The sequence below is a fragment of the Corvus moneduloides genome, chromosome 18 (assembly GCF_009650955.1).
Source record: "Corvus moneduloides isolate bCorMon1 chromosome 18, bCorMon1.pri, whole genome shotgun sequence".
Classification (NCBI taxonomy): domain Eukaryota; kingdom Metazoa; phylum Chordata; class Aves; order Passeriformes; family Corvidae; genus Corvus; species Corvus moneduloides.
The window spans coordinates 9,801,621-9,933,637 of record NC_045493.1 but is presented as its reverse complement, the minus strand read 5'-3'; the positions used below and the strand labels follow the sequence as shown (position 1 = coordinate 9,933,637).

The 132,017-nt window shown below is 58.7% G+C and overlaps 8 protein-coding genes across 15 annotated transcripts; 4 read left to right on the top strand and 4 right to left on the bottom strand.

Moving 5' to 3' along the window:
* Window positions 1-12,327: 12,327 nt before the first annotated feature.
* SEZ6L (seizure related 6 homolog like) lies at window positions 12,328-48,120 on the top strand. Of its 2 annotated transcripts, none has more exons than XM_032128063.1 (17): window positions 12,328-12,439; window positions 33,313-34,059; window positions 34,713-34,846; window positions 38,193-38,385; window positions 38,861-39,046; window positions 39,434-39,599; window positions 40,318-40,484; window positions 41,007-41,201; window positions 41,287-41,425; window positions 43,101-43,297; window positions 44,417-44,611; window positions 44,732-44,923; window positions 45,162-45,356; window positions 45,693-45,725; window positions 45,850-45,961; window positions 46,162-46,264; window positions 46,548-48,120. In XM_032128063.1, exons 1-17 carry the CDS (start codon window positions 12,370-12,372, stop codon window positions 46,575-46,577), a joined length of 3,054 nt encoding a protein of 1,017 aa, XP_031983954.1. In that variant the 5' UTR covers window positions 12,328-12,369; the 3' UTR covers window positions 46,578-48,120. The 2 variants fall into 2 exon arrangements, with proteins under 2 accessions (XP_031983954.1, XP_031983953.1); XM_032128062.1 differs by having other exon boundaries at window positions 12,329-12,439; window positions 45,847-45,961.
* Window positions 48,121-52,084: 3,964 nt separating this feature from the next.
* On the top strand, window positions 52,085-60,382 carry ASPHD2 (aspartate beta-hydroxylase domain containing 2). Of its 3 annotated transcripts, none has more exons than XM_032127527.1 (4): window positions 52,085-52,145; window positions 54,575-55,646; window positions 57,880-57,993; window positions 58,918-60,382. In XM_032127527.1, the coding sequence occupies exons 2-4, from the start codon at window positions 54,767-54,769 to the stop codon at window positions 59,025-59,027; spliced, it is 1,104 nt and encodes a 367-aa protein (XP_031983418.1). In that variant the 5' UTR covers window positions 52,085-52,145; window positions 54,575-54,766; the 3' UTR covers window positions 59,028-60,382. The 3 variants fall into 3 exon arrangements, with proteins under 3 accessions (XP_031983418.1, XP_031983419.1, XP_031983420.1); XM_032127528.1 differs by lacking the exon at window positions 52,085-52,145 and adding an exon at window positions 52,344-52,472; XM_032127529.1 differs by lacking the exon at window positions 52,085-52,145 and adding an exon at window positions 52,522-52,939.
* Window positions 60,383-62,425: 2,043 nt separating this feature from the next.
* HPS4 (HPS4 biogenesis of lysosomal organelles complex 3 subunit 2) lies at window positions 62,426-75,707 on the bottom strand. 2 transcript variants are annotated; one of them, XM_032127520.1, is made up of 13 exons: window positions 75,575-75,707; window positions 74,707-74,797; window positions 73,883-74,026; window positions 72,756-72,863; window positions 72,138-72,254; window positions 71,919-72,013; window positions 70,648-70,720; window positions 69,917-69,950; window positions 69,271-69,367; window positions 67,942-68,830; window positions 65,592-65,724; window positions 65,188-65,296; window positions 62,426-63,642 (listed from the first exon to the last, which is right to left on the bottom strand). In XM_032127520.1, the coding sequence occupies exons 1-13, from the start codon at window positions 75,607-75,609 to the stop codon at window positions 63,471-63,473; spliced, it is 2,097 nt and encodes a 698-aa protein (XP_031983411.1). In that variant the 5' UTR covers window positions 75,610-75,707; the 3' UTR covers window positions 62,426-63,470. The 2 variants fall into 2 exon arrangements, with proteins under 2 accessions (XP_031983411.1, XP_031983413.1); XM_032127522.1 differs by lacking the exon at window positions 73,883-74,026.
* Window positions 75,708-75,728: 21 nt separating this feature from the next.
* On the top strand, window positions 75,729-77,601 carry SRRD (SRR1 domain containing). Its single transcript, XM_032127530.1, has 7 exons — window positions 75,729-75,898; window positions 75,980-76,020; window positions 76,101-76,237; window positions 76,316-76,414; window positions 76,504-76,658; window positions 76,894-76,939; window positions 77,222-77,601. Exons 1-7 carry the CDS (start codon window positions 75,744-75,746, stop codon window positions 77,426-77,428), a joined length of 840 nt encoding a protein of 279 aa, XP_031983421.1. The 5' UTR covers window positions 75,729-75,743; the 3' UTR covers window positions 77,429-77,601.
* TFIP11 (tuftelin interacting protein 11) lies at window positions 76,954-86,827 on the bottom strand. The gene is made up of 12 exons (XM_032127519.1): window positions 86,477-86,827; window positions 85,770-85,923; window positions 84,929-85,085; window positions 84,303-84,430; window positions 83,683-83,835; window positions 82,470-82,979; window positions 81,551-81,657; window positions 81,151-81,319; window positions 80,712-80,955; window positions 79,981-80,123; window positions 79,340-79,505; window positions 76,954-78,764 (listed from the first exon to the last, which is right to left on the bottom strand). The coding sequence occupies exons 1-12, from the start codon at window positions 86,671-86,673 to the stop codon at window positions 78,409-78,411; spliced, it is 2,484 nt and encodes an 827-aa protein (XP_031983410.1). The 5' UTR covers window positions 86,674-86,827; the 3' UTR covers window positions 76,954-78,408.
* A 120-nt stretch (window positions 86,828-86,947) lies between these two features.
* On the bottom strand, window positions 86,948-103,548 carry TPST2 (tyrosylprotein sulfotransferase 2). 4 transcript variants are annotated; one of them, XM_032127523.1, is made up of 7 exons: window positions 103,479-103,548; window positions 95,503-95,568; window positions 91,636-92,539; window positions 89,717-89,915; window positions 88,964-89,014; window positions 88,803-88,851; window positions 86,948-87,514 (listed from the first exon to the last, which is right to left on the bottom strand). In XM_032127523.1, exons 3-6 carry the CDS (start codon window positions 92,469-92,471, stop codon window positions 88,822-88,824), a joined length of 1,116 nt encoding a protein of 371 aa, XP_031983414.1. In that variant the 5' UTR covers window positions 92,472-92,539; window positions 95,503-95,568; window positions 103,479-103,548; the 3' UTR covers window positions 86,948-87,514; window positions 88,803-88,821. The 4 variants fall into 4 exon arrangements, with proteins under 4 accessions (XP_031983414.1, XP_031983415.1, XP_031983416.1 ...); XM_032127524.1 differs by having other exon boundaries at window positions 95,503-95,571; window positions 103,479-103,541; XM_032127525.1 differs by lacking the exon at window positions 103,479-103,548 and adding an exon at window positions 101,990-102,082.
* An 816-nt stretch (window positions 103,549-104,364) lies between these two features.
* On the bottom strand, window positions 104,365-108,824 carry CRYBB1 (crystallin beta B1). Its single transcript, XM_032127934.1, has 6 exons — window positions 108,648-108,824; window positions 107,935-108,091; window positions 107,031-107,149; window positions 105,321-105,453; window positions 105,048-105,190; window positions 104,365-104,698 (listed from the first exon to the last, which is right to left on the bottom strand). The coding sequence occupies exons 2-6, from the start codon at window positions 108,070-108,072 to the stop codon at window positions 104,518-104,520; spliced, it is 714 nt and encodes a 237-aa protein (XP_031983825.1). The 5' UTR covers window positions 108,073-108,091; window positions 108,648-108,824; the 3' UTR covers window positions 104,365-104,517.
* Window positions 108,825-112,308: 3,484 nt separating this feature from the next.
* Window positions 112,309-113,578, top strand: CRYBA4 (crystallin beta A4). Its single transcript, XM_032128342.1, has 5 exons — window positions 112,309-112,347; window positions 112,466-112,584; window positions 112,794-112,935; window positions 113,040-113,182; window positions 113,336-113,578. Exons 1-5 carry the CDS (start codon window positions 112,309-112,311, stop codon window positions 113,481-113,483), a joined length of 591 nt encoding a protein of 196 aa, XP_031984233.1. The 3' UTR covers window positions 113,484-113,578.
* The last annotated feature ends 18,439 nt before the right edge of the window (window positions 113,579-132,017 follow it).

Below are 132,017 nucleotides of genomic sequence, written 5' to 3'. Positions count from 1 at the left end.
CCATCACCAGGGTTTTTGGAACCTGTCAGCTTGGTTCAGGGTGAAAGACTCGGCCATCAGTCACAGGGATCCATCAGGGTCTGAGGAATAGGCAGAGGCACCGACTGCTTCCCAGAGCAGCACTGTCCCACCAGGAGCACTGCCGATCCCACAAAGGCATCTGCTGCCTTGCCATGATGCTCAAGGCTTTCTGGGCATCCAGATGCTGGGATGAGCCCCTTTCCTGGCTGTGCTGCTGCTGTGGCACAGGGAAAGCCGCGTGCAGCATGAGCAGCCCTGCCTGGGCTGCTCCCTGGAAAGGTCAGGCTGGCAGAGCGCAGTCTCCGGGAAAACGCTCCCAGTCCCCAGCACTGCCAGCCCTCAGCTGCTTTATTTGCCCTCTGACAAACATAGGCAGCAGAGCAGAACCAGGGAGGCGCAGGGGCAGTGGGATGAACGGGGATGAAAGCAGATGGCAAGACTGGGAGGAACCAGAAATACCTGGAAGGCTTGAACTTCAGAGAATCAGTAATATGTGAATAAGTGCATTTTCCACAGTGCTGTGCATGGCAGGAGGACAGGCAGGGGCTGCTACTGAGTGGCTTCTGCACCGTGAAATCAATCCCATCCTGCACACACAGGCTCGTTCCGCCAGGAATCCTTCCCGGGTCCTGCTGGTCCACCTCTGGCTGACACCCACAGCTCGCAAACGGAATTAGAGCGGTGACGAGTAAATGGAGACCTTTTATCTCCGAGTGGTAAAAAAGCTTATGAAAGTGAGGAAAATGCCAGGAATTACGGGGTTTAGGGAGGCGTGGGACAGCGCTGTGAGCAGAGCACGCACACAGCAGCGCTGGAAGCGGCACCCAGGGCGCTCAGACCTGGAGTCCCCAAATGAGAGGTTGAAGATGCCCTGGACATGTTTATTCCCAATTTGAGCCCCTTACCTAATCCTTTCTGCCCGCTCACATCCATCACCAAACCCTGTAGGATCCCCACTGCCTTCCCACTGGGATAGCCCAGAGATGTGGCTCATCAGGGGCTACCACCCTCCCTCCCTCCCCGTGTACCAACACAGTGCCACACTCACAGCTCTGCTTATCTGCTGCCAGGCTGACCGGCTCTGGCTGTAATTTCATGCTGTTATAAGCAATAACACTTGTAAAGCAAAAATCACGGCTGTGTTTCATGGCACAGAATGTGAAGGAGGCTTTTAAGCGCTGGAGAAATCCCAGCTGATGGCTCATCCCTCTATCCCTCCGCTGGCATCACTTCATCCCAATGCCCGGACATCCCCACAGCCGCCTCCTCACCCACAGCTTTCAGGGCAGTCACAGAAAATAATTTCTTCCTAATATTTAATCTAAGCCATTCCCACTTACCCCGGCACTGCACACCCTTGTAAAAGTCCTCCCCATCCTTCTCCTCCTCCACAGGAGCACCCCTAGAAGGGGAAACCCTGCGTTTTTAGCAGCTCTCAGTAACGAGCCCCAGGTGGAAGCAGGAAATCTCCAGCCTGGCTGTGCCACACACCTGCCCTCAGCTCCCCCACCTCCTCCGTGCTGCGCTGTGACAAGGAGTGGGGTGGCCCAGTGGTGGACGTGGGGTGTGGGGGGACAGAGCCCCCTCAGTCCCCGCTCAGGGACGTGGATGATCCCTGGTTGTGCCTCGCACCGTGTCACGCAGCCTGGCGCGGACACCTTGTTAGACAGGCAGGGAATGTGTCGTGTGTTTTGGGAAGGAAACAAAACTCCGTATGGCGCTCTCCATCTGGGCTGAAAGGCTGCCTGGAAGGAAGGAAGGAAGGAAGGACAGCCAAGAGTGCAGACACCACTGTCCCAGGGTGACAAAACCTGTCCTGCTTCCAGCCCAGCTCCCCTCCACGGCTCTGCTCCCCTTCCCATGTGCCACCGTCCCCCAAAGTGTCGGGAACAGGGACGGGGAGCCCCGGTCCTGCCAGCCGGGTGACACGGGGAGGACACATCGCGGAGGGCAGCCGGGAAAAGGAGGGAGAGGATGTCAGGCTGCAGTGACGCAGCTCTTTGGCCGAGCAGGAGGGGACTGAGAGCAGCTCGGCTGAGCCCTGGGGCTCCGGGGGAGCGGGGGAAGAGTTTCTCCGCCTGCGACTGGCGATTCTCAGCCGTGAGCTGGGACAGGGAGGGTGCGGCTCTCTGGCAGGGACGGGCTGCAGGCGCTGCAGTTTTGCTCCGGGCTGTGAGGTGGCTCTGACACCGTGCCCAGGGACAGCCCCCACACCCTTGATTTCCGCTCTGGCATCGCTGAGGAGTCGATAGTGGGGAAATGCAATGGGAAATCTTTTATTAGATCAACACAGGGCAAGTCTGTGAGGAGAAGGTCGTTGTAGCGAGAGGTGAGAAGCTCCATGGGCTGTCAGCATGGCCGGCCCTTGGCTGGCTCCTGACAGCCCAGAAACCCCCAGATCCAGCTGGGCTCAATCCTCGATGGGCACCCAGCCAGGGCAGACCCTGCCACCGTCCTCAGCTGACCCCATCCTTCCTCTGCCGCCAGGAGGGATGGGGCTGCCGCGGACCCGCAGCTCTTGGCAGCTCTCTGCCCTCCCAGTCTCTCACCAAAGCCTCCTGCAGATCCTTCCCTCCTCCAGCACCTCCCCAGCCCTGTGAGTTCTCTCCTCCTGCAGTAACCGATGAAAAACCTGAAGGGTTTTCAGGCAGGAGACCGTGTGGTTCCCACCCCTGCATGCCCTGAGGGGAATTCCTGCTTTCCGTCTTATTTATACTTATAAATCCAGACTTGGGTGCAGCCAGGCTCCCCTCTGGGAGGAGATTTCTGACCCGTGCTCACGGCACTTGGTGTTGTGTTCAAAGCTCCAAGTCAACAGCTTGTCCTGGGGCTCTGAGGATCGGGAGGAGCTGGTTGGCACTTCCCTTCTCCCATCTGTCTCCAACAGCAGGTGAACAAAGCCTTTGGAGGGTGGGGAAGAGCCAGCAGCGCTCAGGACCCTCCCGAGCTCGGTTAAGGCTTGGATTCAAAGATGTTAGAGGCCTCATCTGACCAAAACTCCGTGATTCTCACCCATGAGCTTTCCATGCCCTCATCCTCCACCTTCCATAGGCAGCCTGGGCACCCCAGAGCCTGGACACCATCCCAGTGGGTGAGCCCTGTGCTGGCAGGGCCATGTCATTCAGAGCCAGCCTCGTCTCAGGAGAGGGATTATTGATCCGCATCTGGCACCGGGGCCAAAGCCTGCTGCAAAGTGTAATTAATTGATCAGTAAGTGCTCTGAGATCCCAGATGAAAGAGCCACGTAATTACCGAGTATCATCCAGTGGCCCTGGGAGTAATTGTGATAACGGCTCAGGGTTAGCACTCAGAGGCAGAATTACCTCGGTGCTTAATGTCACCCTCCAGGGACAGACCGTGTCCTCCCTGTGCCACATGGAGGGGACTGGAGAGCTCGGGGCCCAGGAAACAAAACCCCTCTGTGCATTCCCTGGGGTGCCGGTCCCTGTGGAGAGGCTGGGGACGGCGGGAGGGTGGTCAGGAGGGTGCAGGGCGAGGGGCTGCTCTCCAGAGTCAGAGCAGAGAGGGGATCTCTGCCTCCCAAAATCACCGAGGTTGGACAGGACCACTGGCGATCTCCATCAGTGACCCCACCCATCACCCTCCCATCACCAGGACTGCGGGAGCCCTGTGAACACCTCAAAGTTTCCAGAGGAAGGCACTGGAGCCTAAAAACGGTGGCTCCAGAATTTCTGATTACGCAGAAATTCAGCTCCGTGTGGGATTCTCTGACAATTCCCAGCCTTATTTTAGATTTTTACGGTCTGCCATAAAAGCAGTTACAGTAAATTATTAGACCTACGTGTGGGCTGTCAGGAGACTTCTCCCCTATTAAATCCCCCACGATGTTGTGGCCTCCCTACACTCAGCTGGGTTGTGTCCCCCATGTCCCTCCATGGCACACGCTGGGCTCAGGGCCACCAAGAGTTTGGGGAACTGGGGCTGGTGCAGCACCTTTCCCAAGGAGCTTTTCCCAGGTGCATAAAACCCTCCTGGGAATCAAAACCACTCCTCACTATTTCATCCCAATGGCCAGGTCAGGGAGAGTGGAGCAGGATTTGCTTCCATGGCCAAACACAAAACAAAAGCTGATCTCCTGCGTGCTGGGGAGAGTTTTACAAATTTCCCTGGTTTATTCCATTAACCCCGTGGCTGCTCAGGGATCTCAGCAGCGCTGACTGCAATAACGTGACCTCCTTTAACCTACAGCCAAGGCTCCTTCCCACTCTCCCAGCTCCTGAGCCACAGCCTGAGCAGCTCTGAGCTCTGGTGCCACCTCTGGGTGACAGGACAGGGCCAAGGGCATCTCCCCAGGGGTCACAGAGAGCTGAGCTGCCGTAGAACACGCTCGTGTCACTCAGCTCACACACTGTGACTCGGTGCCTCACACACTCATTATCTGCAACTGGAAATGGCTCCCACAGGGCTGGCACTGGGGTGGGATGGGAACCGTGGGCAGAACCATCCCGGGGTGATGCCTCAGTCCGTGCCTGGTGGGACAAGTGAACAGAGGATGTGTGGCCAGCAGGGCAGGGCTGGCAGCTCTGTATCCCGTGCCATGGAGAGGCAGGACCTTCCCAGGAGGCGCAGGCGCTGCTCCCAGCGTGCTGGAGCTGCAGGAAACGATGGCTTCTCCCACTAAGGGACGTTCCCTGCACACTCACCAAAGCTGGGCAGCAGCACCCACGGTCCAGGGCAGCGAGGTCGGTGCTCCCCGGGAGCGCTTCCCTGGCGGCTGGCTGGTGTTTGCAGATCACTCCCTGAATCTCGTGGCAGCTTGTGCTACATCTCCCACCGCGCGAACGCACACGCACACGCTGCCGTGCTGAAGCCCTGCCAGCGCCCCACAAATGTTGCTTCCACCCCGGCTGCTCCTCCTCCTCCTCTTCCTCCTCCTCCTCCTCCTCCTCCTCCTCCTCCCCAGCCTCCCTCCCACCACTCCGAGTCCTGCCCGGATCCCTGAGGATCCCCCAGGTGCTGACGCCTCTGCAAACAGCGATTTGGGGTGGCGTTGGTGCTGCTGGCTGCTGTGGCACCATGCCGGGATCCTGCCCACCCGTCCAAAACACTCCGAGCAACCCCCTGTGCAGAGCCACGGCCGGATCCTGCCGGGAGCTCAGAGCCTTCCAGGGACAAGCCCCTCCAGGAAATACTGCTGGATCCCATGCCCAGACCTTCCATCCCCACAAATCCCTGCTCGCAGGATGCTGAGCAGGTGCTGGGAGCCAAGGCACCGTTATTCCAGTTGTTCAGAGGAGGCGTTTATCCAGCAGCACTTAGGCAGTGCCGGAGGTTTATTGCCGGCCCCTCATCACGCTGACACACGCAGCAGCAGGAAGTTCCAGCGAGCTCTGTAATAGCTCTGCACAAGTGAAATGCTGTTATTTTGTTAAGATCTCTGGCAATAAATATCCCTGTATCCACGTGAGCTCACGGAGCTGCAGGATGGGCAGCGGCTCTGCCCTGGGGGGTGACACTTTGTGTGGGATCCCCCCAGGTCCCCAGCCCAGGGCAGAGTGTGAGGACCCCTGCCACGGTGTGGGGACTGTGTTTTAGGGGTTTTCCTCTTAAAACAAACACAAAGCATCCACCCAAGGGCTCCCGGGAGGCGGAGGGACGAGGCTGGAGGTGGTTAATGGCTTTCCACCTGCGGGAGCTGCAGAAACACTCCCAGCAAAGCACGGGCTCTGCTCCAAGCTCTTACAAGCTAATCAATGAAACATCACAGCTTGGGAGCCGGGGCAGAGCAAAGCAGCACAGTATGGATTTTATTTTTTCATGCAAAGAGCTTTAGTACAAATCCCCTTCTCCCCACAAAGAGAGCAAGCAGCCTCTGCGGAGAAAGCCAAGCCTGGGGCACCAGGGAGGACACAGGGATGGGCTGGAAGGGGGCTGCCACCCCCCTGTGAGGCACAGCCACAGTTAGTGCCACTGTCCTGCTCCTTGTGCCACCCAGTTCACAGGTTCTGGTCCCTGGGTGGTGCCCAAAGCAAGGGAGGTGCAGGTGTGGCCCTGCTGGCCAAAGGTTTTGCTGGCCCCAGGCCACAGACACCATCAGGAGTGGGCTCTTTGGGGCTGCCACTGCCTCTGCAGAGCTGTGGGGGAGCAAAGCACCACTCTCTGCTCCAGCTGCAGGGGGTTTCTGGGGTCTTTAGCCACCGCAGAGGGACCCTCCAGTCCCTGGGACACTCCAACCCCCCTGTTTCACGGCACAGAAGTGAGCTGATGCGAGTGGCTGGACTGCTTTGGGCTGAACAATTGACCCTGTGCTGTGATCGGGGCTGTGCAGTGTGGCTGCACGTCCCCGCTCCCGGTAACCAGTCCCTGATCCCAGCTCGTAACAGCATCTCCAGGGATTTGGTGTTTGCCTGAAGGCCGTGGGAACGCGAAGCAGTGGCAGAGCAAACGCCGGCTCTGAGCGGGCTCGGAGCGGGCTCGTTACTAATTCCTCCTTGTGAGGATGATTCTCCTCATCTGTCTGTTCTCGGGATCTGTCAATGAGCCAGTTCATTCCCACTTAGGATGCGCTGTGCTGATCCTGCATGGCGCTGATTCCAGGAGAATGTGCCTGATGCCACATCCAATCCCTCACAGCAACCCACAGCAGCCACTGGATACCTCCCTCCCTCAAATGCATCATCCCCTCGAAGATCACAATCAGCTGTTGGACAAAGCCTGGCTTTCACAATGCCATGGTTACTGGTGCCGATTGTAATCTCTGATTTCCTTCTTTTCCCTTATTTCCTTTCCCTTCCCACCCATCACTGGTGCACACCCCCTCTCTCCAGTGTCTCCAACAGCTCAGGGATTATTCCCAATCAGCATCACTGAGGAATGCTGATTGCATCAGTTCCTCACAGGCTGCTTTTATGATTCCCATGGGGAAATTATTTGGGCAGGACTGATGAAAAATATTTACCTGTGGTTGGTGCTGAGGGCCAAGGTCTGCATCCAGCTCATCCCGTCCTGCAGACACCTCCAGCCTTCTTGGGCATTCCTGCCTGGCTTGGGGGACTGAGACCTCCTGCCTGGGTAAGGGGACCCTGAAATGCAGGGGGAGACGCTGGTGTGGCAGAGAAAGCCAGAGCATTTTCCTCAAGACAATTAATGGATTACAGTGAGTGTAGAGTAATGCAGAGGCAAAGAAATCCCTCTCTCCAGAGGCAGTGGGATAGCACTAAAGTAATGCTGCACTCTGCCTCACTTCATAAAAACTTCTTGTTATTCCTCAAGGAGGAATCGCAAGAGAGGACAGCAGTTCTGTGCGCTCCTGGATTTACAAATGCTGTTTTATGTATCAGGGTAATTTCTCTTGCAATTTATACGGGATACAATGAGTAAACACCAGCACTCCTGGCAGGAATACCGATTCTGGAATGGATGCAGAGAATGGAGGACAAGGTAGGAAGGCCTCCCCAGAGCAGGTATTTTCCAGCTGAAAGGCAGATTTGTAGAAGGCACATTTCTCCAGGAGTTGTGGGGATGGTCAGGATGGGAGGACCATGGAGCCACTGGCTGCTCCTTGCCTGATGCCAATCCTGCCAGAGCAAAGAACTGAAAATCACAGCAGAAAAGTCTTGAAAACTTTTGGGACATCACAGAGCACGAGTGAGACATGGTTACAGCAACCAGAGCAACACCATTGCCTTGGGAAGGAGCCCAGCAGCCATGGACTGGAGTGACTGGAAGAGCTGCAGTGCCTGGAGCTGGTGGGAGCCGCTCCAGGCATTGCCACGAGGAGCTTTAGTTAATTAAGCTCTGAATTATGAATTATGCATAGAGTATAAAACAATGTTCTGATTTCTGGCTGGGGAATTAAGGAGCCGTGGGCTCAGGTAGGTGCTCCCTGGCTAGTGCAGGATGAAAGCTTTTGCTCCACGGGGGGATGGCTCACTGGGATGTGACACAGGGACTGTGGAGCCGTGCTGGGGCCCACGGCCCACACAGGGACACTGAGGGGTGCAGAGGTGATTCTGGGGACACAGCACCCTGGGCAGGCTGTCCCTTCCCTCCCGTTCCACCGGGATGCTGCCGCCTGCCTTCCCCTCAGCAGGTTTGTTTCCCTCAGCCCCCTCCAAACCCCGGTGGGCAACAGGGAGCCTATTTTTGAGCTGTGCAAAGTCTTCTTCTGTTGACAAGGAACAAGGACTTCCCTCCTGCGCGGGCCCCCAGCTGTGCCCGCCGGCACTGGCTCAAAGGGGCTGGATCCCAGCCTGGCCTCCGGCTCAAACCCCCCATTCAGCACCGTGTTTGGAAGGCAGAGCAGGGAATCAGCCCTGTTCCCAAAGCCAAAGGCTGGACTGGCTCTGCCATCTCAGAGGGACAAAGGCCTTTTCTGCCCTGGCACAATATTGCCACTCACCAGCCGTGCCCCCAGCCAGCGGAGCCCGGGGACAGCTCCTCAGAGCCTCCTTTCAGCTGCACTACGGGGCACCTCTGCCTCCAAGTCTAAAGCTGAGGTTATTTTTCCGCTTCCTTCTGCCATTGAAGCCCCCCCGGGCACCGTGGAGGAGGGGTGAAAGCTTCCCAAAGAAGCTGCAGGGAGGAGGCCGGTCCCCTGTGGGCACAGAGGGCTCGGGAGGCAGCAGCCTGGCACCCTCTGGGTACCCTGTGTGCCCTCACAGGAGCCCCACGGAGCAGCTGCGTCCTCGACAGGATCCCCAGCGTGTTTTGGGACAGCTCACACGGCTCTGGAGCCAGCAGTCAGGGATGTACTGTGGTGGGGTCTGTCCCCCCAGCACCTCTGTCCCTGTCACCCTCCAGTGTGGGGGGACAGCGGCTGCCTGTGAGGTGCTGGGGGGGCTCCGGGAGCCGCAGGGTCTGTCCCACCCCACTGCAGGGCAGCTGCTGCAGGATCCCACAAGGTGGACGTGTCCCAGGGCTCCACGGGCAATGCCCAGGCTGGATGGAGCCCCTGGCAGCGCTGCCCCTGCCCTGTGGGCGCGGGGAGCTGCGAGTGGGCGGCGATCAATAGGCACAACTGCAGAGCCAACGCGGCAGCACCGGCGGCTGCAGCACCATCGCGAAAATAAATGAGAGATTGATTTTCCAGGCAGTTGGGATCTCATGGATCTCAGCTGCCGTGACAAGCGGAGCGCAGGCATGGCTGGCGCCGTGGGGCTGTCACCTCCCTGCATTCCTGGCCGCTGAGGAGCAGCCGTGTGAGGTGTTTGGGGGCTCAGGCATCCAAAATAAAAGCAACTCTTTGTCGAAAGGCAAAGCAACTCTGAGTGGCTTCAGGGCCCCGCTGCAGTGCGGGGGACAGATCCCAGGTAGGGATCTGGCAAGGCTGGGGACATTGGGAAGGACAGGGAAGTGGGTGTCCCAGCTCCCTGTGGGACCCCCTGGCTCCCTGGCATCAGCCCCATCCCAAACCCCGGTGAGCAGCGCCAGAAAGGCATTGTCTGCCTTTAACGTCTTATCTCCAAGCTGCTCTTGCTAAGTCACATCTGACTTAATTATGGTAATTAAGATTGACATTAATACAAGATTAAAATGTGAAATTAAAATTAGCTGTGAAACTTATCTGAGTTTTTAGAGCAGTTATTGATTTTCTCCACTGTTAATCAAAGGTCTGAGGTAACGGCCGATGAACACGGTGCTAATTAGAGCAATGCCCATAAAGTGGCCTCGGGAGACGTGTGTCTTATTTCTCGGAACACCTCAGGTTTCTGACCACGCAAACATCTCTGGCCCTGAGTGCTGCTGAAGGAGCTCAAGAGGCCACGTTTACCTGCTCCTGTCGGTGCTGTTCCTGGTACGGAGCTGGGCTGTGCATGCAGCGATGCCCAGCCATGCCCAGGGCTGCAGGAGCTGGTCCAGCTCAGGGAGGTTCAGGGTGACAGGTCCCAGCTGCAGGCAGAAGGGCCCTGGGGTTTCAGGGGGCAGCAGGAGCACGGTGATCCCGGGAGCACCGAGGCTGCCACTCTCCCTCAGCACACATGCCGCTGTTTCTTTGGGTGAGATTTCACAGCCCATTAGGCCTCAGCACCGGCTGCGGGAAGGAAATGATTCAAATCACAGCAGCTCCAGGGAGTGCATCCCGTGGTTCATCCCAGCCCATCTCCCTACACAGACTCCTGCCTCCCAGCTCACCTGAGCCCTCAGCAACGCTGTTGGAGGGATGGGAGGGCCCCAGCACCGCTGTGAGACCCACAGGCAGGAGAAATTCCCAGCAGCAGGTCCCTTCCCCAGGTGTGATGCCCTGGAGTCACGGGGTGCAGTCTCGTGAGAGCTGGGCCCACCTGCACCCCCTAAACCTGGCTGAGCAGCTGAGGCCTGAGCCTCACCATTCCCTCTCCATCACTGACAACTTTTGCCACTTGGTGGGCATTTCTGCATCACAAATACAATGTTTGGTCTCTTTTCCTGCCTGTTTCCATGGCACTGCTGTTATTATCTGGCTATCTTAGGAGTTTACTACAATGCAGATGAGCACAATAAAAATCACTCAAGGAGAACTGCAAAATGAGAGCCAACTCTTATCTTTAGCACCGGCAGGTCGAGAGGGAAGCGGGGCTGGAGCCGAGGGGGAGCGGCGCAGGCTGTGCTCGCTGTGCCACAGAAAGCTTTGTTCGACCAAATTAAACCTCTGAGCAGGCGAGTCCCAATTGGGTACGAGAGTGACAGTGTTAAATAACACGCTGCACCTCTCGCTGCTTTCTCTCCCTTTCTTATTTTGTTCTTCTTGCGCCTGCTGCCCAACTGCTCCCAGCTGGCAGCGGCTCGGAGTGACACCGGGAATGCAAATGACCTGCCGCCCGCTCCCCGGCATCCCCGGGCTGCTGCCTCCGCTTCCAGCGGCGCCGGGGCAGGAAGGAGCTCAGCAGAGCCCGGCAGGGGAAAACGGCAGCAGGATCAGTCCCTGTGTTTGGACAGTTCCTTGACTCGGTGTGTTCTGCGCTGGCAGTGACACCGGAGTGTGATGGTTGTTGCTGAGGTAACGGGGTCGGTGTAATTGCTCTCGCAAAGGTAGCGGGGGCTTCTCAGATGGCAGCATCAACAAACTGTCTCTTTAGGGAAGAGGCCGGGCTCCGTCTCGTGCTGTTTGACACCGGTATTGTGCATTCGTGACATCGCTCTGGCTATTTGACTTGACAGGCAGAGCGGCCGGGAGGAGCAGGCGCTCTCACCGGGAGGTAAACATTTCAGGGCAGGATCTGGGGTTTCAAGAGAACGAAGCCTCCGTTTCTGTTCTTCTCAAAGTCAGTGTAGTTACACCGTGTGATCTACGGGCTCAGGAGGGGCCAGATGGGAGCCCTGGGCTCACTGCTCCTGCTGGTGGCCTGGGCAGGGGGACGGGCAGGGGGTTCCTGGGAGCCATCCAGGCCACGGTTCCTCTGCAGGCAAGGAAGCTGAGGAGTTCTGGGGCCAGGTCCTGAGCAGCGACCGTCTGTGTGCTGCTTCCTTTGTCACAGGACTGGGGGTACCCCAGTGCTCACCCATGGCCGCGGTGCCAGTCCCACGTTGCAGGGGGCCCTAAGCAGCACCCACAAACGGAGAGCTTTTGTATGCCCAGTGCCCCCACCCCACTGAGATCAGACGGGTCACAGCTGCAGCTTCCTCCAAGCCAGGCTTTGCTGGCGCCAGCAGCAGCACCAGAAACCCCGGAGCATCCCTGATCCCAAGGGAATCATGGGGCTGTATCAGCCTTTCCATAGCGCCTCTCCCCCGTTCACAGCCTGCTTTGGGGGAGCCAGAGCGGAAGGCAGTAGGGTACATCTGGGGTGGAGAAGGGAGTGAGAAGGGCTTGGAGAGCTGAGGGCGGCTTTGGGTGCAGGGGGTGGGTTGCTGAGCAGAGATGGGATGCTGAGAGGGGCTTTGGATGCTGTAGGGAGCTTGGGGGACAAGGAACAGTGACATGGGACAAGAGACTGGGCACGGGATGAGGGAGGGCCTGCTGTGGGATCACTGCCCAGGCTGGGGGCGGGGGGGGCACTGGGGACTCCCGGAGCGGGAGGGAGCCGAGGGAGACGGAAGAAACCACGGGCAACCGTGTGCCCGGAGCTGCTGCGGGAGCCGTCCCCGGGCTGGTCGGTGGGGCCGGGGCGAACGGGGGGGAGCTGCGGGGGGGGCCGGAGCGCTCGGCGCTGCGCGGGGGCCGGGGCGGCCGCCGGCGCCCTCCCCCGCCGCTCGCTCCGCGCCGCTCCGCGCTCCCCGCGCTCTCCGCTCCGGTCCGCCCTCAGCCGCGCCCCCGCGCCGCTCCGCTCCGCCGGCAGCGCCCGCCCCCGCCCGGCCCGGCCCCGCTCGGCGCGGAGCGGCTCGGATCGCATCGGCTCGGCCCCGCTCGGCTCGGCTCGGCTCGCCCAGCTCGCCCCGGCGCGGAGGCTCCGCCGCGCCCGCCGCAGGATGCCGGGGCCCCGCGGGCTCTGCCTGCTCGCCCTGCTGCTACTGGGCACCCCCGCGGCCCCGCGCCCAGGTAACCGGGGCGGAGCGGGGCGGAGCGGGCCGGCGCTGCGGGGCTCCCCGGGGCCCGCCGCCTCCCGGCTCCGGGGAGGGGGCACCGCCCGGCGCGGGGGGATGCAGCCGGGACCGGAGAGGGGGCGGTGGGAGCGGGAAGGGCTGCTGGAACCGGCCGTGCCGCTCCCGATCGGGGACCCCCTGCTTCTGCTGCTCGCCGGGCCGGGATCAAACTTCTGGCATTGCGGGGAAGCGCAACGGCACCGGGAGCGGCACCGGGAGCGGGGCCCGGCGGAACGCGGCGCTCAGCACCGCGGGGCGGACAGCTCCCGCCGCCCCGGAGCGCTCCGGGAGCCGCGTCCTCACCGGGAACCGAGCGCGAACGGGGCCGCGGCCTCCCGGGAGCCGTGCCGGACCCTCCGCCTCTCTCTCTCAGGGAGAGCAGTCCCCGGTGTCCCTAGCCCTTCGCGGGTCCCCGGTGTCCCTCCAGCCCCACTGCCAGGTCCCCGCTGGTGTTCCCGACCCACCGTCTCTGCCGGGGGGTGTCCGTGTGGGGGGGGGGGGGGTGTGTTTACCCAGGGGCTGCCTGTTCATTCCACGTGTCCCCCGTTTCCACGCAGACCCGCTCCCTCTCCCACTGCCGCGATGCCAGACCTAAGAATAGGCTCCGGGATGCGCTCGCGGGTGACTTGGCAAAGTCATTGCAAACTCGCGTGGGGCTCGGAGATGACTGAAGCGGTGCCTGTGCCCAGTCCCTCGGCACTGCTGGGATGCCAGGACGAGGCAGGCGGGCTCGGGTGTGCGTCCGGATGGGGTTACCAGTGTGGATTGTTCGGGGGGGAGAACGGGAGAGGCCGGTGTGTGCTGGCGCTGCAGTGTGCTCGGGGCCTGAGGCTGCCCTCCGGGGCTGGCAGGGTGTTGATGGCAAAGACAACCAGCTCCCGGTGTCGGGAGTGCTGTGCGGTGCTGTCTGTCTACTCCAGTCCCTGCTCTCGTGGTCAGATTGCGTTAAATGGTTTTGACTTTTCAGTCTTAAACCCGGCTCTCCAGACAGGGATTGTATTACAGAATCCATCCTTTCTGGGCAGCAGAACAGCAATGGATGGAGAGGGTGGCATTTCTCCCTCACCTGCACGGGTTTGTGGTCTGTGTACGTGTGGAGGAATCAGATGCGAGGTCCCTGCCAGTTCTGGCATCCTGTTCCAGCGTGGGGACACACAGAGAGGCACGTTCCTCTGGGGTGTTACACAAACGCTCTGGTCCAGGCTGCCGGTGCTCTATGTGAAAGCAGCGATGATCCTGGGCTCCCGGGGGGCCTGGGGGAGCTGGGAAGCAAATCCAGCAAGCACGGGCCCAGTGAGGGCTCTCGTCTCCCTCACTGCCTCGTGTGCTGAGGCAGGAGGGCTGCCCCAGTCCTGCTGGGAGCATCAGCAGGCAGTCCAGCTCCCGGGAACAGGATTTGGCACAATCTGCCATAAATCTCGTGGTGGAAGAACACAGCGTGCTGAACTCCTCTTTCCTTGGCAGAGAGAGGGAGCTGATAAATTGTTGACCCTTTACAAGGTTTGGTGAATTATTGCAGTAAAATCCCAACTCCTGCCTACGCAGCCTGGAGCCGGTGGCGACGTGGCAGCTCTGCCCATGCCTGGGGGGGAGGGGTCTTGCCCATCCGTGTGGAGGGGGACACAGCCAGGGGCCCAGAGCAGCAAATCCTGCTGTTCTCCATCTGGGTGGGGAGCAGGATCAGACCCTGCAGAGACAGATTGCTGTGCTCCATCTGCAGCTCTTTCAGTTCATGCGTCCAAGAAAAAACCATTTTCACATGATTTGCACCCATCGGGTGCTTGACTGGTGGCTCTGGGTGCTCTGCACTGGTGAAGCCATTTAGATCACCAGAGAGGAGGTGTGAAAGCCTCTCCTCTGCTCTCGGCATCCGCTCGCACCCACCCACCGGCGCAGAGCAGAGCAGGCAGCAGAGGCACGTCCCTGCACAGGGACCTGTGCCAGGAGGCTCCGGGCAGCCTGTGCCGGAGCAGTGGCATCCTGGGAACGTGGGCACCAACAGGGGCATTTATTTGTACCCTGGAATGATGCAGTGGGCAAACAGGGGGGGTGTGGGCAGCTGCGTGCAGAGAGGGCAGCGCTGCCTGTGCTGCCCATGCAGGCCCAGCCCCTGGCTCTGGGGATGGCAGGGGCACAGCTGAACACTTGGGCGATCCAGGATTTCTAAATATATTTGGGGCATCCACTACAGGCTGTGATGAGACCAGCAAACCCTGCCCGAGGCTGCAGTGCAAGGAGCAGAAATGCAGCTGCGGGTGCTGAGCTTCGGGCTCCTCTGCAGCCCCAAGGTTTGCGCCCTCCCTTCTCTTCTTCGAGGCGTGGGGGCACTCCCGGGGTGGCTGTCACAGCCCCACAGCAAGGACAGAGATCCCCCTGGCTCTGTGGTGAGCACGGCACCACGGGAGGCTGTTTCCAGAGGATCAGGTGTGTCCAGCAGGAAGGAAAACCGAGCGTGAACTCGGTGAGGGCTGCAACAAGTGCGTGGTGAGCTCTCGCGGCAGCACCCCGAGCAACGAGATAACAGCACAGAGCCAGGCTGCCGGCGCAGATAACGGGAATGGGGCTTGTCTGATGGACAGCTAACAAAGGCCATGGCAAATGGCTCCTCTTCCTTCTCTCCTCCTTGGCAGAAAGGATGAGGAGAGACTGGATCAGGAGTAAATGAAATTAGGGCTCTCTCAGCCCTCTGCTTCTCTGGTATTTTTTGCCATTATGAATATACAAAGATGCCATTTCAAGCACAGTTTCGTAGATGTCATGGTGTCGCAGACATTTCCTTCTGTACATTTTTAACTTCTCCTTCACTGAGGAATCTGGTACCAGGATTTAGGGCCGAGGAGCCAGGCTGCGCCGAGTCAGCTGAATGTGCTCCCTTGGCATCCAGAACGGCAGCAGAGATCTTGGAACAGCAAAGCATGTAAAAAGGGAAGCGTGTGAGCCATCCCTTGGAAGTCAGGTGGTGCTGAATTTGGAAGTTTAATGGATAGTAAGCCATGCATGAGGCAGAGGGGCGTCAGGGCATTGCTGGACAGGTAATGTGGGCATCAAAATGGGCTGGTGTGAGCATGGCCCATCCTGCCAACAGGCAGGGGTGTTCCCTGGGTATTCCAGGTCAGTGCTGAGCACTGGGGTGCTTTGTTATCCCATTTTGTACAGAGAGTTGTTTTTTAAATGAAATGGGCTTTGTCTGATTAAATAACACACAGCTCTTGATGTAGACTACAAGCAGCCTCAGAAATCCGTGTATTTTCTGTCCTCTGTCACTGCGATGAGCGCGGCTGCTTCCAGTGGGCTTTGGGAACAAAAAAACCGAAACCAGAGTAATCTTCTGTGAGCAATCCAAAAGTTATTTACTTGATGCGATTTTATTTTTCAAATATTTGAAAGTGGTTACTGAGCAGTAAAATAGGCTCCAAGGAAATCCTGTTACAAAACACAGGCTCTATTTTAATTAGCATGATGTGAGCGACACGGCTGGAACCGGGGCTGCCACCGAGTGCATCTTTCAGGAGCTCGGAGATGTCTGTAGGAAACACGGCATGAACACTGGCTTTCCAATTTTCCAGTCCATCAGGATGGATTTACACTCTTGTCAGGGGGATGAAATTGCCGGATTCGGCCGTGAGAGTTGTGTGTCTTTAACCACTTGGTTTGCCAGGCACAGGGTGCTCTGGAAGGTGGGGATGTGCCTGTCCCTGCTCTGGTCCCAGTCACAAGAGGGGCAGGAGGACACCTGCACCCCAAAAGCACCCAGCCCTCTGCCCCTGTCAGGGCTTGAGGGGGATCAACACCAGGATGAGCCACTGGGGACCAAGGGCAGCACCCAGCCATGCCCCTTCTGGTGGGGCAGAATGTGGGGCCAAAGCCAATGCTGTCAGCAGAAACCTCGGGGTGCGGCTGGTGCACTGCTGGCAGCGGGGAAGGGGACCTGCCATCCCTCAGCTGGTGAACCCCAAAGCAGAGGGCAAAGGGCAGAGTGAGGAAGGCTCGTGGGGCGACAGAGGGTTTGGCATCGCTCTGGCTCAGGCTGCTGCCCTTCAGCTGCTGCGTCCCACAGCTCTCCGGAGCCCTTCCCAAAAGGACCTGCTTCGTGAGATGGCTTTTCCTGCTGCTGCACAAGTGAGTGCTGCTGGATTGATGGGATGCAGGGAGCAGATCCACCCGGTGCAGGTGCCTCAGCTGCTTGCCCTGCAGCCCCGACGCAGTGTCAGGGAACTCAGGCTGCAGGAACCAGGAGGAAGGGAAGGAGAAGGGCTCTGCAGCAGGAGCCCTTCCTGCCGAGGTGCTCGGGGAGGGAAGGTGTCCTTCATTCCAGAGGACAGGCTGCCAGCTCCTGGCTGTCTGTCTCCTTTCACAGCTTGTTAACCGACAAGTTGTTAAGGATGTTCTTGCTCTGTCCCGTGGGGCCAGTCCTGCTCTATGCACATCCTGCTCTATCCACATCCTGCTCTACCCACGGATAAAAATACCTGCACAATGGAAACGGCAGCCAGAGAGAGGAGTGAGAATCTGCGAGAGGAGCAGCCCTGCAGACACCAAGGTCACTGAAGGAGGAGGAGGAGGAGGTGCTGCAGGTGTGTGTGGTGCAGCCCAGGGTGAGGCAGCTCAGCTCCTGCAGCTTGTGGGGATCCACGGGGAAGCAGAGATCCACCTGCAGTCCATGGAGTCCAGTGCTGGAGCAGGATCCTGGCAGGATTTGTGTATCCATGCAGAGAGGAGCCCACACTGGAGCAGGTTTGCTGGCAGGACTCATGACCCCATGGAAGGGATCCAGGCTGGAGCATTCTATTCCTGAAGGACTGACCCTGTGGAAGGGACTCTCACTGAAGTCCATGGAAGACTGCAGCCTGTGGGAAGGACTCAGTTTGGGAAGTTCACGGAGGAATGCCTCCTGTGGGAGTGATGGAGCGGCTTTGGTGGGCACCCAGCATCAACCCAGCACACCCACAGGGTCAGCTGTGCTGCTGGGAAGAGAGGGGGAACAAATGGACCTCTGCTGCTCAGCTCTGTTATGTCTCAGACTTCATCCATAAGGATTTCATAAATCAGAGGAGAACCATGGAGCTGGGTGGCTGGAGGAGCCAATGGGAGCCTGGCACTGAAGGGGCAAACCTGGGAGCAAGGGAGGCTCACCTTCCTTTCCGGAGAGGGACGTGCTGTGGGTTTCCAGCAGAGCCCGTGGCATTGGCTCAGAACCAAGTGCAAATGTTGGTTATCTCTGACTTGGATCTACATCCATGGTTCCTGTGGTTGGGGGATGCTTGGGCAGCCACAGTCAGTGCCAGGACCCCCAAATAACCAGGGGATGTCAGGGAGGAGCTTCCAGGAGCTGTAAAAGTGGAGGCTGTGGCTGGCAGGGAGCGTTCCTCTGGCACTTTTGAGAAGACACCATTCCTGCCCCAGTGTCTTTGTTGGATGGCACAGATGGGGATAAGGAGCCCTTTGAAGCGTGCTGCTGGGAGTTCGTGTCGCACTGCCACAGCTGCAGGAGCCGCACGGAGCTCTAAATCAGGGAGCCAGCCCCGTGTCCTGGTCCTGGGGAGCGAGCAGGGGCACCTGGATCCAGCCCCCCTGGGATGGGGACCCTTTGCTGCAGTGCTCTGCCCCGTGGTGGCTCAGGGCTGTGGGTACATGGAGGTAATGCTGTCCCCAGTCAGGGGGGGACGGTGTTCCCGGGGTGCTGTGGAGCTGATTTCCTCTCTGTTCCATCTTTTTGTTTGCTGGAGCTCCCGGCAGTGGTGCAGCTGCGGCTGGCCCGCTCCCAGAGTGCAGCCCCGACTCAGACATCTCTCTTTTATTCCTTTTTCCTCCTTTTCTTTTCTCTGGGAAGGGGCCAGAGCAGCAGCTGACCAGCCCCGAGCGCTGGCTGAGCCTGGAGCTTTCCTGATGCACAGCGAGGAGGCTCTGCCTGGATTCCCAGCTCTGCGTTGAGCTGAGAAAGGTCTGATTTGTCCAGACCTTTCTCCCTTTTCCTGGCCCGAGGAGCCTATGGACTGATTGCAGGAGGTGTTCAACCCCCAGAGAGCCCAGGAGGTCTGTGCCTGCTCCACAGGGGTGAGGACAAGGCGTTGGCACCTCAGGACAGATGGCTGCAGCAGGAAGGTGCAAGGAGACTTCATGGAAGCGCAATCCAAGCTGCTGGCAGTGCGGAGGGATCGGATGAGCAGCCTGGCCACTCAGCCCGGCTCCGAAGGCATCATTCCAAGTGCAAAGCTTTAGTCTAGGAAGGAAATTTGGTGCCAAATGCAAAGGCATCCAAAAAACTCGAGCATGACAGAAGGGATAACTGTGGGATGGATCCCAGAGCGGCGTCATCTGCTCGGCAAGGAGGATTCTCACGTCTCGGCCCGTCTCTCTGTCTTGCACACTGGGGGGAGGGGGGGGGATGTGCCAAAGCCAGGGGCTCAGGGGCCAGGAGCACCTCAGCGAGGGGACAAGAGTGGTCCCCAGGGCCTCCAGGGGACACTCAGTGATGTGCTCCAGCCCAAGGGCAAGGGAAGCGCTGCGGGGACCTGGCACTGCCGTGGGGGGCTGGGGCACAGCAGGCAGGAGTGACCAGGCATGGGAACAGCGTGGGGGAGTGAGGGAATGTTCTGGAAAGCGTTCATTGCGGGGCAATTTCAGAGCGAGTCGGAATGGCTGGGTATATTTAAAATTCAAGAGAGAATGTCCATCTGACGTTTTAGGGTGGATTAATGGAGCATGGCAACATTTAGTGGATGAGATGCTTCATCTCGGGTAGAGTGGTGGCTGGGGGACAGTACTGAGGACATCACTGCTGATGTCCCCTCTGCCACCCTGCATCTCTTCCATGATGATGGGGCTGCACAGGAACGGGGCTTGCATCTCCTGATGCTGATTTAAATGCAATTCCAGTAAAAAACCAGGCTATTCCTGACCGTCCTGAACTTCCATTTGCAAAGCTACCAAGTCCCTAAATTGACAGGCCACTCTGCTAAGAGCTCCCAGTGCTCCCAGTACACCAGCACATCCCCGCCCACCACAGGAGTCCTGCAGACGCAGCTTTGGCAAAGTCCTCTTGGACACATCCAACGCCATCCTTGGAGAGCTCAGACTATTCCCAGCACTGTCAGGGTTAATCAGTTCTGGTGCAAAGGGGTCAGATCCTGGAGCAACACTGCCCAAAGCAGCTACCCACTGCAAAGGCACCCCAAAATCTTCTGCCCCAAGGCCAGGAAAGGCTCCTTTTGCAGGGCACACAGCCCCCACCAGACAATGTGTCTGCCTTCACTCCTTATCCATCCACATTATCCACGCAGCAGTTTTTAAATTGCTGCTGGACACTATATTTACATAAATATGTGAGCCAATGAGGTCTAAAACCCTGGTGAGCCTTAAATGGTGAATTAGGTTTTTGGAAAGAGGATTTTATCAATTTACTGCGAGTGCAAATCAACGGAACAGAATTTACAAACCCGTCAAAAAGCGAGGTGACAGTTTGGAATTAATCCTCTGCCCCAGGCACAGGATGTACCTCCACAAACATCTCCCAGCATAAATATATTTGAGAAATAGTGGAGGAAAACGTAACTCCTAATGCCTGAGCACGCTGGCGGCGGCGGCAGCGGGAGATGAATGGAGTTAATGTCATCGGGAAGGTGCTGCCGCCTCCTGCTTTATTTTTATCCAAGACTCAGTGCCCAGCCTGCGCTGAGATATTGCAGTTTGTCTTTGTGCCAGAATTTCCCCCGAAGAAAATCTCCCCGATAATCGCTCTTCCTCATCTCTTTCTTTTTAGAAAAAAAGAGAATAATTTAATTCAGTTCCTCCGCACCCCTCACTGCTTGGAGCAGCCCCGGAAGGCTTCGTGTCCTGGGGGGGATGAGCACCTGTGTCCCCTCTGGGTTGGATGCGGCTAGGGCACGGATTTGGGGCAATAACTGGCACCCTTGGGGCCATTTGGGCGCTGATGGGTGTCAGGGATGCCCTCAGGTAGAGGAGGATGCTCCTGGTGCCCCCGTCCTCTCCTGGGGGAAGCCGAGCTCTCTGGCACCTGCTGGGCCCCGGCGCTGCTCCTTCCTTAAGGACCGAACACAAACCCGTGTCCAAACCCAGCGCAGCATCCTAAAGACACAGAGATTCCCAATTCCTGCTTCTCCTGGGCGCTCGGTGCACGGCTCCCACAGCAGGATCGGTGCAGTCGCCTGGCGAGGGACTGGGGCTGCTCTCCTGTCCCCTGAGGGGTTCAGAGCTGCCACGGAGATGAAATCAGTGAGGCAATAACAAGTAAAAGCCAAACTTCTCAAGCTTTCTAATCGCAACTAGAAAGGCTCCTTTTCAGCTTTTGTTTCCAGCTCACAGAGGAGCCCGTGGCTGCCAGCGGCGAGATGGCTGGCTTTGTTGTGGAGATGACTGTGAAGGACACAGGCTGTGTTCCCGTTTAGGAATGCATTGAGGCTTTCTTGGAATTCATTAGGAAAGGTAGGGAGGGAAGGGTGCAGCAAAACCAGAGCCCTTGTCGCTGCAGCCCGCTCCCCAGGGGGGAGAGCTTTTCAGTTTTTCCACTGCAAAACATCTAAATTCGGAATTACAACATCTAAATTCAAAAGCGGTTCCGTTTCTCTCTCCAGCGGGGCTCATCTGCAGCCTGCCGGGAAGGGGAAGGTGCCCGCCCCGCAGTTGTTCCCCAGCATCGCCGGGCTGTGGTCCCAGCAGGACCCCCACATCTCCCTCGCACCCATCTCATGTACCCAGAACAGCTCTGCATGGAATCCTGGAATGGTTTGGGTTGGAAGGCACCTTAAAGCCCATTTTTTTCCACCCCTGGCCATGGGCAGGGACACCTTCCACTATCCCAGGGTGCTCCTAGCCCCGTCCAACCCGGCGGGACCCAGGAGCGGCCACAGCCTCACCAGCCTCCCAGGGAACAATTCCTTCCCAAATCCCATCCATCCCTGCCCTCTGGCAGTGGGAAGCCGTTTCCCTGTGTCCTGTCACTCCATCCCTTGTCCCAAGTCCCTCTCCAGCTCTCCTGGAGCCCCTTTAGGTACTGAAAGGGGCTCTGAGGTCTCCTTGGAGCCTTCTCTTGTCCAGGTGAACACCCCCAGCTCTGGCATGCACTGTCGGGATGCGGCACAGGGCGACTGTGACTCATTGTCCTCACGGGCACATTGTCACCCAAGGGCACAAACTGAATTGAGTCACACAAACATCATCTCCATCAGTGGCTCAGGTATCCGCTCAAGCTTCCATGGGGGCGGGCTGGATTTTTCCACATTTCCACTCGGCGTGCACCGACCTGGCCTCAGGAGCAAAGTCTTGCTTAAATTATGCAGCGTTACATCTCGGATCCAAACACGAAGCCTGAGCAAGCAGCGGGGGCAGGAGCCTGCCCAGAGTCAGAGTCACATCAAACAGGAGGTCAGCTCTGAAAATTCCTCCCTCAGTCCCCCAGCACCATCCCCAGCTACGGCCCAGAGCTTTCTATTGCAGAAAATGTGTTACGAGTTTATGTTGACCTCCTGCTGCTCCCCCTGCTCCCAGGAAATCAGCTGGTGTGTTTATCCTGAGCCAATAGTGCCAGCCTGGGGCCTCCTGCCTCCATCCAGCTGCTGCTCCAGGCTCTGCTGCCCCTCTGGGGTCCCTGCCAAGCACCCGGGGCAGGATGCGACCGTCCCTACAGGGCGATTCCAGGGAGGTGCTGAAGCTCGGGGTGGTTTGCCAGAGGCAGGTGGTGGCACAGCCCAGGAGCCCTTCAGCCCGATCCCTGAGCGTTCAGCATCGTGTGTCAGAAAGGCAGTGCTTAAACCCAGATTTATGTCTGGGATGTGCCTGTTTTAATCACACTACACCGCTATCAAAAGGACATTAAAAATTACGATTACCCTCCAGGAACATAAACAATGGCAGCAGTGACAAACCCCTTATCCCAGGCGGGTGACACACGGCTTGGTGTAATTGGCCCATTCATTACCTGCTGGGCAGAAGAGCCAGGTCCTTTCTCTCCGTGTTTCCCCATCACCAGGGTGGGTCAAAAATCACATCAGCAGGAAACGTGCCCAGCCGGCAGCGGCAGGAGAGCAAAGAGCTGCCCAGGAGAGTAAAGAGCTGCCCGTGAGAAAGTGCAGTGCTCTGCTCCTCAAAGCACCCTCCTGAGGCAGAGCTGGGGATTCAGAGCAGCCTCCAGGGGTGGGATTCAAGGGCTTTCTCTAAACTCAACCCAGCTGTGGTTCATGAACAGCCAGCCCATCACTTCCATTCCGATTTTGATGTTCAGGGAATTTTTGGAAGTAGAGGAAGGTGACATTGCCTAGTGCCTTTCCATCAGCATCCTTGGAGCTGTTCCCAAGGTGAAGATGGTGGCAGCAATGCCCCATGGGCACAGGGGAAGGTGACATGTCCCCACCAGGGCAGGTGACACAGGTGGGACATTGCAGAGCAGGTCTCTCTGCTGGCCACCGAGTCCTCTTTGCTTGTTTATGATATGCTTTTAGCCTTCTGTTCCTCAATTTTGGGGAATCCAGGGATTTCATGGGTGCTGCACTGGGCGCAAAGAGGGGCCTGGGTGTCCCACAGCCTGTCAGAATCATTAGCTGGGCACAGCAGCCCTTGGCAAAGCGTTGTCCTCTCTGTTCCCAGTGTTCTCGCACCCCCCCAAAGCCTATCATTATCCTTTCTGATAGAATTCAGATCAATCAAACAGAATAATAGAGCAGAGGTCAAGGAAGGCTGTTCCTTCCCCGGGGAACAAGGGGCTGCTTTCATCAGAAGTACCAGGGAGCCGGTTTAATTGTTCTAAATCGGAGAAATTATGAACGTGCCTGATAATTGTGTGTCCTGCACTGGAGAGGGAGGAGAGCTTTTGGATGGGAGCTCCCACCATGCGTGGAGCAGCATAAATCAGCTTTTAATGGTGCCACCCATGCTGGACTGGGAGGAAACTCTGCCCTGTGCCTGCCCAGCTGGTGCCCACATGAATGTGGAGGGATGCAGATGGATGGGGAAGGATGCACAGGGATGTGGAGGGATGCAGGGGGATGTGGAGGTGGCTGGAGCAGGGGACCCAGCGGGGCTGGGCACTGCACCCAGCCCCAGGAGCGAAGCTGCTGCTCACCATGCAGGAGGACCCTGCTTCTCTCCTGACATTCTGAGGGCTAATGAAAATATATTTGCTATCTGTATTAATTAAAATAAAGCGCAGCAGCTCGTCATGAGGCTCCGTGGGAGAAGCTGTACATGGGTTATCATCATCCAGCACAGCATCGTGCGGCGATGGAATTAGTTCTGCCAGGCCATCTTTAAAACACAAATCACTGATGGCTGATAGAGCTGACAATTAGTTATATAAAAACCCGTGTCACTGGGAATGAGGTGAGCGTTGAGAAACACCAGCAGCAGCCCAGGGATGGGCCCAGGGTGGGCTGGGTGGTCTCAGGGGCAGGGACATGAAGGGGGGTGAAGGCTGTGCCAGCCCCAAACTGCTGCTCTGCCCCCCAGAACGGCTCTAGTTTTAGTGAGAAAAAATTTTTTAAGAAGTTAAGAATTGATTTTCAGCCACATCTTGTTTGGGAAGAAGTTCCTTTCTGAAGGAGTGAGCTAGTGCAGGGGCACATCTGAGGGCTGAACACGGGGACATGCTGGGGGCTGCAATTCCCACATGGAGCTGCTGGCAGGATGTGCCAGTGGAGCTGCTCTGCTGCCACCCCCAAATTGGCCTGACATAATGCAGCAATGAAATGCAGGTTATTGCTTTTTTAGGAGGAAAAACCAAGGAATGGAGGGGGTGACAACCTTCACCAAGGCCAGGCTGGATGGGGCTTGGAGCAACCTGGTCTGTGGAAGGTGTCCCTGCCCATGGTATGGGGTGGAACTGGACGGATTTAAGGTCCCTCCAACCCAAACCATTCTGGACTCTGTGGTTGTCTGATCACATCTGGCACTACTCCAGGCTGTGGAAGAGCATTTGGGAGCCCAGTGTGCCCCATCTCTCAGCCATCCTGGGCAGTTCTGAGCCATGCCAGGTCCCGCGGGGCCAGCAGCAGGAATGGGAACGGGAACGGGGCACTGTGCCCCAGTTCCTGCCAGCCTCAGTGCACAGCCCGTGCCTGTGATCGATGGGGGCCAATAACTGTAATAACCACAGCCATCAGTAACCCTCCCTTTCCCTGCCTTCCCGATTGCCAGCAGCGGGGCCCTTCCCGAGCTGTCAGGAATCATTAGGCACCGGAGCTGCATCATTTCAGAGCAGGCAACAGGGTCTTTTCAAGGGCACCAGGCAGCACCAGGCAGCCCTGGTTCCTGCACGGTTCCTACACGGCCTCAGTGAGGGGAGAGAATGCAAAGAAAATCATTGCCTGGGAAAAAAGGATTCTCCCTGCAAACTGATCCCAACGCCTGTCCCGACACGTTGTTCGTGCAGGCAGAGCTGAGACTCCCCCAGGAACGAGAAATGAACAGGGGCTGGGAGGTGCAGGGGACTGAAGCACAGCCTGGGGCATGGGGAATGCCCAGATTGTCCCCTTCCCTCATCCTGAGCAGCTCCAGCTCTGCTGCCTGCACGGTGTGATCCCGGGGGCTGCATCCCCATGGTGGGAACAGCCCGGAGGAGTCCATGGGGAGAGCAGAAATCACCGTGTGTGCCCTGTGCCAGCTGTCACCTGTGCCACCCTCATTGCTCTGAGGCACCTCTGCACCTTGGGAAGGCGGGCAGGACCTGATGGGCTTCAAATCCTGCCTTGAGATGCCCCAGGGCAGCTTTTGGGACACGCCAAAAAAACCCCAAAATCTTTTGGGGTATCCCTGGACAAACCCAGGGAGGAGAGCAGCCATGGGCAGCAGTGCTGAGGCCACGTCCTGCCCTGCTGCCAAGGGGGACGAGTGACACCCCCGAGGTGCTGCCAGTCCCTGCTCCTCTCTCTGAGTCTGGACTGGAGCCATGCTGTGATTCCTGTTACATCCTGTGAAAGAAATATAAAGAGCTGCCAAACAGATTTAGCAGAGGCAGCTCAGCTCTCCCCCAGCCGCTGCAGGGGCTGTGCTGGGAGCTCAGGCAGGAGCCGAATCCTGCGGCTGCTCCAGCCAGGGAGAGCTGGGCTGTGATGCTGCTCTGCTCACCTGCACCTCCAGCATCACGTTGTCACCTCAGATTTCCAGTGCTGGAGTGGAAATCAAATCAAACCAAGCTGCAGACAGGTGGAACAGCAGAGGAGGTTGTGGACAGTCACATATTCCGTGGATGTGACCGCCTGGGAGTGAGCCCGTCAGTGATTTGTGGCCAGACACAGGAACAGTCCGCTGTTGTCATCAGACTGAACTTTGTCTCTCCAGATGTTTTAGGGCTGTGTCTCCAGAAAGTGTTTCCCAGTGCCCCCAGGAGCAGGGATTTTGGCTGAACCCACTCCTGCATCCTTCCTGGGGATCACGCAAGAGGCAGTGCCAGGGCAGAGCACCCCAGTCAAGCCCTTGGCTGGTGCAGCACTGGCACTGAGAGGCGCTGGCATGGCAGGGACACAGCTGAGCAGAGCCAGCCAGGCAGGACACCCAGGAGTGCCCAGGAGCCCCCAGGATCTCCCACGGCATCACAGCAGGAGCTGCTCTCACAGGGCTGAGCTGCTCCCAAAGAGTTAATCCCAGCACTCACTTCTCCAGATCTGCTCCGCTGCATCTTAACAGTGATGGGAGATTAATTATTTTAGCTGCAGAGAGCTGACTAGAACGGGGTTTTGTAGCTAAATATACTCTCTCTTTAGGAACCCATTTAATTTTATGCCCTGATGTAGACGGCTGGGCTGGATGATTGGTGAAGAAAGAAGGAGCTTCTCTTCCCCCTCTTCAATTTGTAGCCTGAAAAGCTGCCAAAACACTCAATTTCCTCTCCCCAGGTAGGCCCTGAGGAGTGAACATCCGAGCTGGAGAGCCTGGGAGAGGCACAGGAGGGATCTTCCTCCGCTCCTTCATCCCTCTGGCTGCCCCATCCCTGGAAGTGTCCAAGGCTAGGTTGGACAGGGCTTGGAGCAACCTGGGCTAGTGGAAGGTGTCCCTGCCCACGGCAAGGGTAGCACTGGATGATCTTTAAAGTTCTTTCCTAATGAACTTCCAAAGGAAACGAATTCCCCTTGAACCCAGCCTGTTAATTCCTTTCAGCTGGGTCTGTCTGCCTGTGACAAGGCACAGATATGCTTTTCTTATGTTTGATATCATAAAACCCCATGATAAACTCAAATTATTACCTGCGTCAAAGTTCCTCTCTCTCTAATGGCTTTGCTCTCCTGTTCCCTGGTCCCTACCAGTCCGGAATATCAGGATAATTCCTGCCCCCAGGAGCTGGGAATGCAGTGGGATCCAGCTGGGACCAGTCAGCACGGGACAGGTCGTGTCACTGCCATGCTGCAAATCTCTTGATTCCTCCATAAATTGGATGAGCCTCTTTAATTCCTCTTCCTCGTTAGCTGCTGCTGCTGCTGCTGCTCCTCCCACATGCCTTCGGGAAGGAGCTAGGCAATTCCCAGCATGAGCTGGGCTCATCCCTGGGGATTTGGGCTGTGCTGGGAGTGACGCTGCAGTGAGAGGGCTGGGGACACACGGGCTGTGGAGCCAGGGCACCGTGGGCAGGTGCCCCAAAGCCACAGGTGCCCGTGCGTGGCCAGAACAGATGCCGGGGAGTCAAAGTCTCATTGATTCCAGCTCCATGAAGCAGCAGTGGGGAGGAAAATCCATTTTCCTCCTAGCTTGGAGAAGTGTGTAATTTGCCGGCATCTGCCAGGCCTGTGTGGATCGTTACAGCAGTTACAGCTCCTCCCAAGCACAGGGAGAAGGGGGAGAGGTTTGCGAGTTTAATTCCCTCATTCCTTGTGGTGTCCCTGCTCCCGAGCCGAGCGAGCCAGGCACAGGCAGCGTGGATTCTCCAGTCAGGCACAAACAGGATCGATTTGCCACTAAATCAGGTTTTCAGGAGTGTTTTGCTGTTGGAATCTTGCCCCCACCTGCAGCAGTGGAGCCTGAACCTCCTGCTCCCACCCAGACCAGGAACCTCCTCGCCCATGGCCAGTTCGGGGGGATTCCCCCCTGTCTCAGCCCAGGGCTGGGACCAAGTGTGGGTGTGGGTGTCTGGTGCCCCCAGGACCATGTCCCAGCCCCGTGTCCCCTGCCAGCACAGCAGGTCCCTGAGCCCCTTGGTACAGGCAGCAGGAGCCAGTGAAATCCCTCCCTTCCATCCCCGGAAGTGCCCAAGGCCGGGTTGGATGGGGCTTGGAGCGAGTTTAGCGGAAGCTGTCCCTGCCCATGGCATGGGGGGTGGATGAGGTGATGTTTAAGGTTCCTTGCAGCTCAAACCATTCCAGGATTCGATGATTCCACGATTCTCTGCTCTCTGCCCTTCCCAGCAGAGGTGAGGTTGCCGCTGGGCATGGGAGCTGGGTGGGCAGCGGGAGCAGAGCCTGGTCCTTCCCGGCCACGGCTCCTCGGGCTGGGCACCACTGCCAGCATCCTCACCCAGTAATGAGGGGTTTCCATGGCAACCTTATTTGAGCATCTCGAGTGACACAGATGTAAATTTTAAAATGAAATATTCAGACCACAGTCCTGTGAGCATAAATAAACCCCTGCACACGGGCAATTGAACAGCATTTTAAAGCAGCTCCGAAACTCCCCAGGGCCAGCGGAGTCTCTGTGGCATCGGGAAATTCATGGGAATGGAAAGAAAAGCGTCCTGACCCCTTCCTGCCCCAGGAATCCCAGCACCCAGCTGTATCCCAGCCTGATCCAGAGCGGCATCAAATCAACGAGGTGTGGGTCACACCTGCCCTGCAGAGGATGCGGCGCACAGGGACAGCCCAGGAGGGACAGCCAGGTGCCCCCTGGAATGGGAGGAAAACCGCTCCAAACTTTCTTGGCCTCTGCTGCACGGTCTTCCTGAGCAAAAGCTGGGCATCTTTTTTCTTCTGGATCATCTCCTATAAATTGCTCTTTGGAACAGACCAGGTTTTCCCGTTGCACAGGACAGACCAGAGTCTGGAGGCTCCCAGCATTTCCAGACTGTCGCCAGCACTGGGCAAGACCCAGGGACGGGCACTGCTCCTTCACCCTTGTGCCACAGAGGAGAACGGCTCTCTGTTTTCTCCGACTGCGATGGGAATGTTTGGCTGAAATCCCTCCACAGCCCTCCCGTCCCTGCCTCACCTTTCCCAGGAAAGCGGCGCTGAAACTCCCGGTGCCGCGGGCAGCCCCAGCTCCGGCTGCGCTTCCCGGAGCTCCCACGGGGATGACTCAGCCGGATCGGATTGCTACGGTTTTATTTGCTTAGAGGGGGAGCTGACAGGATGCTCTTGAGGAAAACTTTTTTTTCTTTCCTGTTGGAAAAACTTAATCGGCTGAAATTGTAACTGCAGGAAAACCTGGGATTCACATCTCCTGCCTTAAAGGCTGCATCCGCCTGCGGGGACATTTGGAGAATGAAAGATTGTTTCAATTAAGGTTTTTCTGCTCTTCAAGATTCAAGGCCAAAAGCTTTTAAAATCTTAAACCAAACCAATCACAGCCAAGTGTTTTGATGGATACAACCTGCTTTTTCTCAGATCCTCCTTCCCACTCAAACCCTCTGTTTTCCTCCCTGAGGGTGAAATGTGTGTTGCATGCCCTGGAGGTTGGTGTGGGAAGAGGTGGGAGAGCAGGAGGTGCCCAGGGTGCCCCTTCCCACCCTGGTGATCCAGGGTTACACCAGGACCTGGCCTCGACATCCCTGCTTTATCCAAGATCTGGATCAGCTCTGGATGAACTCATCCCCAGCAGGAGTGATCCCGTTCCTCCCAGAGCGGCTTCTGCCAACCCTCCTGCACCGACCGTGTGGGAATGGGCGACTCCAGGATCTCTGACTGCGTGCAGAGGGTGCTGGGCAGTGCAGGATCAATCCCAGCTCTCCATGAGGGCTTGGATGAGATGCTGGCAGCAGCTCTGGGCAGGAGTAGCACAGCCCAGCACCCATGAACCCTCCTGAGCCCATCACACAGGCAGAGCTGAATACCACCATTAATAGTGCCTGGATCAGCTTTATTCATTTCTGTTACAATCAGATCCTAAACCCTTCCAGAGAGTGATTCCTGAGCTGGAGCGATCCAGCTGCCCTCCCTGGAGCGAGTGCTCACGGCGATACCATCGGCATTAGTAATGGGAGCCGGGATATGGCTACTCCTGCTCCAGCTCTTTCAGGAGCACAGCAGCAAAACGAGGCCTTTGTGGTTATTCCAGCATCCTTTTATCAGGCATTTGCAGCTCCCTAATTCCTCTAAGCCCCTCTGGCTGAGGTATCTCGGCAATCAGGTTTTGCCCGTGCTCTCCAGCCGCAGCACCTCTGGAGCAGCACACGCGCCTTGGCCACGGCTGCCCACGGGACACGGGCCTGGCTGGGGGTGCCGGGGACCCTCTCACAAGGGGATGAAGCTTTGGGGCTGGGGAGGATGGGTTTGATGCTGCCCGGGTGGGCGGGTGCTTGGTGCCCTGCCAACACCCAGTGCTGCGTCTGGGTGAGAGGAGATGCTCCAGGAGCTCCTGCCCTGCCACTCCTCCTGTCCTGCTGCCTCTCCAGAGCCTGGTGCCACCACCCCAGCCCAGGGACGGGGCTGTGCCCCGCTGGCAGCTCCCACACGCAGCCCAGGCTCGGCACTGGCGCTTCCTCCTTGGCTAAGTATAAACCGCGGGGGCTGAGGCTGGTTGCAGACATCCTCCCCGGAGCCCAGCTTCCTGCGCGGTGTTTGCACACAGCCGGCACCAGGCACAGCCCAGAATAGACCTGCAGACGAGCTGTCGTTCTGCGTGAAGGTCGCTTTGTGCTCCAAAGTGTCCCGGCCGTGCCTGGCCCGTGCCGCAGGAGCAGCCGCTGTGCCCACGCTGCCGCGCAGAGCACGGAGCCCCCGGTGCCAAGCTCGGGAGTAGCAAGGGCGGCAGGGCCACCGCGGAGGTTTCCATGGATTTGGAGAAGGCTCTCCAGTGCCGAACCGCCTGCGGAGAGCTCCTGATCGAGATACAAGATAAACCCCTTGTTCATCTCAATAGCGTTTATTTCCTCCAGAGCTGCTTTAGCAGATTAGATCAAGGTCAAACGTGACCGTTTCTCTTCCAGCAGCTCTGAATGGATCACTTGTGCGGAGCAGGATGGGTTTCAGCAGCTGGGGAGGGTCCTGCTCTGCCGGCCCTGGCCCCAGCCCAGCCCCCTATGGGTCCATGATCGCCCCATGGGCCTTGGAGGTGGCAGAATGGCTGTTGGAATTCAGATCAGTGTGGAAAGGATCTTTCCAAAGCCCACCCTGGAAACCCACTTCAGTCCTTCCTTAAGGATGAGGATACTCGGTTCTGCTTCCCAAGATGGGCTCCAGGCAGGAATGAGTGGGCAGGGGGCTACACTGGGGCTGTGGGGGCAACACCGGGGTCCATGGGGAGGGAGCAGGGTCTGGCAGCCCAGGGAGGTGCTGGAGCACAGCTCGGGTTTGGGGGCGGTGATCAGTCAGGAGCTGAGATCGACAACCAATTCTCTTTCTGATAACGAGGAATAAGCCCTTATTGATCCCCGATGCTGGGGCCATGTGCCTCCCCCTCCCCTGCTCCAGCCTGGCTGTGTTCCGCCCTCTCCCGCTCCCCTGGAATGTGCATTTGCCCTTTACAAACTGCGGCGTGTTTAGTGTCTCATTAAGGAGTCGCTTTACAGAGTGTTTTATTTCATGCTTTGTTAAGGACAGAATCAAGTAAATGCATCCTGGCAAAGGATCTAATAAGGAATTAGTCAGCTTTCCGAAAGCAGAAAATATGGTTTAAAGGCACAATCCATTAAGAATTAGGGTTCACATGACAAATAACCCGGGGATCCTGGGTTGGTGGTTTTGGGAACACATCAGGTTTAATCCTTGGCTGTCCTGCTGTGAGCCGGTGTCCCAGCATGTCCCAGTGTGTCCCAGTGTGTCCCAGCGTGCCCCAGCATGTCCCAGAGTATCCCAGAGTGTCCCAGCATGTCCCACTGGCCAGTGAGCCCCCTCCCCTCCCAGGCCTGCGCTGCCTCCCCTCTGTCCGAGAGCCCCATCTTCTCCTGTCATGGACAAAACCTTTTGCTGCAGATCCCTAAAACTGTCACCTGGGCCATGGGAGAGCAACCACCGACTGCTCATCCCGGGCTTGGGATGTGAGAGGACGAGAAGAGCCCACGAGAGCCCTGCAAAATTTCTCAGGGAAGGAGAGCTGCCACTGGCATGGCCTTGGGGATGTTTCCCCCCAACAGCCCATGGCAGGGTGCCCATGGAGGCCAGGATCAGCCCAGGGTGGGATGGAGAAGGAAGCAGAGACATCGAAAAACAAGCAGAGGGTGTGGAAGCTCCCTGTCTGCTCCCCTAGAAGTGTGGGGACATCGAGGCACCCAACCTTCCTGGGGGGAGATTATTCAGAGCCGACACAAGCTGGTGTTTGCAGATGATGTGTGTGAAACGTCTCCTAATGTGCTCAGGGAATCGGTGATGGATTTGCTGAACCACTTGCTAATTAAGGAATTAATGCTTTAACTTGTGGGAAACATCAGGAGAGGCCAGGAAGCCCTCGGGGGCCGGGACAGGTTTGCTGGTGGTTGCAGCAGGGTGGTTGCAGCAGGGTGCAGTGGCTTGGGGCAGGCACAGCTCTGTCCCCGGCTATCCCAGGGGTAAAGGACCAGCCCAGGCACCAGGAGTGTCCAAGGACTCTCCTGGACCAAGGAGCAGTGCAAGGGACTGCCAGAGTTTTGCAGCTCCATCCTTCAGGCTAATTCACAAGCCTTTGCCCGTTGTGTTCCTTATCTTTGGTTCTTGCCAGAAACTGCTTCTATTTTCCAGAAGATGGAGCAAAGCCAGTTTTCAGTGCTGCTCGGTCCCTCTGCATGGGCTGCTCGTGCCATCCCTCAGCTCCCCTAGCCAGTGTCACCCAGCAGTGTCCCTGTGTTTCAGGATTCACATCCAAAAGCTCCTTTTTTTTTCCTTTCCCGCTTTTGATTCCAGTCCGACCATAATGAGCAGAATTTGAAACAGAAATCATCAAGTTAAATGTGACCCAAGAGTTGTGCTTTTGTTTAAAGCACCCGTACAACCGAGGTGAGCTGAGGTTTATCAGGAATCTGCTTGGGAAGGAAACCTGGACTGCTGCTCCAGCCCCCATCCCATGGGGAGCTGGTACCGTGGTGGACACACATCCTGGCTGCCACCACGGGCACGTCACAGCAGCTCGAGCTGCTTTAGGGGTCAGTCAGTGCCTTCGTATGCAGCCACAAAGGGGAGCACGAACCCGGGCAGCCCCAAGCCAGCAGTGGGGCTGGGGGCTTGCAGACCCACCATGCCCACACAGGGACAGGGACCCTGCATTCTGGGGGCTCCAAACCCTCCCAGGGGAGCTGAGGGGGCTGGAATTATGGTCTTTAAGTACCGTGCATTAAGCGCTTTCCCTGGCAACTGCTGTTTCCATGGAAAGCGTTGACTCTCGGGCTCTTGGAGCTCTTTGAGGCATCTCACAGAGCTCACGGCGAATTCCAGCCCATGGATCACAGCCCGGTCACCTCGGGGTGCTGGATAAATCTGTATTTATGCAATTACCCCCCTGGCCAGAGCGGTGCTGGGCAGCTTTGGTCACTCGCTCTTTCCTGCCATCCCTGTTCCCAACAAATGTTGGGTTGGGTTTGCCCAACACGACGGTGCCTGAGGGGGCTCTGCCAAGGCGGGTGTGTTGTGCTGTGGGGGCCGGTTGTTCCTTCTTCGGGAAGTGGTGGGTGTTCCTTCAGCCACAGCTTCCTGGGGGCTGATTTCACGCCAGCAGCACAGCTCTAATTTCATGCCCAGCTTTGCCCAAATCCCACTTTTCCCTGTTTTTTTTCAGACAGCGGATCGGGGGCAGCGCTGGTGCCGGCCAGCCCGGACCCTCTCACTGCAGATGAGCCGGTGGAGAAGACGGGCGGTGGGGCTGCAGAGCTCGGGCACAGCACGGGTTTGACTGGTGGCGCTGAGGATTTTGGGCATGTTGTGGGCTCAGACCCTGGAGCCGGGCAGCTGGGGCAGGGCACTGCCCTCAACCTGCTGCCAGCCCCGGAGGACGCTGCCGCGCCGGCGGAGGAGACCACGCAGCTGCTGCAGAGCCACGTCCTGCCTATGGCCACCGCTGCCCCCAGACCCGATGCCAGACAAACTTCCCCTGTTAAGAAAAAGCCACCAACTCTAAAGCAAGTAAATACAGGAAGGAAGCACCCAAGGCTGAAGCCCACCCTGGCAGGGCCCCCCGGAGCTGCCTCTCCAGCCAGCCCACGGAGCTCCAGGCTCCCCACGGCCACCCCGGAGCTGCGGGTGCCAGCAGAGGACACGGAGCGGAGCCCCCCCGAGCTTCCCTGGGGGGACCAGACGACCACCAGCCGCCCCACGGTGCAGATGTCCCCTTCCACGCTGTCCCCAGCGCTCCCTGACAGCACGGGGGATGCCGGAGAGGCTCCGACCACGGCTCCCGCTGGCGCTGCCGTTATCCCAACAAACAGCGCGGACAGGGACGCGCACGGCTCCGCGTCGGAGGAGAGCCAGGAAACCACCACGTCCACCATCGTCACCACCACCGTCACAACCACGGAGCCCACCCCGGGTGAGCTGAGCTGAGCACGGGGCTATGGCACTGGTGGGGAGCATGTCTGGGTTTAGGCAGCCCCCCAAAATCAGGTCACCACCCAGGTTTGGGGGCTGCCTAAAATCTTCTGCTCTGCGTGCACTTCATGGTTGGAGGGATGAAATATTTCTCCAATGAGGAAAGGTTGGGAGAGGTGGGAGAAGATTCCAGGGAGAGCTTAGAGAGCCCCTTCCAGTTCCTAAAGGGGCTTCAAGAGAGCTCAAAAGGGACTTGGGACAAGGGCCTGGAGTGACGGGACAAGGGGAAATGGTTTCCCAGTGCCAGAGAGCAGGGTTAGATGGGATATTGGGAAGAAATTCTTCCCTATGAGGGTGGGGAGGCCCTGGCACAGGATGCTCAGAGAAGCTGTGGCTGCCCCTGGATCCCCAGAAGTGTCCAAGGCCAGGTTGGATGGGGCTTGGAGCAACCTGGGCTAGTGGAAGGTGTCCCTGCCCATGGCAGGGGGTGGAAAAAAACGGGCTTTAATTTCCCTTCCCACCCAAACCACTCTGGGATTCTGTGATTCCATGGGGTCACCGATGGAGCAGGGATTGGGATGCTGGGTTTTGGGGTGTGGGAGAGAAGTGCCAGGTGGCTGTCCCTCGGTGTGACCCGGCTGTGTGTCCCCCCAGTGCTCTGCAGCATGAGCTTCCATGACCCCGAGGGCTACATCGACTCCACGGATTATCCCCCGCTGCCCCTGCACGGGTACCTGCAGTGCACCTACAACGTCACCGTCTACACCGGCTATGGTGTCGAGCTCCAGGTGAGCTGTGCCTTGGGGGGCATCCCCACAGCCAGACCCCCCTGGTCATGGCAGCAAATGATGCCAAGCGCCCACAGCCTTGGGCATCTCTGCCCACTTGATAAAACACCCCTTTCCAGGGAAAAAGTAGATTTTTCTGAGCTCTTGTAATAAATGAACTCTGGGATGGAGCTGGAACATCCTGAATGTCAGGGATGACCAAACCTTTTAAATGTCATGCAATTAATTCAGCCAAGAGGCACTGGCAGCAGGTTGTGAAAACGGCACTTGATGGGAAGGGGCCACCAGCCCCCTGCTCTCTGCACCCCTCATTTGCTGGGAGGGGTTTGGGTGGCCCCGAGGGTGCTGGAAGCCCAGGAGGGCAGCCCAGGTTCCCTCTCTGGTGGGTGCAGGTGCTCAGCAAACGCCTGCTCCTCAGAGCAGGGGGTCTCACCCAGGCTGATGTGCGCCATCATCTCCCCCCAAAATGAGCATCCCTCAGCCTGGCGAGGCAGCGAGCAGGGCAGGGGCCTCTGCACATTCCAAACGCTCTCTGGGTCAAACCATCCCAGGATGCCCATGCTCCCTGCAATCCTTTCTTCTTGCGTTTTCTCCACGTCACCATTTGCATGCCATGAAAATCTCTCCACTTTGAATTTGTGTGATTGAAAGTGAGCATTAAAAGGAGCAGGAGTTCCAGCGGGGTTGCCCCCACTGTCCCCCTGGTGGGTGCAGGCAAGGGCTGGCCCCCAGGGCACGAGGCCGCTGTGGCTGGCAGCCCTGGTGGGGAGGTTGCCCTGGGAGCAGCAGTGGTGCAGGTTGAGCACTGGGGAGTCTGAGCGGCTCAGTCACTTTTCCAAGGCAGTGGAAAAGTAACTGGACACGGCAACTGTCTCCTCAGATCCACGGGGTGCTGAAGACAGGCTGCTCTGCTGTAAATTCGCCTCTGTCCTTAATCCATCAGGTGACACCGCTGCTGACCTCACTCCTTTGCGAGCTGAGGTTTTAATGGAGCATAAAATTGGCCTCTCCACCCCCCCCAAGCTTTGCATTTCGCTTTGCTGATGCTTCGGAGCATTTCAGACAAATTAAATCACAACAGCAGGTCGGTGCTGGTGGAGCATGCCTTCATCTGCAGCTGGCAGTGCCCTGTGCTGCATCACCGCGGGCTCGGGGCTCAGAGGTGAATTCCAAAGGGAAGGCTCTGGATAAACCAGGGTGTGGGGTTTGGAGTCCCATCAGAGGGGTTTGGATTTGATTCCCAGCTCCTCTAGCAGGGAGGTGTTGCCTCTTACCCTGGGAATCTCATTAAAGGCATCTGCAAGAGCAAAGAGAAGCCCCTGGCACAGGAACCCCTGCGTGGGCAGTCACCTCTCACTGCAGGGGCTGTGGGACAGCCTGGCGGCGGCCAAAATGCCTGCAGCATTCCAGCCCTGCCCAGAACTGCTCCTGCCGGCACTGGGAGCCATTCAGGAGGACACAGGGACCCTCCACTTCCTTTGGAGCCAGACCCCCACTCACTGCAGGGAAATCTGCCCTTGGGGAGGAGTGGACATAAAGCCTGGATGTCAGGCATGGTCCTGGGAAAGGCTGGGAGCTGCCCCGGGCTGTGTGAGAGCTCAGGGTCCCTGCTCAGCTCACTGCCCACCCCTGCACCCCTCACAGCATCCCAGGGAGAGCCGTGTCCCTGCCTGTGCCACGGCAGCCCTGGGAGCTGGGAGCAGCCAGCTCTCCGAATGCTTCGCGAAGTTCTATTTATTTTTAAAATTCTTGAATCTTCTTGTCAGGAAATAGAATTTCCCTAAAGAGGCTTTCCAGTGGGTGAGCGAGGCTGGCAGCCTGACTCGAGGATCCCTCCTGCTTTCCCCAGGCTCTGGAGGAGCTGCTGCCGGTGCAGGCTGTGATTGAAGTCCAAGCCCATGCTCCCAGCCCCTGGCAGGAGCTCGCACATATGGTCCCTCTCGCTGGGCTGATGGTCCCTGGCATGGGGCCACAGCATATTCTGAGCTCGCTGGTTACTCCAGGCTCCTCTGGGAGTGCCAGCCTGGTGCTGGCACAGGGAATGGCACTCGTGGTGACACCCTGCTCCTCAAGGCTTTACCGAGGGTAGCTGATGGTGGAGCCGAGGGGGTGTCCCATGACACCCAGCACTGATCCCCAGCCTCCTCCCTTCTGCAGAGCTCTGCCTGCTCCAGCTGCTCCCCTGAATCCCCTTCCCAGTTTCCTGGAGTGATTTGGCTCCGTGTCATGTGCGAGGTGCCACCATCAGTGGAGGGAGCCAGCTGGGGAACAGGTTTGGCTTGAAGGGATTGCAGAACAAAATCTGCTAGAAACACCTTGGAAAAATCCCCTTTGCGGGGATCCAGACCCAGATGGGGAAGCAAAGCTCTGTCCCAGTGGGAGCTGGGGGGAATTGTTGGTGTTTATGGAGCCCACTTAGATCCCTGGACTCCAAATAATTCACCCAAATAACGCCTAATTCATCCCATTTTTTAATAATTAGATCTGAGCCATCCCAGCAGCCGCAGTGTGTGCTGGCCATGCTGGGGAGGCACTTTTTTTGGGACAACATCTGGAAAAGAAGAAATGACCCAGGGCAGCTTGGGGACCAGAGTTGCACTTGGCCCATGCTCCTGACAATGCTTTTCCCTGCCAGGACCCAGCTGCAAAATAAGGCACAATCAGCTCCTCTTGGATTGAAACACAGGCTGGGGTCAACTCAGGCACGCTCTGAACCAGCCTGGGGATGTTAATTCAGCTTTGCAGCGAGGAATGGGCTTTTCCAGGGATTTTCCTTCGGGAGCAGGCTCAGGGTGCTGAGGGCTGAGGGTGGCTCCATGCAGTGCCCTTGGAGCCAGGCACATCCTGGCCCTGTGTGCCAGGGGGAGGTGGGCACGGTGGTGACAAGAGCCACAAATCCCTCCAGTCACAACATCATCGGGAGCGCTCCCAATCACGGCTGGGCTGGTGCTAAATATAGAGCCCCGGGCCTCGCACACTCAGGGAAACAAACGGTCTGATGAGCATCTTTCTGCTGAAATACGAGCCCATTTATTAAGCTAAATGGACGTGAAATGTAAATGTGAGGTTACTGCTCAGCTCTTTCCAAATAATAATTAAAGCCTTTTGGAACTACTCATTAGATGCACTATGTGGCTCCCCGTGCACTCCCCGGTGGGGTGAGGCATCCTGGGGAAGATTCCTGGAGCACGGGGTGGGTGGTGAGCACCAAACCCTGAGGAGTGCCCTGGTTTGGTGGCAGCACTGTGCTGGTGTGATGCTCTGCGGGTCTGTGTGACAGGGCTAGGATGTGACCACCGGGGCCCCCACCCTGCCCCCACAGCTCACAGGGCTCTGCTCCCCGCAGGTGAAGAGCGTGAACCTGTCGGATGGGGAGGTGCTGTCCATCCGTGGCGTGGACGGCGACGCCCTGGTGGTCTTGGCCAACCAGACCCTGCTGGTGGAGGGCCAGGTGATCCGCAGCCCCACCAACACCATCTCCGTCTACTTCCGCACCTTCCAGGACGACGTGGTGGGGACCTTCCAGCTCCACTACCAGGGTGGGTGTGTCCCCGACATGGGTGGGAGGATGGTGGACTGTGCCCTCACAGATCAGCCACGCTCCTGTTTCACCCTCTGCCCGTGCCCAGAGCATCGCCTGGGGTGGGTTGAGGTGTTGTGCCCAAGGTGGAGGGTTCAATGTACCCAGATGTCCCCAACCCCGGTGCTGGCTGTGCCACTCATACTCGCCTTGCCCTGTTTCTGTCCCCGTGCAGCAGCTCCTCCTGCACACACTCACACTGCCAGTCTATTTTTTACCTCGAAGAGCTGTAAAAAATAAATGAGTTCCAGCAAATTATTTTTAAAATAGAAACTGGGTCTGGGCAAGAGCAGTAACAGGTGGGGAAGCAGCAGCAGGGGGGGGTTGGTGGTGCTCTGCCGTTGGTCTGTGTGACATGTGGGCACATCCAGCATGTCCCCACGGGGTGGCTGGGAGCAGCTGAGCCCTGAGCTCCCAACGTGTGCCTGTTCCAGTGTTTATGCTGAGCTGCAACTTCCCACGGAGACCTGACTTCGGAGACGTGACGGTGATGGATCTGCACTCGGGTGGCATTGCTCACTTCCACTGTCACCTGGGCTACGAGCTGCAGGGCCCCCGCATGCTGACCTGCATCAACGCGTCCCGGCCGCACTGGAGCAACCCCGAGCCCATCTGCTCAGGTACCTGCAGATCCCAGCCCCAGGGGTATGGAAAATTGGGCTCTGCTGAGGAACACATGAGTCCCTTTCTTTGCCCTGTGAGATGAATGTGGTCCTGGGAGGGGGTGAGAGTGATGCCCAGTCCTTCACAGAGCACGGCCTGAGGTGATCAGGCAGTGACAGCAGAATCTGTCCCCTCGTTAGGCAGCAAAAGGAAAGGAAATGAAGATTTTATGGGCGTGTGTGAGTATAAACACACATTTGTGAGGATAAATATGTACAGACAGAGCAAAGCAGAGCCAGACAAGAGCTTTGTGCACTGGGGACTCTGAGGAGAGCTGGGCAGAGAGGAGCACAGATGCCACCGTCCCCATGCCCATCCCAGCGGGGCTGTGCTCTGTGTTGCAGCTCCCTGTGGAGGGACAGTCCACAATGCCACCATCGGCCGCGTGCTGTCCCCCAGCTACAGCGGGAACCAGTCTGGCAGCATGTACTGCGTGTGGGCCATCGGGGCCCCCCCGGGCCAGAAGCTGCACCTGCACTTCGAGAAGCTCCTGCTGACCGAGAAGGACAGGTGAGGAGGATCCAGGAGCTGTTTCCCCACAGCCCTGGGACTGCAGAGAGCTTCCAGGGGGTTCCAGGGGGCTTCTTCTGCATAAGTGAGGAGCAGGGCCTTTTGTTGGGTGCTAAATATAGAAAAATGGAATTATTTGGGTTGGAAAAGCCCACTAATGTCATTGAGTTCAACTGTTCCCCAGCACTGCTAAGGCCACCACTAAACCATGTCTCCACGTGCCACATTTACATGGCTGTTTAACCCCTCCAGGGATGGCGACTCCACCACTGCCCTTGGCAGCTGTTTCTATGCTTGACAGCCCTTTTGGGGAAGAAATTTTCCCTGATATCCAGTCTAAACCTCCCCTGACACAAGCCATTTTCTCTTGTCCTGTCCTTTGCTCCCTGGGAGCAGAGCCCGACCCACCCCCCCCCAGCTGCCTCCTCCTGTCAGGGAGTTGTGCAGAGCCACAGGGTCCCCCCTGAGCCTCCTTTGCTCCAGGCTGAGCCCCTTTCCCAGCTCCTTCAGCCACTCCTGGTACTCCAGACCCTTCCCCAGCTCCCTTCCCTTTCCTGGACACGCTCCAGCCCCTCCACGTCTGTCTTGGAGAGAAGAGCTCAGAATATACCAAACTTTGGAAGCTCCCAGCTGGTCCCAGCTGCTCCACCTCACCCGCCCTGTGTCCGGGTGGGACTCAGGGACGCTGTCCCAAGTGACACTCCCCGTTGCCCTGCAGGATGGTGGTGTACAGCGGGGACACCAACCGCTCGGCCGTGCTCTATGACTCCCTGCGCGCCGACAGCGTCCCCTTCGAGGGCGTCATCAGCGACGGCTCCTCCATCCGGATCGACTTCCTCGCCGAGGAGCCCGCGGCCGCCACGGCCTTCAACATCCGCTTCGAAGGTGCTGTGTCCCCGTGGTGGGACACGAGGGCAGTGCCCGGCTCAGCCAGGACACCCAGCCCCAGGGGGCAGCTGCAGACTCGTGGCTGCAGGAAGGGTCCCGGCTGTCCCCAGCACGGGCAGTCCTGGTGCCCGTCTGTAGCTCCCGTTGTCATTTAAGTGGATCCCACTGCAGGATCGTTCCCACAGGACCCCTATGGCCCTGAGCAGGCTCAGTAACTCAGAGCAATTCCACGGTGGATGGCTTGGCATCTCCAGCTTGGGAAACACGGCCTGGCACATCCCTAGAGCTGATCCACCACCACGGGAGTGGGGTTTGGTTAGGCCTGCACGGCTCAGAACAGATAAATTGTTGTCGATCCTAATTGCTTGTAAACACTCCGTGGAAGAGGCCATCCATGCGGGTGGGGATGCAGGGGTCAGGTTCTCATGGGGACAGCAGCAGGGCCTGGGGGTCACCCAGGGAAGCTCAGGGAGCAGGGAGAAGCTCCATGTCCCTACAGCTAACGGGGTTCTCTTCCAGCCTTCGAGCGTGGCCACTGCTACGAGCCCTACATCCAGAACGGGAACTTCACCACCTCCGACCCCACCTACAACCTGGGCACCACCGTGGAGTTCACCTGTGACCCTGGGCACTCCCTGGAGCAGGGCCCTGCCATCATCGAGTGCATCAACATGCGGGACCCCTACTGGAACGACACGGAGCCGCTGTGCCGAGGTCGGTCCTGCCCCTGGGCCATGCTGGGTGTGGGGTGAGCACCCCTGGGCCCCCGCTGAGCCCTGCCCACCCCTTGTCCCCACAGCCACATGTGGAGGGGAGCTGACTGCCGTGGCTGGGGTGATCCTGTCCCCCAACTGGCCGGAGCCCTACACGGAGGGGGAGGATTGCATCTGGAGGATCCACGTGGGCGAGGAGAAGCGGCTCTTCCTGGACATCCAGCTGTGAGTAGCCCAGGACCCCAGTGTGTGCCTCTGCCCTGCTTTGCTGCAGTATCCCGCTCTCTTCTCCCGAGGGATCTGCGCCACAGTGGAATCACAGAATCCCAGAATGGTTTGGGTTGGAGGGACCTTACAGCTGATCTCCCATGGGCAGGGACACCTTCCACTGTCCCAGGTTGCTCCAAGCCCCGTCCAGCCTGGCCTTGGACACTTCCAGGGATCCAGGGGCAGCCACAGCTTCTCTGGGCACCCTGTGCCAGGGCCTCACCTCCCTCACAGGGAAGAGCCTTGCCATGTCCTGTTCTCCCCCTCAGAGCTTCCATAATCCCCTTTGATGCACTTGGCACCCTGGGCAGGACTGAATGGTGCTCCCTGAGTGCAAAGCACCATTACACCATCCACAGCAGCAGTTAATCGCTGCTCCAGTGGCTTTGGAATTCTCCACGGGGAGTGGTGCCACGGCAGAATGTGGCCATGTGCTACTGGGGTGACACCCAGCACGTCAGGAGCTGGGTCACATGGGGTTAGGAGAGCCTGGGGGCATCAGTGAGATGGAAACAGCTTGATCTTTGGGATGGATGTGAAATACAGGCAGTAAGGGAGTGGAGCCACCCAGAAAGCCCAGGTTAAAATTGCCGGGGTCAGAAGGGAATAGGATCCAATGTCAGATTGGGAGCTCTTGGCATGGTAATGCTGCTGCTGCAGCGGGAGCCTCCTTTGATGCTATTTTGGGTTTTCAAGAGGAGGACGTGTTTCAAGTAGAGGCTTAGAGTCATAAAGATTTTAAAGCTCCCCATAAATTCCCAAGTCGGAGCTCCCAGCACACCTCTCCCAGCTCCGTGGGGTGCTCGGGCTGAGCAGAACTGGAGGCCAAGTGATTTGAAATCATCAGGCATAAATGTCACTGAGAAAATCGTGTTTGACAGAAAGCAGAGATTTACTACAAATGTCAGCTTGCCATGGGGATTAGCTGGGCTCCCTCCAAGAACATTCCTAAAAAAACGTTTGGGGATCAGCTCAAGTGTCTCCTGTGGGGCCGGGAGCATCCTGGTGCTCTCCTCTAGCCTTCTTGCCCCTGGGCAAGGGGAGGAGAGTTGTCCCTGTCCCAGTCCCTCCTGTGCCACCAGGCAGCAGCGCACTGGTGCCGGCCGTGCTCCCAGCCCTGGGGAGCCTTGCTGGGACACGGACACGGCAGGACAGCGAGCAGGGAAGGGGTGTCAGTGCCCACCCTTGGGGTTGATGTGGTCGTTCACCCACTCTGCCAGCCCCGGGCACCCAGAGAACCCTCCCATCACCAGAGCCGTGGCGTGTGCATCCATCCCCTGCCCTTGGCCTTGGAGCGGGGGGAGAGGAACGAGGTCCCCCATCCCCTTTCGGCTCAGGGGCAGCCGCATCCCCGGGGTGGACGGAGGCTGCAGCCGGCGCTGCCCGGTGTCCCCAGCCGTCCCCGCCATCCGCGGGCCGCCACTGCGCTCTGGTGGCCGCGGGGGCAAGCGCGGCACCGCCGGGACCGGCACTTCCAAGCGCGGGGTCCCGGGAGCCGCCGGCACCGCCCGGCCTCGAACCCCCGGAGGGAGGTGACCCGGAGGGAGGTCACCGGCTGCCCCTTGAGCCCCACATGTTTCGTCCTGCCCGGGCTCCCGGCACACGCTGCTCTCTAATCAAACTCTCCTCTCAGCCTGAACATCACCAACAGCGACATCCTCACCATCTACGACGGGGACGAGCTCTCCGCCCGCATCCTGGGGCAGTACGTTGGCAGCAGCGGCCCCCAGAAGCTCTACTCCTCCAGCCCCGACCTCACCATCCAGTTCCACTCGGATCCTGCCGGGCTCATCTTCGGGAAAGGGCAAGGATTCATCATGAACTACATAGGTACGGGGTGCTGGCCTGAGGATGTGACACACAGCCAGCCCAGACTGTCCAGCTGCTGGGTCTGGAAGCAGGGAGCATCACTGCGCACCCCCTCCACATCCCATCCAGCTCCTGCAGAACCTCCAGCCCAGCTGCAGGTCTCGGGTCAGTCACTTCTGGGGTGTCCCTGTATGTCTCCCCTCCTTCAGGCTGGCAACAAGGCATTTTTGGTCTCTGTTAGCCCTGCTGTGGCCCGGAGGGAAAGGAATTGCTGGAAACTGGGATGCAGGATCCCCACACACACCCTGTCAGGCATGAGCTGATGGCAGGGGTGGTCACTGAAGCCAGTCCCTGGGTGGGCTCCTGAGATGGATGTTCCCAGCTCCCATCTCTTTGCTCCAGAGGGGCTCAGACTGCACCTGGAGACATCTGTTCCACTGTCCTTCGGGGCAGCCGTGCCTGCCAAGCTGGGGCTGTGGGTGCCCACAGCAGGGACAAGGACTGGGAAGGGCACTCCATCCCCACAGCTGCCTGTGGCCTCTGGCTGCCTCTCCCACACCCTGCTTCCCCTGCCAGGCTCCTTCCAGGCATGTTTTCCTCGCACTGCTGACAGCCCTGGCTACGACAAACAGAGCGAGCTGCAATGCAGAGCACCTGGGAGGCTGCAGGGCCCTCCTTGGTGCTCTGCAGCACACGGGGCTGGGGAGGGCAGGGCATAACCCCTCCCCTGAGCAAACCAGCCTGGGAGGAGCAAGGAACAAATCCTCCCCTGAGCAAACCAGCTGTGCCATGACCGTGGCACTGGCACCTCTCCTGTACCCACAGCCAGAGCTGAGCCTGGTGCTCCAGGGTTGTCCTGACCCCAGCACAGACACTGCCCCATTTTCACCAGCCCAGCCCTCTACCTGCCTCTAGAGTCAAGACTGGGGAGGCTTCAAAGAGCCCCTGTCCCCCGCTGCTGCCCTTTCCCTGTGCCCAGGGGATGCTGCCCACAGACCAGCTGCTAGCCATGGCCACGGCATTTGTGGGGAGGGACAGGCCCTTGGGAAGAGCCATGTGTCCAGCTGTGGTGGCTCTGAGGAGGGTTATGCTGCGGGGTCCTGCTCGATGGGTGACAGCCAGAATCCCTCCTGGCTGCAGAGGTGTCCCGCAACGACTCCTGCTCCGACCTGCCTGAGATCCAGAACGGCTGGAAGACCACGTCACACACGGAGCTGGTGAGAGGGGCCAAGATCACCTACCAGTGTGACCCGGGCTATGACATCGTGGGCAGTGACACCCTCACCTGCCAGTGGGACCTCAGCTGGAGCAGCGACCCCCCCTTCTGTGAAAAGAGTGAGTGCCCCAGCAGGAAGGTGCTGCTGTCCCTGTCCCACACCCTGTAACAGCACCGGTCCTGCTCCAAGGGGTTCCCTGCTCCGAGGGTCTCCCCGCTCATTCATCCTCTGTCCCCAGTTATGTACTGCACGGACCCGGGGGAGGTGGAGCACTCCACCCGCCTCGTCTCAGACCCGGTGCTGCTGGTGGGCACCACCATCCAGTACACCTGCAACCCCGGCTTCGTGCTGGAGGGCAGCTCCCTGCTCACCTGCTACAGCCGCGAGACCGGCACCCCCATCTGGACCTCGCGGCTCCCGCACTGCGTCTGTAAGTCCGGCTGGTCTCTCCTGCTCCCCTGCAGTCCAACTCCTCTCTGGGAGTCCTGGGCAGCCCTTTCCTGCAGCCAGGACCTTGCCCAGCTGCGGGGAGGTGGTGTAGAGCCTTGAGCTACCTGGAAGCAGAGTGAAGGGAGAGCTTGGGTGTTTCCTCACTGCCCTCAGGCTACTTCTCTCCCTCGGCAGCCCAAGCCCTGGGCTCACCCTGGGTGTGTTTCATTCCCTTTCAGCTGAGGAGTCACTTGCCTGTGATAACCCGGGGCTGCCAGAAAACGGGTACCAAATTCTTTATAAGCGCCTCTACCTGCCAGGAGAGTCCCTGACCTTCATGTGCTATGAAGGCTTTGAACTCATGGGGGAGGTGACCATCAAATGCATCCTGGGCCAGCCATCCCACTGGAGCGGCCCCCTGCCCATCTGCAAAGGTAACAGGGAGAGGGATGGGGGCAAGGGGACAGCCAACACCTCTGTCCCCAACCTGGGACAGCCCAGGGACCTTGGTTTGGCTGCAGACCCCAGCTGGGAGCTGAACTCAGCTGAGACCTGGAGCTTCCCTGGATCTGGGCTCTGCTCAGCCCAGCGTGCTCAGTCCTGGCCACGTGCTTACAGACACCAAGAGCTTATTAAAAACTGGGAGTTCGCAGGGTGGTTTGGGACCCAATGGGGCAGGAGATCCCAGGTTTGGGTTCCCCAGCAGGCAACAGCTTCCAGCACCCAGTCAAACCCAGCTACAGACCAGTAACTCTCCATCTCTCTTCCAGTGAACCAAGACAGCTTTGAACACGCTCTGGAAGGTGAGTGCCGTGGGTTTCCTGGATGTGCAGGATCCTGGTGGAGCCTGGGAGGAGAGGGAGAGGCAGAGAGGGGATCACATGGTGCCTGCAAATGCCGACATAATAGATCTTGTCCTTTCAGTAGCAGAAGCTGCTGCAGAGACGTCGCTCGAGGGGGGAAACATGGCCTTGGCCATCTTCATCCCGGTGCTGATCATCTCCCTGCTGCTGGGAGGAGCGTACATCTATCTCACCAGGTGGGGCTGCAGGGGGCTGGCACAGAGCTGGGGGGCATGGCTAGGGCTGGCTCAGCATCGCCCTTGCCAGCCACACGCCCCGGGCATGGTGCTGGGAGTGCTCTGGGGTGCCCGGGGAGGAGCTGGGATGGGGGGATGTGGAAGATGGGGCTGGTCTGGAATTGGTCCGTGCAGCCCAGTGACTTCACCTCTCCCTGCAGGTGTCGGTACTACTCCAGCCTCCGCCTGCCCCTCATGTACTCCCACCCCTACAGCCAGATCACGGTAGAAACGGAGTTTGACAACCCGATTTACGAGACAGGGGTGAGTCCTGCTGTGCCTGTCCCTGCTGAGGACACTCCTGAGGGGCTTGGCTGGGTGGGCAGCCAGGGCATGAGTCCAGCCAGGCTGCTGCGGGAGCACTGAGCAACGGGGCACGAGTCCATCCGTGGGGGTTGGGAGGCACAGGGGGCTGTGGGGTCCTGGCTGCGAGGGCATCACTCCCCTGGGAACAAAACAACATGCAGGATCTCTCTTTCTGCCTGGGAACGGGGAGATGATCCTGAAATGCAGCTGCTGCCCTCAACTGGCTTTTCCTTACTTGCAGGAAACACGAGAATACGAGGTTTCGATATAAGGACAGCGGTAAGAGAGTCTCCAGCAGCGAACTTAATGTGCTCTCATAGAACTTCCTCAGTAACTAATCCAGAGACCACGTGGAGTTTGGTTGGACCCCCGGACCTGCTGTTGTCTTTCCTTTTGCCTCTCTATTGAAGATTTTACTGTTTTCTTCACTGTATTTATTCTATTTAAACTGCGATAGGTGTGCTGCCCAGCCCTGGGCACAGGCAGCAGCGGGAGCCAGGGCAGAGCTGGGTCCTGGTGAGGCCAGGGGGGCACGGGGGCACTGCTGTGTCCCCCTCCATGGCAGAGTGTCCCCCTCCACGGTGGAATGTCCCCCTCCATGGCAGAGCATCCCCCGGCACTGCCCACACAGACGCAGGGGGATTTTTGCGGTTCTGATGTTGTTAAAAATTAAAGATGTCTCCATTGCAAGAGCCTGCGGTTGATTGCTGGGAGCTGAGGTAGCGCAGGGTCCCCCACAGGGTCCCACCCCGCAGCTCCCAGCTCTCCAAGTGAGACTCTCCCCCGGGGGGCTCGGGGGGCACCGGCGCAGGGACCATCCTCGCTGCAGGGCTCAGGAGAGCAGGGACAGCCCAGCATACACGAGGTATGTGCTGCTTTCTTTTCCCACTTGGTCTTGGATGTGGAGAGGCAGTGAGCCAGGACTCCGGGGTGATGCTCTGCGGAGAAGCACCAACCAGTGCCACCCAGCCACCCTGGAAGCTACCCTGGAGTGAGCAGAGCTCCCAGCCGGTGCCTCTCTGCTCTCTGCCCGTTGTTCCTCTCCAGCAGCACTTCCCATCACCCTGCCAGGAACATCCCGACCCCGCATGGCCGGATGTCACCTTTTGCCCCCCCGGCAGCATCTCAGGGTAAGCGGGCTGGGCTGGGCTCCCTGGCTCCTGCTGCAGGAGGGGCCCGGCCGAGCTGTGCTGCACAGCCCACTCCGCACATCCCGGATCCGCACCTGGCTGGGTCCCACAGCCGGGCAGGGGGTGAAGGTGGAGGTGTTGGGAAGAAGAGGCAGGTGGGATGTGTGGAGGCCTCAGCAAAGGAGCTCTGTGGGGAGCAGAACAGGCAGAAATCGGCCCCTCAGTTCCACCCTTGCCATCCCCTGCGCTCCTTCACTGCATCACCCCTGCCAGAGCTACACAGCGGTGGGGACGCGGACCTCAAAGGGCCACCCCATCCCTGTTGTCACCCCCAGCCTGCCCTGGGGGAGGGCAGCGAAGCCACCGGCACGTCCTTGGCTGGTGGTTGTCCTTCTTTTGTCCTTGTAGAACAATCGCAAGCGCGGGAGGCTGGGTGAGCTCGGGGTGGTTGGTGCAGCTCTGCAGTGTACAGCTGGGATTTAGGGGTTTTCCTTTCAAAACAACGAATGTGTGTTTGTAATTTGTAACGGTTAAAAAGAAAAACAAACAAAAAAAAAAGAGAAAAAAAAAAAAGAGAAAAAAAATGTGCCAAAAACTGTACGAAGCATTTCATTTCCCTTCATACATGTCTGTTTTTATAAGAACAATGTGAAAATTGCTGGGATTAAATATTTTTGAACATGATAAAGTAGTTCCGTGGGAAGCTCTAGCGTTCAGTATAACCTCGATACTAATTATTCTGTATTTTCAAATGTCTGGAATCAGTTTGCAGAGACTCTGGCCGCAGGCTGCAGCGGTGCAGAGCAGGGTGAGGGCCGGGCATGCTGCGTGCCCCGCTGTGGGATGGTGGCCCGATGCCACTGGCTTGGCTCTGAGTGCCAGACCCTGCCCTGGTGCAGCCCCATAGTGCCCCCTGCTCCCGGGGGATGGAGCCCTGCTGGGACATGAGGTGACCTGGCATGGCTCTGGGGACATCTCCCCTCCATGGGTCACCCCACAGGAGCATTATGCTCTGAACTCAGCACGGCCCCTTCCCATGCCAGCCCAGCCCAGTGATGTCTCACAGAGTGGGTGGGGGTCTGGGTGCTGCCCCGAGGCACTGGGACCCCACTGGAGACCCGTGGCCATGTCACGGGTGACATGCTGAAAGTTTGGGGGAGCACTGGTAGCCCAACCCCATGGGACAGGGGGTCTGTGGGGACCCATCCTGCCTGTGCCCTGCTCACCCATCGGCTGCCCAACAACCTGTGGCTGTCACCTGGCAGCTCCCATGGGAGCTGAGGCAGGGCAGCTCCCCAAACCAACAGGGAGAACATTGGGGGGACAAGGTGGGGCTGCCTCACCTGCAGCCTTCACACTGGCTGCATCCCACACGGAGCAGGCAGGCACAGCTTGGGAAGATCCCGGGGCTGGGTGGGAAAAATCTGCCCCTGCTCCCTGGGAGCCCCTCCGGGCTGAGCTGCTCCGGTGGGGGCAGAAACGAGCACCCACGAGGTTTCCCTCCAGCATCAGGTGTGGGCAGGGCAAGGTCCTGCGGGGGGACCCCGGGTGCCTTCGGGACACCCTGAGCACGGCCCTGCCTGGAGCGTGGTGGCAGCGTGGTGACTGTCACCTCGCCAAGAAGCAGCGCCACCGGGACACCCCAGCTGGAGCAGCATTCCCTGACGCCAGCAGAGTCCCAGATGTCCCCAGCAGCGGGGAGGGAGGGGGGTGCTCAGCCCACTCCACACCCGAGGAAATGCCCGGCCGAGGAAACCTGGGGCCTCCCGTCTGTCCCTGCCCTTCCACACCCGAAACAATGCAACAACGCTGCCCTCCCTCCCTAAACGTGCTTTTAACCAAGGTTACGCTGTGACATCGATAATGGCTTTGCTCAGCAGCTGCCAGGCTAATGCACAGGGGGCGAGGGAGCCAAGGCTCTGATGCAGAGCATTCCTGGGGGAGGGAGCTTAGGTTATTTTTGGACAGAGATTGCAAGAGAATTAAAATGAAGGGGAAAAAAAAAAAAAAAAAAAAAAAGCCCTTGATGCTGCCGTTCCTCCTCGGTGACGTAAAGCTGGAGCCAATCTCTGGCCTCACGCGTCGTGCTGCGGATGGAGCTTGGTCTGGGCCCAGCAGACTCGGCCACAACGGCCTCCCCCAGCCCGGGGCCAGGCAGGGGCACAGTGGGGCCGTGCCGTGGCTGAGGGACCCTCAAGGTCATGGATGGAGCAGCAGGAACCCCCCGAGTCCTTGCAAGCTGCATCGCAGGGTGGTGAGGCACAGCATCCCTGCCCAGCCCGGGTCAGGCACAACATCCCAGCCCAGGTCAGGTACAGCATCCCTACCCAGCCCAGGTCAGGCACAGCATCCCTGCCCAGCCTGGATGAGGCACAGCATGCCTGCCCAGCCCGGGTCAGGCACAGCATCCCTGCCCAGCCCAGATCAGGCACAGCATCCCTGCCCAGCCCAGAAGGGCTGGGAAAAGCCCTGGGATGCACTTGGCACAGCTCTGCCAGCGACACCCTGGCAGGAGCCCAGTCTGTGGGCAGCCTCCTGGCTCCAGTGGTTCCTTCTCCCTTTTCCCAAGATGTCCTCCTGGGGCAGACACTGCCAGTGTCCTCCCCTCAGCTGCTGCCAAAACCGTGCTAGTGTTCTGCCAGGGCTGGGATTTCCTGGAATGTTCAGGCTGGAGCTGGGACAGTGCTCCTGGAGGGGCCATCCCTGTGCTGAGGAATCACAGAATCATGGAATCACTGGCTGGGGTTGGAAAGGACCTTTAAAGCGCATCTCGTTCCAACCCCCTGCCATGGCCAGGGACACCTTCCACTAGCCCAGGTTGCTCCAAGCCCTGTCCAGTCTGGCTTTGGACACTTCCAGGGATGGGGCAGCCACAGATTCTCTGGGCACCCTGTGCCAGGGCCTCACTACCGGGAAGAATTTCTTCCCAATACCCCATCTAAACCTATTCTCAGTTTCAAGCCATTCCTCCTTGTCCTGACACTCCAGGCCCCCATCCAAAGTCCCTTCCCCGCTCTCTTGGAGCCCCAGAGGAAAGCCAGGAGCAGGTTGATCTGCAGGGAAGAGATGAGTGGTAGAGCTGGAGACCAGGGGCTGGGCCAGAGGAAGCAGAGAGCTCAGAAGGCAGAGGCAGGGGAGGAAGGAGGGGAGAGCCCAGAGCCGTGGAGCCTGCGAGTGCTGACAGAAGGATGCGCGGTCTGCCAGGAGCAGGAGCTGTGGCTGAGCCTGGGGGGTCTGGGAAGGAGCAGGATGGAATAAACTCCCTCTCCTTTCACCCTGCAACATACAGCGCTGCCAAGGCCTCGCAGCAGTGCACCGGGCTGGGGAATGTGGTGGTGGGAGCAAAGGGAAGCAGCAGGAGTGGGCAGGAGGCAAGAAATGGACGGAAAACAAGGTGCATTTTAGGATTGCTAGGGATGAAGTTGCTCAGAGGAAGCACACACACACCTGAAGGGCTGTGCAGGACAGCTCTGCTCCCACTCCAGAGCCCAGCCTCAGCAGTGCCAGGGGAGGATTCGTGAGCACTGGATGACTGAATCTGCAAAACAAGGCAGGGCTTTCCTTGTGCCAGGAGCAGTGACACGTGTCCCACACAGCTCCACGTGGCACTGCCACAGGGCAGGGCAGGGCAGCACTGCCAGGGCTCTGCCTGCACCCGGGTTCTGCCCGGATCCGGGATCTGCCTGCGGGCAGCTCAGCCCAGCCGCTCACCCGGCATCTGGGCAATGGAGGAGGGGGGGCCGGAGCACTGGATCCCCTGGGGCTCCCGGAACTGACAGCATTGGCTTAAGGGAACAGGAAATGTGTTGGGGAGGAAAAAGGCAAGCAGGAAGGCTCACAACAGTTTCTCCACCAGCACTTAAGAGTCGTAAAGGGACACTCCAACCTGGGAACATTTGGAACAGTCCCCCCCTCCCTGGTGCCGCAGCACACCCTCACATCCTCGCTGAGGCATTCCCTGGCTGCCTGCATCCTGGGCATTGCCTCGCTGGGAGCTCCTGTCCCCTGCACGCCAGATGCACTTATTCTTGGGGACAAGCAACCCCTGCAGCCCGAGGGCTGCAGCACCAGGGGCCGGAATCCCTGGAGCCAGTACTCCCTGAATCCCTGTGTCCCTGCGTCCCTGGACCCAGCATCCTGCACATCCCAACAGCTGCATCCCTAACAGCCTGTGTCCCTGGAGCCAGTCCCCGCTCCCTTGGTGGCTGCATCCCTGCGTGCTCCCACCCCTGGGACCAGCATCCCCAGACTGCTGCAGCCCCCGGTGCCTGAATCCTTGGAGCCACTGTCCCTGCGCGTCCCCCTGCACCCCCGGTGCCCCCGCACCTCCCGCGCCGCCACCGCCACCCAGCCCCCGCGTCCCGGGGTGCCCGCGGTTGGGATGGGCGCTCCCCCGGGGACCGTCGCCGCCTCCTCCCGCCGCTCCATCCCCGGGACCCCTCCCGAGTGCCGCAACCCCGCGGCTCCCCCGCCCCTCCGGGCCCCTCCCGGCGGCGAGGGGCGGGAGCGCGGGGCGGGGGCGGGCGCGGCGCGGGGCGGGCGCGGGGGCGGGCGGGCTGTGCGGGGCCGGGGCCGCAGCTGCCGCCCGGCGCGGTCCCGGCGGGGGCGGCGCGGCCCCTCCTGCCCGGGCTGCTGGGAGTTGTGGTCCGCGGCGGCGGCGGAGCGGCGCGGAGGGAGCGCGGCCCCGCGCGGCCCGGCGCGGGCGGCAGGTCGGTACCGCAGCGCTCCGCAGCGCATCGCGGGGGGGCCGCGGGGGCGCGGGGCGGCAGCGGGGCCCGCGGCGGGGGCGCAGCCCGAACCCCCCCCCCACCGCCCCCCGGCCGGGGCAGGGGCTCGGCGTCGGGCGGGCGGCACGGCCGCGCCGGGTGACAGCGCGGCGGCAGGTGCCACCGGCTCGCCGGGTGATGGGACAGCCGTGCCGGTGCCACGCCGGGTGATGGGACACCGGTAGGGCCGTGCCATTGCTACGCCGGGTGATGCGGCCACACCGGTGACACCGGCTGACGCCGCCACGCCGGGTGACACCGTCACACTGGGTGAGAGCAGCGCGCGGGTGACACTTACTCCGGTGGCGCCGACGGGGTGGCATGCTCAGGAGAGGGTGAAGGGAGCACCCACTGCTCCGGTTCCGGAGTGGCAGCGGGCATCCCGCCTCACCCCAAGGCTCCTGCTCCTCGTGCTGCTCCCAAAGGCGACACCAGCCGTGCCGAGCCGAGGACATCCTCGCCACGCGTCCCCGTCGCCGCGGGCCCACGGCCTGGGGACCCTGGCCGGGCTGAGCGGAACCCGCTGCCTCCAGGAGATGCCGGGGCCACCACGGAGCCACCGAGATGCAACTTTGTGCTGCATCGAAGCCTCTGCCTTCCTTATGTAACGCGGCTGCTGCTGGCACGGTGCTCGCCTCCACGTCCTGCACAACTTCGGTGCAACGTGGAATTGATCTCCACTCCCTGGAATGGCTCTGCCATTATCATTAGCTGAGGAGCCTTTTCTGAAATCTCAGGTCAGGGGCGCTGGTTGTGACCCGTCTCGGTGCAGGACCGTGGCTGGGAGGTGACAGCACGCACTGGGTGCCCCGCGCAGTCCCAGCCATGCGGTGTGTGTCGGGAGCGGTGCCGATGTTTGGGGCCCTGCCCCAGCACTGGCACAGCCTCTGTGGAGGTGGGTTTGGGCAGGTTTGCAGTGGGGTGTCCGTGCTGGCACAGGAGGCAGCTCCTGGGCTGGTCCCACGGAGACTGTGCCCAGAGAAGCCCAGGGCTCTGCAGCCCGAGGCTCCCAGGCTCTGGGGTCAGGCAGGCGGCGTGTGGGCACGGGGGCTTGGATTTCTTGCTGCTCTGATGGTTTCCCCCTGATCTGAGGTGTTGCCTGCATCCCTGAGGCAGCAGTGGGGCCGTGTTTGTGCTGTGCCACCCTTGCAGGATGTGACTCTGACCTGGGGACCCCGAGGCTGTCGGACCCCCCAGCTCTGTTCCCTCTGTGCCTTCGTGTTGCCATCGGCTCTGACTGACCGTGGCTGCTGTGCCTGAGCAGTTCCCCACTCCCCTTGTAGGGTGAGAGCCACCCTGAATACACATCACCCCAGGGCTCTGCTGCCTTCCCCAACATGCTCCAGCCCTGTGGGGAGCACGGGGGTTGTGCCGGCCTCAGGGGACACCCCTGGGACCCACTCCGTGGTTGCACCCCGGGAACCGAGGCCTGGGCGGGAGAAGCGGGAGTGTCTGGAGGGATGCCAGCTGTGGAGATGGAGGAAAGTTATCTTGAGATTCCCGGGAGGCTGTGACGTGCCACGTGGACTGCAGATCCCGGGATGGGGCATGCAGGCAGCATGCTACAAGGAAGTAGGGTGGAGGTCGGTCGGCTGCATGGATGTCCCTCCCTGGGATGTAACGCTGCCTGAATCCCAGGTCTCCAGCCCTGCAGCACGTCCCTGCCGTAGGGTCAGACCCCATCTGCAGCCCATCCCCATCACCATTGATAAGGAAATGCACGTTGAGAGGCTGCAGGACCTTGGCAGGAAGGGCTGGGGAGGGTTTGGATGGCTTCCCTGGCTCATAAACCCATCCTGCTACTTAGAGTCAGTGCTCTTACCGATGAGCTGGTGAAATCAAACAAGCCAACCTGACCTGCCCCTGTTGCCACCACCCCGACCTGCTCCCGTGGCCATGTGCTGGCTGAGCTCTGGGCTCTGCCACAGCTCAGACTCTGGAGGGAGAGTCACTTCAGAGCCATTAGATGGAGGGGATAAGCTGATGTGCTGCCAGATAGGGCTGTGAAGTGTCTACTCTCAGTGTCTATTCACTTAGCAGCCAGATTTCAAACATGATAAGGCAGCAACTTAAGAGGAAAACTGGAGGACGAGCAGGAGGGGAGATGGTCACTGGGGCAGTGGGAGATGGAGTCTGAGTCTGGGTCTCCCTGCTGCCTTTCATCTGGATATTTGTGGAAGATGCTGTTGAGAGCACTGGGGGATTTACTCAGCATGGGATGATGTTTGGCTCCCTATCCACCATCCCCTCCCTGAGAAGCCAGTGCCCCACACAGTCCCGGCACACAGCTCCAGCTGTGTCCCGTGCACTGACCCCAGCAGGGACCCCACGGGGCAGCCCTCTCCCTAACACCTCTGGGTTTCTCTCCCCAGAGCCTCCCTCCAGCACGGCCTTTCAGGATGATGTGCCCAGGAGTGCCAGTGGGGACCCTCCGGGCACGTTGCTGCTGACCCAGGGGTGCTGCCGGGCACCGCTGCCAATGCAGAGCTCCCGGGAGCACAGGGCAGAGCTGCCGCTCCGCTTACCCATGGCAGCCCCTTCCCACCGCGCCCCGGCCCGGCTGCATGGTGTGGGTGCCCCTGAGCCCCACGAGCAGTGACCACCGGGCCCCGCTGCGCACTCCCAGCACCACCACCATGTCTTTGGAGTGGCTGATGGACTGGAGCTGGTCCCTGGACGGACTCCGCGATTTCATCGCCACCGGCATCCAGTCTTTCCGCGACTGCGACGCCACGGCCCTGGTGGCCGTCGCCTGCCTGCTGGTCCTCTTCGTGTGGTACTGCTACCACGTGGGGCGGGAGCAGCCCCGCGCCTACGCCACGGTGAACGCGCTGATGCAGAGTGCCGAGGTCAACGGGGTGCAGAACGGCTTCGTGTACTGCCACTCGCCCGAGTGCGTGCGCTGCTCGCACCACGACGGCCTCAACCAGAAACTCTACCACAACCTGCAGGAGTACGCCAAGCGCTACTCCTGGTCTGGCATGGGCAGGATCCACAAGGGCATCCGCGAGCAGGGCCGCTACCTCAACAGCCGGCCCTCCATCCAGAAGCCAGAAGTCTTCTTCCTGCCCGACTTGCCCACCATGCCCTACTTCTCCCGGGACGCTCAAAAGCACGACGTGGAGTTGCTGGAGCGCAACTTCCAGACCATCCTGTGCGAGTTTGAGACCCTGTACAAGGCGTTCTCAAACTGCAGCCTCCCGCAAGGATGGAAAATGAACAGCACGCCCAGCGGGGAGTGGTTCACCTTCTACCTGGTGAACCAGGGCATGTGCGTGCCCAGGAACTGCCGGAGATGCCCACGGACGTACCGCTTGCTCGGGAGCCTCCGCACCTGCATTGGCAACAATGTCTTTGGGAACGCCTGCATCTCTGTGCTGAGCCCGGGCACCGTCATCGCCGAGCACTACGGGCCCACCAACATCCGCATCCGCTGCCACCTCGGTGAGTGTCCGGCGTTGTGGTTCGTGCATCGGGAGGGTGTGGGGGGCTGCGGCCGTGGCTGGAGCCCCAAAAAAGCCTGTGGCACCCCGTGCTCTTGGGGTTCAGCCATCAGTTGCAGCCCTGGGGGGCTCAGACACCTGCTATGCTTTGGGCTGAGGGAGGTTTTGAGGGTTTTGGTGGTGACAGCCTCCTGAGGAGAGGCTGGTGCTCAGTCTATGGGTACCTGATGTCCCCAGGGTCTCCAGAGCAGCAGCAGGAGGGTTTCATCTCCTCCTCCTGCTGACCCAGGGCCATGGACTCTTGATGGTGTGCGACAGAGGGCTGATTTTACGTAGGGGTCTCTGAACATCCCCCTCTCTGCAGGCAGGTCCCTCTCCTATCCTGGGATGCGGGGCAGCCTGGGGTTCTGCTCCAGGGACTGTGTTGTTCCACTGGCAGCTCCCCTCTCCTGGAATCTCGGGTGCTCTGCATGGGACACGGGTGAATGGGAGCAAAGATGCTGCTTTGGGATTTGTAAAGCTGCAAATGAGGGTGGGAGGGGTCCTGGGGTGTTCCCTGCGGTGGGTCAAGCGCTGGGTTGGTGGCACAGTGCTCCCTGCTCGGCAGGCAGGGACGGGGAGAGCCCACGCGGCACAGATGGCCGGGCTGGCACAGCACCGACCGTGCCGGGGGAGGCACCACACGGGCCCGGCTGGCAAACACCAGCCGCGCCTGTTCAGCCAACAGCTCGGGTAAACACACCCAGGCAGTGCTGGCCATTTGTTCAGAATGGGAATTGTCTTCAGAGATGATCCCAGGAGCTGCTGGGCAGCTGGGACCTGCCCTTGCCTGTCACCGATCTCTCTCTCTGGAGTGCTGGGGAATGTGTTCCCCTTGTGAGGGGCTGGGAGAGGTTCCTGGGAAGAACCAGTGATGTCCAGGCTGGCTCAGGTGAGCACACCTGGAGCTCGCACACCCTGGGCAGAGGAGCGATGCGGGTCATTTGCTTATCCAGAACTCTGCACTGGGACAGGGGCACACTGACACCCCCACCTTGGTGCTGGGAACGCAGCTCTTGCTGTGCCCAGGGCATGGATGTGTTTAAGACACAACCTGCCCTTTCAGCCAGCACAGCCATCAGTGGGGTGAGGCACTCATGAGGATTTACTCTAGGCACAGGCAGCATCCATGGGCCAGGGCAGCATCCTGAGGGTGCGGGTGGGATGGAAGGGCTGCAGGCTGCTGGCTGCTCCCTCCCCGCATCCCCCAGCAGCTCAGCTTCCCTGTTCCAGCATCTCCAGCTGAGGCTGTTGTGCAGGGAAATGGCTTTGGGTTCTGCAGCCTTTGAAACAGCAGCTTTGTAGTCCCAGCTTTGCTGGGCAGCTGGGAGTCCCTGCTGCGCTCTCTGGGTTTGGCATCGCTCTTGGATCCATCCTGCTCGTTTGCTGCATCGTTACCGCTCGGGAGCCACGTGAGCCCTGACCCCTTTCTCCGCCACGGCCGCATCCTCGGGGCAGGATGGCTCTGCAGCAGCTCCAGCGTCCCCAGTACTGCGGGGGGTGACAGTGCTGGTGCAGGAGATGATGGGATCAACCCCTGTCAAACTGCCTTGGCTTGTGCTGGTATTTTAAGAAAAGACCCATTTTATTTCTGTGATTGTCCTTCATGTGGCCCTTACAGACCTGCTTCCCTGTGAGGGTTTTACGACCCCCCTGGATTTCTGTCCTTGCAGCCCTGTGGGTCACCCTGAGGCAGCACCTTGGGTGGAGACCAAGGGACAGGGCAGGTTCATGGCGAGCTTGTGGCAGAGCCACAGTTGAGCCCATTTTCCAACCCCAGTGCAATTCCTGCTCCCCCAGCCTTGTCTGGGGCAGGGTCACCGCTGCAGGGCTGGAGGAAGGAGCAGGCAGCATCTGCCTTTGGTCCTGAAGTTGAAAAATGTCCCAGGAGCCTGGCTCCCTGTGCACACCTTGGGGCCATGGGCTCTGGGGACTGGGAAGCTGTTCCAAATATGAAAGTGAGTCCCTGCGGTGCTAAGCTCGCTGGGGACAGTGAGAGGGCAGGGGGGAGCAGACAGGGAGCGGGCAGGGGCTGAGCTGCTCCAGGCTTGGGGTTCAGGTCACTCCGTGCAGGGGAGCAGCGCCTCAGCAGCAGCATGGGGCTCACACGGAGCTCACTGTTTGCTCCCTGCTGCCCCACCACAGGGAACTCGGCACGGCCTGACCCTCCCTGTCCTCTCTCTTTGTGCCTGAAGGTCTGAAGACACCCAGCAACTGCGAACTGGTGGTGGGGGGTGAGCCCCAGTGCTGGGCTGAGGGCCGGTGCCTGCTCTTCGACGACTCCTTCCTGCACACGGCGTTCCACGAAGGTGAGTTCAGCGTCTGGGGCCTCGTGGTGTCCCCTGTGGTGCTGGGGACCGGAGAGGAGTCGGGGTGCACCCACGCCCAGTCCCTTCTCTTGCCCCAGCAGGGCTGGAGCCCCTGTGTCCAGCAGGGCTCGGGCCCTGCTTCCCCGGCCAGCCCCAGGTGGGAGCAGCCCGGTCCCATGACGGTGCTCCCTCCGCCTCAGGGTGCTCGACCACCCCAGCCCCCTTTCCTGGCAGATCCCTGGAGCCCACTCAGCCTGCCCATGGCTTGCTCCCATCCTGACTTGCTCATGCTGCTGTCACAGCACCGCCAGCCCAGCACAGGGCCTGCTGACCCTCTCCCCGCCGCAGCAGCCAGCTTGGGAAGCTTCCTTCATTACCGAGCTCTGCAGGGCAGCTCTGGCTGCGATGCCACGGCCCCGGCCTCCTCTGGCCCTGTTGCAGCTCGGTGCTGACGTGCCGGCGGTGCCTTTGTCTCCCACGCCGGGGAACAGCCTCACGCCCGCTGGATTGTTCCTCCCTCCACCACTGACGGAAGCCGTTCCGCTCCAGTTCTCCCGGATTAACCGGCATTAGTCCCCCGTGGCATGAAAGCATCAGGCAGAGCTGTTCTACACAGGGGAGCGCGCCGAGAGAGTGGGAGAACAAAAGCTGTTGCTTCCACATCAAGCCTGCTGTGGGGTTGGGAAGCACAGCTCCGTGCAGGGCCAGGAAGGCTGGAGTGGCGCAGCAGCCACTCCCTGCACAGATCCAGGACGCAGCTGCAAGGAGGCCCTGCCTCAGGAATCCGCCGGGTGCCCAAAGCAGCCCTGGAGCCCTGGCAGGGAGGAGCCTGCCCCGTGTCCCTGAGCTCCCAGTAGCTGTTTACTGGGGTTGCACTGGGGAGGTGCCTCCCTACCCTCACACCCTGCGCTTCCATCCCCCCAGGTGCCCCGGAGGAGGGTCCCCGCGTGGTGTTCATGGTGGACCTGTGGCACCCCAACGTGGCCGCGGCCGAGCGCCAAGCCCTCGACTTCATCTTCGCGCCGGGACGATGACGGCGCTGCCCGGCCTGGTGGGTTCAGGGCAGCTCGGCCGGGGCCTGTCCTGGCACACGGCCTCGGTGCTCCCTCGTGGGGGCCTTGTAAATGGAAACTGTGACGTGTATCCGCGCCCATCTCCTTCCTTCATCGCTGGCTTCAGGGATTCTTTTCCAAGCGCCGGCGCCTCGGCCCCGCCGGGGCTCGCTGCCCCCCTGCTCCTTCGTGTTCTGTTGCTACTGTGTTTTGCGGTGTTCAGAAGTAGAGTAACAAACCCAAGGGTGTTCGTTTGAATGTAATGTAAAATTTTTCTCGTGGTCATCAAAGGAACAACACACACACACACACCATAACAGCCAACCAGCCTGCCCTGCCCGGCTGCGGTCCCGGATGGACAGACAGACGGACACTGGGGGCTTCCATGGGCACTGTGGTCCCCCCAGGCTGGGTCTGATGGGGCGGGCAGGACACAACTCTGCCCACAAAGAGCCCTCCTGGGGCTTCTGCTTCCTCCTCCATGTGCCAGCTGGGGCTCCCCAGCCCTCCTGCCCTCTGAAACCTCTTTTGTCACCCAGGTAGGGAGCAGAGTCCACCACCAGCCCAGAAGCCCCAACCTCCACCCTACTGAGGGAACAGCACACACAGTTGTGATCTTCAGTCTGGCCAAGGGTGTTAGCAATTGACCAAATCCCTTCCTTGCTCTACCTGCAACCCTCAGTTTTCCCAGCTCCAGCTGGGAAGCTGTGCAGGGGCAGGGATACCATTTGGGAACAGAGAATGGGGGTTTTGTCTGTCTGTAGGAAGAAAGGAGGTCACCATTCCTTCTGCTGCTCCATCTTCTTCTTTCCTCGAGCCAGGGCAGGCACACACAGCAGCAGCTCCCACGGACCTGACACCACAGGAGAGGTTCCCAAGGGGTGTTAATTCTGCAGCCTGAGCCCCCACCTTGGGGTCCTGCCCACCCAGGGACCACCACGCTTCTCCTGAAGTCCCCCAGCACCAGAGTCTGTTTGTGGTCTGGGGGCCAGTTTATAACACCCCCCCAAAGCACAGTGTGTGGTGGATGCTCACAGCTCTGGCTGGGGACCCTTTGCCTACGTGCCCTGCCTGGGAGGGACCAGCCTTGTCCCCCCAACAACTTCTTTACAGACTTTTCAGTGATTTGATTGCAAGATGAGGCAGAGATTTCAAATACATCTGAGATATTTTTTACACCCGTCTTGTTACAGACTACCTGAAGTGCATGATTTCTACACGCATTGGCTACCTGGACACAGGCCCTGGGGAAGCAGGCTGGCTCTGTCCGAAGGTTGGTGACATTCATACAGTGGATAAGCAAAGATTATCAATAAACAGTTGTGCTGAAAACAGAACGGGCTTTGCCTGCTGCTCTAACGAGGCCAGGGTCACACAAACACCAAGGGGTTGGCTCCTGCTTATCTGGTTGCTGGTGGGGAGAAGAGGCCTGGAAAGAGCAGGAGCTGCAGGGTGGGAGGGGGCACGGGCCTGTTTGCCAGTGATTCAGTGAGTGAGGGCAGTGCTCTAACATACCCAACCCATGGAAAGTCTGTCCTGACCAGTCACAGCCTCCCAGGCCTGGATTTGGCCAGGCTGGATGGGGCCCTGAGCAACCTGGTCTAGTGGGTGAATCCCTGCCCATGGCAGGGACTTGGATATTTGAGGTCCTTTCCAACCCAAACCATTCTGGGATTCTGTGATGTCAGTGGAGCCCAGGCTGCCAAGGAGCACAGGGATCTCCTCCAGCCCATCAGCGTGGGCACAGCTTTGGCAGTGCTGCCTGGCCCAGGGCAGCAGAGACTGTCCCCAGCCATCCCCAGGAGCAGCTGCAGGCCTGAAGCTCCCTGGGCCCCACAGAAGCCATTAGCCTTGCCGGAGCATCCGCAAACAAACCATTTCAGGAATTGCTTCCAGCTGCCTGCACTGACGCATCAAAGGCAGCAGCTTCCCAGAAGCAGCTCCAGGGCAGAGGGTGCTGCTCAAATCCCACCCAAATGCCTGAAAACCAGTGCCTGACCCCCCTCAAGCACAGAGCCAGCTTGGCAGGGCAGGAATTGCTCCCCACGAGCCCCTCTGGCCCTCCCTGGCAGTGTTCAGACAGGCCCAGCTGCTCCTCATCCCCTGATGCTCAAAATGCCCCATTTTTAAGCATCCTCTCCAACACAGCCATCGCCCTGTGGGCCGGGGAGCTCTGTGTGCTATTCCCAGCTGACCAGCACAGGGCAGGCATGGGCTGGGTGGCCCAGCATGGGCTGGGTGGGGAGATGCAGCCCGAGCAGCTGAAGGAGCAGAGCCAGCCCAGCTGTTCCCGGCCGGCAGACGGCTCAGCAGATTGCAGCGGAAGATCCCTGATGGCAGCAGGCAGGAGCATCCATCCCGTTTGTGCTTTGCTGCTGTGCCAAATCTCCCTCCTGTCCCTCTCAGGCTTTTCCTTCCACTTCTCCCTGTTTCCTGCCAGAGCACACAACCACTTCCCAAGCGCCCAGGCAGGATGCAGGCGGATCTCCCCGGGGAGCAGAGCAGGCTGGAGCTGCTCCCAGTGCTCCAAGGCTTCCTCTCCTGGGAATCACAGAGGGAAGCTGGATCTGCTGAGGGCACAGAGGGGACAGGAAGAGCAGCATCTCCCAGCGGGGCGACTTGGCTCAGCTGAGCAGGCAGCCCAGAGCACACAACCCTCATCCCTCCTGCCTTCTCCCACCCTGCAATACCTCCCTGTGCTCCCTCCAGAACCAGAGCAGTTTGTCCATGACTCTGGAAGTGTGCAGGGAAGTAGCACCATACCTTGTGTCATCTTCCACATGGATGTCACCAAAGCAGGAGGTCACCAGGGTGGCTCCAGGGAGTTTTCACTCCTACTCTGCCAACAGGCTCTTCACAGTCCTTCCATGCCCAGGATGGGAGCAGTGCCACACGACTCTGCTCCTGCTGAAGCACCTCCTCAGCTGCCAGGGCTGGCAGCTGGCTGGCATCTGTGCCCAGCCACCCCCGAGCAAGCAGCTGGCTCATCCTCTGGAGTCTTCTGAAATTCCCTGCAATGTCTGTGGAGCAGCCTGAGCGACCTGGGATGGCAGAACGACCTTGGGAACTGTCTGTGCTGGGGTGGGACCAGCAGCTGTGGCAGTGGTGACCTTCCTGTGCCCAGCCCTGACGCTGGCACGAGCCTGCTCAGCACCTCACCACGTTCGTGTCTCTGCTCAGCATCTCTTGGTGACACCAGTCACACATCTGTCCCTCTGGAAGCTTCCAAGCAGCTGCTCTGCAGGAATGATTGAACCAACAGGCTCTGCCTGTTCGACCCCAGCACTGCAGGAACCACCCTTGGCACGGAGCTAAACGGGGAACAGCTCCCACAACCCAGCCCATCACACCAGGAACCACAAACATGACAACAACGTGACTCTGGCTGCTGACACACAGTGCTGGGACGAGCCTTGGAGACTCCTTTATTTCCACAGTCAGACTGGGGGTGTGTCTGCACCAGCAGCAGGTTCCAAGCCCAGCCAAACACAGGTATCCATCCCTCAGTCTAAACAGCCACCACCACGGCCCCCCCGGCCACCACTGACTGGGGACACTGTCAGAGCAGAAAGGGAACAGCTGCTGAAGGGCTACGAAACCTCTTTGGTCCCATCAGCTAAGGGGCATCTTCGGGGTCTGCAGAGTGTGGGCAAATGGAGCAGTAAGAGCAGTGAAATGAGGTCCTGCAGCAGGAGGGAGGGAGGGAGCACAAGGCTGAGGGACACTCGCACCACCACCATCACCCAGCCTCTGTGAGGCTGCACGTCCAGGTGGGCACAAGGAGGGCATGGCTGGGCTGGACCATCACTGACCAGGGAGGTGTGGAGGGATAGGGATATCCCTTTGGAGTCACCTATGGCATAAAAACCTCCTGGGAGCACCCAAAGGGGGCCTGTGAGCTCTGCAGCTCTTGTTCTGCTCCCGTGTGAGAACAGGCAGGCACTGCTGACCAAGGTAAGGCACTATGTCATGGCAGGATCATTCCCATGGATTAAGGGATAGAAAGAAAGCCAAAGTCTGACCAGGGCAAGTGCAGGCATGGACAGTGGCTGGCTGACATCTCTGAAAGCCAGCACTGCCTGGGGGCTCTGTAACTCAGAGCAAGGTGAGGCTTTACCTCAGATCAAGGCACGTGGGGAGTCTGCAGAGCTCCAAGAGAGTCCCTGTAAAGTCCATGTAAACCAAGCGCCCCAAGACGCTGCATTCTGTCCTCAGTCTTTGGTAAATGCTGTCAGTGACACCTGCACTGGCCCAAAACGTGCTGCAGGACAGGGCAAGGAGTGTCCCTTCCTCAGGGCCAGGCAGGCTGGAGACCCCACAGAGGCAGGGCAGAGCCTCTCTGCCTCCATGGGGATGAACAGCTGAGATTTTCCTTACTGGAGACGAACATTCTGCAGGGCAGAGCCGTTGTCTGAGTACAGCAGCTCACAGCAGGTTCACCCCATGCTTCAGCAGCTTCTGCTTGGCCTTGCTGGGCAGGCTGAAGGCGCTGTCGTGTGGGTTGGGGACGCCTGAGTTGCGGAGTGGAGCTCCCAGCTGCTGGAAGTAGGTCTCCTGGACAGGATTCCGGCAGGCGTACACAGCTGTGGAGGCGTTCCTGGAGGGGCAGGGAAAGGCAGGGGTCAGACTGACAGCTTTAGGTGAGATTCACAGCTGGGAACTGGGCTCCCAGTTATTGAGAGGGACTTTCAGGTGTCTCAGCACGGGAACATGGAGCTGAGCAGGCACCAAACCCCTGAAGGCCACAGGGAACCAGACCCTCCTTCTAAAGGGGCCCGGCATCCTAAAAGGGAAAGTGGGATATCACAAAATCATTTAGTTTGGGGAAGATCTCCAAGACCATCGAGTCCAACCTGTGACTGAGTCCAGCTCAGTGCTCTGGACTGGGTGACAAGGTGGGGATTGGTCACAAGTTGGACATGACGGTCTGGGAGGGCTTTTCCAAAGTTAATGATTCTGGGATTCTGTGTGTGGCCATGCTCCAAGGATTCCCCTTGCTGCCAGCCCAGCCCAGGACACCATGAGCCTGGAACACTCCTCGTGCCCGACATTCCTCCTCTCCCACTGCTGCTGGCCACAACCAAATCCCAGCACAGCACCCCGCAGCAGGAACCACGTGTCAGTCACAGGTGTGATGAAGCTCAGATAAGAGTCAGATTCAGTCACCACCAAAGCTGTGATTAAACACACTAATTAAGACTAAGAATCCCCTCTCCCGGAATATTCCCTGCAGCATGGCTGGCAGGGAGCAAAGCCAAGGACCCTGGATTCCTCCTCGAAGGAGGAAAGCAGCAACTGCTATGTTTGCTGACACCCTTCTGTGACAACTCTCCATAAAAGAAAGCAGTTTTAGTCATCTTGTTACTCAGGCTGATTCACACATGGAGTTGCTTTTTTCGGGGTAACAGGGAACACGCCAGCTTAGCCAGTCAGTTTAGGATTGGATTTAAGGAGCCAGCAAAGCTCATGCTAAACAAGGAGTTCTCCAGCACTGGAGTGTGTGATTCACATCCCCTTGGCAAGCGGTGCCAGAGCAGCAAAACCGTGTAATTCCCAGGAGCATCTTTATTTCATCGTGTTTTGGACAAACAAGCAGGACTGGGTGGGTGGGCTCAGCTGAGGAAAGGGGTGTCCGCTTCAGCCGTGGCCTGGGAAAGGGATCTGGATGCCAGGAAAACTTCTGGATTTTGGGAAGGGCTCTGGCTGTGATATGACCATCCTGCCTGGCATCACAATTGAGTTTGCCACGCACATCACAGTGTGTTTCCAGCCCAACAAGCCGTGCAAGAAAACAATATCTAAGTTGCCAATTCTGGGCGCCTTTGGCTCCCTGCCGAGACACAAATTTATTAGGAACAGCTAAATTTAACACTGCGTCTTAGAACCTTATGGTGCCAGGAGCTGGCAATGTGTGAGTGTTACATCTCTATCCAAGCCATGGCACCACTCAGCTGTGCCCTCAATCCACTCTCCTGGTGCCCCTGCAGCCTCTCAACATCCAGGCAGAACATGAAGGAACTCACGAGTCAAAGCAAACTTGGGGAATAAAGCGACGTGACTGGTCCTTGGGTGTGGTCACAAACTGTGCCGAATCCCACCCAGCCTTGGAAAGGGATTCTGCCCTTCTGGGAGCACCCCTTACCTGATGATCACTTCTGAGGCCGTGGGGAGCTGGCTGAAGTCGGAGTGGATGAGCGTGGCTGCCCTCAGGAAGTGCCGGTCCAGGGGCCCGGGGTTGTGGGGCAGGTTGGCTGCACGACAGGAGAAAAGGGGGTGTTAAAAACCCACCCTGCAGTGTGCCCCCGTTCACCGAGCAGGAAAAGGCTCTGCAGCTCGCCACAGACCCCAGACAGCTGCAGTACAGGCTGGGGACACCCTCAATCCCAATAGACAAAGCTCCCTCAACAGGGCCTTTGATCTGGGCTCTGTGGTGGGAGCTCTGGTGAGAAAGGCTCCTGAGAAGGTGTGTGAGGAGTGAGAAAAGGTTCCCTTAAACCCCATTCTCCTCATTGTTCCCTCCTGCAGCCCCAGAAGACGAAGGCTCACCCGTGAGGACGTTCTGGACACAGTCATAGTGTGTGAAGCTGTAGTTTGTCCTGGCTGAGGCCGAGGAGTCCTTGGGCAGCGTCTCCCTCAGGTGAACCTCGAGGCCGTTTAGGGAGGCCAGGCTGCTGTGGTACTGCAGGCAGAGGGAAAGGCAGAGCTCAGAGCCTCACCTGTGCCTCACCTGGGCTTCAAGGAGGTGCTGGAGGGAGTTCAGGTGAGAGAGGGACCAGACCCTTCCTCGCTCTGCTGTCCAGGCTCCCACCTGGAATGGCTGGGAAACTTGGGCATGGGGGGAAGCAGACAAGTCACAGAGCTCCCAAGGCAGTGATGGAGCTCTGAGCAATCAGTGGGAGCTGTCCCTGCCCACGGCAGGGCTTGGAACGGGATGGGCTTTAAGGTCCCTCCCAACCCAAACCAGTCTGGGATTCTACGACTTGGGAAAGGGCCCTCCAACCTGAAAATCAGCCATTCAGCCACCTGATGCTACTAATTACAGGAAAATGCAAGGCTCCATTAATTTACCATCAACCATTACTCTCCAGGGCTCATTTCACATGATTTACAGCCCCAGCAAGGGACATCCCTCTGCTTACACCAGGCAGTACAAACACACACAACAACGCACTGAATGAATGCCAAGATGCTGTTCTGGGTGGATTTTCAGTAGCCGAGAGGCCCTGATCATGCTGAGGCTCCCTGGACACAGGCAGGGGTCCTCCACCACTCTTGGGAAGATTAACTCCATAATCCTCATCCTGCCAATGCGCTTTCCCCCACTGCGGAGAGGATCAAGCCTTTGTTCAGCAGGACAGCAGTGCCTGGCCTACCCTTGACCCCTGTCACGGAGCAGATTTTCCTTTCTGTGCAGTGAAATGGAGGAATAAGACTTAAAGAGCAGCAGGAGGTGAGGCCAAGAGCCTCCCACTCCACAGGGAAAGTCTGGGATGGAACCCGCTCTCCCAGGGGTTTGCAGCTGCACAAGTAGCATATTTTACCCTTCTTTGGTGTCATTTGGGGGCCTCAAAGCATTCAAAAAAACATTAATTATAACCCAGCTTGGACATCCCTGAGAGCTGAGGGTCATTTTTAATCTATAGATAAACAAAGGGATAGACAAGCTGAGGTTGTGCCTCAAATCCACCAGCAGCAGAGCCCAGTCACAGCCAAAATCCAAGCTGTGTAACAGTGCAGTTTTGGTGAGATCCAGAACAAGGGTACGTGAGATGGAAGGAGCAGGATATTTGGGAAAAGAGGAACCTGAATGAAATGAGAGCTTGTCAGCCCCAGGGCAAGACATGAAGGACAATGGACCGTGCAATCCCTGTGCAACTGGGATTCCACTCTCCAGTGTGGAATTCCCAATTCTCCAATTCCCACCTGCCTGTGTCCCCCCTGCTGTTCCAGACGAGCAGAAAGGGGACAAAGTGCCATGTCTGGTGCAAAGGGCCCCGGCTGCACCTCCTGGCTCAGCTGATTCGGCAGCAATCCCTCCCCAGGCACATCAGCCCTGCCGTGCAGAGCAGACATTCCCCAGCTCCCAGGGTCCCAGGCATCCCACAGCTCTGAGGGGAAGGAGCAACCTCGAGGCTCTGCATTAGTCTGAGCTTCCCTGCACCTTCCAGTCTGGCTGGGTAAGGAAATTAGGTTGTTCCTATGGCAACTAGCATATCAAACAGGGCTCTGCAGCTTTGACTCAGCTCCTGGTGAGGAGGCAGAGGCCAGGCAGCAGCTCTGCAGCTGATGCTTCCCAGGAAAGATGGGGGGCCGGGCACATCCTGCCCCCACAGCCCCGTTAGCTCTGCTCACAGGGGAGCCTGGGCACCCAAACCCCACCTCAGGGAAATGTGGGATTGTTCTGGCATAGTGCTCACATGGCATCCCTCTTTCCAACCCCAGGGAGCAGCCTGGAGGCTCCCACAGCCAAGGGAACCTCTCCGGGACCCGCTGCCAGCCCCATCTGCGGTGGTCCCCGAGGGAGAGACTGTGACGTGCAGGGCCGGGGATTCACAGAACCAACCTCGCTTCCCAAAAAGCGCCGAGCTGCCGGGGATCCCCAGCGAATCCCAGCTCCAGCGCAGGCCCTTGGCAGCCCGCGGGTGTCTGTCACACCCACACGCTCTGCTCCGGTGCCGGCACTGCCAGACAACAGCAGCACCGGGAGCTGCCTGCGAGACGCGGCTGTCCCTGCTCCGCTCGCGCTCCGACAGCTCCCACGCAGCCGCGAGCGGCTTCATTGGCACAGCTCGGAGCAGGTGATGGAGGGACGGGGAGCACGATCCCTCCTCAGCTGTGACCCCTGTGCCCCCTGCCAGTGCAGCTGCAGCAGGGCAGAGCTTTCTTTCCCACTCACCACGTCCTCCACGGCGCCGCGGTCCCGGCGGAGCTGCTCCTCAGCCAGCAGCAACAGCACCAGCCCCTGGATGCAGTGAACGTAGAGGCTCAGCCGGGCTGGCTCGCCACTTCTGCCTCCCAGCTTGCCCCAGCTGCCCTCCCCGCTGCTGGGACACGGCCTGGCCCCTGCAGGGGCACTGGGTAGAGCCTCCTGAACCCCTGGGACCGGCAGCTGCCTCCCGATCCAGAGCTGTGCGTGTCCAGCAGGGTCTGGACAATCCAAGCCCCACACGTGGTCACCAGCTGTGCTGAGACCTCCTCCAGACACACGGTCCTGGCTCACAGTCCATGGCTTGTCCTGCTCACTGGATTTCCTTCTGCTCAGCTCCTGGGCAGGAGAGGGAACAGCTGGACTGTGGCTGACCGAATGGGAATTTTGGGAAGCACAGTGACCACCATCAGAGTCCACAGGGGATTCCCTCTTATCCTCGCTCTCCTGCTCCCAGGAGTAAGGGCTGGGAAAGGAAAAGCCTTCCAGGTATGGACCTGTAGTCCAAGCACATTGAGTCTGGAGTGAGGAAGGGCTTGGGAGCTGCTCTGTGTCTCTCTCTGAGGGGAAGGATGTTTTCCTGCTGAGCTCTGAGCTTTCACTGCCTGCTCCACTCAGGTTTGCAGCTGGAGAACTCCTTGCGCCGCCTCCCACTCCAGGGAAGTCCGTCAGAGGACTTGCAGGGCTGCCCAAATGCACAGCACCTCCTGGGGCAGCTGTGCCTGCAGCCTCCTTGTGGGACTGCTGCACAGAGATTCCATCCAGGGCTTGGTTTTCACGAGCTCCTGTTGGTTCTGGAACTGCCTGGGAGCAGAGAGCACTCTCCTCTCCTCTGGGGCCTGCTGGGGACATGGGTGACCTGGTGGGAGATGAAAAATGGATTAAACACTGAGCAGGATCTGTGTGATAGCTGATAACCCCACTGGCACTGATCAATGGCTGATCCATCCCCTGCTACAAAGAGACCTGGGAAAAGGGAGGGCCGAAGTCTAACACAGGTGAAAAGCCTGGGAATCTTACTCTGCAAGTTCCTGGGAATGTCCCTTCCTTGTGCACAAAGCAGTGCTGTGAGCTTAGGGACAACAGATCACAGCTGGTTTGGGGAAGCAGCTCTGCTCCAGGCTGCTCACAGCAGGGATATGGACACGGGAATTCTGCCCAGCCTGAGGGGCCTCAGGCAGCTCCAACAGGCAGTGACAGGGCCCGAGTCAGTTCCAGAGAAAACAGTGACAATGGCAACAGGGACAAAGAGTGAGCTCCTGCTGCAAATCCTGCCTCTGGGTCAGGCTGGCTGCCTACCTGGCCATCCACTCCACTGGGAAGTCCCGGAGCACGGAGACTTCCTCTCCTGTGAGGAACACCGGGATGATACGGACACCCGGCGGCAGCAGAGACTCTGCAAGAGCAGGGAAGGGTTGAGGATTAAACAGAAACCAAACCTCATCAGCCCAAAGGCTTCTGCAGGAGCTGCAGGCCTGCCATGATCCTGCATCCTGACTGAGCTGGGCAGCCTTTTCCCACCCTGCCAGCATTTTCCCATCCTGCTCATACCCTTCATGCCTGACACAGCCAAATTTCCCCTCAGTGTTTCCATCCTGGCAGATCATCCCCACACTGATGCTGGGAAGGGATGGCTGGAGGTTTGGACTGCAAGCACCAGCCATCTGTTATCAGGGCCTGGCAGTGGCCACGTGGCCACATAGGGGACTGGAATTAAGGCAGGCATGGCTGGGAATCTGCAGCACTGGAATAAAACCCAAAAGAGCAAACCCAGCAGAAGGAGCTGGTTCTGATCAAACAGCACAGGCTGACTGGTGACAGCAACACCCTCTGGGATATTTTGGATATAGTCCAGCACCCAGCACAGCCTGGATGTGAATCCCAGAGAACCAGCTCGTGCTCCCATGCAGGGAAGGCAGCCCATAGGATGCAGCTGGATGCTCACCAGGCTCCTGTGGCTCCTCACCTCTGGGCTCGCTCTGCAACAAAAGCCAAGAATCAGTTCCCTGGATGGATCAGGACACCAGGACACCTCTGTCACCCTCCCCAGCCCCTCAAGGCTGCAGGAGACCTCACACCACCCCCCCCCAGCAAACACAGTGGATGGTTTGTGGTGCTGGGAAGGAGTTTGGTCCTTAGGGAGCCCTCAAAGCCAAGGGGACCTTCCCAAGAACCAAAACACACCTGAAAGGCAGGAGAGAGCCCAAGTTTATCATCACCACCACCTGCTCAGGGCACAGAAACTCCCTTCATTCAAGCAGAAGAACAGCAAAGGCTGCCTTCACATCTGCATAGTGATGGCTTTTTACAGAAGATCCTGATCACATAAATAATAGTTTTTGACAAGTTTTAAAGCAAATGAAAACTGCTGTTTGTCCCTTTCAGACAATCATTTGGCGGATTTTCCACAAAATACCTAAACTTGTGTAAAAAGCCAATCAAAACATCACATAAATGAGAACTCATGAATTCAGTAAGTTGAAGACTGAAAAAAAAAAGCAAATTCTAAGTGCAGAAGTCTTGGAACCCTTTCCAGTCATAACTAATAAAAGCCTTAAGCATCAACATCAATATTTGTCCTTCCCAGTGGTGACACATGTCAGATCTGTGTGACAACAGCTCCCACACCACATCCTTGCAGGAATCTGCTTGCAGGGAATGTGCTCAGTACCATACCTGGCCTGGGGACTCACTGCCCTGCAGGAGAACTTTGGCAGTAAGGGGAGGTGGCAGCTGGGTGCTCACAATCCTGAAAGGACAAAGGAAAGTCAGAGAATCATGGAATGATTTGGCTTCAGAGGGAACTTAAAGATCATCAGTTCAGAGAACTCTGATGACATTTGGTGACAAAATATCTCTACCAGACAGACTAGAGACACAAGGTGACACATCCTGGTGCAGGACAAGGCTCCCAAGCCCCTCCTCAAGTCAAATGTCCAGCTCTCAGGTGCTGCAGTGACTCACTCCAGTGTCCTGCCTGCAGCTATGAGGTCACTCCCTGGCAGATGCTCTCCCTGTGCTCATAAAAGGTGTCACTGGAACAGTTCATGCCAAAGAAAAATGGCACTTGAGTGCTGCTGCCAAGGAATTCTCAGAATTCCCCACCTCCTGTCTTTCAAGGCCACCTTGGAGGCTTTCCTTGAAGTCATTCAGCCATCTTTGATTGAAAGAAGCTGGAATGTCTCACGGGGAGTGCTGGCTCATCCCCCCTGTGCACTTCCTGTCAGTACAGACAGTGGTCCTGGCCAGCAGGTCAGGCAAACTGAGGGACACACCTGCACTGATCTGCACATCTGCAGAGGGAACACTGCTGGGAAAGCACAACATCCACACATCTCCCTTTTCCTTGGTGGCTTCCCCCTAAAAAGCCTCAGAAGTTCAGTCTTCACGTCCTGCTGAGTAACAAAACCAGCAGATTGCTACTAAAACCCAAGTCTTGAGCTCCTTCATGCTGATGAGCACAGATAACCTTGGAGAGACACTTTACAAGGGCCTGGAGTGACAGGACAGAGACAAACTGCCAGAGGGCAGGGTTAGATAGGATATTAGGAAGAAATTCTTCCCTGTGAGGGTGGGCAGGCCCTGGCACAGGGTGCCCAGAGCAGCTGTGGCTGCCCCTGGACCCCTGGAAGTGTCCAAGGCCAGGTTGGACAGGGCTTAGAGCAACCTGGGCTAGTGGAAGGTGTCCCTGCCCATGGCAGGGGGTGGAACAGGATGGGATTTAAGATCCCTTCCAATCCAAGCCATTCCATGATCCCACAACTCCATTAACTGCTCACACTTGGTGACACAGAGACAGACAGGGACTGCCTGGCCTGAAGCTCTGATGTTCCTGCCAATAACCAAGAGCAGCCCTCAAGCCCTCACTCTGCTCCCTGGGTGCACTCCAGGATCCCAACCCTGGAAAGGGGTGGATTTAACCCTTCAGGGAACACCTGGTTACTTACAAGCCTTTGTAGAGGATGCAGCCTGCCAGGACATGGGGAGAGCGCTGGCAAGTCTGCAGGATGAGAGCTGCCTTCAGCAAAAGCAGGGGATCCACCTGGACAGGGAGAACCAGGGCAGTGAGGCCTCAGAATCCTGGGAAACCTCAAAGCAGCAAATAAACAAGCACAGTGGCACTGGGGCAGCTCTAGAGAGAGACACTGCAGAGGACAGGCTCTTACCTTGGTTTTGTCCAGATGCCAGAGAGAATTGAAAATCCTGTGGAGGTCACTGGTGTTTTTTTGGATGTGCTCAATGTACCTGTCCCACTCCCTGCTCAGCTCCTCCTGGGAAAACACCTGTGGGTGACAAAAACCCCCAGGTTGTCACTGCACAGTGTCCACGCACTCGGGGTGGGACATGGAATCCATGTGGGACAGGGCCTGCCACGATAAGGTCAGGAAAAGGTGGGAGACAACACTGAGGGGAAACTGCTCCGAGTGAACATCTGGGAAAGGTTTAGCAGAGTCCCACAGGACCTCGGAGCAACGCAGGGCAGGGGGACCACCAGGTCACTTTTCCAGGTCCCACTTCTTGGATGTGTGACCCTTGCTAGCAGGAGGGCAGCACAAGGGAACATTGCAGAGCTGGGACACCATGGGAAGTGTTGAAATCTTCCCAAAAGTCACTGTGTCCCCAGTCCATTGTTACTGGGTCCCTCATTACTGTGTCCCCATGTCCCCAGTCCCTCATTACCGTGTCCCCAGCCCCTCGTTACCGTGTCCCCAGCCCCTCATTACCGTGTCCCCATGTCCCCAGCCCCTTGTTACTGTGTCCCCATGTCCCCAGCCCCTCGTTACCGTGTATGCACCATGCACAGGGCCCTGGTAGAAGGTGAAGAGGCCGATGAGCTGCTCCAGGAGCCGCCGGCAGCTCACGTCAGGCAGCTCCACAGCACAGCCCAGCACCTGCAGCAGACACAGCCAGGGATGGAGAACGTTCCCTGACAGAACTCGGGCACGGCAGGTGAGAACAACTCTCATCGCTTTCACACAAGGACAGGCAAACTCTGTGCAGGCAAACACCCCCCAGAATCACAGTCACGGGAAAAGGAAATGCAAACATACCCACACAAGAGCCCTGGCACAGAAAGGATAAATAAATATCAGAAATGCAGCGCTTCAGACACACTCCCTGCCCACGTTAGATGACCTAACTTGGTGCTTCAATAGCTAAGAATGTTCTCCTGAAACAAAGTACTTGAAAAATATTCAGATGAACTCATTGTTTATATTATGATGACGCTCTGTTTAGTTTTTGAGTTGCTGAAACAGAAGCAGCAGCGCCAGTTAAATGGGGCTGACTGGCCTCAGCCCAGTTCCCAGGGATGGTTTGGGGCACTTTGGTCACAAATGCCACACGCTGCTCTTTATATACTAAATGTCTGTGGGCACTGACAAAGCTCAGGGGATGCTGAGGGCTAGAAGGAAAGAACAATCAGACTATCAAACAGTGACTGTGACCTTATAAACTACAGCACATAGAATCCTGTTATGCCCCATTTCTGGAAGTGTCCAAGGCCAGGTTGGACAGGGCTTGGAGCAACCTGGGACAGTGGAAGGTGTCCCTGCCCATGGCAGGGGGTGGGACTGGATGAGCTTTAAGGTCCCTTCCAACCCAAACCAGTCTGGGGCTTTGGGATTCTGCTTCCAGTCAGGAAGATCTTAAGAAATCCCTTTGGGTGTGGGCACACAAATGAGATACATGAAGTTTTCCTGCAGGAAGCTGAAGTGATGGTCAGGCCACAGCGGGCTGCAGAAACCAGAATTTAAGTTAGCTTGCAATTAAATTTGTCCACTGCAAGGTCCCTCCCCAGCTCTCCCCCAGTGCAGCCCACACCCGGAAAAATAAACCCTCTTTGTTTTATCCAGTCCTTCAGCCCCTGGCTGTTTTCACTCTGTGACTGCTCCAGAGCTCCTGAACTCACCCACAGAAAGTCTCCATCCACCACCACAGCAAACTTGAGTTTCCTGAGGCGGACGATGCTGGGAGGGGCCCCGGAGATCTCGGTGAGGCAGCGAACAACCCCGGCCATCTGCCCACACAGCAGCTCCTGCTGCTCCGGGAGGGTCTGCCAGGGAGCAAAGGCTTTAACTTCCCATTAAAAGAACTCAGAAAAAAACCTGACTGCTATTTTCAGGTGTCAATAAAAATTAATTATCAGTTCAACTCAATTTACAGAAACGGTTGTCAGGCATTGGCACAGGCTGCCCAGGGCAGTGGTGGAGTCACCATCCCTGGAAGTGCTCAGAAAATGTGTGGGTGTGGCACTTGGAGACATGGTTTAGTGGTGAACAGGGTGCTGGGTTCATGGCTAGACTTGATTTTAAAGGTCTATTCTAACCTTAATGACTCTGGGATTCTGTAAATCAAATGCAATAGAACAGGCAAATTTCTGGGAGAAAAAAAATTGGATTACTTTTTCCAGGCAGCACAAGGGCCTGGGGATTCTGGAGAGGAACTTTCATCCCTCGTGTGTGTTTTTATTCACATCACCAGGACAGTCCTGGACTGTGTTGGCCCATTCCTCAGGGAGAGAGCAGAGTGTAACCCCATTGCTGTGCTCTGAGCCTGGTAGAGCCCAGCCCTGCTCTACCTGGAGCTAATTGATAATTTGGATTTCTTAAAACTTTTGTGACTACTAAGTAAGGATTAACCCAAATCACCTGGAAGCCCAACCCTTCCAGATCCAGAACCATCAGCCTGACCCACAGCATCCTTTTACAGGTACTGAAATAAAGCAGATGTTACCTGGGAAGGGTAAAAATAACAGATCCCAGCACTCGTAGGATCCCCTTCCTCCTTCACCTTTGAGCCATCATAAAGGAAAAAGTAATTCCACCTAAAAAACATTGGCAAAAACGTGTATTTGAAAAATGTTACCCTTCTCCCTCTCCTTTCTGTTACTTCAGGAAGAGCAGCAAAGATTATTGCAAATGGAGAGACATTGTTCTTGCACAATCACACTGAGTTTACACCCAAAAGCAGCACCTAAAAGGCCCCCCATTACTAAATTTGACCGCTTTTGTGAATTTAAAACAGGTGCTACAACTCCACCTCCCAGACATGTGGAAAGAGATGCGGACTTGTGAGATACTGTACCCTCAGCACACGGGATAATTATCGAGAAGCATTATCCATGTGCATCCCAAACAGCTCCCGGACGCTGCCTGCACCCAAGAGCCCCCGAGGAGCAGGAGACAGGGAGTCCCTTTGAGGATGTGATGTCATTCCGCTCATAATTCCTTGGATGCACGTATTCTGTAACACTTTTCGTCCTGTCCTGTCAGCCAGCACCTCGTCACAAGCTCGGAACGAGCTTCGTGCGGGAGTTTTCCCGTACGAACAGCGCAGGTCTGGAGCAAAGGCAAGCGGTGGCTCCACGGTGGCACCGAGGAACCCGCGCTGCTGCCGGGCCAGGAGCGGGAGGCTGGATCCGCTCCCGGACCGCCCTTCCACGGCCCTGGAATGACCCACGCACAGAGACCGAGCTGCTGAGCCCCGGGGGGCTTCCAGACCTCACCCCCGACCGGGGACAGCGACGAGCAAAGGGCCGAAGGTGCTTCCCGGGGCAGCGACGCGAGCGGGGGAAGGGGCCCGGGGAGGGGAGGGGGCTCACCATGGCGCGGGGCCGGGCGTGGCGGGGCGGGACATGGCTGCGGGAGGCTCCGGCCGGTTCGGGGATGCTCCGGGCCGTTCCGGGATGCTGCTCCGGGGTCCTCCCGCTCGCTCCCGCCGCCGGTTCCGGGCGCGCCCCCGGTCCCGTGACCGCGCACGTGACTGCGCGCATGGCGGCGGCGGCGGGAGGGTGGCGCGCAGGGCGCGCGCGGCGGCGGCGGCGGGGCCGGGGCGAGGAGGAGGAGGAGGAGGAGAAGGATGAGGAGGAGGAAGAGGAAGGCGGCCCCGGCACCGAAGCGGTGCTACGGCGGCTGCGGGAGGCGCGGTGAGTGCCCGGCCCCGGTCCCGTTGTCCGCTCCCCCACCGGAGGCTGCCGGGCCCCGCTGACACCGCGCTCTCCCCGCAGGGACGATCTGCTGAACTCCGGTTTCTGGGCGGCGAGCGCCGGTGAGTGCGGGGAGCGGGGGGTGCGGGGACAGCGGGGACAGCGAGCCCCGGCGCCGCCGCGCTGACCCCGCCGCCCGCAGGAGCCGTGCGGGCCCCGCTGAGCGGCCCCGCCGAGCCGCCCGCCAGCTGCGTGTGCTACGGGCTGGGCCGGTTCGGGCGCTGCCCCGCCGCGCGGTACCAGCTCGCCTTCCTGCTGCTGCTGCTGGACGAGCTGCGGGTGAGCATCGGGGCCGGGGGGGAGCGCCGGGGTCAGCACCGGGCCGGTCCCCGCTCACGCCGCCCTATCCCCCCGCAGGTGCCGCCTGCCCGCTGCGCCCTATTCGACCCGGCCTTCTCTGCGCGGGAGGCGGCGGCGCTGCGAGCGCTGGGGCTGTGCCTGCTGCCGGAGAATGAGGTGAGGAGAGCCCCGGGTCACAGCGCCCGGGAGCCGCGGGGGCCCGCGGCCGGGGCTCGGCCGTGACGGGCTCGGCCGTTCCCGGGCAGGAGGGGAAACACGGCGTTGAGGGCTCGGCCACGCTGTTCTACATGGTGCACTGCGGGAAGGCTCTGTACAACAACCTGCTGTGGAGCAACTGGAGCCCGGCGGCGCTCTCCAAACTGGTCATCATCGGGAACAGCTTCCGAGGGATCGAAGAGAGGTCTGGGCACATCCTGGATAGGCTCTGGTGCCTCCAACCCTGCTCTCCTCTTCTCCCTCCCACTGCTTTATTTTTATTGCTTCCAGCAACTCTTTCCCTGTTTTGCTTATTTTCATTGCCATGAAGTTTTCAGTTGTGAACCCTCTCCCCCCTTCTCTGTCCCACCCCCACGCAGAAAACCTGCCTAAATCCACAGGCAGGTTGTGTCTAACATGGGCACCTTCTGTTATTGCAGGTTGCTGTCCAGAATCTTGGAGAGAGATTATTGTTACATAGCAAAGGTATGAGGCAACAGTTTAACATTATTGTTTCATGTTGACAACACACCTTTTAATGAGAAAGGAAATAAATTGCCACTGGGAAGAAGAGGGGGGTTATTTTTATAACCCTTTCCCTAGATCCTATAATATAAAAGCTAATCACTGTAGGATTGTTGAACATCTGCAGAACACCCAGCACACAGGGGCTGAGGGTAATGTAACACCATCCTCATCCTCACTGGCTCAGCTTTGCAGGAAGGGGCTTCTGCATTGTCCGTAACTTTCTCCCCAAATGCTCTTTAGGTCTTGAAAGGGGTGGAGGAAGTGGCCCTCCCCAGTCACCCCCGCTACCTGGACACCTTCAATGACACCTCCGTGCACTGGTTTCCCTTGGACAAACTGCAGGAGCTCTCCCCTGAGGTCTGGGACTGTGTGGAAGAGCCGATGTACCAAGACTGTGAGGACCTGGAGATCATCAGGAAGGGGGAGGGAGCTACTGCCAAGTCCTGACCATCCCTGTGGTGGCGGGGCTGGGATCCACATCTCTTCCCATGGAAGCTTCTGTGCAGCTGAGATGGAGCTCAAGCAGGGACAGTGGCATCAGGCTCTGCCAAAAGTGGCAGCACCTGAATGCTGAGGTGATGGGACATTTTTGTATCTTATTTAATAAAAAGTAAAGCTGAGCTTTGATTTACTCTCACTGAACTACAGCAAACTAATTCCACCAAAACCTGCCTTGAGAACCATCTGTACTGCAGTGACTGCTCTTTGATTCCCTCCCTTTTCATAACAATTCAAGACCTTTGCATGTACTACACACATTTCAATGCATCAGGAAGGGGGAATTATCTGAGGGGTTTGTAGTGGGAGGTGTTGGGGTCTAGTTCCCAGTGCAGGCTTGGAAGAAGCTCCCAGCTCTCACTGCTGAGATCAGCTCTTGATCAGTCCTGAGAACAACCAGGTCAGCTCCCTCCAGGAAAAAAGCCTTAGGGGTTCTTTCCCTCACCTCTGTGCTCTTAACCACTGCAGTCCCACAGCAGAGAGAGTTGGGACAGGTCCTGGCTGTGTGCAGCAAAGAGAAGCCCACTGTGTGAGGGGTGTTGTGGGGACAGTAACTCGCTGCCAGCACAGCACACAGGCAGCAGAAGCTGTGACATTTGTGTGACATCTGTCACTAGAGACTTGGGGGACTCAACTAAGCCAGCCCTCATTCAGCTGTAGGAGCAGAGAATGCGATCCCTCCTAACCTGCTGATAAACCTCTGGCCCAGGTGGCAATTGCAAGTGCCAGCACTGCTTGTTCTCCCTTAGCCTGGCTTCCCAGGTCGGGAAGTCTGGCCCTCCATCCTCTTGCCACTGCCTGAACACCTCTTCCAACAAAACCATCCTGGCATCCAGCTCCAGTGTCACTATTTACAAACCTGGAACTTGTTTATTCTAAGGGTTCCCCACAGGCTGTTCCTGGGTGGTGTCTCAGTCCCCAGGGGGGCCTCACTTGGCCATGTCGATGAGGCTCTGCAGCGAGGTGGGCACCCAGGTCTTCTCCCCTTGCACGAACACCACGCCCCTGTCGATGTAGATGACGATCCTGCCGAAGGTGTAGAGGTGCTTCCCCTCGTGCCGCTTCCCGATGATGGGCATGAAGACGATGTTGTGCTCCTCGGCCTTGGTCTGGATGAGGTCCTTGAAGTTCATGGGCACGGAGCCGGCGGCGGCGCCGATGCCGCGCTGGGCCATGTTCTCGGCCTCGCGCCGCTCCTGCATGGCCTCGTACTGGAAGTCCTTGCGCCGTTCCGTGTGCGTCAGGTACGCGATGTTCTCCCGGGCGCCCGGCTGCATGTACCCACCTGGGGGACAGAATGGGGAGAACACGGTCCTGAGCCATTCCCAGCAGGAAGCAGCTCTATCTTGATGCAAAGTCAATCTAGACATTTGGAGTGTACTGTTTGAGTTTGGGCTCGGGAAGGGAGGTCTCAGTTTTGGGAAGTGGGCAAATTCTGGCTGCTGCTCCCTCAGGCATGCCCTTCCCTTTTATACAGTGTAATTCCCAGTGAATTCCCAACAATCACTTTTAGGTCGTAGGGAGAGTCATGTGGAAGGGAAGGGCACTGCTGTAAAGCTAAGGAAAAGAACCAGTATCTCACCATAAAGAAAAAACACCCCAATAAATGACAGCTTTAGAAGTCAAGCCCTAAAGGATGGTGTCTCACTGACAGGGCAAGGCTGGAAGAAGATCAATTGTTCAATGGCCCAGGAAGCAACCGAAAATCTGTTTCTGCTTCAGTGCAGCCCAAAACTATTGAGCAGCACCTCAGAGGTGTTATGTAAGGATACAGCAAGGCAGAGCACACGGCCTTTCACTGCTCATGGGAGCTGCTGCCAGCAGGGCCATGCCCCAGTCAGCCTCCCAGGAGCCACCTACCCACGCTGGAGGACACAGCCCGGTTCATGATGTCAAGAGCCTCATTGAACTTGTCTTTGATGGAGGGATGTGCCAGCACCTGGTCTGAGAACATGGACTTCCAGCCCAGGTACCACTTGGTGATCTCTTCGTAGTTGGGGCTGTTACTGAGCCAAGAGCAGAGCACCTGCAGAGCAAGGGACAGGTCAAAGGCAGCACAGGGATGTTTGTGCAGGAGAGGCCTCACTGCCACATAATCCCAGAGTGATTTAAGCTGGAAAAGCCATCCAAGAGTGCTGAGTCCAACCTGTGACCAATCACACCCTCATCACCCAGCCAAGAGCACTGAATGCCACATCCACTCGTTCCTTGGACACCTCCCAGGGATGAGGACTCCACCATCTCCCTGGGCAGCCCTTTCCAGTGCCTGACCACCCTTTCCATGAGGAAATTCCTCCTGATGTCCAACCCGACCCTCCCTGGCACACCTTATCACTTGGTTTATTACTGAGCTGTCAGTAAAAGGAGGAACTGTTCCAATGACTACGGAGCTGTGAGTGGGAACCAGCCCAGTTCAGCACCAGGGCAGCAATTCCAGGACAGGAATCACTAAAACACTCCCCAGGCAATCAAGACTCTTTCCTCAGCCCTCAGTGTCTCACCTGCAGCCACTTTGGGAAGAAATGTTTCTCCAGCAGCCCAACAAGGCTGGAGACAGAAATCATCCCCTCCCAGTCGATCACCCAGTAAAAGGCATCCATGTGCTGCTGGTGAGGGTTGATGATGAGCTCATTCAGACACATTCCTGGGAAAGGGGAGGAGAGTTAGAAAAGAGCCTGACTCAGTTTTATCAGTGCCCTGGCCTCTTCCCCTACCAACACACACAATTTGAGGAGCAAGTTTGCTACGCTAAAGGGACAGTGGGGATCTTTGGCTGATCCTGCCACAAAGTGGTGCATTTCCACTTCCTGTTACTACAATTTGCTGTCAGAACTGAGAAACTAAAAACACTTGGCTGTTTTTTAACCTTTGAGCCAGTTTGCATTACAAAACTCATGGTGAAACATTAGACCAAGGAATTCAGGAGTAACGGAGAGATGTTCTACAGCCTCATCCTACCTGACAGCTCTCAGATATTCCTGCCAGCTGCAGATGGATGATTTATAAAGACAGAAAACGTAGAGAATAACCAGAGTAATTCCCCATATTTCTGTAATCTTTCTGCCCCTGCACAGGACTGGTAGCAGAAAAGCAGAGGCAAGCTTGGTCTAACCTCACTAACACCATTCCCCGATGTAACACTGGCACCCACATTAACAAGGACCTTTCCTAGGTGTCAGGGGAAGGTGCCACCAGCAGATTCCCAAAACCCAGCACTGTCTGGTTGTCTCACCGAGTTTAGGCACGATGTTTTTGACCATGAAAGCCTCCCATGAGCCAGGAGTGAACACATCCTTCCAGGGCTGAAGGATGAGCTTGGCAGAGGAGTCGCTGGGGTGCCACTTCTGCAGGGCGTTGGCCAGCTTGTTGCGGATGGGCGAGTAGAGCGGCTCCAGCCGTGCCTGCATCAGCGGCAGCCAGGGGTGGATCCACGAGTGGATCGGCACCGTGTCCGTCAGCGGATTCCAGCTCTCCACCTTGGGGCACAACAGAAAAGATTAACTAAGTCCAGCCACCAGCAGCATTTTGTCCAGAAGCACAAAGAGCTGTGATGCAGCCCCCGACTCCTCAATCCATCGGCGGAGGCTGCACACCAGAGTTCGGGAGTTCCAGTTGGAATTCGAACACTGGTTCAGAGCATGGCTTTGCTCTACTCAGCCCTCTCCACTCACCTCCTTCTGCAGCTTGGGGAAGATGAGCTGATCCAGAATGTTATCCAGTATCCACACAGGAACAACGCTCACCCAGCTATCCAAGAAATCCACCATGGATCCACAGTTCCTCGGCTGCCACCGCGCCACGATGTTTCTGACATATGGCATCCAGATCTCCCACATCAGTCTGGGAAGAAACCCCAAATAAATCAAAGTGAAGCTCAATCAAAGTGAGGCCTAAATAAAACCAAATGGGAGCTGCTAGTTAAAGCTGCTTCTTTTCTGTAGCTGCAAACTGGATTTTAACAGGCCGAGCATGGGAATCCTTGGGAAAAGCTCCCTTGTGTCTGCCCTTTTCCATCCCCGAGGAAGCAGCACGGGAAGATGCTGCACAAAGTACAAATAATTTGTTCTTTACCTGTGAAAAGCATCTGTTGACAGGTCCTGCCCACTGTGGGATAACAGCTGATCATTTTCCAGCAGGCTCTTCCACTTGGCTATGATCTCCGTGCCATATGTACAGTCCTAGGAATGACAAGGCACAAATGGTCCTTATCCTTTTCCATTAATTCCAGCTGGGATCTGCACAGAGCAGCCTGATGGTGTGCTGAGCACAGCCAGGCCTTCTCACCTCATCTCATGGAAGCCAGGAGCTTGCAGTCTTAATTCCAGAATCCCACACTCACTGAACTTTGAAAAGACCTCCCAGACCATTGAGTCCAACCTGTGACCCCTCCCCATCTTGCCACCAGCCCAGAGCACTGAGTGCCACCTCCAGTCATTTCTTAAATGACTTTTAACAAAGTCCTGCCAGAGAAAAATCCTACCTTGCAGAATTAATGCACATCCAGAGAGAGAAGAGGACATTCTGAATTTTTTGAGGTGTACAGAGAGAATCCAGACTCTTACCTATCCCAGCCTAAATGGCACTGAGAACAGACTGTGCATCTCTGATACCTGACAGACAAACCTCTCCTGTTTTTACTAAAAACCACCAACTAGAAACTTGTTTTTCACCACCTATTCCTCCCAACACTCATAAAATGGATTGATTTTAACCTTACAAACTCCTAAATTTTTACCCAGCAAAGTTCTGAAAGTGGGGACAGTACAGGGTTTCATTTTGCCTCTTTTCTTTTTCTCCCGACTGATCAGGAATTTAGAATCCCAGAATCCCAGACTGGTTTGGATTTGAAGGGACCTTAAAGCTCATCTCATTCCACCCCCTGCCATGGGCAGGGACACCTCACACTAGACCAGGACACTTGGGACAAGGTAACAAAGATTACTGGAGCCATCAAGTGAGAACTGCAGGTCACTCAAACCACAACACATACCTTGAGGGGATCCCAGTTCTTGAAGTATTCCTTCATGAGAGGATAGACTATGGCCACTGCCAGGTCCACCCTGTCCGACATCCTGTACTCCTCGTAGTACTTGTCCTGCAGGGTCTCAAAGATCTTTGCACACTCATCCAGAGTCAGAGGGTTCTCACAGCCGGGCTGCATCCGCCTCTCACACTCCTCTACCATGTCCAGCACCTTGCTGAGGTTGCTGATGGCCTTCTCCTCGTGGGACAGCACCTCAGCCATCTTCTGGATCTCGTGGCTCAGGTTGACCACCATGTCCCTCTCGTACTGCAGCTGCCGGTCGCTCTGGATGATCTCCTGCTCCGTGATGTCGATGAGCAGCTGCAGGTTGTGCTCCAGCTCGGGCAGGGCAAAGCCCTGGGGCTTGGAGTCCTTGCCCAGGGGCTGCTGGGGGCTGTCATCTGGGATGTTGTGCTTGTGACTGATCTGGCTGTAGCTGTAATAAACCTTCTGCTCCCGGCCTGTCATGTCGATCACCTGCCAGCACACAGAACAAACGCTCTTACAAAACACTCTCTGTCATCTTCAAAAAAAGGAGACAATCCCCGACTCCAAATTGAAATCTGGAGATTTCCAAGTACATTAATTACTCCAGGAGGCTGCTAACATACACTGTATTAGAGCGAGGGGATTGCTTCCACAATGGCCTTCTCCAGACACAAGGAGATAGAATGAGTAAGGGACAATTTGGAATCAGGGCTTGAAGAATCTCCTCATCTCATTCCAGTTTCACTGAATGATTCTACAAGCATCTTGCCATTAGTTACAGTAACAGTTATTGCCCTTAGGAACTTTTATAATTTTATAGAGACACCTTAATTTCAGATTAGTAATTTTACTAAGCACAGACCAGACAAATCCCTTTGAGGAAGAAGAGGGTTCAAACAATCCCAAAAAGGACAACTGTGCTTTCAGAAGTGGGTGAGTGTTGATTAGGACAAACATGAAACAATTAAACCTAAATTGCAATTAACCCCCTACACACACACACTTAATCTAATTTGTCACCACATCCAGGTGACACAGGGCAATTACAGGGCTCAGGGATGAGTTCCAGGAGGCTGCACAGGCACCTCCTAGGACTGGCTTGACTGAGGTTACCAGTGGCTAAAATGTGCTGGTGACACCAAAGGGCCCAAACTGTTCCTCAGGAGTCACCTCTTGGTTTTATCAACCTCACCTTGACCTGGGACAGCTCCTTCTGAGGGGCTGCGAGCTGCTTGTTGATCCTGCCCTTGGCTTTCAGCTCTTCCACTGTTTTATAGCTGTACTTGGGCTTTTTCTTGCCTCCGTTCGGGTCCTTCCGCCACTGGCTGAGCTCCTTCTGAAATTCCTGGACAAAACCAGCAGAGTTGTGGTGGCTACTCTTTGTCACAACCCAAATCTGCCTTTTTTTTTTCAGAAAAATAGCCGTCAGATCAATGAGGAATTAGTAGAAAATAGAAACAGGAAATAACTGGGAAGTGGTAAAGCTCATGCCAAGCCAGCTTGGATGCTGTGGGTCAGACAGCCACCCTATGGATGAAATGAACAGGATGTTCCTGGTCTTATTTAAACAAAACTATTTACGTGGGAGACTCTTCAAAGCAGGGATTCTAGCAAAGCTACTGAAACAGAGTGAGCCAGAAACAACAAAGAACATTACAGTGACAAGAAAGATCTGCCTAAATTAAATCAACATCTGTGTATTTGGCTTCTTATCTAAAATGAGCCCAAACAGTTTTCTCTGGCACAGAAATTAAGAGAACTGAATTTTGTACACACAGCAGAGCAGGGAAACAGCAAGAACCACACAAATACCTCCTCAGCTTCCTCTTCTGAGTCCACCACAGGGAAGTCTTGCAAGGACTGTGGGGTCCTCTCAGAGCCATAAGCACCCACAGCACCTTTGCCTTTCCTCTGCTTGGCCTCGATGGGATTGATGATACCTGGCAGGATGGGAATGGGGTCAGGAGGAGCAGTTGGTGTACTAAGAGAGAGCAGAACAGCCAGGCTTTCCCTACAAGTTACCAAATCAGCACCAACACACTTGCTGGCACTGCCTCCAGCACTGTGGTGCTTCCAATGTCACCAATTTCCTATAAAATCACTTCATGCCAGCACACACCAAACTGCCAAAGCACAGCATTACTCCCACATTTCACTGCCTTTTTATTCTGCCACGTAAAACAGCATCTCCTTTTCTGTGGGATGACCACCTTGGGAATTTACTGCCTTTTTTCTTGCTCTTTTCCTCCTGCAAAATACCCAGAGGAGCAAACGACCACAGGCCAGTTTGAACACCCCTGACTCTCACCACAGTACCCAGATCAGTGGCAGGAAAACAAGAAGGAGGTTTAAGCCACCTGGGGTTGGCAGTTCTTTAAGGAATTCAATCTCCTCCAAATCCCCAGTTAACAATAAACCACCAAACACACTGACAGTACCTTGAGCATTCTTCCCAAGACCCCTTCCAGGGACATATCCCATCTTCTGCAGAAGCTTCTGCCCAATTCCTTTAGTGTGTCTCTCCCAGCTGCCAAAATCCACGAAGGACTTAGAGCCTCCCACAAAGCCTTTCTGGCTGGGCTTGAAATTCCCACCCTGTCAAAACAAACACACAAAAAACCTGCAGCCCTGAGGCTTCAAATAACCAAAGTGTGCAAAATCCCCCCCAGAAAATTCTTCCTGGAAGTGCTTCTGCTGTCCCCACACTGCCCAGCTCACTGGAACCTCGCTTGTGCATCCATGAAGCACCTAAGGAGCTTCCTGAAATTCCTCAAACGGGAAAGGAAAGTCCTGAAAAACTCAGGCTGACAACCTGACAATTCTCAGACTCCACCACCAGATTTAGCTGAGGGTGATTCCTGATTCTTTCTGGTTTTAACTGAAAATAAGGGTTTGATTTTTAATCTGTAACATGCCTGGGTTCGTCCATTCTGTGAAAGTAGAAAAATAAAGGCAGGAAACCACAGGAATTCTCTTCTTTAAACCTCCATTGACCAAAGGGAATATTGAGAAAAATGAAAGGACTGATTCCCAAGGACACACAATCATTATATCAGTGTACAGTTGTATCAACGATTTGTTATTCTGATTTTTGTTTTATCAGTGTGTTTGTATCAATGCTACAAAATCCAAACACCTCCCTTAATGACACATTTGGGCCTCTGGTTCAATTATTTCTCCCTTTTTTTTGTGCTCTATTACATTTTCATTGCCTTTGACCCCAGCCTGAGTTTTATATAAATACAAAGCAGAGAACAGTAAATTCCCTGGAGAACTCACTGTTTTTAACTTCTTGGGCACAAACTCCTTGGGAATCTCCTCCTGCTTCACAGGCTTCTCATCATCATCCGAATCCTCATCTGAGAGCTCCTCGGCCGCTGCCTTCCTCAGCCCAGCACTGACAAAGCTCACGGGGGCCGAGTAATCCCTGGAGCTGCAAAACGAGAAGGAATTCCACTCCAGGGCACGTTCCTGCAGGAGCCTGGGGGCTGCTGTGCCTTACACCCCCCCAAAAAATGGGATATTACAGGCTGTGGAGCTGATTAACGCTGCTTTTGCCAGGCAATCCCCATCCTTCCCCCCACGCTGCAGGGAGCAAGCGCAGGGAAATCCTCTGCAGGTGAGGGTGTCCTGAGGGCAGCCCCGAGCCGGGACGGGCTGCTCGGGTGGGTGTCCACAGCCGGGAAAGGTGCAGGGAACGGGGGGAGAAGCTGCAGGGAACGGGGGGAAGAAGCTGAACGGAACGGGGGGAAGCTCCAGGGAAGTGGCAGAAGCTGCACGGAACGGGGGCAGAAGCTGCACGGAACGGGGGCAGAAGCTGCACGGAACGGGGGCAGAAGCTGCACGGAACGGGGGGAGAAGCTGCACGGAACGGGGGGAGAAGCTCCAGGGAAGTGGCAGAAGCTGCACGGAACGGGGGCAGAAGCTCCGCGCTCCGCAGCCCCACGAGCGGGCCCAGCCCGGCCCCGGGCCCAGCCCGGCCGTACCGCTTCCCGCCGAAGCTGGGCCGCTCCTCGTCCGAGTCGCGCTCGGCCCACACGCCGTAAGTCGCCTCCTCCTTGGTCTGGCGGTGCCGCTGCCGGTGCGGGTTGAATTCGTTCTGCAGGTCCCAGTCCGACACCTCGAAGCTCTCCATCTCCACGCCATCGTCTCCGTCCGTGCCGTACAGGTGCGACATCGACATCGTGGCGCCGCCGGGATCCCCCGGCCCTCTCAGGGATCCCCCGGCCCGCTCAGGAGCTCCTGACCCCGGCACGGCCGCGACCCCCGGCCCGCCCACAGACCCCAGAACCGGCCCCGGCCGCGCCGCCAAGCCGGATGCGCCCCATCCACTTCCGGTTCGCTTCCGGTACCGGGCAAGCCCCGCCCGCAAACCATAGAGTAGCCAGGAGCGGAGCGGCCGCGCCGGCAGCGCCGCCCTGTGGCCCGGCGGGGTAGAGGGGGCGGAGCTCGCGCTATTAAAATATTAAATATCAAATCAACACTTTAATGGTGTCCGACACCGGGGGGGGGGACGGGGGGGGGGGGAATATATTAACTCTGCAATAGCCTCTGCAGGGTCGGGGAGGGGTCGGAGGGGGGGGGCACACGCACCACAAAGGCTCTGCAGGGCCAGGGGGCTGTTCCTGACCCTGGGAATTGGGAACAGCAGGACCAGGGTGGCTCTTCCCGACCCCAGGAATATGGAACAGCAGGGATGGGAGTGCTGTTCCCGACCCTGGGAACGGGCAGCAGATCACGAGACACAAAGGCGATGTAAGGACTCCTCCAGCCACAGCACAGGGAATCTCCTCCCTCCCCCCTGAGTCCGGATTTCCCCAGCTGCATTCCCCACGGAGCGCTGGGAGAGGCCGGGGACGTTCCCGCCGTGGAGCACGTTTGGCCTTTGCAAATAAATGCAAATACATTCCTGGAGCGCAGTCATTTGGCAACAGTAGGAGCAAGCAATATGCTTGGAGAACCGATTTCCACGGGCCCACTGCACACTCTTCCTTCTCGGGCAACAACAGACCATTGGCAGCGTTCTGGAAGAGACAAACACAAAGTCTCAGGGGCAGGATCCCCTCAGGGGCAGGATCCCTTTGGAAGCAGGATCCCTTTGGGAGCAGGATCCCCTCAGGGGCAGGATCCCCTCAGGGGCAGGTTTCTGTTAGGGGTAGGATCCTCTCAGGGGCAGGATCCCTTCGGGAGCCGGATCCCCTCAGGAGCAGGAGCCCCTCAGGGGCAGGATCCTCTCAGGGGCAGGATTCCTTTGGGAGCAGGATCCCTTTGGGAGCAGGATCCTCTCAGGGGCAGGATCCCTTTGGGAGCAGGACCCCTTAGGAGCAGGATTCCTTTGGGAGCAGGATCCTCTCAGGGGCAGGATTCCTTTGGGAGCAGGATCCCTTTGGGAGCAGGATCCTCTCAGGGGCAGGATCCCTTTGGGAGCAGGATCCCCTTAGGAGCAGGATCCCTTTGGGAGCAGGATCCCCTCAGGAGCAGGAGCCCTCAGGAGCAGGAGCCCCTCAGGGGCGGGAGCCCCTCAGGAGCGGGAGCCCCTCAGGAGCAGGAGCCCCTCAGGGGCAGGTTTGTGTTAGGGGTAGGATCCTCTCAGGGGCAGATTTCCCTCAGGGGCAGGATCCCTTCGGGAGCAGGATCCCCTCAGACCAACACAGCGGTGCCTGACTGAGGGTTTAAAGCCCCTGCGACACAAAAAACGGCCAGAAAGGAGCCAATTCCCAGCCCAGCACAGTGGACACACAATTCCTGATCTTCCCTCAGTGCTTCTGGTCTTTTTGTAGCCCAACCATCTGCTTGTACACAGAAACTTGCTCTTAAAGGATCAGTTTTGGTACCAAGAATGACATTTTATGCTTTAGCACGGAGGAAGAACATCCAACATGTCAACAGTTGTCTCTGGAGCAGAAGCCCAAGGCAGCAGCTTTGTTTTCCATCATGTTTTCCTTTGTTTTCTATCCCCTTCCTCAGGTCCATGGCACGTCCTTGGAGGCAGCTGGGGAGCAGCTCAGCTCCTCCACACATTCCATGTGTCCGTGCTGCCCGCAGGGACAGGCTGCAATAACCCTCCCAAGCGGCTGAGCTTCATTTTGCAGCTTTAATCCCGTTCCCAGAGCTCAGGAAAAGAATTCCTGACAAATGGTCCCACACAGCAGCATTGTTGGGAAGATCTGAGGCGACTGTGAAGGATCCCTGGCACCAGGAGTGCGCCTGGAACACCAGCTGAGCTACAGAAATCACACAAACCAAGCGCCAGTCCCGGAGCAACGCAGGCGGATTTGCCCAAATCCCAGAATTAAGTAAACAGGGTCTTACCTGGAAATCATTAATTTTCTTAGTGAGATGATGACGTGTTCTGAGTCACCTGGAAGAGCCCCAAAAGAGAAGGGTCAGCTCTGAGACAGCATTCCCCAGGGAAGGGGGCAGGGACATTCCCGGCATTCCCCAGAGAGGGAACCCAAACTCCCGGCTCTTACCTGCAGGTGACCTTTGAGATTGGCTGGCGTTTTATAATCCCCCTTCAAAACCTGTGGGAAAGAGAACCTGGAGTGACCCCCTGGGGCAGTGGCTCAGGAGTGGGGCTGGAATGACCTTTGGGTCACTTCTATCAGCCATTCCCAACCTTCCCAGGGAAACAGCTGCACCTTGAGTGCTCTGTCCAGCTCTGGGCCCCTCTCTCCAGGACAGACATTGAGGGGCTGGAACGTGTCCAGGGAAGGGAATGGAGGTGGGGAAGGGCTGGAACAGCAGGAGCAGCTGAGGGAGCTGGGAAAGGGGCTGAGCCTGGAGCAAAGGAGGCTCAGGGGGGACCTTGTGGCTCTGCACAACTCCCTGACAGGAGGGGACAGCCGGGGGGGTCGGGCTCTGCTCCCAGGGAACAGGGACAGGAGGAGAGGGAACTGCATCAAGCTGTGCCAGGGGAGGGTCAGGTTGGGCATCAGGAGGAATTTCTGCCCAGGGAGGTTTGGAGTCCCCATCCCTGGAGGTATCCAAGGAAGGGCAGGACACGGCACTCAGAGCTCTGGGCTGGGTGACACGGTGGGGATCGGGCACAGCTTGGACTCGACAGTCCTGGGGGGGCTTTTCCAACCTTAATGACTCTGAATTCTGTGATTCTGTCATTTTCCCTGTGTGAGCCTGTTTCCCCCCTGCTCTTTCCTGATCTGGTTCAGGAGCTTCCCCTGCTCCATGAGCCCCTGGCCTGTCCCCCCCATGGCAGTGCCACTCACTCTGTGCGTGTTGTTGACAACCAGGGGGTCGGGGTGGCCGTAGTTGGGGGGGTTGGCGTAGGGGTCGTAGCCGAGCCTGGCGAGCATGGGAGCGATGTGGGCCATGTCCTGCAGCACATCCCCTGGGATGTGCCCAATCCATTTGGATAACGCCTCCATGTTCACCGGCTTGATCACCTGGTCTGTTGACCTTTCTATCCTAGGGAAAATAAAGGAAAAAACAAAAGACAAAACGGTTGGATTTCACACACGTGCTGGTCTCGCACAGAACTCGCTGCCACCTCCACAGAGAACCACAGCATGGGGCCTTAAAACCCAACCCACTCCACTCCCTGCCATGGGCAGGGACACCTTCCACTAACCCAGGTTGCTCCAAGTCCTGTCCAACCTGGCCTTGGACACTTCCAGGGATGTGTCCAGGGCCTCCCCACCCCCTCACAGGGAAGAATTTCTTCTGTGTATCTCACCTAAATTTTCTCCCCTTAAGTTTGAACCCTTTCCCCCTTGTCCTGCCACTCCAGTTCCCGATGAAAAGTCCCTCTCTGGCTTCCATTCAGGTACTGAAAGGTGCTGTGAGGTCTCCACACAACCTCCTCTTCTCCAGGCTGAATGGCTCCAAAGTCCCTTCCATGCAGAGCAAAGCTCGTCACCTGCCAGGGCCACTTGGGGCAGAGCCAGGGTGGGGCACAGTGGGGCAGCCCTGTCCCCTCACAGCCCTGCTCTGGGAAAGCAGATCCTGGCAGGGGGTTCCACAGCCCCAGAGGCTGGGTCCTGCAGTTTAGAATCATGGAATCATTAGGGTTGGAAAAGCCCTCTAAGGCCAGCGAGTCCAACCATTCCCCCAGCACTGCTAAGGCCACCACTGCCCCATGTCCCCAAGCACCACATCCACACAGCTTTTAAATCCCTTCAGGGATGGTGACTCTACTGCTGTCCTGTTCCAATGCTTAACCACCCTTTCAGGGAAGGAATTTTCCCTATTATCCAACCTAAACCTCCTCTGGCCCAGCTTGAGGCTGTTTCCTCTTTTCCTACAGGAGGGATCCATCCTGCACTGGGACAGGGGGTTTTACCAGGACACCTCTGCTTATTACAGGAAAACAACTGTAAGATGTGTGGGCTGTAGCACAGATACACCCCGTGACCCCTTTGAATATTCAAAACCTGATCTAAGCAACCTGGACTAATTTACTCTGAGTAAACAGGGAAGCAGAGCTGGCTGCACTCCCAGGGCAGCCCGGAAAACCAGAGCAGCTGCACATCCCCCTGTGGCTCCTGTGCCCTCACCACCGGGGCGCCAGCAACTGATGGAGACTGGGATAATTCCCTTACATCGCTGATTAAATTTTGCTAAGCCTGACTTAAGCCTCCATTTAGAAAAGAAAAAGCATTGAAAGAGGAAAACAAAGTGGGAGAAGGTAAACCACCCCCCAACCACCCCCCTCAAGGAGAGATCAGGAGGGAGTGCTGGGTGTGCCTCCACCGAGCAGGTATTGCTTTTATTCTGCAATACCAGCCCCACACCTGGCAAGAACTGCTGCTCATCATCATTAGCAGCACAAGTAATCACACCAAGGAAGCATCTGAGGACGGGTGGAGAAAGAGGCATTAAAGAGCTCACGTTTCAGAGCAAGCAGTTCTTTGCAAATTAGACTGAAATAATTTCTGCAGTGTCAAGAGAGATTAAACAGTCATTTGCTCCTGAAATCCTTGCTTGACAAGCTGTTCTGTAGAGTACAACAGATTGGGAGCATTAAAGCCATCTCTTACTCAGGAACACAAACCCCACTGCAGCACAGTGTGCTGTCCCTCCTCCCCCAAAGTCACACACAAACACCAGCACCGCGGCTCTGCCCCCAGCTTTAGCCTTGTGTAATGAAAATACTCCTCGAAAAGCTGAGGAAGGAGCCAAGACTCACTTGGAAAGGGACACCCCACCAGGCTTCCCGATGAGCTCCTCGTGGTGCAGCACCGTGTCGCTCCAGGAGATATCCAGGAACCTCATGATGTTGTGCATGGACTGCTCGGGGTGCAGCACCAGCTGCTCGTAGTAGACAGGCAGGCAGCGGGCGCGGCCGATCTCCAGGCACTGGGAATACATCACCTCGATGGCCTTGTTCCACTTGGTCAGGCAGTCCCGGTAGCTGTTCAGGTCGAAGCCGGCGATCGTCACCTTCCGCGTGATCATGGAGTGCACCGAGGCGCGCCCATCCCGCACCATCAGCAGGAACTTGGAGTTGGGGAACAGCCGGGACAGGTACACGGAGGACTTGAGCGTGAAGGGGTCCTTGTTGCACAGGTACCTGGCGGGCTCGCCGTGCTTGGCGATCACTTCCAGGATGAAGGCCTGCATGGCCGCGTCCAGCACCTGGTCCGTCACCCCCGCCTCGTCCAGGCGCATCTTCTCGCGGCCGGACTTGGACCAGGCCTGGCGCATGGCCAGCACGCGGGGGATGATGCGGGTCTCCTCCCCGCAGCGCACCTCGGGGTGGGCATCCAGCATGGCCCTCATCAGCGTGGTGCCGCTGCGGGGGACGCCGCCGATGAAGATCAGGGGCATGTCCTTGCTGTACCGGTACTCCACGTGGTTGGCGTCTACCATGACCAGCTCCTCGTTCTCGGGCCTCATCAGCCTGTGCCTCCTCTCGCTCAGGACCTGCTGGCACTCCAGGACCTGCTGCCCGAGGTGCAGGGTCACCATCAGGGCCACCACTGAGCCCAGCAGCAGCAGCACCCTGCGCATGGTGACCCGCATCCTGCTCTCCTGGGCAACAGGCTGGGGGCTTCAGCTCTCTGCTAGCGAGTGTCCAACCCCACGGGCATCTGCAAGAGAACAGCAGAGTCAGAGCAGCGGGGCCAGCCCTGCCCCGGTGGGATGCTGACACCAGCCCAGGATTTCATCACCTCCTTCACTTATCAGCACCTCCTGGGCTTGGTGCCTTACACCCAGCAGGTAATTAAAGTCTGCCTCAGTGCACACCCAAAGAGATAATTTCTGCGCTGTTTGTTTTCTCAGAAAACATGGGTTTACAGCTGCAGCAAAGCTCCAGGAACGTTTTGGAGAGGAGGGGCCCTGTATACTCAGGGACTCCTGAAAACAAAATCTTTACAGAGAGACTGCTCCATCCCAGATGAAGCCCAGGCCCTCGCTGAGGTTATTCCTCCCAAATCCAAGCCAGCACTCCAGCACCGCTCACCTCTCAGCCACCTGCATCCTCCCTACATTTTGTTTAGCTTAACCCTGCGGTCACAGGGGAGGGAGAGGCTGAAATAAGAGAAAAACAAAAGCCTCTCATGCCAGCTTTAAGGGTCTGAGTAAGGAGAAGCCGTTAGAATGAAACACTCAAAAATTCAACCATCTGAGAGTGAAACAGCCACACGCAGCGTTCACAACCCTGCTCTGCCTTGGAGACTGACCTGACGGAAAAATCCGTGAAACTTCATCTGGCACCAAGACTTTTTGGGGTTTTCCACGGCTCGGCAGGACATCCAGCAGGAAGGCTGCAGCCTCTACGAGTGCCCAGCTCCACTGCGTGCCCCGGAGGGACTCCCGGGAATGCTGGCACCGCTTCCCACCCCCTCCCCCCGTCCGCCCCAGTTGTGAGTGCAGGTTTTGCAATCCTCCCCTGGGCTCACCCCAGGATTTCCAGCTCTTTGAGATTATGTGGCTGGGGCAGGAGCTGAATGGAGTGGAAGGAACGGGCCGTCCATGGATTCTGTTTTGCTGACAGGCCAAAGAACCGCTCCAGAAAAGCGTTTTCTCCTCTCCACGAAGGAACACATTGTGTAGTGGCCATGAGGAGCAGGGAGCAGGCAGGAGAGAGAGCCTGGAGCTGGGAAGCTTCCCTGCTCCTGCCCCTCCTGCCAGGCACTCAGGGACTCGCTCTGCTCCCCTCTTCCTGCCCCTGACATCCCACTCCACCATCCCAGACTGCTCCCACCGGCTTTTATCCACTCCTGCCCAGGCAGTGCCTCTGTGCCAGCCCAGGGATGTCCTTCCCCAGCCCAGCAGCACAGCAACATCACCACCAAAACTATTTTTGTGGCTCTTTACTCCCTGGTCCACCCTGACCAGCTGCTTGGTAACATACCAAAGCTAAACAGCCTCAGCTGCATCCTCAGGTATGAGATAAAGTGGGTGGATTTGCTGGGATGTAGATCAGAGGGACACCCAACAGCTCTGGCATTTTTGCAGCACCAAGCAGAGTCAGAGCTATTAACAAGACAAGTGCTGCTCCTTCCTGCTCTCTTCATCTGCTTCAGTCATGTAAATAGATTCAAATGTTCACCCCGAAATAATTGCAAATGCCACAAGACCCATTTCAATGGATGGCAGAGGAGCAGGCAGGATTTAGGGCCAACTGGAATAATTAGGGCGATGCAGACCAAGACAGGCTAATTAGCAGCAAAGGCTGCAGCGTGAAAGGAGGCTGGAGCACAGAAGTGCTCTGTTCTCCAGGAGAACCAGCTGACAGGGAGCAGTTCCCACCGAGATGCTCCAGCAGCTCCGGAGGGAACAAAGGGACTCATGTTGTGTGCGATGGGAGGGTGGCTGGGGCTGCCAGCTGTGCCAGGGGAGGCTCAGGTTGGACACCAGGAGGAATTTCCTCCTGGAAAGGGTGGTCAGGCATTGCAAGGGGCTGCCCAGGGAGCTTTGGAGTCCCCATCCCTGGAGGTGTCCCTGGAATGCCTGGACGTGGCACTCAGTGCTCTGGGTCGGTGACAAGGTGGGGATCGGGCAAGTTAGACTTCAAGATCTGGGAAAGCTTTTCCAACCTGAATGATCCTGGGATTCTGTGTGTCCCTGGGGACCACCCTGCCTGTCCAGCAGGCAGAGGCACAGCCCCCACTGCTCCCACCCAACGCCACCAGCATGGAGAAGCTCTCACTCTGTGTGGGGACTGGGAAAGACAGGAGCATGGCTTCTCCCCACTGCTGAGCTCTGGACTCTGGCTCTGGCTCTGCCCCTGCACAGCAGCCCCCGGCCTCGGTAGGGCTGGAATGGGACAAATTTCTCTGTTGGGATCACCCTGGGATCACCTCAATGTGCTGGGAGGGCTGAACAACATCCAGAGCATGACTGGCCGCGGGCAACCACAAACGGCCCAGCTGGTTCTCAGCTTTTTCGTGCAATTCTCCACTGAGAATTTCCTAAAATTTATGGTACTCATTAGTCTGTGAGGGAAGAGGGATGGGTCATTTCCTCCCCAGCAGACACTGTGCTGGAATCGTGGTGTAATTAGGTGCAGGGCTGTCTGAGCAGAGACAGCCCTTCCAGAGACAACACCCCTGCAGATGCCCACGCTGGCTCTGAGAGCTTCCCACTCCAGCAGGAACTAGGCAGCTCTCAGGGGCTACTCTGGCACATCATGGCAGGGAATGGTGACGTGGGAGCAGAAATCAGAGCGCCATGAGTAACCCAGGGGTGAAGCCCCTGAGTGCAGCTCGGACATAGCAGGACAGAGATGGGAGCCAGGGCCAGGAGCTCTGTCCCTGGCCAGCATCAGAGCAAGGCTGGCACTCAGAGTGTGAGGGAGGATGGGAACCAGTGGGGAAGTGACAGCAGAGTGACAGGAGGTCCTACAGGCAGCAAGTCTTCCCTATTCCCATGCTGATGGGGCTTGAGCATGAACAAGGCTTACACTGTGTCCTGCCAGCTTGTGAAAGCAACACAGGATCAAGGGGGCACCAGTGGTGGTGTGGACAGATGTGCAACATCATCAGACAGATGTGCAGCAGCCACCCAGCATCCCAGGGGAGCCACACATCCAGCTGCTTGCTCTTACCTTCCCCCCGTAAGGTCATTGTGCTGCTAGTGGAGCTTCATGCTGAAACCGTGGCCACCAAAACACCTGCTGGGGAAGAGAAGCCACAATGTTGGTTTGTTTTTTTAGCACACACATCTGCTCTCCTCCTCAGCACCTTCCCCTCCTGCCTACAGCCTCCTCCCAGGAGCCCCAGGTGGTCCCAGCTCACGGTCAGTGCTGAGAGCTGGACTTGGCACACCTGCCCTGAGACACCAGCCACAGCCAAGCCAGGACACACAGGAGGGAAGCAGCAGGCCAGCTGCTCTTTTAGGAAATGCAGCCTCCTGGAAGGAAGAGGCCTCGGGGGACCCGAGCAGCCAGGGTGTTTAAAGCCCTGGGGGGGATGACAATCCAGCTGGGAACAATTCCAGCACACACCGACCAGCACAGCAGCCTTGCCCAGAGGAAGCAGCTCCAGACTCGCCTGTTGCAAATGCTGAAATCAGGCACCAGTCAGACGATGACCAGAGCCCCCAAACCAGTGACAGTGAAAGGAGACAGAGCCCAGAGGACCTGCAGGCCTGGCAGGACCTCCTGGCTGCAGCCCAAGGAACAAAGCTCTCTCCAGCTTTACCACCTGCCAAGGCAGCAGCACGGGCCCCTCGCAGCATGGAAATCACTCCAGGCTGGGAACCAGGTTGGGACACTGGGTTTCCCACAAGGACTGCTCCATGCCAGGGAGCCCAGCAGCCTTGGCTGAAGCTGTCCTGCAAGCACAGAGCATCCTGGGGACAGTCTGGGACACGGAGCTGCAGCAGAGCACCCCGAGGAGCCAGGACTCAGTGGGATCACGGGATGTCACTCTGCTCCCAGGATCACAGCATGGACATGGGATCATCGTGGGGTCACTGCTGCTGGGCCCTTCCCAGTCAGCTCCCCCTGGCTGCACAGCAGGTCCTGGCCTTGGAGGATGTTCCTGAGAACATTTCCAGTGGTGACACTAATGGCTATTCCAGCCACCCGAGTCTCCTCTCCCGCCACTGAGTGTCACTGGCCCCTCCGCCTCAGCCCTGAGGAGAAACCAGAGGGAAACTCCACCCAGCATGAACTCTGCAAGGGCTTATCCGCAGTGCAGGCGCTTCCCTGCGAGGCTTCCTGCTCAGCCTGGCCTCCATGGACCGCAGGATTCCAGCTCCAGACCAGGCTGAGGCTCCACGGAGCAGCAGCCGCATCCCTGGATGCGCTTCTGCAGTGCCACGAGCGCTGAGGTGCAGGGACAGAGGTGGTTTAACAGCCAAGCCGAGTCACCCCACTCCGGAAACAGCTCCAGCTCCAGCCGTGCACAGACACACGGACAGACACACGGACACACACTTGTTTGCAACTTCCTTCCTGATGCTGCGCAGGGCGTCACCGCCAGCTGGGCTCCAACAACAGCTCCGACCAAAACCCCGAGCAAAACCCCCGAGTGAAACCCCTGACCTCGGCACCTGCGCTGGGATCGGGTGAAAACCACCCCCGGAACAGCCCCTGTGCAGGCCCAGTACCCTCAGCAGTGAGGAAACACCATTTGTGTTAAAGTGTTACAAACAACCACAAAACCAGTTTCTACGAGAAGCCCCATATGATCAAAAGCTGCCTTTTTCTTTATGCCATTCCCAGAAATGATTGTCATTAAGTGCAGCCTCCCCAAAAGACATAGGTGTGGCCTGGAAAATCTGAGCTCAATTTGTTGGTGCTTAATAGAAGGATGAGGATCTGCAGGCGCCCTTGTGGCGGAACAGCAGCAGGAACTGTGGTCAGCAAGAAATGTCCCAACATATCCAACTCACATCTTTACAAATCAGCAATATTTAATTACTGAATTGATAGTCTCCAGTTCGTTTACAAAAATAAACACAGCTTGCCTGAGGGCTGCTCTGCTCCATCCCAACCTGAGCTCAGTCCAACGCTGGCACTGCTGATGGCAGCCCTGCTTCTCCTGGATGCTCCTGCTGGCAATTTGTATGGCACGTTTCAAAACACCTGATGACTCCCCGGTATCTCTCTTAGCAGGACTGGGATGTGGCGAGCATGGAACACGGAACATGGGGCATGGGGCCAGCCCCAATCTCCACCAGGAGCCCACAGAGGCACCACGGGGGTGGCTGCGGTCAGCGAGTGCAGCGTCAGCCCTGTTGCACAACCTCCAGCTTGTGCTTCTCCACCCCAGCACTTCACGGACCAGGACTGATCCCAAGGGACAGCGGGAGCAGGGTCCAACCCACCTACCCCAATGGTGGGACAGGGGCTCTGCACCTACTTGTGCTGCTGGTGAGACACAGCCCGGAGCCTCGGAGAGGAGACGTGAAAATGAAGATGCAGCACTCAAAAAAAAACCCCACAACAAAAAAGAAGCTGCCGTCAGCCACCACGTGGCGAGAGCAGCACCGCTGAGAGCAGGACGGGTTTGGTGACTAAAACTGAAGCTGCACTGCAGGTCATGAACTCAGAGCATCCACTGAACAGAGGTCAATCCCAGCAAAAACACAAACCAAATGCCAGCAAAAACACCTGGGGTTTGGAGCACTTTGGAGTTCTGTGTCCCTTAGAAAATCCCCAAACAGCACTGACAGCCCTGTGGTTTACACTTGCACCGCCGCCATCATCCCAGGGAAAACTAACAGTCAGAAGAGTTCAGGGATGAGTGTTCAAGCAGCAACCTCAGCACCCAAACCACACAGAGGCTGCTCCAGCTGCATCTTAGCACCCAACGGACTCAGGGGGCAAAGGGGAATTTATTCTCACTGCTGAGTACCTAGAAAAATAAACCAACAGAACCTGCTGCCCCGAGGATTAAGCTTCAAACACCTTCTGGTTCAGAAGAGCCTGCAAAGTGAGAGCCCTGAGCCACATCACCCATTCCAGCCGAGCATCCCTACCCTGCATCCCACAGAGCCCAGCCAGGGATACGGGCACTGTGTGCCAGCCGGCTCCAACAGGCTCTAAATCACGTCAGCAGAGAATCCACAGACATCTCACAGCACAAACTGTGGTTTATCTGGACAGGACTGTTTAACAGGACTGTTGGTTTATCGCCTCAAGGCTGTTATGATTAGCAAAACGTTTTATTATCCTGCTCAGTGCTGCAGTTTTCCTCAAACAATAAAAATCCCACCCATTTCCAGTAACTCCCCTCTGCTCATCCCTCGTTCCAAGCACAGCAATGACATTTTATCATCATTTTATCGGCATCCACCCTGCCAACCTCACAGGGCAGCAGCCTTCAGCTCAGAGTGGCTGATTAATTATAGAATGCCCAAGGAGAAAGCTGCTGGCAGGAGACAGGGATGGAGGCACCTACCCACTCCCCAGCACCTGGCACTGTGCCCCCGCACCGCAGCAAGGCTCCAGCACGTCAGACGTGCTCGTGCTGAAACAGGACACGAGCTCTGCACTTCAGAGGGAGCTCCTGACTTTTAACTAACCCACAGAGCTTCATCCTCCCTTAATTACTCTGCAGTTGCTGCCTCAGGGGGACAAAGGCAAAGCCAGTGCAGGTGCAACTGAAGGGACAGTGATGCTCCCACGCTGGCTCCCCTTGTGCCCTGACCAGTGACTCCACTGCCCCGCTGTCCCCATAGAGCTGGAGGAAGGGCTCTGGGAAAGCACTGACCTGTCCCCCAGCTCCTCTTGCTCAGGGAAGCTGTGGCTGCCCCATCCCTGGAAGTGCCCAAGGCCAGGCTGGACAGAGCTCTGAGCAACCCAGTCTAGTGGAAGGTGTCCCTACTCATAGAAGACCTTTAAAATCCTTTCCAACCCAAACCATTCCATGATTCCGTGATGATTCTATGATTCCTCTCCATGCCTCTGAGCAGGTCCCTCCAACTCCCATCCCTCGCCTGGGCTATGTCCTGGGGATCCCCACAGGAGAGGGGCACAGTGCAACGGGAGTCTGAGGCTGCAGCCCCCGTGCTCACTCACCACGCTTGATGCAAACACAGCTCTTCCCTCGCAAAACTGCACCAATAGTCCCTGCAGGAATGTGGGTGTGCTGAGGTAACAGGTATTGGTGTAAGGGAAGAGTTAAACAAAGACCAGTGCCAGCAGCAGCAGTATCTCTCTGGACAGCGTGTACCTGAGACAGAACTGGAGCAATGAGTTATTACCTCTACTTCAACATAGAACAGGACACTTTTCTCACTGTACTGGCCATGGCTTTGGAGAGAACAACAGAAGAGGACAGATTTTTTGTAGAACTGTAAGTCTGCAAGCTGTAAGCAAGAAAAAAGCTCTTAGGAGTAGTATACTAATGCTTCCGGATAAAACCTTAAGATTCTCTCGCATCTCTGCTGGTGTGTCTCATCCCTTCACGTACCACACGGGCAGTCAGAGCCTGCCATACAACAGGGAGAAAGGGAAGCCAGAGGAACTGCCAGAATAAACACTAAGTATCTTCAAAAAATATTTTCCCAATCCACACGCCAAACCCTAAGTCTCAACAAGCTCCATTCTTGCACGCACAAAGATCAGGATCTGCAAATAAAAAGTTGTTTCTGCAAGACAAACCCCAAAACCTCAAATTTGCTTAAGAAACAAAATCAAAGTGTTTTATTTCCCCATGCAGCAGCAGCAGCAGCCCCAGGGCTGGAGGCACAGCCTGAGGGCAGGGAAGGGCAGCAAGGATGGAGGTGCCACTGCTCACCCTGCATGCAGGGAGGGGAGAGGGGACACTGCTGCACCCCTCATCCTCCCCAGCTCCTCTACTCGTTCTTGTCCTGTTTCCTGCAGCTCCTCAGGAACACAGTCCTGAGCACGGACCAGCCCCAAGATCTCCAGCAACACCCAGCCATGCCCGGCACAACAGATGCCATAACAGCAAGCATTTGGTGTTTCACAAAGCCAGAAACTTCGGGAAGCACCAGCACGCACTTCAGCAACGTGTGAGTTCGTGGCCTCCCACTCCCAGCCCCAGCGAGGACGGGCAATGACTCCCCACAAGCCCTGGCATGGGAGAAGCCCTTGTGAAACCACCGATGGAAGGAACGGAACCAGGTCCTTCCGAGACTGCGCCGCTGCTGCCTCGTCAGCCAAACCACCATGCGCGGCACATCCGAGCGCCTTCCTGTCTGCACGAGCCCAGCTGCGAGCCCTGCTCCTCCTCTGTGGCCACTTGCATCTGCAAACGCTGGGCCACCAAGGCCTGGGCTCGGTGTCCCTCCCCTGCACGGTGCCCATGCCCTGAATGCCACCCGGCCACGCTGGCCTGCAGCCAGCTGTGAGCACAGCTGCCCGGGGGTGGGCTGGCTGCTCTCCCACCCCCCTCACAGCTCAGCCACTGCCAACAACAGCCACTCACACCGCAGGATCCCTCCCAGCACCAAGCAGGAACAGGAGTGCTGGAAAAGCTTCCCCTGCCCCAGCACGGCAGCCTGCGGCTCCAGAGCCAACGTGCCCGTGGCCATTCCTCCGTGGAGAAGCACCTGGATGCTTCAGCCCCTTCAGAGCCCCCAGTCTCAGTCTGGGGTCACTGAGAATGTGCAGTGGGAAGCAGCTGCTTGCTTCACTTCCGAGTGCTGCATGTTGAGCAACCCCCACTGCTGCTCTTGTTTGCTGTCCCTGGGAGGGGATAAGTGGCTCCTGCAGCAGGGCCAGCCCTGGCCCACCCTCTTGCCTGCACCACAGCCCAGACTGGGGATGGAAAGGGGGGGGAAAAGGCCTTGAGAGAGGATTTCTTTGAGGAATTCTGGAGACAGACAGGGCACTAGAGGCTTGGAAAATGGAGTGAACCAAAGCAGACAGCCAACACCAGGGCAAGCTTCTTCCGCGTTCTGCGGAATCCGGAGGGAAACGTGCTCGGCCGAGGCACGAGGCTGAGGTTCCTCAAGGCATCACAAATTCATCACAAGGCGCATCTGTATGGTGCCAAATAAAACCACCTGCTGGGGGTTTGTTTTCTCTCTCCAAAAATCTTCTTGACAGTCCCTGCATTTTAACAGCGCTCCTGCCATCCCACACATCCCCGAAGGCTCAGCGTATCCGTAATGCAAACTGCCTTTGGAAAAATGTCCTTAAAATAGCGGCAGAAATTACTAATACAGTTTGTAAAACCTACAGGCAGAGGACGGCAGTGGCACGAGCCTGCCCATGCTGGTGAGCCCACCAGTGTCCTGTAGAGACCCCAGGCCCCAGCCTGGCACGTGCCCCCACAGTGAAGCCCCCAAATTCCAGCTGCTGTGGGCGATGCTGGGGAGGACACGCACAGTGCCCACTTCAGCTGCTGTCCCCCACATTCCGGGCTGCCTCCCCCGTGTGACTCTGCTCAGATCCTGGGCTCCCTGCGGGCTCTGCAGCACAGCTGCTCCTGCGGTGCCACACGCAGCAGCCTCGGGGCATCAGCTGCAGCGGGCACGCGATGGCAAACCCCGCTCGCAGGCGCCTGTGTTGGCACTTGACAGCTCCCCACGAGCACACTGCAGCATTCCCACAAAACACACGGCCAGCCTGGAAACCTGCTAGGACCAATCGCTTGGATCTCCCCACTCACCCCTTGCTCCTGCCCGAGCAGGGGGGAGCAGCACGGCTGTGCTGAGGGGGGACTCGCCTCCCAAAATTGAGTCCAAGCAGCCAGCGGGGCTTGGCAGAGGGAAGAGTCTGAAGGGGTTTGAAGCTGTGAGATGATCTTTGGACAGAGCCTGAGCGTGCAAACAAACACAGTGAGGGATAGAGCAAAGGCCTCTGTGATGCAAACCATCCCCTGCCTGCAGAGGAGGATGGCCCTGCTCACGCTGCCGGCCCTGGGGACATGGTGCTGGCAGTACTGGGAACTCCAGTGCTGGGAACTCCAGTGCCAGCAACTCCAGCCACGAGTCCCAAGGAGCTTGAGCTTCCTATGGACAAAGTGTGGATGCCACATCCCTGCCACGCAGGGCACTGCCAATAACAGATGGGAGAGTGCCAGTGCTTTGGGTGGGCTGTGAGTTGTCACTGCAGCTGCTCAGGAGCCCGTCTGCACCCCTGCCAATGGACCTGCATCCGACAGCCACCCCGACCTCAGTGCTGCCAGCACCTCTCGAGCCTCAGCAGAGGCTGACACTGCCCGAGCCCCACAGGTGCAGCTTCTCACTGGGCTCCCACCTACCCAGACCACCACACTCATCCTGGTATAGGAGGGCAGTCCCAACCCTGGCTGAGCTCTGGGCACCTGGACAGATGGACAGCCCCAGTGCCTGGGAGCCTCTGTGTACAGCTCGGGTTATGGGGGCACAGCTTGGTGCTGGGCTGCCAGAGGGGTGCCATGGGAGCAGCGAGAGGGGGCCGTGTGCCAAAGGGCAGAATGGGAGGACAAAGGTTTGAGGAGCACCCTGCACTGAGCACCTTGTCCCACCTGCCGTGCATCCTGCACTGTGTTCTGTGCACTGAGCACCCCGTGGCACCCTCAGCACCTCCTGCACTGCACTGAGCACCCTGCACCCAGCAGCACTCGCGAACTCAGCACTGCGCATCCTGCCCTGAACACCCTGCACCGAGCATCCTGTACTGGACACCCAGCACTACTCTGAGCATCCTGCCCTGAACACCCTGCACCGAGCATCCTGTACTGGACACCCAGCACTACTCTGAGCATCCTGCCCTGAACATCCTGCACCGAGCATCCTGTACTGGACACCCAGCACTACTCTGAGCATCCTGCCCTGAACACCCTGCACCGAGCATCGCTCTGCGTCCCCAGCACCGAGCACCGTTCCGCTCACCCACCACCGCTCGGAGTCCCCAGCACCCCCCGCACTGCGCACCGAGCATCCCCCGCCGCTCCGCGCCCCGTCCGCTTCGCCCGCGCCACCCACCGAGCCCCGAGCCGGTACCAGGCACCGCCCGCCGGTACCGGCCACGGCCCGCCGCGCAGCCCGGCCGCTGTCACCTGCCAGCCGGCGCGCCGGGGGTGGGGGGGACACACGGCAAGGGCACACGCGGTGCCGGTGCCGGGCCGGGCCGGGCCGCTCCCCCCCGTTCCCCCCGGTGCCCCCCGCACTCACCGGGGCCGCCGCCGGCCCGGAGCGGCGCGAGACGCGGCGACGTCACGCGCACGCGGGGCCGGGATCCCCGCCCGCCGCTCCGCGCCTGCGCCGCGCGCGCCGGGCACCGGGCGGCACCGGGCGGCACCGAGCGGCACCGGGCGGCACCGAGCCCGGACCCGAGCTCGAACCCGTCCCCGTGCCGGTACCGGCCGTGGCCGCGGAGCCGTCCCCGAACGCTCCGCAGCACCCTGCCCGCGGCCTCACCGTTATTCCCGGTCTCCACCCCCGTCCCGGTGCTGCCCGTGTGCAGCGCCCGGCAGCGCTGCCGTCACTGCTGTTGCTGTAATTAATCACCGCCGTCGCTAATTAGCGGCGTGGGAGCGCAGGGAAATGTCACCCCGAGGTGCTCCACCGGGAGGGAACGGGATGGGAAGGGGGAACGAGGCTGCAGGGAAGTGCCCGGTGGGGAGGGGCAGTGTCCGAGGGAAAAAAAAAAAAAAAAACCTCCTTGAAAGTGAATTGGTCTTTGATCGACTGCAATTTCGGCTGTTAATTAGTGCCCAGGTGGGTCCCACCGGCAGGGACCCAGGACCCCCCGCTGCCGCCCGATCCCGCAGGCTTGGACGGAGCCAGGAGCCCGCCCTGGTCCCGCCGCTCCCGGGGCACCCCGAGCTCCCCAACTGAGAAGGTCCCCACGGGGGATGGTGGGGTCGGGCTGCAGAGCCTCTGCCACCCCCTTCTCGCACACCGAGGCTCTCCTGTGTCCCAGCCCCAGCGCGGGGAGGTCCTGCATGGGACCCATTCCCTGGAAAAACCACCCTCCACCGTGTCCCACCCGGCTCCAGCGCAAAGCTGGCACAGCCCGGGCAAGCGGAGCCGCGTTCATGCACCACCGACCCCCGAGCAGTTCTAATCTTCTGTTTTTTTTAATTTGCCTCACAAGGTAGAGTACATCCAGGGAATGTGCAATGTACAAGGAAAGTGCTGGGCAGGCGAGCGCGAGGGGAGGCGGGGGTGCCCCACGGGGCCCGGGACTCGTAGCTAGCAGGCGGCACGCTCAGTCGGAGGGCGCGTCGGGGGTGACGAAGGTGCCCTTCTGGTCCCACTGCATGTCCCGGATGCGGCGGATGGACTGGATCTGCGGCTGGAAGGCAGACCACTCGTTCCAGTGTCGGAAGTCTCCGGTCTCAAAGAGGTACTGGTAGCCTCTGTAGCCAGGGTACTGGTACCCGACCCAACTGCGGGAAAAGCAAACATAGAGCAGCTGAGCGGGGTCGGCCGCTCCAGGCTCTGGCTGCAGCCACGGTGCGCTCAGGGGGCCATCAGGGCCTCCTTGTGCTGGGCACCAACCCCTGGGGGACGGGCTGTGCCACCAGAAACAGCCACATCACTGAAAACAGCCAAACCACCAGAAACAGCCAAACCACCAGAAACAGCCACGCCACCAGAAACAGCCACGCCACCAAAACCAGCCATGCAGCACTTTCTGGCTGCCTGAGAGCCCGTGCGGGTGCTCAGAGCTGCAGCAGTGGGTCAGGGAGGACAGGGAGCCTGGCACGAAGCAGCCGCCGCTGCAGCCCGGCTTACGTTCCACTGGGCACCTGCACGCTGCCCACGCGGTCGCAGAACCCATAAGCCCAGAGGCTGGGCACGTCGTCCTCCTGGATTTCCATCTTGTTGCCCTTGAAGTCAGCAGACTCATAGAGGGAGATTTTGTGGTCCTCAGCCTCCTGGGGAAGACAGAGGGAGGGTGCTGGGCGGTGCGGCCGAAGCCTTGGAGCTTTGCTGCAGCAAGGCATCGAGCAGCACGGCCCGGCCCTGGGCAGACCCCACTGGGGCTCTCTGCTCCCCAGCACTCACCATTTTGATGGGACGCATGGACATGAAGCAGTCGCTCCGGTAGCTGCTGGACCAGGTGTCCCAGCGAGGGTACTCGCCCTTCTCCAGGATGAACATCTCCCCACGCATGTTGGCCTGCTCGTAGGCCACCCAGCTGGGGAGAGAGGTCGGCAAAGAGCGGGTCAGGTGCCACCCAGCAGTTCCCCTCCTGCTCAGCCAGCTTGCAGGATGCTGGAAAGGTCTCCAAAAGGGCTGTGGCCCCACCACCCTGCTCCCACTTTTCTCCCAGCCCAGGCACTGTGGCCCGCAAAGAGGCAGCGCTGATCCATGGGCTCCCGGCTGGAAGCTCTCTGATGTGTGTGTGTGTGTCCAAACCTGCAGCAGGCACCAACACTCGCAGCACTCCTCTTCCTCAGCTGGGGAGCAGCAGGACCCCTGCACAGCCGGTGATCCCCACGTGTTCACCCTGCAGAGTCAGCTCAGGACTCTGCTGTCCCTCCTGCCCCGGCTGTGTACTCCTGGCACGCTCGCACGTCTCGCTGCTCCAGCGCCAGCCAGCTCTGGCACCCGTCCCACTGCCAGCCGTGGGGCTCGCTCAGCTGCAATGTCACCTCTTTAGCAGAGCCACGAGGTGCTGTGGTGCTGGGAATGTCATGGGCTTGGGGCTTCAGAAGCCTCCGACACCACAATAGTCCTGGATTTGCTCTTTCTCCTTTCCCTGCAAAATATCTCTTCCTGCAGATGCCAGCAGGGGTTTTCCTGCTGGCAGGAGATGTGTTCAGGCACCCCAGGCTGCACAGCCTCAAGCTGACTGCTAAAGCTCAGCCTGGTTGTTTTGCTTTTGTCTTTCCCTAAGTACATTTGTGGGTGCAGAGTCCCATCGGTGCCTCTCAAGAAGCTTCTGAGGACCCCAATGACACCCAAGTTCTCTGTCCTCCCAGTTTCACCCTTTCTATGTCTAGTGCAGCTTCCCAGGTATCACATCTGAGCTCCTTCCAGGCTGCTCCATCTCCCTTTTGTTTTAAGAAGAGTTGGATATTCTGGGTTCCTAATGAAAAAGTCATTCCAGGTGACCACAGATCACCCTCCCAGTCCCTCAAGGATGCTGTCAGGACAAGCCATGTCCTGTGCATCCTCCCCACAGCACTACCAGCCCCCCTGCATTCCTGGGCACGCCGTTTCCAGCTGGGCACGGCGCCGTGGGATGCTCTTTCAACATGGAGATCATCCGTCTGCTCAGTTATCTGCTTTGGGGATCATTTTTGTCCCTGCCTGTGTCAACTGTTCCCACGGCTTTGAGACCTGCCCAGCCCCCTCGTTGCTGCTCAGCTGCCTGGGTGCAGGCGTGTGCCTGTCCCTGCCCGCCCCTGCCTGCTCCAGCCTGGGCCAAGGATCCCACCTCATTTCATCTTCTATGAAATCTGCAGGTCCCTTGTATTCCATGGACAGCTGTGATCTGAGGGACACCTCTCCTGGGCCCTCAGCTTTGCCTCTGGTGCCCTTTGCTTTGCATGTGGCCCTGGCATCCTTCCCACCCATCTCCTCCTGTTCTCCTCGGAGGAGATCCGGGATGCCCGCTCTGCTCCTGTGCTGGCCCTGCTCCGCTCTGCCCAGGCGGCAGGGAAATGCCCCTGCACGTCACATGGTGCCCAGGGTGCCTCCAGGGCTGTGTCCCCACCCGCTGGGGACATCCCGAGGGACACAGCCCCCTCCATGGCCGGGGTCACTTACGGTCCAGAGGTGACAATGACGCTGCGCACCCGGTCGAAGCCACGGTCAGCCAGGTTCAGGCACTCGGCAGTGAACTCCATCTGCCTGCCCTGGAAGTTCTCCTGGTCGAAGACGACGATCTGGGGGTTCAAGGAAAGGGTTGGATGAGGACAGGCATGCTCAGGGAGGGCAGGCTTGCGCTGTGTGACCCTGCATGCCTGAGCCCACTGCTCCATGTGTCTCCCTTGGCTCTCCAAGCCTTCCTGCAGATTCTCGGATCTGGTGCCTGCCCAAGCTGAGCTGGGTTCTGTGTGTGAGCAGCACAGGCTGAGCGCAGGCAGGTTCCCCCCGACAGCTGTTCCTGCTCCAAGATGGCCTCATCCTGCCCCTGCTTTTGCTGCTGCCCGTGCCCACACTGGCGGGAAGGAGCTGCTTCTCCAGGTGCTCCATCTGCGCTGTGGCCTTCTCTGCCTGGCACGGTGTCACCGGAGCCCTTGCATCGCCCCTCGTGCCCGCCCTGCTGCAGTGCCTTGGAGGCACGCTGACCTGGCATCACTGTGGCAATTCATTGCTGGCCCTGCCACCCCCAGTATCCCCTCCACCACCCCACAGGACCCCTGCATGCAGCGGGTGACCAGAGGGAGCAGGTGGCAGCAGTCAGCCCTGACACCACAGCCCAAGGGAGAGCACTTCCAAAGCCTGTGGTCCCCAACCAGCTGTCCTGGCCAAGGGACCCTCAGACTGTTCCTCCTGCAGCAGCTGCCCAAATCCTGTGCGTGCTGTCGGAGGGACAGAGCAGAGAGGGATGGCATCACCCACCCTTCCACACTCCTTCCCCCAGAACAATCTCCTCCTGTCCAAGAGATGCTGCCCCTGTCCCTCAGCCCGGAACGTGTCCCTGTGCGTGGGGAGCCACAGGGCTTACCCTGAAGGCTTCTGGGGAGGGCTCCTCGCCCTTGCTGTTTGCGACAGGAGCAGGGTCGAGGGATGGAGTTGGCGCAGGAGCCGCCTTCTCCTTCTCATCCGCAGCCTGGCCGGGAGCGGGTTTTGTGGTCTCAGACATCGTGGTGGTGGGCTCAAGTCTGTGACAGGGCACCAGCAGCAGGTTAGAGGGAGGCATGGATATGGGCACCCACAACCCACCCCGGGAATGGGGACTCTCAGTGGGGTGGGTGGGCAGGGCCAGGAGAGGAGCCGCTGGAAGGTTCTCCAGCAGGCATAGGCACGGGGTTCTGCCTTCACCAGGGGGATCACAGGAGGTCCTGGAGTCCACAGTCTCCTTCTGTGATCAGGAGAGCCCTGAGCATGGTCCCAGTACTGTAGGGGTGCCCCGGGATGGGGCCTGGTGCTGTGCCGGGCACCGGGGCCGTCCCGCACGGGGCGCGCCTGGGGCAGCGTGTGGGGGGTGGGAAGGGGACAGCCCTGGTCTGCTGAGGCGCTGCAGCTGGAACCCTGCTGTGGCCCCGCAGGTGAATGTCACCGGCAGCTCCCCGGGGAGTGGAGGGCGGTGGGATGCTGAGCACCGAGATGCTCCCAGACGGGACCACCACAGCGGTGGCCACAGCTTAGACCCTGAGTTTCCCTCTCCCCACCTCGGGTCCGGCTGCAATCCGGTGCCCGGAGACTTTGTCCTCTTACCTGGGCAGCTGCTGCTTCTTGTTGGAGTGAGCGGGCTTGTGTTTCGGGGCGCCGCGAGGCCCCCACTTTATAGCCTGGCAAGGGCAGACCCCCGGGCGGGCGCACAAAGGAACTGCCAGCTCATCAGTGTCTGCGCGGCCGCCCAGTCATCACATCCTGCAAAGCGCTGGGCGAGCTGGAAGCCTCTCCCCGGCCCCGTGCCCAGCCGCTGAACCCAGCACTTTCCTTTGTGCCCCCGGCACAACAGAAGACCTGACCGTGCCACTTTGCAGCGCGCCCGGCACTCGCTGCCCCGCGTGCGGCCGCCCCGGCAGGGCATATATAGCCCTGGCACGGCCCGGCCGGCGCCGGCACCGGCACAGGAACACCTCCCCTGCCCAGCGCCCCGGCCCCGAGCCCGCGGGGACACCCCGCTCCCGTGCCGCTGCCACCGCGGAGGGGGCAACCTCCCCACCGTGCCCGGCCCGCAGCCGCGCTGTGCCCGTTCATCCCCTCCACACACTGAACCTCTCGCTCTGAACATCACCCCGTGCCCGCAAGCGCCGGCAGCGCTGCTCTGGAGATGCCAGGAAGCGAGACCTGAGCGTTCTGAAATGCTTCAGGAGTTAGGTTTTTTTCCAAACGATGTGTAATCGAAGCTGACACTTTCCGAATCATCTGAGTGCCTGAAAATGGTGTTTGTTCTCCCTTGGGAATGTCCCTGCTCACTGGCAGGGTTGTTCCTTTGCTTTTTAGCCTGTTTTCCCTGTGCTGCACTCACCCTGTACCACCCCTGGTTCTGCCACCACCACACTCATGGTGCCAAACCCCATGCAGGGTTTTGGGGCACCAGCTCTGTCTGACTGGTGCAGGGGGGTCGTGGGGTGGCTGGTTGGGGACCTGCTGGCACCAGCCCCTGCAGCAGCTCAGCCTCTGGTGCGACATCTCCCCCACCCCATGGCACCTCGGGGGGACCTTCCCCTGAGTCCCTGTGAGGCTCTGATCATCTCTTCTCCACCTCCACACCCCTGTCCAACACCCCCCAGCTTCCCGCAGCATCCAGCAGGAGCGGTGCCTCACCCGAGGGTGTGGGGGCAGAGGGCTCAGAGCCCCGTGTGCTGATCCCCTCGTGTGTCACCGAGCAGCGGTGGGATCCAGCTGCACCCTCTGGGCTATTGCACAAAATCCTGAACAAAAAGAACCTATTGATCCCTTCTTTTCCCGAGGCTTTTCAGGAGGTGTGCTGTGCCCGTGACATGGCTGGGTGCGGGGTCTGCTGCCCCATTACCCTGGGAACTGGCCCAGTCTGGGTCTCACCTTGACGCTGGGCAGTGTTTTATGATTCATGATTTCAATTTGCGCTCTTTTCCATGGGTTTTATCCAGATTTCTAATTTAACCTGCCCTCTCTTCCTCCCAGAGCTGGAGTGGGTGTTCTCCCCGTGCTGCCTGCCCTGTGCTCCTGGGCATTAATCAGCAGGTCTCACCCATCCCGACTCTGCTTCCCCTCCCAGCCCCCAGCACCTTTGAACCTGGCCATTGGAAAACCAGCTCAGAAGGGCCGAGCTCTGCTCCTGATGGCTGCTTTGCTTGTTACTGAGCACTCTGCAGCCCCATGGGCTCCCCATAGCCAGTGCCGTGGCAGGGCTGACAGCAGAGATCTGTCCTTGGTCATTCCTGAGCCCCCGGACACAAAATCTCTGCCCTGTAAAGCCCCACGCTGCACCATCCCTCCCTGGCACGGGGGAGCCTGTGGGATGCACAGCTCCAGCACAGCAAAGAGCTGCCCCAGCAGCAGATGGCCAGAACTGGCACAGCGTGGCCGCAGATGGCACGGGCACGCGGGTTTGTTCTGCCCTGGTGAGTCCCGCTGCTCACGGAGTTCCCGCTGCTGCATCCCTGCCTGGCACTGAGTGAAACCACGGGGGCACCCGGCCACGGCCCAGGCTCCAATGGCCATGTCCTGCTGCCAGGACACGCTGTGGACAGCGAGCGAGTGGTGGTCACTGTGCTGGTGGCCAGCGCAAGCTGAGTTTAGCTCAGGCCACAGTGAGAGACCGGGGACAAACTGTGCCAATGCCAAGAGGGCTTTTGCTGGGGTTGCAGGTGGCAGGGACAGCCCGTGCAGCCCTGCTGTGCCCTGGGGCAGCCGCTTGTGCTGAGCCTCCCCAGCTGCCCTGCTCTGCCTCCCCCAGGGTGCCCGGGGCTCACGGGACTGCTGCAGCTGCACGAAGGGGACTCTGGCTCAGCCTCCTGGCAGTTTCCTGGCAAATTCTGTCCCAAAACACAGCTCTCCCTGGGAACATGGGTTTTCCCACTGGGCCCAAGAGCCTTTTTTGCCTGCTGCCCACTCTGACGGGCAGGCTGGGTGGGTGCCTCTGCCCGGCCTTTGGAGTCTTGGCACCACCCCGGGATGATCTGTGCGGTGTGTGGGTCACTGTGAGCAAAGCTGAAAGGTGTTTAGGTCCCCAAAATGGGGGTGCAGCAGACTCTTTCCAGTGCACAGAGGCCAGAGGCTGCTGCAGCTCTTCCCAAATCATGACCTGCGCCTCCAGTCCCTCCCATGCCTTTGCAACCTCCCCCCAACAATTCCAGTGCCCCTGGTCCCCACTTCTTACGGTGTCCATGGCTGTTGTGTGCACAACCTGCAACGAGCTGCCCCGGATTTCGGGGACAGCTGCTCTGCCCTTGCAGGGAGAGCAAGTGGAGATGTGTCCTTCCTCCCAATTCCCAGAAATGGGTGAGGAAACCTCCCCGTGCCCCCAGTGCAGGCAGCACTGCCCGAGGGCAGGGGGAGCGCTGCCAGAGCTGGGACACGGCCCCAGCCCAGCCCCATGCCAGGGAGAGCACACGGCAGCAGCGCTGGCAGAGCCTGGGGGCGATGCCCCGGCTCTGGAACTGTGGGGCGGGGGTCAGAGCCTGTGCCCGGTGGGCCAGCTCGACGTCCCGGCTCATCAGCGTCTCTGACACGGCGCCTTTGTTCTGCCCGGTCCCTCCTCCCCGCCATGTGCTGAGTTAGGGGTTTCAGTAATGCTCCCCTGGGCTCTGTCTCTATCTGGAGGCTATAAAAACCCAGCCAGAGGCTGCTGGACATGTCACCTCCCTGGGCACCAGTGCCTCACCCCAGGTAAGCGCCAGAGCCTGGAGCAGCTGCCCAGTGCCCATGGCTGGGGCCTGGGAGCGAGCAGCTGCGGGAACATGTGGAGGAGCATCCAAAATCCGGGGCTAGACCTCTCCTCAGCACCGAGAGCTGTGGTGGGGGTTGGGGGGTTGGGGGATCAGGGGCTTTGCTGGCTGTGGCCGTGGCAGGGTGTTGATGCTCAGTGTGGGCACACAGCCATCTCTGCAGTGGTGCCGGCTCAGCAGTGCCCTGCCAGCACCAGGGCTTTGGCTCAGGGAGCTGCCAGTGGGAGGAGGAGTTTCCCTGGGCACGGGCAGGGACGTCTGCCAGGGCCAGGTGCCCGCTGGGCCAGGTGCCCACTGCTGCACACGGCCCTGATGCCAGCTCCAGCTGGGCGGGGCGAGCCACAGAGCTCTTCACCTGCTCCCGCAAGGAGCAACCCCCTTGCTCTTGTCCCCCACACTGCTGGTGAAGGGATGTGCGTGGGCTCCTGAGGTCATTCTCATGTGGACAGAGGGGCAGCTTTAACAGTGCCCTTCCCCTGTGCTCTGGCAGAGTCACCATGACCCACCGCTGCAAGAAATCCTCCGGTCTCTGGAAGGTATGGGAGCCTAGGCAGGACCAGCACCACGCCCTACGAACACCTGGGAGCAGGGCTGCAGCATCTGCTCTCTGCCTTGGCACCCCCAGAGCCCCCTGACTGCCTCTATTCCCCCCAGATCGTGGTGTGGGATGAGCCTTTCTTCCAGGGAAAGAAGCACGAGTTCACCACCGACTGCTACAGCACCCTGGAGCATGGCTTCAGCACCGTCCGCTCCTGCAAGATCGAGAGCGGGGCGTGAGTGGGGGTCCCGGGGCACTGCCACCCCACGGTGCTGCAGGACCCCACGGATAGCAGGGGGGTTGGAGGATGGAGGCCTCCAGTGCCTTTTGCCACCCGAGCCATGGGGCTGCCTCCTCCAGGCACCGCTGGGTGCAGCGAGCACAGCCCGGGCTGCGAGTGGGGCGGTGGGCACCCCGGGGGTCTCACCCCTCCCGCCCCGGCAGGTGGGCAGGCTTCGAGCACTGCGGCTTCCAGGGGCAGCAGTTCGTGCTGGAGCGCGGCGAGTACCCGTGCTGGGAGGCGTGGAGCGGCAGCAACGCCTACCACGTGGAGAGGATGTGCTCCTTCCGCCCCATCGCCTGCGCCGTGAGTGCCCCCGCCCCGGCTCCCCCCGGCGGGGCGGCCCCCGGAGCCCGCCGCTGCCCACGGACAGGGTGGCAGTGCCAAAGCCGTGCCCGTCTTGGCCGCAGGACCACGGGCGGAGCAGGTTGATGCTCTTTGAGCAGGAGAACTTCCAGGGCAAGCGGGCAGAGATGAGCGACGACTGCCCCTCGCTGCCCGCCCTGGGCTGGGGCAGCAGCACCGTGGGCTCCTTCCTTGTCCGCTCCGGCGCGTGAGTAGCCGGGGCTTGCAGCCTGCCGGGACCCGGCACCGGGGCACGCAGCAGAGCCGAGGATGCTCTGGCAGCTGCCGGGACCTTCCCGCAGTGCGGGGGCTCCGCGGTGCCGCCCGCCCCGAGCCACCGTGGCTCTCTGCTCTGTCGCAGGTGGGTCTGCTCGCAGTACCCGGGGTACCGGGGCTTCCAGTACCTCCTGGAGAGCGACAGCCCCGCGGGCGAGTACAAGCACGTGCGGGAGTGGGGGTCCCACGCGCAGACGGGCCAAGTCCAGTCCATCCGCAGGGTCCAGCAGTGACCGCGGGGCCGGAGCCCCCGCGCCGCTGGCCGCGCGCCTCGGGCACCGTCTGTCCCGCGGGGCGGCGGGGACAAAGCTCAATAAAGGCTCAGTTGTCCAAGGCGGCGCTGGCACTTGGGGATGTGGGGCCATGGGGATGCGTGGCCGGCAGTGATGCCCTTCTTGGGGGCAGAGCGGGGCTCTGCAGGGGCAGGGATGAGGTGGAGGGGAATTTTTCTGCCCGGCAGCAGGCTCAGGGGCTCTGCAGGACCCCCACATCCCACCACTCCACAGGCATCATCTGCTCTGCCAGCACCTCCCAGGGGCTGGAAGGAGCTGCACGATCAAGCAAGCTGGAGGTGCACACTGTGCACCTATCCTCACCTCCGTGCACACCCTGTACCCATCCCAGCACTCTCACACACCTGTACACACCCCTGCACCCATCCCGGCACTCATCCCTCACCCCCGCACACGTAATGTGCAGCCAAAGCTGGGGATGCAGCAGGGAAAGGCTGGCCTGGAAAAATTCCTCTTTTCATAAGGGCTCTGGAGAAAAGATCTGATGTGGTGAAAATGTCCCATCCATGACATTTGCAGCAGCAAGGCCACCAGCGGAGGGAATGCTGCCCAGAAAGGGATTCTCTCCACAAGAAATCACAATTAAAAAGGCAAAATAGAAGAAGAAACAAAAAGTTTTGGGATGGGCTGAGTGAAATCCTCCTGCGCCCCAGGGCAAACCCGTCCGGGGCCGGCAGCCAGCGAGACCCGAGGAGCGGAGCTTCCCGTCCCCTCCATGGCCACAGCTGGGGGGGACCCCCGCCCTAGACACCCCCCTGGGCCTGCCCAGCCCCGCCCCAGAGCCCCGGAGGGACGCGGGGTTCGGGAGCGGGGCCAGCACGCGGTCAGGCACGGTGGGCAGCTGGCGGCGAGACCGGGGGTCCCCGGGGACCCGGCGGGGATTTGGAGAACAATGTGGGAACCCAGCAGCTGCACAGCGCTGCGGAGGGGCTGTCACAGCCCCCGGACGGGAGGGGAGCTGTCCCCGGCGTGGGGGGCTGTCCTCGGACAGGGCTGTGTCCCCAAGCCGGGCTGGTCTGTCCGCTATGCGTCCCCACCGAGCCCGGCTGCATCCTGCCCTCCATGTCTCCAGGGGTGTGCCCGAGAGCCCCTGCCCAGGGATCCTTGTCCCGTGTCCCCTGGGTCACACCCGCGGCTGTGGGGAGCCCGTGACACCGCGGCGGACGATGTCCTGGCAGGGGATGACAGTGGCCTTTGCGGCGGCTGTCGTGGCAAAGGGGTCCCCAGAGTCTCCCGCAGCGAGAGCGGTGCGGGAGCGGTGCGGGAGCGGTGCTGGAAGTGGTGCGGGAGCGGTGCGGAGCGGGAGCGGTGCGGGGAAAAGGTGACTCGGCCGCATTTCCAGCATTAAAATTTAATGTGAGTTGCAGCATCCTCCTGCGCCGTAGGTAGGGCCGGGGGGGCCGGGGGCTGCTGGAGGAGGAGTTTGCGTGGCAGCCTCTTCCTCAGGGATGCTCTGGGAAAGCTCCAGCACAAAGGAGCGGCGCGGCGGGCAGGAGCGAGCGGAACCGGCGCCCCCCAGCCCCAGCCCGGCCCCCGGGAGCAGGTAACGCACCGCGGACGTGGCTCCGCTCCCTGCGGACGAGGATGGGGCGCCGGTGGGGTCTGGGGGCGCCGGGAGCCCGGGGGAAGCCCCCACCTCCGGGCGGGAGCAGGGGGCGATGTCGCCCCGGGACTCGGAGGGTCCTGCGGGCATCGCTCCGGGAGGTGTGGAGCCGGCGGGCGCGGCTGCTCCCTCCACTCCGTTCCCAAAAAATACCCCCGTTCTCAATGTATTATTCCCTGGTTATAAACAATCCCACTAGAGCCCCCCCCCCCCCCGGCAGGACTCCCCCCTTCCCCGGGGGTGCCAGGCCGGGGCAGCCCGGGCCCCCTCCCTTTGTTGGGGCCGGGGCAGCCGCGCATCCCGCAGCGTGTTCCCGGCCGCATCCCGGCCCGGCAGGCGATCCCGGTGATCCCGGTCCGGAGGCAGCGCTGGGCAGCCTGGCCCCTCCCCGGACACCGCCGGCAGCCCCCGGCCCAAATCAGAACTAACTGCTGCGCCGCTTGTTTGTATTTTTTTTTTTCAGAATCCTCATCAAGAATAGGGCTCCTGCCAGGTAAATGGATTCTTGCCTGATTTTCAATGCTCCTGGGAGGATTTGTAGCCAAAATGCCGTTTTATTGCTTTGTCTCGAACCCCCCATTTTCTCCCAAAGCTGATGATCCTAGGCGGGGCTGAGAGGCGAGGCTGGGGCCAGCAGCCCCAGGGCGCAGCACAGCCCTTCCTTCTCCTCAGAGTTAACCTGGCAGATGCTCTTCTTGCGGAGCCATTTTCTCTCCCTCATTGTCTCGCAGCCTTTTGTGTGTGCGGGTAGGTCCTACCCGGGGAGCCAGGAGGAGCACAGAAATAATCAGATTTTCAGGCGTTCCGGACTTGCAGGGAGTCTTCCACACCCTCACACCCCCATTCTGCCGGGCTGCCCAGCCCCAGAGCTGCAGACAAAGGCAGCAGTGCCTGGCACCACTGCAGCAGCACCGGAGCCTGGGCTGTGCCGGAGCCTGGGCTCTGCTGGATGGCAGCGAGGGTCGGGCAGCGTTGGCAGGGCACAGGGCAGGGGGGTCTGGCCACCCCGGTGGGATTTGGGGGCTCAGGGTGCCCGGATGCCACATCCCAGCGATCATCTCTCCGGGATCTCTTGTGGCAGTGCAGTGCCTGCTGTGCCCTCATCTCCCCACTCCTGCCTGCAGCAGAGCTCGTGCTCCTCGCCCTCCCTCCTCACTCGAGGAGGGGGTTTAGCCCCCGTTTAATTCGGGTGTCCAGCCCCCCAGGGGCACCGTATGTGCCACCCACACGCATGGCAGGGGCAGCTCAAGCTCGTGCCCCAGACGAGTGTTTAGGTGAGTCCTGTCTGCACAAAATTGTTTTTCCCTCCCCATCTCCCGGAATGTGCTTCACTCCCAGGCCGGAGAGGCCATCCTGCCACCGTCACGTCCCGCCTGCCCCACCACCGGCGCCTCTAGGCAGGGGATCCATTTGCCAGATGCTCAGTGGCATCTCCACGGCTCATTCCCGCTGCTCGGCCCCACCGCAGCTGGGTTGCAAATGCCGCCTGGACGTGCTGTCCCCACGGGAGGGACTGTCCTGCCGGCAGTGCCTGCGGACTGCGGTGACAATGAACCGTGGGAAGCAGGAGCGGCTCCGCAGCTGAACTGCAGAGTCATCACAGCCCCGCTCCCCTGGGACCTGCTGCTGTCCTGGTTTGCCCAGGCAGGCAGGGCAGGGCAGGGCAGGGCAGGAGCAGGAGCAGGCCACAGACATGGGCTGGCTGCTGGCACCAGCCACATGTCCCCAGATCCCTGAGGAGATGGAGCAGCACCCACCACAGCGTGGCTATGACCACCAGTCTGCCCAGTTTAACCAGTGGAACCACAGGGTCCCAGTGACCCAGCTTAACCAGAGGGCAAGGGCAGAGGTGGAGGTAGCAGTGGCAGTGGCAGTCAGTCCCTGCCTCCAGCAACAGGTAGGGACAGTTTGGGGCATTGCCACCATTTCTGGTGTGGTGGTTCCTGGTGTCCCTCTGTGCCTGGTCCAGCTCCCCCACTCTGCAAGGGGACAGGGACAGGAGGGTCCGTGCCCAGCCCTCCTGCCGGGCTCCTGCCAGCTCGGCTGGGCTGTGCCTGAGGACGATGCCCTGTTTCTCTCCCTTGCTGCGTTGGTTGTTTCTTTTGCAGCTGCTAATGACTGACCTGAGGTCTGTTCACACAGTCCCCTCGCTGCCCCCACGGCGCAGAGCCACACGGAACAGGGGACATTGCACAGCACTCCCGTAGCTGGTGACCACAGGTAGGACTCTGGGGAGGGGACATGGGTGGTGCCAGCCCCATGCTCTCCCACCTCTTGTGAGCTGGGAGAGTGCTGGGCAGTCAGGACCAGCTTTCCTCCCCAAGGCCCCATCCCCCGGAGGGTTCTCCCCAGGCCCCAGCGGGGTGCAGGGGTTCACACCATCCCCAGGGCCACCTGCATGAGAGGATGTGTCCCCTACGCGTGCCCAGCAGTGGGGGTGGGGTGGCTGCCACAGCCCAGGGTCTCACAGCATCTCTGCTCCCCAGTGCCACCACCCCAGGGGCACGGCCCCAGCTCCTGCCTGGCCAGACTGACCGTGTCCAGAGGGGAGCCGGGCTCAGGAGCCACCATCACCACCAACACCACCAACACATGATGCCAGAGCCGGGCTGGCCTCAGCAGAGCACCCTGGTGCCCACTGCCATGGCATGGAGCTACGAGCCCGGCCACTGTGGGGGACACAGCCCAGGAGACCACGGTGGTGACACCTGAGGACACGTGGCTGCACGTGCACACAGTTTTCCCACAAGGTGCTGGGGTGTCCTTGCCTCCCGCTGCTCCCCCCCAAACCTGTCCCCTTCCCTGAGCGCAGTGTAGGAGGAGGGAGAAGGGAAAGGGAGTGGGGGCAGAGCTGTGCCAGCTGCTCATGGAGACACCATGGCCAGAGCCCAAAGGGACTCTGTTTGTCCCCACTGATCCTGCCCTTCCCTCTGGCTGTCGGTGAAGTCCTGGTGCTTTCTGCTCTGGAGGTGCCGTGTCTTGGCAGGACCCTGCCTCTGCTCCCCTTGGAGAAACACCTGGTTTGTGGAGCATCCTGGCGCGTGGGGAGGAGCATGGGCAGTGAGTCCTCCTCCCGTGGCCTCTGCAGTGGCCCCGTAAGTGGCTGGGACTGTGTCCTCACTGAGCAGCCACTCAGGCCCACGTCCCCACACAGGCAGAAGGGCGGGGGGTGCAGTGGGCTGGGGGCTGAGGGCAGACGCAGCTCATGGCAAGTGTTATAGCCTTGAAGTCCAAACAGGACAAGCATCCTCTTGAGGACCAGAGGAGCTCGTGCTGTGGGAGGAGGGGACCCAGGGGCACACGGGGCAGGGGCTTTCCTGGGTGCCCTGTCCCAGCCCTGTATCTCAGGGCACGGTGTCCCTGCCACCCTTGGAGCACTGCTCAGCCCCACAGAGAGGCAGCTCCCGATGGGGAGGGGGTAAGCTGTGGGCCACCTTTCCTCTGCTCCATGGTGGTTTTCCCTGGTGGACCTCCTCCTCCCTGCACGTGCAGTGGGAGCTTGGTGCAGACCTGGAGCAGCTGTCGTGGTCTCTGCTGGAGCCCTGCTCTTGCAGAGCTGCCTGGAGCCTCACCCCAGACACTGCCAGCAATGGTTTCACCCCTTCCTTCTCTGCTTCTTCCAGCTCCTTTGGAGTCCTTTAGGCACTGTGGGGACTGTCCCCTCCATGCATCCTGTCTCTCACCTTTCCCAGTCCTGGGGGTGGGAAGCACATGTTGTGAGGGGACGCTCACTGCTGAGACCTTTAGTACCTCCCTGGCAGGGATCAGAGGGGCAGATGCCTGCTGAGCATTTCATTTGGAGACAGGTTATGTTACAACGGTGAAACCCCCTGCTAACGCCTTCCCTAATGTCAATCCGGTGGCAAAGCCCAAAAACTCCTCCTGCTCTTGAGCCAGAGCCCTGCTGCTGACGGGCCCGGCTCTGCATGCTGCCAGTATTAACCTACTAACCTCCTGGGACCCCTGTGCCCTCCCCGGGGCTGCCACGGCCCCTGGCACATGGACTAACCCACTAACCAGCCCAGTGCATGCCCTACTAACCCACAGCAGCCCTGCCTCGTGCCCACTAACCACGGCAAGCAGCGCTGCCTTTAAAGGGGAACGGAAAAGCTGGAAAAGGGGTTTGGAAGTGCCGGGTGTTGGTGCCAGGCTGCACGGGCAGAGACGGGCAGGGGCAGCCAGGAGAGAGGACTGGCAGCCCCTGCCCAGCACTGGGCAGGAGTGGTGCCTGCACAGGCAGCCCCAGCCCTGGCTGTGGGCAAGGAGAGGGGCCCAGCAGCCCCTGCCCGTGCAGGCAGCCCCAGCCCCGGGTGGCACAGGGGACAAGCAGTCCCTGCCCCGGGCAGCAGAGGGGACCAACAGCCCCTGCCCCGGGCAGCCCTCAGCGGCACGAGGAGAGGGTTTCTCCCCACACGCCCTGCCCGGCTCTGCCTGTGGAGCCTGTTGCTGACTAGGAGCCTAAAACGGTTTTATCAGCAGAAGCTTTTCAGTTCCTTTTTAAGCCAGTAGATCTCTGTTACTAACACATTCCTGAACTGAATTAAACAAACTAACCATTGCTGCTTTTCTCTTCATTTCTCTTCCAGTGTGTGTGTCCTCTAAGGCAGACCAGTGCCCTGCTTCTGTTACTAACCTGTACTTCTGTTCCCACTGCACTAATCCGCCCTGACTGTTTCTCTCTTGCTACTAACAGCTCTCTCTGCACTTTGCCTCTCGGGTGCTGTTTGCCATGACAAGTGACGGTGGCTCCTCCCGGACTTACTCACCTGCAGCACCCGATTTTCGGTGCTGCTGAGCATCCCTGGCTCCCATTTGGTACCACGGGAAAGAAGATGCTCAGGCTGGGGCACTTTGAAAATTTCCCTCTTGGCCCATTTTCCAACAAATTTCATGTGGCACAATGAGGAAAAGAGGCTGGGTGGCAACAGGGCAGTACAAACCCATTAATAATGACTGGCAATGGCTGTAAAGGTCCAGCAAACCCAGTTTGCAAAGAGATTCAGCCACAGAGCGAAGCTATTGCCATGAGCCTGAGCTTGGGGCTCTCCTGAGGCCCCAGGTCACCTGTCATGGGGAATGTTCTCGTGCTGCTCCCAGCATTGGTGCTCTTGGGCTCCTCTCTTCACCCCCTTTGTGTCTCCACAGTTTATCTTGTGCCTGGTGCATGTGGAAGCTGCTGCTGGCAGCGTGGCCCCGACTAACTCATGTCTGCGTCACCACCGGGTTGGTACCTGCAGGTACCCTGGCCCCAGCCAAGGGCAGGGGTGGGCAGTGGGTGCCTCAGCCATCAGGTGACGGGGGCACAGCCTGGGCTTTGCTTTCTGTCCATCTGTCAGCCAGATGAACGTCCCTGGCCTCTGCAGGGATCCTGCCAGGGTGAAGGATGCAGGCCCTGGCCTGCTGGTGTGGGTTTGGCACACGGCAGGGCACTGACGGCGTTCAGGGCTGCCGTGACCAGCGGGGCAGAGCCAAGCCCTGTGTGCCAGCAGAGGATGGTGGCCCTGTGCTGCTGGCGGAGACAGGCTGGCTCATTGGGACATCTCAGGCTGTGGTGTTGGGGGGACAGGGCACCCCTCAACCAAGGGTCGCAGCAGCTCTGTCCAGGGGGACAAATCCAGACAGGGTCTGGCTCTGGCTGCTCTCTCTTGGCTTTGCCTTGTGCTCACTGCTCCCATGTCGAGGCCCTCCCCAGAGCATCTGCTGTCACTGGCTGATGGCACTGTCACTCTCCTGCCTGCACTGGAAGGCAGAGCCAGACTGGAGTCTCCTGGGTGGCCCCATGACACTGCCACCTCTCCTGGGCATCCCTGCTCTGCACTACCCCCAGCCTGCTCCTTTAGCTGGGGGGGGTCTCTCTCAGGCTGATGGGGGTCCCCTCCCCACCCAGCTCCGTGTCTGTCCAACCTCCACCTTATCCCACTAATCTCCCAAATCCCTTTCTTCCACGTGGCTGGCACCAGGATGTGTTTTTGGGCTGATGCTCCTGAGTTTGATGGAAGGGGGAGACAGGGCCCTGCTGTGGGCAGAGTGGGGAACAGAGGGACAGGAATGGGCCAGGAGGATGAGCCAGGTCAGGCCCAGGGTGGGCAGGTTCAGGACTCCTGCAGAGGTCAGGAACACCATGAGCATGGGGCTGGGGTTGTCAGAGCCCACCATTGCAAGGGACTCTCCTCCCTGCCCCACAGACCCCCCTTTCTGCTCCAGAGCAGCCCCAGTGCGCACAGGGGGACCTTCCCAGGCTTGTCACTGAGGGGAGCCATGGCACAAGTCACCCTGATGGCTCAGAGGATGTCCTGGGCAAGTGTCACCTTGCACAGGCCCCTCAGTGGGACAGGCCACCAGTGCCTGTGGGTGGCTGCTCCCCCTCAGAGCGGGGCAGGAGGGAAGAGAGGCTCCACCAAACAGCCAGGTTGCTCCTTCACTCTGCTCCTGCACCTTAGGCCTCCCTGTCCCTGCTCCCCAGTTACCGTGGCTGGCAGTAGTTGACGTCTCTGTCTGTCCATCCTTCTTTGCTGGCACCCCCAGAGCTGTCTGGCCAGGGGCACGGTGTGCAGATCCCCCTTCACCTGTGGTGGTGGATGTGGGGCCGGGGCACCCCAGCAGGTCCAGCCCTGGGGTCACTGTCCTGCCCAGAGTGCTCCAGCCCAAGCTGGCCAGGGCTGTGCCTGCTCTGTGGCCACATCCACGGTGGGGCTGGACACTGGCCAGCAGTCCCATAAGGATGTCCCCCCTGCCTGTAATATCTACTGTGAACATGGCAAGTGTGCAACCACCTCGCAGTCTTCTGTCTTTGTGCAGTGTGGGGGGCTGGTGGAACCCCTGTGTGAGGCTGGGCTGGGGCTGCCCCAGCTCCCATGGGGGCATGGGGGGACAGGACAGGCCGTTCGCACTGCGGCCACCTCGTCATCCTTCTGAGGAACCGTGGCCACCCGGGGTGTGGTGGGACCGGAGGGAGCAGAGACACCCCAGGCCCTGGGTGGGCGGTGGGGAGAAGGGGCTTCGTGCCGGGCAGGGCTCCGCGGAGCTCAGGAGGGGGGGGTCACCCCCGGGCACGACCGGGTGGTGGCTCTGGGGCCGCGGTGCCATCGCCCAGCGCTGGGGAGCACAGCGGGCAAGGACCCCACGCTGCCTGCGAGCCGGGACAGCCCCGCGGGGCCGAGGAGTGGGCGGGGGGAGCGCGTAGCGGGGAGGAGGGGGCCGGGGGCTGCGCGGGCTGCGGGGCTGCGGGGGCTGCGGGGGATGCGGGGATGCGGGGATGCGGGGATGCGGGGGATGCGGGGGATGTGGGGATGCGGGGGATGCGGGGATGCAGGGGATGCGGGGATGCGGGGGATGCGGGGGCTGCGGGGCTGCGGGGATGCGGGGATGGGGGGGATGCGGGGATGGGGGGGATGCGGGGATGCGGGGGATGCGGGGGCTGCGGGGATGCGGGGATGCGGGGATGGGGGGGATGCGGGGATGCGGGGGATGCGGGGGCTGCGGGGGCTGCGGGGATGCGGGGATGCGGGGATGGGGGGGATGCGGGGGATGCGGGGATGCGGGGGATGCGGGGGCTGCGGGGATGCGGGGGATGCGGGGGCTGCGGGGATGCGGGGATGGGGGGATGCGGGGGATGCGGGGGATGCGGGGGATGCGGGGGATGTGGGGATGCGGGGGTGCGGGGATGTGGGGGATGCGGGGATGCGGGGATGCGGGGGATGCGGGGGATGCGGGGGATGCGGGGATGCGGGGGTGCGGGGATGTGGGGGATGCGGGGATGCGGGGATGCGGGGGATGCGGGGGATGCGGGGGATGTGGGGATGCGGGGGATGCGGGGATGGGGGGGATGCGGGGATGCGGGGGATGCGGGGATGGGGGGGATGGGGGGGATGCGGGGGTGCGGGGATGCGGGGGTGCGGGGATGGGGGGGATGCGGGGGTGCGGGGATGCGGGGGATGCGGGGGATGCGGGGGATGCGGGGGATGCGGGGGATGCGGGGATGGGGGGGATGCGGGGATGCGGGGATGCGGGGATGGGGGGGATGCGGGGGATGCGGGGGGCTCGGGGCACTCGCCGGTACCGGGCCGGGCTCGGAGGGCGGCGGCAGGTGGAGCTCGTGCTCCAGGAAAGCCCCTGGCCCGGCTCCGTCCCTGGAATGTCCAAGGTCGGGCTGGACAGGGCTTGGAGCAACCTGGGATAGTGGAAGGTGTCCCTGCCATGGCCGGGAAATGGAACGAACGAGCTTGAAGTGCCTTCCAACACAAACCATTCCACGATTCTGCGAGTCCAGCCTGGGATACGATGGTCACAGTGAGCAGGACAAGGCGGCTGCTTGCCCTTCTCCGGAGGGGCAGGCTGGACACTCCCTCCGGCTGTGGGGAGGGGTCGCGGCTCCGTCCCCTCCCGGCTGTTCCCGGCGGAGCAGGAGGGCAGCAGCCGAGCCGCCGTGTTTATTTTCCCAGCATTTTGACGTGTCGCAGCCAGTGCCCCCAGCCCGTGCTGACAGGGAACGCGTGCGAGCAGGAGGAATGATGTTCATTGACATCAAACTGCGCCGCGGTTCCGGGGCATTTTGGGGAGCGCGGGGCTCTCGCCACAGAGGGGCCCTGTGGGAAGAGCTTTGCCGGAGGGATTGTGGATGCCCCGAGAACCTTTCCCAAACTCCCCAGCGCTGGCCACGGAGCTGCCGAGGGAGCCAGGGGACCACGCAGGGGGCCAGTGCAGGGAGCAGGTCCTGGGCAGCCCCATGCCCACAGCTCTGCCCAAGTCCCGGCTGAACCGCCCTCCACAGGGAGGTTCCGTGTCTCTGTTCCCACTACTACAAATAGGACATTTAAAATCCCCACAAATTTTCCATTTCCTCCTTCCCTTTCAGCCGGGAGGCAAATGCAGCTGTGCTCACCACAGTCACACTCTCACGCAGGTTTTTCTCAGATCCTGGAGCTTTATCCCGAGAAGCATCCTGTGTTTGCTGCCCTCAGCACCTCACAGGGACACAGCTGGTGTTTGGTCCACCTTAAGTGGGAAAACTCTCTAACTGCGAGCATCAACCCCATCCCATGCTGCCAGCATCTCCCTCTGGGGCCGGTGGAGCAGGTGCCCTGGGCAGTCAGTGTGGCTGCTCACCTTGGGCAAGGAAAAGCCTCCTTAGCTCTATCTGTGCCCATTGCCTGCAAGCCTCTTTTTTCCCAGATAGCTCTGTCTGCTCTGTATCTTGCAGCAAGCAGAGCCAAGAGTCATGTGGAATACTGAGTGAAGCTGGAGCTGAAGGCAGGACATCCTGGCACGTCTTGCAGCAATTAAAAGTATCAGTTACAGAGCTCGGAGCTGCCGTCCTTCCCTCTTCCACCCTGCGGAACAAGACAGGGGCTGTGGCTTGGTTGGGTACCAGGATAAGGCTTTCAGATGACAGAGAGCAGGTTTAGATTGAATATCGGAAAAAATTCTTCCCTGTGAGGGTGGTGAAGACCTGGCTGCAGCTGCCCCACTCCGGGAAGTGTCCAAGGCCAGGTTGGACGGGGCTTGGAGCAGCCTGGGATAGCAGAAGGTGTCCCTGCCCATGGCAGGGAGTGGCACTAGATGGGCTTTAAAGTCCTTTCCAACCCAAACCATTCTGTGATTCCATGCCATACCAAGGGGTCCCAGATCCTGATTTCTCTAGGATCAACCATGTTTGGGCTCTTCCCTCCACTGGGAGCAGCTCCAGGCCCGTGCTGCCGCACTCTCATTAATATGTGGGATTGTGAGGTGATCCATAATTAGATGCTAACTGAGTTTTCTCTAAGTTGAGTGAGGGAAGGTCACCAAGGTAGGACTGGAGTCAGCTTATTGTTATTATCAATCAATAACCTATTTATTTTCCAACATTCCTATTAACCTCTGCGAGCCACTCACCGTTTCCCTACGAAAGGGCTGTGCTGCCGCTTTGCTGACTGGACAACTCTGATTGAAAATGGAGCAATGACCCGGCCCCAAAAGCAGAATCCAATTAAAAGAATTTTCATTTGTAGATTAATATTTTTTAACATGTTCTACATCCCTTGCTTCAGCATTTCACACAGGAACTGCTGCCTCGTTACACGAGCACCCCGATCAGTGGTGCCATAAGAAAATAATTACGATTAATTAGACACGGGGACATTAGGACTGTCCTTTTCCAGGACTGAGGGACAGTGCCCAGCTGTGATGTGCTACCGCCATGGTGGCAGTGACCAAGAGACTCGTGGCTGGTGGGACAGGGCTGGTGTGCTTGGGGCAAGGAGAGGCACAAGGAGGTCTCAGTGGCCCTCTCCAAGCACCAGCCCTGGAGAGGAGGGTGGGTGAGGGTCCCTGGTGGTCCCTCCTGTCCTGGTGGAAGAGATCCCCAATCTTGGGGGTTCATCACACCACGCTGGGTCCCATCCTTGTCCCCTCCTGGAGCCTGGTGCTGAGAGCAGGAATTGCTCGGACTCAAGGTAAAGTCTATTATTAATAACGTGGCTTTGATAATAAAAAGATTAAAATTAGGTTTATGGTTTGCCGACTGCCCTTTCCACACTGTAACCATCCCTCATCCATATTCATGAGCATCTCATTAGTAACCACTGCTTACAAGGCGGCTAAACAGCCCAACCCTTCAGCAGCCACCATCTCCTTAACTGCTTAACTTGCTCGCTGATTACCAACATCAAATTAACTCTGCAGAACGGATCTAATAAGCTTCCCGGTGGCTTCAAACCTCCTTGAAAATTGCTCTGATGTCTCCATGGGGCCCTATTAAAAAAAAAATCCCTCCCCTGTGAGTATAGCAGGGAACACATTGGGCTGCGGCCACGGCGCTGCCGGAGCCCAGCCCTGCCCGGTGCCCAGGGGCAGCTTCCCGAGTGCCCCCGCAGTGCCCAGAGGAGCAGCCTCGCTCCGTGTGGTGCCTTTGCACTGTTTGAACTGACGAGCTGTTTTCCCTGATCCTTCATTAAACACTCCAAGACTTAATTTCACTATTTGGTAGCTCGGGGGTTGTGTAACAAAAGAATAAATAAGAACGACCTTTCCATTTAATTACATTTTTTTAGATGTGGGAAATGCCTCGGCTCTCTGGCAGCGGCTGTGTGGAGGTCTGCTGATCTTTAGGAGGGACAGGACCAGTCTGATGATGCTGGCTCTGCTCTGGGCCAGGTTTGGGGACACCCCACAGTGCTGGGGACAAGCCATGGGCTGGGGATGACACTTGGCACAGAGCACGGGGGTGGCTCCCTGGCAATTAACTCTGACAAGTATTTCAGCAGCGGCCGCGGCCATGCAGAGGAACGCCAGGGAGCGAGGGAGCCTTCATCCCTCATTGCCATGGCAACCGTGCACAGGGATGGAGAGCTGAGGGGCCTGGGGGGATTCATCCCTCCTGGTGCACAGACCCCTGGCTGGGGTGGCTGCTGAGACTCCCCTAAACCCTCTTCTGGGATAGGGATGGATGGGCTGCACCCTCTGGGATGTCATGGGCTTCCATCAGCTGGACCCCCTCCGGTCCCCAGCCCACCTGGGACTCAGAACTCCCTGGATGCAGCCAGGTGGAACAGGAGATCCATCCTTGGGACATCCCTTGGGACAGCAGGCAGGGCTGGCTGCATGCCCTTCTCCTGGGGAAGGTGTGCAAGGTGCAAGGCTGAGCCCCCAGCCCCTGTGCTGTGCCCCCTCACCCCCCTGCACAGAGCCCCCCGCCCTGCCCGGTGCTGATGGAGAGACCTGGGTGGCTGCAAATTCCTGCATCTGGCCCGTATTTCCTGCCTGCTGGAGAGAGTGTCTTGCAGCAGGCACAGACAGGGGAGATTTAGTAGGCAGGAGGTGGAGAATTTGTGTACGAGCTCCCTGGTGGTGCCACCGGGGGCTGGGAGCTGGAGGAGGCAGCTGCTGGCACTGTGTCCCCTGCCCTGCATGTCCCTGAGTGAGGGACACAGATCCTCCACTCGGTCCTGAGCCCTGGAGCCCCACAACCTTGGGGTCTGGTCCCCAGAGCCAGCAGTGTCCCTCTGCATAGTTAGAGGGGTCAGGGACCAGACTGTGTGTCCCTCCTGCCCCAGGGTGGACAGAGGATCCTGTGGCCCTGTTGCACAAAATCCCAGCCCTGCACCATCCCAGCCTTGCACGGTCCCTGCCCTACACCATCCCAGCCCTGCACTGTTCCAGCCCTGCACCATCCCAGCCCTGCACCATCCCTTCCCATACCATCCCAGCCCTGCACCATCCCTTCCCACACCATCCCTTCCCACACCATCCCAGCCCTGCACCATCCCTTCCCACACCATCCCAGCCCTGCACCATCCCTTCCCACACCATCCCTGTCCCACACCATCCCTGTCCCACACCATCCCTGTCCCACACCATCCCTTCCCACACCATCCCTGTCCCACACCATCCCAGTCCCACACCATCCCTCCCCACACCATCCCTCCCCACACCATCCCTCCCCACACCATCCCTTCCCACACCATCCCTGTCCCACACCATCCCTGTCCCACACCATCCCTCCCCACACCATCCCTTCCCACACCATCCCAGTCCCACACCATCCCTTCCCACACCATCCCTTCCCACACCATCCCTGTCCCACACCATCCCTCCCCACACCATCCCTGTCCCACACCATCCCTTCCCACACCATCCCTTCCCACACCATCCCTTCCCACACCATTCCTTCCCACACCATCCCAGCCCTGCACCATCCCTTCCCACACCATCCCTTCCCACACCATCCCTCCCCACACCATCCCTCCCCACACCATCCCTCCCCACACCATCCCTTCCCACACCATCCCTTCCCACACCATCCCTGTCCCACACCATCCCTTCCCACACCATCCCTCCCCACACCATCCCTCCCCACACCATCCCTCCCCACACCATCCCTTCCCACACCATCCCTCCCCACACCATCCCAGTCCCACACCATCCCTTCCCACACCATCCCTTCCCACACCATCCCTTCCCACACCATCCCTCCCCACACCATCCCTTCCCACACCATCCCTCCCCACACCATCCCTTCCCACACCATCCCAGTCCCACACCATCCCTCCTCACACCATCCCAGCCCTGCACCATCCCTTCCCACACCATCCCTTCCCACACCATCCCTTCCCACACCATCCCAGCCCTGCACCATCCCTTCCCACACCATCCCTTCCCACACCATCCCTTCCCACACCATCCCAGTCCCACACCATCCCTGTCCCACACCATCCCTTCCCACACCATCCCTGTCCCACACCATCCCTTCCCACACCATCCCAGCCCTGCACCATCCCTTCCCACACCATCCCTTCCCACACCATCCCTTCCCACACCATCCCTTCCCACACCATCCCAGTCCCACACCATCCCTCCCCACACCATTCCTTCCCACACCATCCCAGTCCCACACCATCCCTCCCCACACCATCCCTTCCCACACCATTCCTTCCCACACCATCCCTTCCCACACCATCCCTTCCCACACCATCCCTCCCCACACCATCCCTGTCCCACACCATCCCTTCCCACACCATCCCAGCCCTGCACCATGCCTTCCCACACCATCCCTTCCCACACCATCCCTTCCCACACCATCCCAGTCCCACACCATCCCTCCCCACACCATCCCTGTCCCACACCATCCCTCCCCACACCATTCCTTCCCACACCATCCCAGTCCCACACCATCCCTCCCCACACCATCCCTCCCCACACCATCCCTTCCCACACCATCCCTGTCCCACACCATCCCTGTCCCACACCATCCCTCCCCACACCATCCCAGTCCCACACCATCCCTTCCCACACCATCCCTGTCCCACACCATCCCTTCCCACACCATCCCAGCCCTGCACCATCCCTTCCCACACCATCCCTGTCCCACACCATCCCTCCCCACACCATCCCTGTCCCACACCATCCCTTCCCACACCATCCCTCCCCACACCATCCCAGTCCCACACCATCCCTTCCCACACCATCCCTTCCCACACCATCCCTGTCCCACACCATCCCAGTCCCACACCATCCCTTCCCACACCATCCCTCCCCACACCATCCCAGTCCCACACCATCCCTTCCCACACCATCCCTTCCCACACCATCCCTTCCCACACCATCCCTTCCCACACCATCCCTGCCCCAGGAGCAGCTGTGGAGGGCCCCCCGAGCTGCGGGGCAGGCAGGGAGCTGGGCACACAGGCTGGAGCAGGGGCACAAGGCCACCAATGTCGAGCGGGCGAGGAAGGAGATCCTCAGCCTTCTGCCCAGCCAGAGGAGCCTCCCCAGCTGGCCCCAGCCCAGCTCAGAGATGGGGCACCTTGGGCAGGGAGAAGCCATCCTGCCCCCTGACCCCTCACTTCCACTCCACATCCTTCACCCACAACCCTCTCCCTGCATATTCTCCCCAGATTCAGGCTGATACTAATAATGGCTTATTTCAAGCTTTCAGCCCACTTTCTCTGAAGAAAATATTTATCCTGAGCTCCATTTTCCATTTCTTTTCGATTACCCAGGGCAGATCACCGCCCCACAACTCTCCTCTTTAGCCATGAACACAAATCCTATTGCCTTTTCTCTTTCCGTGTATTTGCCCTTTGATTTAAGCTGCATTTTCTCCTGTTTTCATCAGTTCTGGCCCTCTCCTGCTGTATATCTCCCTGTTTATCTACTTTCCAAAGGCCTCCCCTTATTTCTCCGGCCTGGATCAATACAGCTGCAGAGCCGAATGGCAGCTCCTTGCTGCTGCTGCCTGTAGTTTTTCTTAGGGGACTTGTCCAGTATTTCTTGTTAAGCTTCTGTCTCAGCTTGTTCCATTTCTCATTAGGTTTTAGCACTGGCATTGTAGTATTTCTTGCATTTCCATGCTGCCCAGCGGATCTCTTGGAATTCTTAATGGCGAGGCTTAAAGCCTCCTCTTTAGTGGGCTCACGGGTCCTCCCTGGCAGGCTGGAAGTGCTGAGCAGCGAGACACTTGGATTGTTCAGGTGGAGAAAAGGATTTCTCCAGCTCCAAGCCGGTCCAGGAGTTCTTCTTACAAAAGGGGCGATGGGGATTATTTGCATTTTCCAGGGGATGCATTTCCTGGCGCCGTTGTGGGTGGCAGTGCCAGAGGGTGGGGCAAGGATGGGATGGCTGGAAGGGCAGAGTGTGGCAGCCCCTCTGAGCCCCCTCTCTGCCCCAAGAACCCCAAACCACAACCCCTGCATCCCTGCCCAGCAGCGCACACCCTGGCTATTCCAAAGGGGTTTTTTTCCCTCTGCATCCCTCCCAGAATTTTCCTTGCCAGAGAAAAGCTGCTGTTAAAACCCAGCCCAGCTTTGCAGCTGTCAGGAGCCAGCAGATGTATTGCTCTCATGGCTGCATCCCTGAGTATTAAACACGACGCGCAGCCGCCACCACGCAATATTTCCTGGGATGCCACGGCACTGCAGGAGCCAGGCAGTGTCCTTTAAAATCAAACCAATTTTTCCTGTCTCCTCTACAGAATAGTTTTATTTATCTGCACTCCACCAGCTGTTACTGCAGGTTAACCAAAGGTTGTAAAAACACTTTTCAAGCACCCCTTAACTTTGTGTGGTGTGTTACTGAAATTATTCGGCTTGGATTGAGGGGTTTTCCTTACTAGACTGGGATATGACAGGGAAATCTGGCCCTTCCATATCCTGCAGAGCTCTCTGCCCCTGGAGCCTGGAGCCTGGAGCCTTCCCAGGGCCATGGAGCTGCTTCACACTGCCTGGGAGGGATGGGGATTGAGGGTTGGGGATTGAGGGATGGGGATTGAGGGATGGGGATTGAGGGATGGGGATTGAGGGATGGGGATTGCAGGCATGGAGGTTGAGAGATGGGGATTGCAGGGATAGAGATTGAGGGATGGGGATTGCAGGGATGGGGATTGTGTGATGGTTCAGTCCTTGCACACCCCTGAATACCATTTCTGTGCAGGTGATTCCCTCATCTAAGAGGGGAAGCTGAGGCTGATGAAATCCAGTGTCCTCTTCAGCCTGATCAGGATAATCCACAATGAGCTAAGCAAAAGGGAATTATTATTAAATGCCAATTAAAGTAAAATAAAGCTGTTTGGGAGCTGCTCTGGGATGGACCAGCCACATCAATCAGGGGAAATACACCCTGCTCAGGTGTCCAGAGCTACCCAGACCCCTGTTAATGGGGACAGTGTGGGGGATGTGGAGGGGAGTCACAGCTCTGACACAGCCTGGGGACAGCAGAGCGAGGTGGGCAGGGGCACAATGAGTGGCAATGGGGACAGGAGGTGGCTGGAGGTGTCCAACCCACACCAGGGAGCCATGGAACATCCCGGTGTTTGTACTTGCCTGTAACTCACCCACCAATCCCAGGCCTGACAGAGATGTATTTTTAGCTGCTGCAGCACAATTAAGTCTTCTCGTTAGTCTCAGGAGGAGAAGGAGGCTGTTGGTTTACTTGCAAATGCTTGAGGTAATTCTCTAATGGCTCCTCCACCATTACACAGACACTGTTTTCCATCTCTTATCATATGTAATCCCTAATGATTCCTCCGTTATGTCCTGTTTTATTAAAGCACCATTGAACTATAGCCTATTGATTTAGATTTCACAGACAATTGAAATTTAAATTGACTCCAAATTGAATGTCTCCATGCAATCTGTGTTCTGCACTAAAGATAGATAAAATGCTTCTATTTTTGATAACAACTTATAGCGGAGGCACATTTTAATTTCAGGAGGCGCAGAAGGGCATCAGTATTTCCATGACAATGGCAGGTGGCCGGGTGGCAGCAGGTTCCTGACCCCTCCGGGCACTTGCTGTCCCATGGGGCTCGGAGGGAGCGGCAGGGCAGCGTGCATGTGATCATTTGTGTTGGATTTAGAGAAAAATGGGACTCAGTGCCGTGAAGGGAATTCCTGGAG

Coding starts and splice junctions, on each gene's coding strand:
- SEZ6L (XM_032128062.1), top strand. CDS start 12,370: ATGCCGGGGCCCCGCGGGCTCTGCCTGCTCGCCCTGCTGCTACTGGGC. Junction 41,426..43,100: donor CTCTTCCTGGACATCCAGCT/GTGAGTAGCCCA, acceptor CTCTCCTCTCAG/CCTGAACATCACCAACAGCG. Junction 45,962..46,161: donor GCGTACATCTATCTCACCAG/GTGGGGCTGCAG, acceptor CTCTCCCTGCAG/GTGTCGGTACTACTCCAGCC.
- CRYBB1 (XM_032127934.1), bottom strand. CDS start 108,072: ATGTCTGAGACCACAAAACCCGCTCCCGGCCAGGCTGCGGATGAGAAG. Junction 107,150..107,934: donor CCTCCCCAGAAGCCTTCAGG/GTAAGCCCTGTG, acceptor TTGAACCCCCAG/ATCGTCGTCTTCGACCAGGA. Junction 105,191..105,320: donor CCATGCGTCCCATCAAAATG/GTGAGTGCTGGG, acceptor TGTCTTCCCCAG/GAGGCTGAGGACCACAAAAT.
- SRRD (XM_032127530.1), top strand. CDS start 75,744: ATGGCGGCGGCGGCGGGAGGGTGGCGCGCAGGGCGCGCGCGGCGGCGG. Junction 76,238..76,315: donor TGCTGCTGGACGAGCTGCGG/GTGAGCATCGGG, acceptor ATCCCCCCGCAG/GTGCCGCCTGCCCGCTGCGC. Junction 76,415..76,503: donor GCCTGCTGCCGGAGAATGAG/GTGAGGAGAGCC, acceptor GTTCCCGGGCAG/GAGGGGAAACACGGCGTTGA.
- HPS4 (XM_032127520.1), bottom strand. CDS start 75,609: ATGTCCCGCCCCGCCACGCCCGGCCCCGCGCCATG. Junction 70,721..71,918: donor TGCATCCTCTACAAAGGCTT/GTAAGTAACCAG, acceptor TTGTCCTTTCAG/GATTGTGAGCACCCAGCTGC. Junction 69,951..70,647: donor GCAGTGAGTCCCCAGGCCAG/GTATGGTACTGA, acceptor CTTTTGTTGCAG/AGCGAGCCCAGAGGTGAGGA.
- CRYBA4 (XM_032128342.1), top strand. CDS start 112,309: ATGACCCACCGCTGCAAGAAATCCTCCGGTCTCTGGAAG. Junction 112,585..112,793: donor TGCAAGATCGAGAGCGGGGC/GTGAGTGGGGGT, acceptor CCGCCCCGGCAG/GTGGGCAGGCTTCGAGCACT. Junction 113,183..113,335: donor TTCCTTGTCCGCTCCGGCGC/GTGAGTAGCCGG, acceptor GCTCTGTCGCAG/GTGGGTCTGCTCGCAGTACC.
- TFIP11 (XM_032127519.1), bottom strand. CDS start 86,673: ATGTCGATGTCGCACCTGTACGGCACGGACGGAGACGATGGCGTGGAG. Junction 83,836..84,302: donor CAGAAGAGGAAGCTGAGGAG/GTATTTGTGTGG, acceptor GGTTTTGTCCAG/GAATTTCAGAAGGAGCTCAG. Junction 82,980..83,682: donor AGGAGCTGTCCCAGGTCAAG/GTGAGGTTGATA, acceptor GTGTGCTGGCAG/GTGATCGACATGACAGGCCG.
- ASPHD2 (XM_032127527.1), top strand. CDS start 54,767: ATGGTGTGGGTGCCCCTGAGCCCCACGAGCAGTGACCACCGGGCCCCG. Junction 55,647..57,879: donor CCGCATCCGCTGCCACCTCG/GTGAGTGTCCGG, acceptor TTGTGCCTGAAG/GTCTGAAGACACCCAGCAAC. Junction 57,994..58,917: donor GCACACGGCGTTCCACGAAG/GTGAGTTCAGCG, acceptor CCATCCCCCCAG/GTGCCCCGGAGGAGGGTCCC.
- TPST2 (XM_032127523.1), bottom strand. CDS start 92,471: ATGCGGGTCACCATGCGCAGGGTGCTGCTGCTGCTGGGCTCAGTGGTG. Junction 89,916..91,635: donor GGTGGGGTGTCCCTTTCCAA/GTGAGTCTTGGC, acceptor TATTTTCCCTAG/GATAGAAAGGTCAACAGACC. Junction 89,015..89,716: donor TTGTCAACAACACGCACAGA/GTGAGTGGCACT, acceptor TCTTTCCCACAG/GTTTTGAAGGGGGATTATAA.